General features: G+C 51.3%; 10 protein-coding genes across 23 annotated transcripts; 6 read left to right on the top strand and 4 right to left on the bottom strand.

The window, feature by feature from the left end:
* The first annotated feature begins 2,966 nt into the window (after positions 1-2,966).
* Positions 2,967-19,978, top strand: DELE1 (DAP3 binding cell death enhancer 1). Of its 2 annotated transcripts, XM_079319776.1 has the most exons (11): positions 2,969-3,298; positions 3,385-3,484; positions 3,749-3,869; positions 4,154-4,297; positions 10,486-10,541; positions 12,199-12,292; positions 13,008-13,150; positions 14,034-14,192; positions 15,028-15,120; positions 18,288-18,444; positions 19,575-19,978. In XM_079319776.1, exons 1-11 carry the CDS (start codon positions 3,195-3,197, stop codon positions 19,829-19,831), a joined length of 1,428 nt encoding a protein of 475 aa, XP_079175902.1. In that variant the 5' UTR covers positions 2,969-3,194; the 3' UTR covers positions 19,832-19,978. The 2 variants fall into 2 exon arrangements, with proteins under 2 accessions (XP_079175903.1, XP_079175902.1); XM_079319777.1 differs by lacking the exon at positions 4,154-4,297 and having other exon boundaries at positions 2,967-3,298.
* Positions 19,979-22,452: 2,474 nt separating this feature from the next.
* PCDH12 (protocadherin 12) lies at positions 22,453-32,903 on the bottom strand. Its single transcript, XM_079319746.1, has 4 exons — positions 29,806-32,903; positions 29,275-29,369; positions 28,021-28,208; positions 22,453-23,182 (listed from the first exon to the last, which is right to left on the bottom strand). The coding sequence occupies exons 1-4, from the start codon at positions 32,698-32,700 to the stop codon at positions 22,824-22,826; spliced, it is 3,537 nt and encodes a 1,178-aa protein (XP_079175872.1). The 5' UTR covers positions 32,701-32,903; the 3' UTR covers positions 22,453-22,823.
* A 7,236-nt stretch (positions 32,904-40,139) lies between these two features.
* SMIM33 (small integral membrane protein 33) lies at positions 40,140-41,032 on the bottom strand. Its single transcript, XM_079320030.1, has 2 exons — positions 40,935-41,032; positions 40,140-40,548 (listed from the first exon to the last, which is right to left on the bottom strand). Exon 2 carries the CDS (start codon positions 40,530-40,532, stop codon positions 40,155-40,157), a length of 378 nt encoding a protein of 125 aa, XP_079176156.1. The 5' UTR covers positions 40,533-40,548; positions 40,935-41,032; the 3' UTR covers positions 40,140-40,154.
* Positions 41,033-43,268: 2,236 nt separating this feature from the next.
* ECSCR (endothelial cell surface expressed chemotaxis and apoptosis regulator) lies at positions 43,269-61,481 on the top strand. 2 transcript variants are annotated; one of them, XM_079319791.1, is made up of 11 exons: positions 43,271-43,432; positions 51,710-51,751; positions 52,637-52,687; positions 53,996-54,115; positions 54,568-54,621; positions 56,358-56,426; positions 56,958-57,056; positions 57,809-57,907; positions 58,449-58,485; positions 59,594-59,693; positions 60,216-61,481. In XM_079319791.1, the coding sequence occupies exons 1-11, from the start codon at positions 43,354-43,356 to the stop codon at positions 60,222-60,224; spliced, it is 759 nt and encodes a 252-aa protein (XP_079175917.1). In that variant the 5' UTR covers positions 43,271-43,353; the 3' UTR covers positions 60,225-61,481. The 2 variants fall into 2 exon arrangements, with proteins under 2 accessions (XP_079175916.1, XP_079175917.1); XM_079319790.1 differs by lacking the exon at positions 60,216-61,481 and having other exon boundaries at positions 43,269-43,432; positions 59,594-60,187.
* Positions 61,482-62,770: 1,289 nt separating this feature from the next.
* DNAJC18 (DnaJ heat shock protein family (Hsp40) member C18) lies at positions 62,771-77,069 on the top strand. Its single transcript, XM_079319789.1, has 7 exons — positions 62,771-62,902; positions 62,980-63,125; positions 64,247-64,432; positions 67,486-67,598; positions 69,337-69,446; positions 71,070-71,242; positions 74,663-77,069. The coding sequence occupies exons 1-7, from the start codon at positions 62,865-62,867 to the stop codon at positions 74,785-74,787; spliced, it is 891 nt and encodes a 296-aa protein (XP_079175915.1). The 5' UTR covers positions 62,771-62,864; the 3' UTR covers positions 74,788-77,069.
* A 3,145-nt stretch (positions 77,070-80,214) lies between these two features.
* Positions 80,215-85,332, top strand: PROB1 (proline rich basic protein 1). Of its 2 annotated transcripts, XM_079319741.1 has the most exons (2): positions 80,215-82,345; positions 82,379-85,332. In XM_079319741.1, exons 1-2 carry the CDS (start codon positions 80,378-80,380, stop codon positions 84,935-84,937), a joined length of 4,527 nt encoding a protein of 1,508 aa, XP_079175867.1. In that variant the 5' UTR covers positions 80,215-80,377; the 3' UTR covers positions 84,938-85,332. The 2 variants fall into 2 exon arrangements, with proteins under 2 accessions (XP_079175867.1, XP_079175866.1); XM_079319740.1 differs by having other exon boundaries at positions 80,216-85,332.
* A 479-nt stretch (positions 85,333-85,811) lies between these two features.
* Positions 85,812-87,193, top strand: MZB1 (marginal zone B and B1 cell specific protein). The gene is made up of 4 exons (XM_079319792.1): positions 85,812-86,039; positions 86,327-86,433; positions 86,571-86,675; positions 86,753-87,193. The coding sequence occupies exons 1-4, from the start codon at positions 85,848-85,850 to the stop codon at positions 86,925-86,927; spliced, it is 579 nt and encodes a 192-aa protein (XP_079175918.1). The 5' UTR covers positions 85,812-85,847; the 3' UTR covers positions 86,928-87,193.
* A 60-nt stretch (positions 87,194-87,253) lies between these two features.
* On the top strand, positions 87,254-91,602 carry SLC23A1 (solute carrier family 23 member 1). 4 transcript variants are annotated; one of them, XM_079319773.1, is made up of 15 exons: positions 87,254-87,401; positions 87,855-87,926; positions 88,107-88,208; positions 88,298-88,455; positions 88,528-88,616; positions 88,693-88,760; positions 89,052-89,233; positions 89,334-89,454; positions 89,555-89,711; positions 89,883-90,030; positions 90,145-90,250; positions 90,328-90,457; positions 90,618-90,761; positions 90,901-90,996; positions 91,112-91,602. In XM_079319773.1, the coding sequence occupies exons 1-15, from the start codon at positions 87,366-87,368 to the stop codon at positions 91,357-91,359; spliced, it is 1,857 nt and encodes a 618-aa protein (XP_079175899.1). In that variant the 5' UTR covers positions 87,254-87,365; the 3' UTR covers positions 91,360-91,602. The 4 variants fall into 4 exon arrangements, with proteins under 4 accessions (XP_079175899.1, XP_079175898.1, XP_079175901.1 ...); XM_079319772.1 differs by having other exon boundaries at positions 88,104-88,208; XM_079319775.1 differs by having other exon boundaries at positions 87,268-87,401; positions 88,318-88,455.
* Positions 91,603-93,483: 1,881 nt separating this feature from the next.
* On the bottom strand, positions 93,484-101,684 carry PAIP2 (poly(A) binding protein interacting protein 2). Of its 2 annotated transcripts, none has more exons than XM_079319402.1 (4): positions 101,526-101,684; positions 98,106-98,271; positions 95,763-95,942; positions 93,484-94,605 (listed from the first exon to the last, which is right to left on the bottom strand). In XM_079319402.1, the coding sequence occupies exons 2-4, from the start codon at positions 98,241-98,243 to the stop codon at positions 94,540-94,542; spliced, it is 384 nt and encodes a 127-aa protein (XP_079175528.1). In that variant the 5' UTR covers positions 98,244-98,271; positions 101,526-101,684; the 3' UTR covers positions 93,484-94,539. The 2 variants fall into 2 exon arrangements, with proteins under 2 accessions (XP_079175528.1, XP_079175529.1); XM_079319403.1 differs by having other exon boundaries at positions 98,106-98,265; positions 101,526-101,682.
* A 2,392-nt stretch (positions 101,685-104,076) lies between these two features.
* Positions 104,077-129,557, bottom strand: MATR3 (matrin 3). 7 transcript variants are annotated; one of them, XM_079319760.1, is made up of 15 exons: positions 129,467-129,556; positions 120,774-121,862; positions 116,452-116,513; positions 115,883-115,924; positions 115,531-115,634; positions 114,287-114,339; positions 113,672-113,797; positions 113,011-113,136; positions 112,658-112,828; positions 111,302-111,433; positions 110,029-110,072; positions 109,162-109,555; positions 107,304-107,691; positions 106,592-106,713; positions 104,077-105,136 (listed from the first exon to the last, which is right to left on the bottom strand). In XM_079319760.1, exons 2-15 carry the CDS (start codon positions 121,662-121,664, stop codon positions 105,086-105,088), a joined length of 2,706 nt encoding a protein of 901 aa, XP_079175886.1. In that variant the 5' UTR covers positions 121,665-121,862; positions 129,467-129,556; the 3' UTR covers positions 104,077-105,085. The 7 variants fall into 7 exon arrangements, with proteins under 7 accessions (XP_079175886.1, XP_079175883.1, XP_079175882.1 ...); XM_079319757.1 differs by lacking the exon at positions 129,467-129,556 and adding an exon at positions 129,296-129,439; XM_079319756.1 differs by lacking the exon at positions 129,467-129,556 and adding an exon at positions 129,135-129,431.
* Between the last annotated feature and the right edge of the window lie 6,408 nt (positions 129,558-135,965).

The raw sequence follows: 135,965 nt of genomic DNA, 5'->3' as shown, positions 1-135,965 counted from the left end.
CTGGGACTGCTCTGACCTCCTGCACACAGGGACAGACAGACAGACAGACAGGGACACTCAGGGACACCCAGGGACACCCAGGGACACCCAGGGACACCCAGGGCTGAGCCCCTCTCCCCGTGTCTCCTCTCCAGGCTGAGCAGCCCCAGCTCCCTCAGCCTTTCCTGGGCACTGAGATGCTCCAGCCCTTGCTCAGCTCCAGGAGCTCCTGGCCCTGCTGTGCTGAGGATCCAGAGATGGGCATAGCAGCCCAGAGGTGCCCCCAGGGCTGGGCACAGAGGCAGGACCCCTCCCTAATCCGCTGGAAAAGCACCCCAGGATCCCACTGGCCTCCTTGGCCACTTGGTCCTTCCCTGCAGAGCTCCTTCCTCATCTCTCAGCATCCCCTCACCATCTATCCATCCTTGATTTTTCTTCTCCAGTGTCACAGACAAAACCACACAACTGCACCATGAGCACTGCCGCTCCTGGGGAATCCTCACAACAGGAATCCAAACAGACCAGCTCTGCTCCTGCCTCTCCAGTCACAGAAAAGACAGAGACCACCTGGCTGGGGACTTGAAAGGAAACCAGGACCAAAGCATTAAAAATTCAGTGTTCAACTGAGATCATCGTGGATGAACCAATACCCACAAATGCAGGTTCAGTTTTTGGAGCATTAATTAGTGGTATCAACCTGATGAGCGAGAAAATTAAGGCAAGATTATAGAGTGGAGATGCTGATATTTCTATTTTGCATGTAATTTTCATCCCCAAACAAACTGTAGTAGCTTAGCAAACACCAGTCTACTAACATGAGACAATTACAGACACATTTAGTGAAACAGGCAACTAAATGACTTTGTAATTACACTATTAAACCAAATCTGGGGTGAAAAGGATAAAGGATTTGTGTCCCATATGACACCACAAAAGCAAAACAAAACAAAACCAAAAACAAACAAACAAACAAAAAAGCTTTGGAACACCAAGAGAAATTTAGTGGTTGAAAGCAAATGTTTGGCTAATGAAGGAGAGCGATTATGGATCTTCCACAGCTGGAATTAAACCTGCAGCCATTCGAGCATAAACCACAGCTAATACTGAACAAGAATTCTGAGCTCATAACAAGAATTACCTGCACAGAAAACACCACATTCCAGAAAGAGAGAAACTGCTGGAATGAACCAAGAATTTCTGAACCTATGGAACAAATAAATAAATGAGAGTGTTCAGCTGGAAAGAGCAGGGAAATATTCCTACTCCTGGTGGAAACCCAGGGTGAGGAGGATATGAGGCTGATTTTTTTTCTCAGGCTGGCATGACATGGTCTCTGTTGGGTGCAGCTCTGGGTAAGGGAAAGGCACTTTATTTAGTTTATAATGCAACAACCCTTCAGCACTCCCCACTATTAAGGTGTGGGCAATAAAAAATATTCCTTTATTTTGTCACCCCCAGGGCTCAGGGAGCACTCACAGACAGCCCAAAACTGCAGGAACAACCTGGGTATGACAAGCCTGTGCTGTGTCCCTGTCCATGTTTTCCAAGGAGTTATCCCCCACCCCAGGGATTCTCCCTTTATCCCAAAACAGGCTCTTTCCTCGATGTGCAAGAGGCTGATATAGACAGAGTCGAGGTGTTTGATTTATTTACAGTTCCCACTTTAGCAAACAAAGGCATCAGTGTTCACTGGCTACATGTCACTTAGTTCTCCAATTAATTAGTATTCTATCTTCTGTTGGTTAATGAGTCTCTCGCTTCTCATGCTAATTAGTCCCACGCTCAGTCTTTCTGTTCTTTTGGGTCAGTGCTTTCTTAGGCCATGGGTCAGTGGTTGTGACCTGTTCCTGCTGGAATTATCTTCCACCCATTCTGAGCTGATTTTAGCCCCGTTGCTGAGTTGGCTTTATCAGTCTCTTCCTTATTTTGTGGTCTATAAATTCTGCCTTGTGCCCACCATCAGTGGCACAACCTTCTTGCTAAGCTTTCTCAACCTCCCTGGGGTCTGAGGTCACTGAAAATTGTCCAGCCCTTGATGCCTTGGGTTTTAGCTTTTCTATTTTTCAGAATCTCTGCTGCTTAGTGTGTAACTCTGAAACTTCATATTAGCTGTCACTGAGTTCTCCTCACCGGGGAGTTGGACAAAACAATTCCTTTCTAGCCAGAGAATCAAGGACAACTGGTACCCAAAAATCAGAAACAGCAGCGAGGGAAAGGGGCAAAGCCAGGGGCTGAGACTGCATAGCCTGGGGCTGTGCTTGGATCATTGACCCCAGTGTGGAGATGAACCAAAACTGATAAAAGTGTAAAACTGGTGCCCAGGATCCATCTGGGATTTGATTTGGGTGCAGCCCCGGCCGGGCTCTTGCACTGCCCAAGGTGGATCCTTTCAATAAATACAGATTTTATTCCTTTTGCTCTGGCTGCTCTCTGCTCCAGCTCAGCCTTTCCAGCCAACACCCTAAACCTCAGCAATTCCCAGCAATTTGTCCTTCTAACACTCGGACATCACTTACAGCTTGTTATGTGCTATTTGTTCCAGGGATTAAATTTCCCTTCTTGTTGATGCGGCTTGAAAACATACAAAGATCAAGCACCAAAGAACATCCTTCATTTTAATTTATTCCACATTCTGCAACAATAAGGCAGCTCGCTGTTTCATAGCCCCCTTCTCATTCCCTGTTACACTCTGGACAAATTGTTAACTATGAAATGTCAGCATCATTAGCAAGGTGACTCCACCAACAAGTCTTTCGAACACCTGGACATCGCATAGAGCTTGTGAGCCGCTGCTAAAACCACTCTTCTTGATTAGGCTGGAAAGCAGACAGAGATCCAACACCACCTTTCCTTTCAGAAACTCTTTAGATATTCTGCATTTTGCGGACCGCTGCCCGCTCAGCGCCGGCCGCGCCCTCCCGGGACCTCCCGCGCGGGCGGCGCTGTGCGCGCTCCACGGCGGCGGGGCCGCTCTGCCCGCGCTCTATGGTGCCGCCGCCGCTCTATCCCCGCTCCGCGCCGCCCGTGCCGCTCTTTCCCCGCTCCGTGGCGGTGCTGCCGCTCCGCCCGGCCTCCCTTTAGCCGCCCTCCTCCCCGCTGTCCCCCCTGTGCGCTCGCCGTGCCCGCAGCCCCGGCCCGCTGTGCCCCCGCCGTGCCCGGCCGCCCGCCCGTCTCTATGACCCGCGCATTGCCGCCTTGCCGGCGGGGCGGGCGGGATGTGGCGGCTGCTGCTGCTGGGCCGGGGCCGCTGCGCGCCCACCCCCGCCCGCCCCGCCTGTGCCCCGGGGCTGGGCGGCGGCCGCGGGCACAGCCCCGAGCGGTGAGTGCGGCTCGGGTGAGTGCGGCTGGGGTGCTCCCCGCGAGGCGCGGCCTCACGGCTGCCGTGCGTGTGCGCTTGTTTTGCAGGGCGCCCGCGTGTCAGGATGGCCCGGAACGAGGAGGAGGACGGCGGCAGGCGCTGCCCGGCCTGGTGCCCCGCTACTCCGTGCGGGAGGCGGTCACCTGGGTGAGGGGACACCTCGGGGCGATCCCCGAGCGAGGAAGGGCTGGGAGGGAGCGGGGCATTCCCCTCACGGTGTCCATTGTCCTCAGGGTGATCCCCGAGCGGAGAAGGGCCGGGAGGGAGCGGGGCATTCCCCTCACGGTGACCATTGTCCTCAGGGTGATCCCCGAGCGGAGAAGGGCCGGGAGGGAGCGGGGCATTCCCCTCACGCTCTCTGCAGGGCGATCCCGAGCGGGGCATTCCCCTCACGGTGTCCATTCTCCGCAGGGCGCTGTGGGCGCGCTGCTGCTGCAGCTGCTCAGGCAGATCGCCTGGCTCCGGTCGCTGCCGGACTCCCGGCCGGAGAGAAGGCTTCCCTGGCGTTCGTCGCTGCCCCCCAGGCCCGCAGGTCAGCGGCTGTGGCCCGGGGAGGGCGGCGGGGGCTGCCGGGTGGGATTCCTGTGCTGGGAGAGGCTGACAGCCGCTCTGGGCCCTGGGAGAGTGTCAGAGAATCTTTCTGCTTAACGAGTTGGTGCAGTCCCATTCTGTGTGCCTTTACCTTTGTTTTCCGTTCTGGATTCTGCCGCTCGAACTTTCCCCCCTGCTTGTCGGTGTGGTCAGAGGACACTGAGAACATGCACAGGCCGCTGTTGTCGCCTGGAGCAGACACACTCTTTGTGCTCTGTGTTACAGTGGTGGCTGAAGCCTCATCCAGCTGTCCTGGCGAGCAGCTGGGCTCCCAGATCCTGCAGAAAGCAAGTGCAGAGGCTGTAGCAGAGAATTCCTCCTCAGGCATCCCCTCAGGGCAAGGAGAGAGCCAGCCCTGGGCAGAAGCAGGTATGTGCCATGTGCTGGGGGCAGGATCCTCGTGGCACAAGGGGCTGGGAGCTCCTGCAAGGCAAGCTCAGAGCCAAAACGTGTGTATAGCCATTTATTGACACCTCGGGAGGCAGGTGAGAGTGGAAAGGCAAGATTTCAGAGAGATGAATCAGAGTCCAAAAAAAACCTCCTGGAGGCAAAGACAAGGCTGTGCTATAACACAGGTGACAACAGCTTTCCCAACACTGCTGTGCCTTAGCAGACTGACTGCAGCACCCAGTCCTGTTCTTTTTTTGTGGACAGATGTTTGCAGCCAGAAGGATTCAGGAGGATGCTGCACCATTGATCTGGTGTACATGGTGGGAAACTGAAGGCATTATTCCCTTCCTGCAAGATGAGGATGTGTTTCTGAGCTCTTCTGCCATAGATAAGACAGTGGAAGGAGGTATTAAAGACATTATTGAAATGAGTTTTATAAAAATAGAAATATAGACTCCAACAAAATTGAAGTCTCACCCAGGAAAGCTTGTCCTACATAGGGAATTTAAAGTCACACTGAAGATCAGATGAGGCCTCAGCTCACTAGATAAAGAAGCACTGACAATGGCCTCAGGGAAGTTGTTGGGAGAAGGAAGCCTGAGGAGCAGGTGGCAAGGGACAACAGTCAGTGGTGGTGTACAGAAGGCACATCAGGAAACCAGCCCCAGATGTTGGCTAAATCACAGGATCACAGAATGGTTTGGGTTGAGAGGGACCTGAAAGCTCTTCTTGTTCCCTGCCAGGGCAGGGACACCTTCCACTATCCCAGGCTGCTCCAGGCCCTGTCCAACCTGCCCTTGGACACGTCCAAGGATCCAGGGGCAGTCACAGCTTCTCTGTGCCAAGGCCTCAGCACCCTCACAGGGAAGAATTTACATAATGAAGGTGCTGCAGAAAAGGTCAGAGCTGCTCCCCATTTTATGCTTCCTTTCAGAATTTTGGCTTCCTTCTGTGCTGTTTTCAGCTACTGCCCATCACTGCTTATCAAACCTTCTCCTGCCAGAGGTTACCATTCCCATCAGTTGGCAAATGGAGCATTTTGTTTCCATGTCTCCTAATTAACTCCAGGAAAACAGCCAGGTTAATTTACCTAAACTGCCAATTAGACTGTTTAACCCATCTGCTTTAGCCTGGAGCGTATTAAGTAGCACTCCAGCACTGGCAGGTGACTGGACATGGACCTCTGGGAGGAGTGGTGGGAAGAAGGGGAGACAGCAATGCCTGCACTTGGCACAGCTGAACATCCTGGAGTGAATGTGTGTCTGACAAACAGCTCCTGCTGAGAGTCAACAGGAAGAGCTTTTGGGCAAACTGATAAATTGAACAGTGACAAGTCACTAAGGCCACGTGGTCTTTGTTCAGCTGTTCTTCAGAAGCTGGGAGATCACTGAGCCTCCAAGGATCATCTGTAATCCCATGCTCAAACCTGCTCTGTAGCCAGGGGAGTGAGCACTGACAGATTGCACAGCTTGGCTTTTAAAAAGGGGTGGGTGGGTGTTGGTTTGAGGCACAGAACTGCAAAAAAGGTGATTGTAGTTTGATAGAAACTCTGCTACAGGATAGAGGTGTCAGATGCTGGAATGAGTGGGCTGTATCAAAGGTCTTGGAAGGATTTTGGAAGCCATTTCTCAGGCCAGCTTGCTCCCTTGCAGAGGCTTGAGAGAGTTGTAAATCTATTAAAACTTCTTTGGAGAAGTCAACAGGCATGTGGAGCAAGATAATCCAGCTTTTAGCTTTCCGAAAATCATCCAGACAGGACATGAACCAAAGCTATCTAAAGAATTAAAGCTGATGTGAGGGAACATGGAGGGGTTACTCTTGGGCTGGTAACTTCTTAAAGCACACAAAAGTTCTCACAGTGGAGAGCCATTAATGTAGGATTCCCCTGTCCCTTGTGAACCCTGTCCTGTTCAGCACAGGCAGCAGTGATTTGGAGAGGTGACAAACGAGGCAGCAGAAGCAGCAAATGGCACAGAATTCTTCAGGACAGTGAAAGTCAGAGGCAAAGATTGCATGAGAAGCAAAGCCAGGGTAATCCCCAGGTGGGTTAAAGGAGTGTGCACAGGGGAGTGTGGCTGTAAATACACAGGCAGAGTGAGGAGTGTCAAATTAATAATTGTCTTGCAGAGGGAACATTTAAAGTCGCTGTGGATGTGCTTTTGATAAGGTTAAGTCAGTGCTCGGCAGCAGTGAGGCCAATTAAATGTTAATTGTGGTGAAGGAAGGAGCTGAGGACAAGGCAGTGCTGTGGGTTCATGTGAGTCTGGGATGCAGCCACGTCTTGAACACTTAAAGAAGAGACAGTGCCTGAAAAACAGGGACAAAAATGCAGAGAAAAGATGACAGGGAGACAATTATATCCAAACACAAACTGACTCTTCAGCTTAAAAAAAAAAAAAAAAAAAAAGACGTGGCAGAGAATGTGCTGGTGCTTTGTGAAACTACAAGTGTTGAGAAAAATAAAATAGGGACAGTCTTTTTCATAATCCTGATAGCAAAAGGCAGCACAGAAGGGTCAGGTAGCAGATTTGAAAAAAGCAAAAGGCATTTTGTGTTTGGCCAGTGCCCAGGTAAATTGTGGAACTCGCTGCTACGGGCCAGAAGTACAAATGGGTTCCAAGAAGTGATTAGGTAAAATTACACTTTGAAATGAGACTTAATTGGTCCAGCCAAGCCTCCTGCTCAGATCACAGAACAGCTGATTGCTGGAAAGTTCTGCCAGGGAGAGCATGACTTTATAATCCCTGCTCCTCACCCTTTCTGCCCAAGCATCTCCAACTGTCACTTGTCAGAGATAATATATGTCAGAAATAATTTGATTTTGCTCCGTGCATAAGTCCTCGGGTTACATTCCACATTATGTTGTGCATCCATTTTGTGGGAGTTTATGGAGAAAAGTCAGAGAGGGAGAGATTTGGTAATCTGCACTGAAGAGCCTGAAAAAATGCAGGGTTTTGTCATGTGAGAAGTCCTGGGAATCTTTCCGTGGAAAGTAAAGCTTGATGATCCCTTTCACTACATTTTGCTTTCTACAGAAAAACCTGCCTGAGGTGCAGGATTTTTTTTTCATCTGGTGTTTAGCTACTGAAAGAGGGTGAGGCTGGCAAAATGAGGATGCAGCAGGAAGCTGGGGAGAGCAGAAGGAAGGGAAGGACAGACAGCCTGGCAGATGATGCAGGGGAATCTGGTAGCAGAGCCTTGCCATGAGAGAACAGAGCTCAACAGAATGTACTTCCCCTGCTCCAGTTTGCTGCTGCCAGCAATGGCAGGGGATCTTCTGGGGACAATTCCATGTCCTTCCCCTTTCTCTGGGCGTTCCAGTTCATTTCCACACTTGCTGGTGCTGGTGTCCTTGTGCAGTGACAATCTGCTGTTGTTGTGGCAAAGATCTGTGGGGTGGATCCCAACATCTCAGCTTTCTCCAATTTTACTGGAACATAGTAGGATCAAAATCTTTGTTTAAAAAGAAAACTTCAGGAAATTAACTTAAAACTTGCTTTAAATACCATTTTGGATATTGCTGCAAGTCCTCAGCTCTGTGTTCACATTTTATTTTTTCCATGCAGTTCCTGCCTCACTCAGAGGCTTTTTGCTGGAAGTTGAAGGCACAGAGTGAGCAAGCAGGTGATTACAGCCAGTCTCGGTGTTACAGCAGCTGAATGATGCCCTGGGGAGTTGTATTTTACCCCTGGCAGAACTGTAAAATTCGTTATTTCAATTCTGAGATTACAGACATTGCAAAAGTGTGTTTTCATTTCAAAGCACAATGAAACCAATTGGAAACAGTGAAATTTTCCACGAGGCAGAAACGCTGGATTTTGGCCAGCTCTTGTTGTGACTTCGTTCTCGTGGATGTTTTGGGATGAGCAATCTAAGCTGTCTAGGAGAAGATTATTAATTCCTCATTTGGAGCTAGCTGTGAGCAACACTTGATTAGTCCAGGATGAACAGTGAAGAGAGACAAAAATATTTATTAACTGCTGAAGATGTCAGCGTTGGGCACCCAGAGCACTGAAAGCTGCAAGACTGCCTGGAAAAAAAAACCCGTGCAGTCATGTTTGCATCCTAGCTTGGGTTTGAAACAGTAGAAATAAAGTTGCACAGAAAATTCCAGCTGTGATATTCCCATCTTTTAAACAGAAGCAGAGGAATAAATTAGCTTGCCCAGCCTCAAAGGTGATTGTGAGGAAATTCAGGTCTCTCAGAGAGGCTGTGGCTGCCCCTGGATCTCTGGAAGTGTCCAAGGCCAGGCTGGAGCAGCCTGGGATGGTAGAAGGTGTCCCTGCCCATGGCACTGGGTGAGCTTTAAGTTCCCTTCCAACCCAAACCATTCTGGAACTCTCTGATCCTTCAGGAGCTGGGGCTGGGTGTCAGATCAGTTGGCCCCTGTGCTTTTTTCTAGATGTTCTCTGGGATTGAGAACATCTCCTGAACTGTGAACAACCTCCTGATCTGTGGAGGTTTGACTGAGGAGGGGTTTCCCATGGTAGAGGGGCACAAGGTGCTTTGCAGCTGAGAGAATTCAGAATTAGTGGCTGTTTATTTTTCATGGTTCAGTGGTTTGTCCAAATTACAACATTTTCACAGTAAATGAGTTTCTGATTTAGGAGTAGACATCTGTGCAAAATGTACAGTTTCTTGAAAGTGTGGATGTACTAATACTGTTTAAACAAGTAGTGGGAGAATTTTTTTTCCATTTTTTTTTTTCATGGGATTTGCAGATGTTTGTGTGGCAAAAACCCAAATTACATCATGAGGAAGATACACGATAGAGCCTTACAGTGAGAAATATCAGATCATTTGATGCCTGCTCTGCAAAGAAACAGAAAGCACAGCTAATAAATTCACAGATTACACTATTTTTTTGGTGGAATACTGCATAGGAATCATGTTTGCCACAGTGATCTTGCTTGTTGGGTGAGTGGGGCCTGTCCAGATAACACACATTTGAATACAGCCAGGAGGGGAATTGTTTGTCTGGGAATAATGAGGCTGCAGCTGGCATGCTGTGGCACAGTGCAAGGAGCACTCCTGCCTGCTGCACACCTCATTGCTGCTGCTCATGGAGCCAAACACTGCCAGGAATCCAGGAATCAGGCCCTAAAAGGACATTTTTCCACTTGTGTTAGCTCTCACAGAGCTTGAGAGGGAGACACAGGGAGGGCACAGCTCTGGCTCAAAGTGATCAGGCTCCAGCACCTGGAGTTCAATATCCAGCTGCTTTATCCAGCAGGTTAAAAATCCTTGGCCTCAGGCTGTCATCTTTGTGGAGGTCATTGTCCTCTCACAGTAAATGCCACTGTAAGCACTGCCAGCACAATCCTGCTCTGAGCAAGGTGGCTTGGCTCAGGCTGGAGATGCTCTGTCAGATAATTCTGATTGAACCTGGTCACAGAGCAGCTGTCCCAGTGTACCTGAGAGGGCTGATCATGCCCTGGCAGAAGTAGAGCTGTACCCTGCAAAGAAATGACCTGGAGAAGGAGCTGGGGAGGCAGCAGCTCAGCTGAGGGCTGGCTGGGATGCCCTGGGCAAGCTGAGAGTTCTGATCCAGGCATGAAGGGACAATGTCACCCCTCCTGTGACACTGCTTTGAGGGGCTGCACCTCAGTAACCCTCTTGGGAATTCAGGAATAGCAGCAAAATATCATAAAAGTAACCAAGGCTGGCAGAAAAGTGCTGCAGTTGAAAGACATGAATGGTGCAGTCTTTTTAGAATCACAGACAGGAATCAAGAGGGGCTGATTAGTCGTGTCAGGACTTTCAAAGGAGGAATTGGCTTTTTAGTAAAGAAGAAAAAACCTAGAAGAGCCAGTGCTTGGGAGCAGAAACCCAGAGTAGAAGTACTTTAATTTGAAATGGAGCACAGAGGTTTAAAGCTGTGATTACATGTTACTGGAACGTATAGGAGAAGCAGGAGATCCTCTGCTTTTGGTGTCTTCAGTCAACACCAGGGGCCTTTCTGGAGGAGTTGCAACCACAGGGCTGGATTCCAGAGGTTGCTTTTGCTCCAAAGGTCAGATTGGTTGGGATTCCTCCTGGTCCTGATGTCCCTCACTGAATGGGAGGTCAGACCTTGGATCAGAGCTATGGAGTAGAGAGGATGAGAAGAGGCAAAGATGCAGCACTTCTTAACTTGGCTTTTTTGTTGGATGTTTTTTTTAATGCAGGAGAGTTCCAAATCCCTGTGAGCTCCAGGGTGGGGCCAGTTCTCCACAGTGCAAAGGTAAGGTTTCATTTTATACCACTTCTGTCTGTAGCTTCCCTGCAGGAACACATCCTAGAGCTACCCCAAGCACAGCCTGAGCAACCCTCACACACAAGGAAAAAAAAAGACATGGGATATACTGATCTCTGCTTCAGCCAGAAAATTCCAGAATTTAGAAACTTCCTTCCCCATCCTTTGAGGTATCCATGAAACAGCACTGCTGGCAGGGAAGCACTGAAAGAAAATGGCAAGAAATACCAAACCAAGCCAAACAAAAAACTAAATTCAGCAGCAGCAGTGTGTTCCTGTGGATTTGCATTTTGATGCAATCTTTCACTAGATGATTACATGCTGTTGCTATTTTGGTGTTTACCAGACAACCCATGACTGGGGAAGGTGGTGTCACTCCAAACGCTGCAAATCAGGGCTGGCTCTTGTCTGGTAAAGAGGGAAGCACTTGGGGCTTGAAGAGAGTGCATCAGCTTGAGAGTCACAAGGCCATAAATTGCATTATTGTTCTTGTTGTGATTAAACCTGCCAATTTTTTGCAATTCACATCTTAGATGCAGATAATTCCCTTTTAAAAAAAATGGCTCGACTGAGCAATTGCTCAAGGACACTGTGAGCAGAGAGGAGGTAAATCCAGTTTTTAGCACAGTGAGGTAAATTCAGTTTTTAGCAGAGTGACTTCCTGCAAAAGGCACCAAGGAGGAATTTGCTTCATCTGCTGAGGGGGTGAGCATGGATCTCCCCATCCTGGGAGGAGCAGGGCTGGAGGAGAGCCTGGAGCTGGGTCATGGAGCAGCTCAGGGGCCTCCTGGGAGTAGCCCCAGCTCAGCAGTGGGGCTGTGAGTGCCAAGGGACATTTTCCCCATTCCCTGTGTGCTGCCACTCGGGGTGTGGAGCTGGGCTGGGCTGTGCCCTCTCCCATAGCCCAGCAGGGAAGGATTTGGCTGTGCCCTGCAGGGTTTCAGCAGCACTGGGCAGTGCTCAGTGCAGCTGGTGGAGGCTCAGCTGGAATTAGGTCAAACTGTGCAAAGGTGTGAGGGTGTTTTGGCAGGGCCCTGCTCTGGGCTCGATGTGGGGGAGGGAACAAAGTGTAATGTTATTTTTGGAGGGGGACGTTACCTTAGAATCATAAAATATCCTTGTTTGGGAGTGATCCAAAGCATCAGGAGTCCATCTCCCAGCCCTGCACAGACACCCCACCAATCCCAGGCAGAAGTGTCCAAATGCTGCTCCTGGAGCTCTGGCAGCCTTGGGGAGCCTGTTCAGTGCCCCAGCACCATCTGGAGGAAGAAACTTCTCCCAAAATCCAGCCTGAGCCTGCTGGCCCAGCTCCATCATTCCCTGGGTGCTGCCCCTGGGGAGGAGCTGCAGGCTGCTGTGAGTTGGATCAAGTGCAGTCAGCTCTGAGCAGGATCAGGTATTTGCTGAATTCTGCAAGGCCTGCTGATGCCTGAGAGGCTGCACCAAGGGCAGCAGTGTCCATGCAGCTTCCCCAGCGAGGTGGCTGTGGAGGACAGGGAGGTTTTTGTGTGGACACATGACCTCACTCTCCTGATGACTGAACTACCATACAAACAGGTCTCACTGCTTGCTTTCCAAGCAAGAATCTCCTCTAGGTATGATATGATTTAGCTGTCTTTAATAGCTTTTTTCTCTGACTCCTCAGGGTGACCCAGCTCAGCGAGGGCATTTAGAGGAAGCCGCTTTCCAATTGCAGCAGATTTTCCGAATTGATATTTCCATTGCCTTGAATATCCTTGGTAATGTGGAGTTGGTTTTTTTTGCCCTTAAACCACAGGTTTCTCATTTTGGAGGACCTCCAAATGGTTGCAGGTCTTGTGAGAAGGCAGAGATGGCAAATACCCAAGCTGAAGCCTCCTTTCAGCAATTTTAACTGTGCTTGGAGAGATTTATTGCCCTTTGTCCCATCGTGCCACCTGATTTATCTCAGCATATTTCAATCCAGGCTTGCTTGAAGCCTGCACCGTTGTCCTGACATCTGTAGTTGAAAATTAAGCCATCTTTGTCTTTTTTGCAACACAAGATGTCATATCATTGTATCCTTCTTTTATTGTCTGAGCTCACAGTTTTCCTGGCAAGCTGAAAAAGCAATTGCAGGATTGCAACTCTAAGAAAAGCAGAAGGAAGATGCAATGAGCTAAGAAAAGTCCCTGCCCTATATACACCACTAGTTGCAGCACTGAAAAGCAAGTTGTTTTTATGTGAGCCATACGTTGTGTTAGCCTGTGATCCCTCTCTGCCACGAGCCCAGAAAAATCCCTAAAATGCAGTGTTACCATTTTTCTTACAGAAACTGTGGAGTGAGGGTTGGTGAGCCAGCTGGAAGTGGCCCAGAGCACTTGGTGTGAGCCAAGGAAGGCCCAGTGGCTGTGGGGGAGGTTGCTGCATTGGAGGCTGGGTTGTGGCTGGGTGCTGTTCCCTGTTTTCTGTGGGTTTAAGCTGTGTTTTCCTCAGGCATCCAGAGCATGAGGGCGGGGCACTGCCGAGCGGCCTTCACCTGCTTCAAACTGGCAGCAGATCGAGGCTACAGCAAAGCCCAGTTCAACGTGGGGCTGTGCTATGAGCATGGCAGGGGCACAGACAAGGACTTGGAAAAGGTACCCAGGGCCTGGGGGTTGGGTGTGGGCAGCACACATCTCAGAGGGATGTGTGCTGGGAACTTGCAGCTTCGTTCATTTTACATGGGTGGGAAAGTCGTGGGATATGCTGAGCTGGAGGGAAGACAGGAACCACGGATCCAGCTCCTGGCCCTGCACAGACACCCCAGCAATCCCACCCTGCATCCCTGGGGGTGTTGTCCAAACACTCCTGGAGCTCTGGCAGCCTCGGGGCCGTGCCCATTCCCTGGGAGCTCTGAAGACTCAGTAGAAAATGCTGGAAATAATAAAAATTGCAGCTTTGCAGAGCTGCTTTCAGTGTCACCAGTCCCCTCAGAGAGGTGCTCTGAGATCCCTTTCCCTCAGCTTCTGAGGGTTCTCCAGGTGCACAGGCTGTGCTACCAGCACCCAGCGGGGTTCCAAGGAGAAACCTGTCATGTTGCTGTATTTAAGACACCACTGCACATCCCAGGACTGCTCAGATCTCCAGTTTGGCTCCTGCAACTGTAGCCTGCCACCTAGTGCAGGCTGCCCAGCAGCTGCTGGAGCTGGGAAGAGCTGCAAAGGCAGCTTGGTTTGAGTCATGGCTGGCCCAATGCCATCCCTTCAGCTTGGGGAGTTTGAGTGGAGCAAGGCAGGGTGGTTCCAGAGCTCTGGCATGGTCACAATCCACTGTCCCAGCTGATCTCCAGCAGGCAGGGTGATTCCAGAGCTCTGGGTACTCACACTCCACTGTCACCTAACCCAGTTTGTGTGGGAGGGCTCTGGGGAGGGATGCAGCTTGTGGTGGGTGTAGTCAGGTGAAGCTCTGGGGGAGCCATTCGTGGTCAGGCATGCATGACCTGGGTTTGTCTCTCTCTCTCTCTCTCTCTGTCTCTCTCAGGCAGGTTTCTATTACTGCCAGGCAGCCAGCAGCCATCACCCCATGGCCCAGTACCGCTACGCCAGACTCCTGCTCCAGCATGGCCCTGGCAGCCCCTGGGACAGGCAGCACAAGGCTCTGGCACTCCTGGAGCAAGCAGCAGGGGCTGGGATCACAGAGGTTGGTGTCTCCAGGTCAGAGGAGAGAGCTCTGGAGGGTTGGAGCCACATCCCAGCAAGCAGCATCTGTGACAGTGGAAGGAAAAACCTTCTGATGTATTTGTCCCTGCTCACAGCAGAGGAGTTGGAGCTGGAGGAGCTTTAAGGTCCTTTTTGACCCAAACCATTGTCTGATTCTCTGTTTATATTCCTGGCAGTGTTTGGGAGACAGCCCTGCCTGCAGACACAGCCACTGTGTGCCACACATTGGTTGTCTGTTGTTAATGGGGCTCCTACATTAAACCTTTGGCTTGGGAGAGCTGTGAAAATACAGCTCAGTTTTCATCTGCTCTCAATTCCAAGAGTACAGGTCGCTGTGCTGGGGGAACTTGCAGTGCTTGAAGCAAGAACACATCCTCATTTTGTATCTGTGACTTTCTGAGATGACTCATCTGTGCAGATCTGTGTCTCCTGCCCTCCTTTCCCACTGCAGGAGATGCATTTAGGCATGTGCCATCTCATCCTGACATGCCAGGCTGGCAGTGCCTGTGCCTCCTGGAGCTCAGGGGGTGCATCTGCTGGATCCTGGGGACAGGACACCTGTGAGAGCCATTCCCTGGCTCAGACTCCTACAGCCAGTTTGAAATGATACTCTGGGTCTCAAATGTGATTTCTTTGTGGTTATCATGTCATGCTGGTTTTCCTTAGGGCAGCCCTGCCTCTCCCAAGAGCCCCTGCCCAGGCAGGGTCCTCACCACACTGCCACAGTAACCCCAGCATCTGAGCAGCTTGAAAAATCAGTAAAAAAATGAATCATTCAAATCCTGGCTGATCTGGATAGTGTGCTTTTGTTGCAGGCACAGGCTTACCTTGGAGTGTTCTACATGAGGGGGCTGCAGCCCCAGGAGAAGAGAGGTCTGAAGTACCTGCTGCAGGCAGCAAACAGTGGGGTAAGTAATCCTGCCAGGATTGTCCTCAGCATGGGGTCTGCAGATGCAGCATTTCAGGGTTTCTTGGAAATGGGAGCGAGTGTTAGGGTTTTACTGCCCAGTGTGAAGGGGCAGAGTGGAGCCTTGCTGTCTCAGGGAGAAGAGATAGGGGCTGAGCACAGACCTACAGAGACAGCCCTGTTGGGCTGGAGGAGCTCCTACAGCACCAGTGCCTGTATCCAGCTTCCAGGATTGTGCAGCTTTCCCATTATGGAGCATCTACACCCTCTTCAGTCAAAAGCTTTCACTACTGCATCACTTGGAGAACTTCATTGTGTTTATCTCAAATCTGTTCCAGAATTGGCCCATTGTTTCTCTCCTTTTGTAGAGAGGATGGAAAGACTGTTTCTGGATTTTCTTTCTAATTCAGGCACCTTTAACATACTTAAGTACTTGAATCTCCATTTAGCCTTCCCCCATTGTTGCTGTTTCTCTTCACAGGTAGATCCCCAAGAATCTTCTGCTTGCACTTTCCCTGAGTGGCCCAGGCTTCTCTTACTTGAGGGGCAGTGCCACAATGTGGGCATAGCACTCTCCTGAGCCCCCACCAGCCTTTAGAGGAGCAGGAGTGTGGATCCCATGTCTTGCAGCCAGGCTTCTGCATCCCACAGTTCTGTTTCTTCCCATTGTCCCCATGTTTTCAGCTGCATTGTAATGGCCAGGGTTTGTTTTTTTTTCCTGAAGAACTTGTTCATTTTAACTTCACTTCCCACAGCTTTTGTGCAATGGAAAATAATGAATAGCAGTTGCCTGTTCTGCTGGCTAATAGTTGTGGTTGTGGTGCCCTTTAGTGTGTCCTTTCTGAGTCATTTCTTTTGCAGGCTGCAGAGAGCTAGTTTAGTTTGTGTCTCCGTGTAGTTAAGCTGTTCCACTTTGCTTGTAAGTCTTCTGTCTATTTTTCTAATTCTGCTTTGACCATTTTAAGATGCTCAGACTAAAAGTGGACTCAGGATGGAGGTATGCTGTGGATTTCACATAATGAGCTCCTCTGCTTTGTTCTGCATTCCCTTCCAATAATTCCTAGCCCTGCTTGCCCTTTGCCTGGCACTGAGCAGTGATGAGATGGTCTCAGGGAGCTGTCACAGTGTGAAACCCAAATTTCTTGCTATCACCATTACTTTGCATTTGGCAATACTGTTTCCTTTTTGTGTTGCCCACTCCTTAGTTGTGTGAGATCTTCTTTAATTAATTCATTTTAATAACTTTGACCATTTTGAATGGCATGACATCACTGTAAACATTCCCACTTGGATTTTCACCCTCTTTCCAGCATGGAGACACTCTCAGTCTGGTGGGACAAGGCCTGACTTGCCATAGCAGCTCAGACATCACAATACACAAATCTAGTTCTAAATCTGCTAAAGATCTCTTCTAAACTTCATCCTTGGTTTCTTATTTCCAGCCTGGAGTCAGAGGTCTGTGCTGAACAGTATCACAGTAAGTTAGCCCATTAAATAGATGATTGGCATTTACTGGTAATGCCTTAACAATGCCACATCTGTCAGGTAACTGCAGGTCCTCAGGTGCACCCCTGGCATGTTTTGATCAGAGTTCTCAGATCCCAAGCATCTCTGCTGCTCAGTGGATGCCCCAGAGCCTCAGCCCTGAGGCCAGGCTGTCCCCATTTTCATGGGAGAAGAGCTCCATGGGCAGATTCACTTCCCATTACTCTGGAGTTGGAATTTGTTTAGTTGGCTGAAGGAGCACTGGGTATGGATGAAGCAAGGACAGCACTGTTTAGTACAAATCCAGAAAAAGGAAAACAGCACAAAAAGTCATGGATTCAGCATTTCTCTGGTTGTTCTCTCTGCTAGAGCTGAGCTGGGAACTCTGACAAGTGTTTTTCCAACACCAGAACCATGTTCTACTTTGTTTCCCACTTTTTATCCTCCCTGATTTCCTACATGCAGCCACAGAATAGAAACCCCTATTAAAGAGTTCTGATCCTCATTCCAAGGGTGTCTCAGTCACTTCTGCCCTGCTAATTTGGGGATCTCCCCTGGCTGCAGTCTTGGCTCTGAGGTGTTCATATGGGAGAGATGGTGCTGCAGCTCTCCTGATTGAACCCTGTCTCTTGTCACAGCTGAAGTGCCAATCCTTCAACATGTTTATCTCATCTCCAAAGGAGTTTATTGCTGTCATAAACTGAGACTTGCAACATTTTGCAAGGCACCCACTCATTGAGTTCCTCACTTGCTTCTACCAGCTACATTCCAGACAGCAATACTTGCAATATGTTCTTTTCTCGTGGCTTTATTAAAACTTGATACTTACTTGGGGTTTTTTTCTTTTTTTTTTTTTTTTTCTTTTTGCAAAGCCTTGTTTAGATCGTGTTTCTGGCAGTCACACTCTTCAGGTTGTGCTGCTGGCTTTGTTGCTGGAAAGGTCTGTGTGACCATCCATGAGTCTGTGCAGTCTTTTTTATGTCTTCAGGAGTGTTATCTTGCTTTCCTGCTTTCTGAGACCCTTTGCTTCCCATTGGATCTCAAAGATAAGTGCACAGCTGACACATAAACATTCATGGGTTTGGATTTGCCTTCACTGCAGTGCCAGCATTTGCTTTGCAGTTCATTCCCAGCAGTTATATATGTCTGAGTGGTTCAGGTGCTTTTTCTCTAGTGCACATTTGCTTCATTTACTTCATCTCTGCTGCCTGAGATTTCTTCTGGGCTAGAATGGGGCTGAGCAGGAGGGTGCTGCACTCTTGTGTTAAAGGGCAATTTCCCAACCCTTGGCAGGAAGTGCCTCTATGCCATTTGTGATGTTTTTCCAAGACATGGGCTTGAATTCTCTTGGGGCAGTGTCAGGGCGTGCTCGGAGTTTGGGTGGGATCAGGATGTGGTGCTGCCCAGGACACCTCAACTCTGACCTCTGAGACAACTGGGATGCTCTGCAGAGCTAGCTGCTCCTTTGTTGCCCTGCCACAGCCTTGGGTGTTGAAGGGAAATCAGTGAACTTAATTGGAAAGGGATAGAAAGGAGCAGAGCCTTCTCTCCAGGGACTAAATCACTGAAGAGACAGAGGGATGGAGCAGTAAACTTAACCAAGTGAGCAAAGGCAGAGCAGTAAGCTGTGAAGAAGGTGCTGAAGTGTCTGTGTTTGCTCTCCTGTGCTGCTGGCTGTGCCAGGATGCCCAGAGCAGGTTCCACGTGGGCGTTTGCTACGAGCAGGGCCTGGGCGTGCAGCAGAGCCTGGCGGAGGCGCTCAGGCACTACCGGCAGTCGGCAGCCTCTGGCAACAGCCAGGCCCGGGACAGGCTGCAGGCCTGGGAGCAGCAGCTGCAAGGTACAGAACCAACAGGGGCTGGGGGCTGCTTGGGGAGCTGGCCCTGGGGAAAGGGGACTTGTATTGCCAGAGGGGGTGGCACAGGGCCGTGGCACAAAGGAGTTCTGTGTGCTGGAGGGAAGGCGCCACTTCTCCTTCTCGTCTCATTCCAGTGCAGCTGGAGAAGCTGTGCTGTAGTGTGATGTGTCACAGAATCATTTGTGACATGATTATTGTTGGAGTCAGTGAGTTAGGGGTCTCTGAATTCTTCAGGGAGAAATCAGAGTGCAGGGATTGAATAAGTCTTAGAGTGAGTTCTGATGCTTTAAGTACGTAAAAAGTCTCAAGTGCCAGAGTAGCAGAGTGTGTTCTGCAGAAGGTTGCAAACATACTGATACCTTCAGTAGAGGCTCCAGGCCTGCAGTTGCAGACAGTGCTTAGACATAATAGAGTTAGAGTAAGAATATTGCTTACATTTCTTAGATAGAACAAGATAAAGTGTATGAATAGTGTTACATGTAACCTGACATCACATCAACTGTCTTGGGGACACCAGGCCCAGCATTACCAGCTGGTCCAGGAGGGGTTTGTCTTGCTTTGCTCTGCCTCACCTCCAGTCCTGCAGGCAGTTCTGGGCACCACAGTATAAAAAAGACATTAAACCATTAGAGAGTGTCCAGAGGAGGCCACAAGAATGGAGAAGGGTCTGAAGGGGAAGCCTTGTGAGGAGCAGCTGAGGGCACTTGGTTTGTTCAGATGGAGGAGACTGAGGGCAGTGCTCATTGTGGTTTTCAGCATCCTCCTAAGAGGCAGCACAGGGCCAGCTCCAGCATCTGCTCCCTGTGACCGGGGACAGGACCTGAGGGAATGGCTGGAGCTGTGTCAGGGGAGGTTCAAGTTGGATTCCAGGAAAAGGTTTTTCACCCAGTGGGGCAGTGGGTACAGCACTAAATCTGTCTGAGTTCAGGAAGCATTTGGAGAAAGGTCTCGGGCAGAGGGTTGGATTGTTGGGGTGTCTGTGCAGGGGCAGGAGTTGGACTCAATGGTCCTTAGGGGACCCTGCCAGCTCAGGGTATTCTGTGATTCTATGATTATATGATCCTATCCAGCCTCTGCCAGTGTCACTAATACCTTGTTTTTTGTACTTTCAGATGTGCACACAAAGCATCCATTCCCCTCAGGATTAAGAGCCTCCTCCTCCAGCCCCAATTTCTGGACTGTTGAGCCTGTGTCTGCAGGTTTCCACAGCAGCCAGCCAGGACAGTGTGGCCTCAGCCTGCCCCAGTCCTGGAGCACAGGCAGGCTGCACATGATGCTGCTCAGCAGTGCAGGGTGGAGCCGTGCCCTGGGGGCCAGGACAGTGCCACTGGAGCTGCAGGGCTGGGAGCCCCAGCAGTGCTGGCAGTAGAGCAGGCAGTAAGTGACACAAGCAGGCAAGAGGGCAAGGAACCAGGCTGGCAGTGAATAGAAAGAGAAAGCTCTCTGTTCAGGGAACAGGAGGTATTTTTAAATACCTGGGGTTTGAGAATAAACCATGTGATATCTCCAACACCAAGTCCTCTGCTCCTTTTACCTTCCACATAGGGATGTTGCTTCTGCACCTGCATTTCTGTATTAGACCAGACTGTGGCTGCCCCTGGATCCCTGGCAGTGTCCCAGGCCAGGCTGGACAGGGCGTGGAGCAACCTGGGACAGTGGAAGGTGTCCCTGCCATGCCAGAGGGTGGGACAAGATAAGCTTTAAGGTCCTTCCAGCCCAAACCATTCTGTGGTTCTGCACCACAGTGGTTCTGATTCCAATAGCCCTGCATGTCCTGCTCATGGTCCCCCAGAGAGGTTTGCAAGTCACCATATGGAGGTGTTGGCAACTAACCCTGGGATTGTCCTGGCCCACCCCCTCTGAGGCAATTTCCCCTCTCTCCAAGGCAAGTCCCCACAGTGTCCCTGCTACCAGCATAGTTAGTTACACATTATGGCAGTTTAATCTGCTTTCAATCCTGGGCAAGCAAGAGAGTGAATTCTCATCATTAGGGCCCATTTTTTTATGAGATGTGACAGATCCACCTGTTGTGGCATTGAGGTGACATCTGTCCCCAGCCATGCTGCACTGTGTCAGTGTCCTGTCCCCCCTGCTCCTCCTGCAGCCCTGGCAGGGAGCTGCTCCCACAGGCACTCCTCTCTGAGACACAGTGGGCAAGGTTGGCTTCACAATCCATCCTGTGCCTGTTTGCTGAGCACGCCAGCTCATTTTCAGCAGAGTGGATAAGGGATGCTCCCAGTGGGGAGGCACCACTGGCAGCAGCAGCAGCAGGCAGCTGGTGTGATAATTTCTTCCACTGGGGCAGCTGAATCCAGAAAAAAGCATTTGTTCACACCAGTTTGAACTGGTTCAAGGGCATCTGTGCAAAGTGCCCAGCTTCCTGTGGCCCTGCTGCTCTGCTGCTCTGTGGAGATGAGGCTTTGCTAAACAAAGGCAATGGCCCCATCCTGAACTTCTCCATGCAGCAAGGGAGGGGCACAGCCAGCCCTCAACACATCTGATTGTTCTGGTCTGCTCTCTCCTTCTGCTCACACCAAACTTTCTTAGACCATTTCCTTTATCAAGCAGGATACAAGGAGCAGGAAATTGCTGGGGTGGATTTCCTATACTGTGATAATCCAGAGTGTGCTTATGCATGGCTCAGGATGGGAGAGGGGCTGAGGGGGCTGGAAGCAGTTTGCAGAATCAGGAAATTGAGCCAAGAGGGAGGAATTTGTCTCCTTTTAAACCTGCTTGTTAGGAGGTATTTTTGTGTAAGGATTGTCCTCTAACAGGGACATCAAAGCAACTGCAGAGGGAGATGGGAGGTTGTGCTGGTGTTTGTCCCTCTGCCTGTGCTCCCAAGGTACTGAGGAATCCCACAGGGTTCAATCACAAATGCCTCCCTCATGGTTTGCACAGCTGCATCTCAGTTAGAATCTGGCTCTCTGACATTGTTTTGGTGCAAGAACTTGTTTTGTTTGTGAAACAAACCAGCAAGAGATTTGTGTTAGCAGAGCAGCAGCATGAGCAGGCCAGGCCAAACCCGTCTCTGGATGGATGCCAGACATGGGCTCATCTGTACAAGCATTTTGGAGACTGGAAATAAAACACAACATTTTGGATATTAAAAAGTCCACCTGGGGAAATCTCACTCTATTCCTCTTGTCACTCAGTCCCAAGAGCAACAGAAAGGGGGAACTTTCTCATTTACTCTGCTTTAGCTGATCTGTGTTTGTCTGGTGCTGTGGCTCGGGTGTGTGCACACCTAAAGTTGGGAGCTGTCACCTCCAGCTCCATGGGGAACAACAGGTAGGATACCTGAGATGGTCCAGGAGGGCCCAGAAGCCCTTCCCTGCCATCCCCACACTGCTGCATGAGCCCATGGGGCCACTGCCCTTCCCTCCTCCAGCACTACAGAGGCACAAACACCTGTGTGCTTCTTCCTTTGTCACCAATATCTTGGTTTTCCCACCCGTGCTATTATCCCAAAACTGTCTTACAGCTCCCAGACAGACAGATCAAAGTGAAAACCCATAAAAAGGGTGAAGCTTGTGACTGAATATTTCAAAACAGTGTTTTCACACTTCCCTTTTCCCAGGTTACCTTTGGCAGACTCCAGCCATCTGGTGTCTGCTTTTGGATAAGAACTGTGCTCCAAAATCCAATGGCCTCAAAGGAGAGAACAGACTAGAACGGAATTGTTAAGGTTGGAAAAGACCTCTGAGATCATCAAGTCCAACTTGTGATTGATACCCACCTTCTCTCCCAGCCCAGAGCAGAGTGCCACATCCAGTCCTTATGGAGAAGGAAGCTGTGGGCACTTGGAGCAGCCGTAGGAGAGATGTCAGTGCTGATTTGGGGGTTTTTACAAAGTGCCAAGTTCCCAGTGGCAGAACCACAGAAGCTGGAAGGACCTGTGGGAGACACCAGGCACATCTTCCCTTCCCCAGCTGCCACTTCAGGCTTACTGCACATACATTATGTCAGCTACAGTGCTGACAGAGAGGGTAGTGTTAGAAAAAAAGGTTTTATTTAAATAACTGAAGCCCCGGAGCCCAGCTGCAACCGTGTCCATGACAGGTATTTTCACAGTGTGTGATCACATGGATGTATCTCACTGTGCTGTGCTTGTTCTCACAACCCCCTTGCCTGGGCCTGTCCTGGGAGGAAAGGGCTCCCCTGCTGCTGGCTGGGATGGGAGAGCAGGGTGGGAGAGGAGGAAGGCAAGGCCAGGCAGGTGGAGGGCAACTAAACCTGAATCAGAAATCCCATGGGGCGAGGCAGGGTGAAGAAACACCTGTCTGGGCACGGGTTATGCAGTGACCCTGCTGGGCTGGGGGGAGTTTGGGCACCCCAAAGCTCTGGCTGTTCTCTCCCTGCTACAGGCCTGCAGCAGCATCCCCGAGCCCCAGGCTGTGCCCACGGGCCGAGAGCTGCCGCAGCAGCCCCGCCTCGCCGTGCACCTGCACCTTCTGGGACAGGATCATCTCAAACAGGCTGCTCATCTCTGACAGGAAGGTGCTGGCCAGCCTCGTCCCAGAGCCGCCAGGGGCAGCACCAGCACCTTTGCCAAAGGTCTCAAAGGTCCTGGGCTTCTCCTGCCTTGCAGCCTCCTGGTCCTCGGGGGAGCAGGCTGAGTCCGGTGAGAAGATGTTGTCCTTGTAGCTGCTGGTCAGGGGCAGGGACAGCCGGGCCACCCACTCTGGGTCTGCAGCTGTCAGCCTCTTGAGGGCCAGCTCTGGGGAGGGACAGCACAGCAGGGAAAAGGAGGGGGAAAAGAAATTAATAGAAATATTGATGAATGAAAATATCTAAATTCAGCCGGTCGTAAACAGATCACCGGTGACACTGTGCAAACCAGCAGATCAAAAAAGCCAAATAAAGTAGAACTGCTTTGAAACTAGTGGGGGTTTTGTTTTGTTTTTAATGTAATAACCATTAGAATAGCAGTGCATTCTCATTTGTTGCAGTCTCAATTGGCACTGCACTAAATTGTTAGGAAAGCCTGAGAGAGGGGGTTTTAGAATGGCTGAAGGGGAGCAGACAATGAAAAGCTTTCCAGGGGGAAGTGTTGGACACAGAGATAGTGGACTTCCCTTCAGGGTCACTCCAGGGTGGGAATTTGCTGCTAAGGAGGCAGATTGAGACCGAAAAGAAGTGGGTTATTGAGAAAACAATAATACTAGAATGAAATTCTGGATTCTAAAATGCACAGCTGGATGGTTGGAGACTGGGACCAAACAATTGAGCTCTAAAGTAGTTGTTGCTCGATTGGAAACAGCTGAGGAGCAGGAGGAGCCTGGGCTGGGGGCTGGGGCAGGCTCCTTAGTGCACCAGTAATTCGATTGTGGCCCAAAATGGGCAACTGGAATCACACAGAGGATTGGTCAGGGTGTTCCCTGCTGGCAGGGTGGATTGTTCCTGGGTCTGATTAGGGGAATTACACACAAATCTGATTATTCATCTGTGGGAGAGGGAGCTGAAACCACACCAGCAGGGAAAACTCTGGAGATGAAACCAGGAGTGATCCAGGCTGACACAATGGAGACCCCAAGAGCTGGGGGTTGCTGCTCCTAAGGAAGCAAATGCTCTCCAGGGATCTGACTGCAACCTGTCATTATTTTGAGGAGATAAGCACCAGCAGAGGAAATCTTTGTGCTTAAAATAGTGCTGGCAAGAGAAGAAGTGATTATAGCTGTCCATGAATAAACATCTCCTGGAAAATAAAGGAAGGACCCAATAGCAGGGAGAGCCTGGAATAGCTTCCTCGTCAGACAGCAGGAAGGGGAACAGGGATTCTTGTTGTTTGAGGCAGCTGGTAAACAAGAGTCCGTGCTGTGGTGCACAGAGGCTGCAGTCCAGCCCCTCATTGTTCCTTCCCAAAGCACATCCAGACCCTCAGGGGGGCTCAGAGCAACCACCTGCTTTGGGAAAGGCATTGGGAGCAGCAGAACCTGACTGGGAACAAAACCCAGCAGTCCCAGGGTGGCAATATCTGGTGTCACTGGAATAATAATTGTGTGGGTGTGATTAAAAAGTGGCATCTGGAAGGAGGGTCTCCATTGCAATGCTCTCATCCTGCTGATTCCAGAGGGTGATCAACACCCTGCCACAGCTGGGACCAGGGATCTGCAGCCAGAGACTGAGACAAGGCTCCTTCCTCAGCCAGCCAAACAACTGCTCCTTTTTCTCCAGAAAACAACTGCCCTGGGGTGGGCTAGGGGGGAGAGCTGGGACTCCATCCTGCAAGGAGAGAAGGGACGGCACATCCCTTCGATTTTTGTTTCAGTTGGAGCCCCAAAATTCTTTTGTGTTGCTTCACATCCAGAGTTTCATGTCTCAGTATTTGAGTCATAGTGACTGCTCCTGGAGACACCACCCAAGTGTGCTGCAGGTTTTGCTGTAAAACATGCAGGTCTCTCCTCCCCAGGCTGCAAGAAGCCACTTCATTCCCTGAATATTTGTCTGCCTCAGCTCTGGAGCAGGGCACAACTGGTCTGCTCTCTGCAGGGAGAGCTGGGCCACGAAAACCTCATCATTAGGTATGTTTAATTTGACCAATAACTCTTTACTGCCTTGTTTTAATGGTGTTTGGGGAGCAGGGGTTGTTTTTATCATCCATAAAGTTCTATCTTTCATCTGCTGCTGGGAGTGCTGGGGGATCAGAGCTAACAGACGGTGCTGGGAGTTCATCCCGCAGCATCACCGATCCCAGAGCTGCCTGGGACTGCAGTGCCCCCCCTGGGAGCAGCACAAAGGCCCAGGCAGCCTCAGCCAGCTGCTAGGATGCTCCTGAGCACCAGCAGTGCTTCCTTCCTCCCTCTCAGGATGCAAGGCCATGGCTCTGTTTGTGTCTGAGAGAGGAGGAAGGAGCTCGGAAGATCTGGGATCCTGGGGAAGGTTTGGGGAAAGTATGGGAGGTCTGGGATCCTGGGGAAGGTTTGGGGAAAGTTTGGAAGTTGTGGGTTCCTGGGGAAGGTTTGGGGAAGGTTTGGGAAAGGTTTGGCTGGTCTGGGCTCTTGGGGAAGGTTTGGGGAAGGTTTGAAAGGTCTGGGCTCTTGGGGAAGATTTGGGGAAGGTTTGGCTGGTCTGGGCTCCTGGGGAAGATTTGGGGAAGGTTTGGCTGGTCTCGGCTCCTGGGGAAGATTTGGGGAAGGTTTGGCTGGTCTGGGCTCCTGAGGAAAGTTTGGCAGGTCTGGGCTCCTGGGGAAGGTTTGGGGAAGGTTTGGAGAAGGTTTGGGGAAGGTTTGGAGAAGGTTTGGGGAAGGTTTAGAGAAGGTTTGGGGAAGGTTTGGAGAAGGTTTGGGGAAGGTTTGGGGAAGGTTTGGGGAAGGTTTGGCAGGTCTGGGCTCCTGGGAAGGTCTGGTACCTTGGAACAGAGCAGCCTCTGGGCATGGCCAGCAGGATGCCACCCAGCCTCAGCATTCCCTTCTGGCAAGGAGCAGGAATGGCACTGCCATGTGGCACTGGGGACACAGGTCACTGTGGACATGGCAGTGCTGGTCTGGGACAGCTTTTCCAGCCCTAAAGATCCTGTGGAATTCCAGGACTTTGGACTTTAGTTTTTTTCATATCAGATCCAAGAATCACCTTCATGGATCATTCTCTCCACAGGCCAGATTTTCTCTCCTTGTGTGGGCAGGGCTGCACCCAGAGCTGCTGGGTAGCTCCACCAGTCCCTTTTCTGGGATCAGGGTGTGTCCATCTGGGATGGAGCTGGGCTCCCCTTTTCTCCCTGCTCTTGGCTGCAGAACCTTGGGATCTGAAGAAACTTTTAGGTCTCAACCTTTGTTTAGTTTGCTTCTTACAGGAATAAAAGAGCAGGGAGGCAAAGAGGGAGAAGCAGCAAGTTCTGTCCTAAAGGAAGAACACCAAAAATGCCCAGCTCTGGAATACAAACCACCCCAGCAGCAAAACTCAATGAGTTTCTCTTCTGTGGAGGAGCACGGAGGCTCCACAATGAAATTTCTGCTACAGGACGTGAGTCAGCCCAACTCTTTCAAATTGAAATGCCAGGAGAGGAGATTTTTAGAACAAATCAATAAAAGGAACATGTAGAAAATGTCAGACCCAGATGGTATTCACCCCGGAGTGCCAGAGGAACTCAGATATGAAATTGCCTGGTTTATTAGCTGCTGTTCATTAACTACTGCTTCAAATGAATGCAGGATCAGAGGGAGGGGAGGTGGAAATGGTGACAGGAGTTTTTAAGTGTGTGAAGGTGATTCCAGCCCAGGCAGATTCAGAGGAATCCTTCTGTGCAAGGCTCAGCAGAGAGAGCCCTGGAGCTGCTGCTCCCAGAGGAGCCACCTGACATTGTCACATGGAGAACTGTGCTCTGGAAATCTGGAAGGGCTAGATGGAGAGTCCTGGATGACTCTGGACAAGGGTCTGGACACAGGGAATGGCTCCCACTGCCAGAGGGCAGGGACGGATGGGATTTTGGGCAGGAATTGTTCCCTGGGAGGATGGGCAGGGCTGGCACAGGTGCCCAGAGCAGCCCCTGGATCCCTAGCAGTGCCCAAGACCAGGTTGGACATTGGGGATTGGGGCAGCCTGGGACAATGGGAGGTGTCCCTGCCATGACAGGGGAGGATTGGGATGATTTTTAAGGTCCCTTTCAACCCAAACCATTCCAGAATTCAATTCTGTGAAGGCAGAGGTCACCTGAGCTGGTGGAACAGCAGCAGTCAGGCTTGCAGGGGACCTGAATTTACAGCCAGGTTCTGTAGGGACTAATATGTGTTAAAAGCTGGGAAGTGAGGGTAGGAATAATTAATCTTCCTCACCAAGGGAGGTCATTAGCAGAGTCCCAGAGTATCTGCTCAACACAGTGATAAATGACATGGAAAGGGGACAATGCTGGTGTTGACTCCACTAAAACACCCAAGAGCAGAGGGCTGCTGAGGACCTGATAATGCTGAGTGCCATGAGCAGAGCATGGCTGGTGAATTTCTGTGTCACCAACTCTCAGATAATTGTCCCAGGGAACAACAAGCTGTCATGTGTTGATGGCTCTCCCTCCACGCAGAGGGGGGATTTGGGACTCACAACAAACAGGGCTCAGTGTGGAGCTTGGGCAGGACAGGAATGAGGAACAAACCAGAAAACCTCCTTGTACCCCCAGTGGATCCTCAATACCATACACAATTCTGTTCACAACTCCCAAAAAGATAAAATTAGCAGTGGGTTGATCACAGGAGATGAAGAGGAAAGAGGAGCCCAGTGGGGCTCTGAGGGTAGATAACATCTTGAGGGCTTTGACAAGGACATGTGTCCACCTTTCTCACTCTGCATGGACCAGGAGACCATGAAGGGAGAGCTCAGAGCAGAATGGGAATGTGAAACTGGACCAACAAAGGGAGAGCTCAGAGCAGAATGGGAATGTGAAACTGGACCACAGAGATCAAGCCACAGATCACTAAACCCTAAACCACAGCAGACACATCCGTGGGAGGGAAGACCAGCCATAACCACATGTTAAAACCCAAAATCCAACTGCCCCTGCCAGAGCTGCTGCAGAGTGTGATGTGCCCTGGCCAGCTGGGTCCCCTGAGCCCCAGGGGGTCACCTCACCTGCCTGTGGCTCCAGGAGGGTCTCCAGCTCCTCTCCCACCAGCTGCTGCACCGAGAGCTCGAAGGCGCTGTCGCAGTCGCGGTCGCCGGCCTCACTCTCGCCGTGCCCGCTGTCCTTGGTGCTCAGGCAGTCTGTGTCCAGCCCCATGTCCAGCCCTGTGTCCAGCCCCGTGTCCAGCCCTGCAGCCCTGCCAGGGGTCACAACACCCAGGTCACTGCAGCCCCCAGCCCCAGTGAGCCCTTGGAAGGGGCTCCATGTCCCCAAAATGCCCCGGGCACCCTCCCGTGCATTGCTCACAGAACCGAGGGCATTTTCAGTGCCCATCAGTTAATGAGTTTTGGGGGTTTGCTCCACATTTCTTGCCCAAAAGGGTTTTTATCCTTCTGCAGCAAGATCGTGGCAGCACAGGAGGGTTGGGAGAGACCTTAAAGCCCATCCAGTGCCACCCTTGCCATGGGCAGGGATACTCTCCACAACCCCAGGTTGCTCCAAACCCCATCCAGCCTGGTCTGGAACATTTCCAGGGATCCAGGGGCATACCCTGAGCAAACAGGGACCTGCTGGCTCCTCCCCATGAATTCAGAGGAGCTTCCCTCCTGCAGGGCCAGGTGAGGAGCACCCCAGATACACTGGAGCTGCTCTCCCTCCCTCTCCATCCTCTGCAGCTGTGGGTGACAAAGGTGCAGAAATCTGTCTGCCCATGGCCTGGCCATCTGGGGACAGGGGAACATGGCAAGGCAGTGATGAAGACTCAGGACTGTGCACCCAGAGCACACAACATCATTTAATGGGAACACCATGGAGTTTGGGGCTATCTGTGGCACACAGCTGGGATATCTGGGTGTTTCCAGCCCTGCTGCAGTTCCTCACTCATCTGCCCCCTGGCACAGGGTCAGGGGTCCCAAACTCATGTTGCCAGGCACTAAGAAAGTGTCCAGGGCCGTGAGAACACTCATCCTTGCGCTGCTGCCTCCAGAGCTGGGCCCCTCTGTGCTCCTGAGCACCCAGAACCACCAGAGCTCTTGGCAAGGGATGGTTCATGGTGATGGAGGAGCTCAGGTGAGGATGGAGGTGCCAAATGTGCCCCAGGAAGGAGGCAAAGAGTGGCTGGATACCACTGGGAGCCAGGACCAGAGGAGCACCACCAGCCCCTGCAGGGAGAGCCTCCAGTCTCTGGGATGAGGTTATTCCTTGTGTGTTTCTGTGCTGCTGGGGCTGCAGCAGGGAAGGGAAGTGCTGGGAGCCAGCCTTACCTGCTGCCGTTCTTGGCCGTGTACTTGTTTCCCCTGTAGTTTGTTTTGGGCTGGAACTGGCCCTGGTGCAGCAGGGAGAGCAGCTGGGAGATTTGCTGCAAGGCAGGAAAAGCCTGTTGAGCCCCGGGCTGGCCACTCAAGCTGCTTCCTGCCAGGACATCCCCAAGAGCCCCCCCCCCCCCCCCCCCCCCGGCCTTTTTATAGCATTTCCTCCTCCTGCAGATGGCTCAGCATCCCCACACCGAGGGAAAAACAAGCCCATGGCAGCCCACCTGGGCCCCTGAGCTTCCCCTGCAGCCCTCCTGCCGTTCCCTGCTGCCCATGGGATTGTCCCTTCCCCCTGTGCCAGCCCTGCTCCCTGTGTCCTGCTGGGGTGACCCTTTCTGGGTGGGGAGGGGAGGGCTGTTCACCCTACCCAGGCTTGGGGGAAAAGACCAACCTGAGACCATCAGGCTGCACATTCCCAGCACCCCAGGGTGGGCACGGCAGGGCTGGGGTGCCACACCCCGGGAATGCTGGAGCAGCTCCTACCTGCACTGGGGGCGACTCCATGGCGAACTCCCCGCTGGGGCTCTGCTCCGCCAGGGCCACCAGCGACAGCCGGACCAGGCTCCTGAGGATCTGCTGGTGGGGCTGGGGCTGCCCCGCTCCCCCTGCACCCAGGGCTGGCTCAGGTGGCACCTGGGGCTCTCCCATGGGTGGCTTCACCAAGCTCTTGCCGTGCAGCGGCGCCTCGGGGGGGGTCACAGCCTCCTTCCCCGGGTGTTTGGGTCGGTGGGGCTGGCACGGCCGGCGCTGCAGGATGGGCAGCTCCAAGGTGCCCTGCTGCTCCTCGGAGCCTTTTTGTGTCCTCTGATTCCTCAGGGTCCTGTAGAGAGTGGGTGTGAGGTGGAGGGGAGCCTGTGGGGACGCGGGGCTGGCCGTGCCAGGCTGCTCCTCCTGGCAGGGCTGGGGGGGCTCAGGCTCCCGGGGGCGTCCCCGGAGCAGAGGGACCAGGTGGATATCAGCCTTCTGGATCTGCCTGTGCGGCTTCTTGAGCTGCTGCTGCCTGCGGGCGTCCTCTGCCTCCCGGCAGTTGTAAGCCATGCCGTCCTTCTTGTCCTTCTTGCGCAGGGACAGGGTCAGCGCCAGCAGCAGCAGGCAGCCGCCCAGCAGAGCGGCCAGGCAGATCAGCAGCAGCACGGGCAGGCTGGGCCAGCCCGGATCCCGCGCTGACATCTTGGAGAAGGACCCGTGCCGCCGGAAAAGCAAACGGAGCCGGGCCAGGCTCTGCAGGGGGGTGTCCCCCTGGTCGCTCACCCGCACCAGCAGCTCCCGCTGGCTGCCTGCCAGGCTGCTGGCATTGCTGGAGTTGAGGGACACCTGCCCCAGGAGGGGGTCCAGGGTGAAGAGCCCGGCATCGTCCCCACCCACCAGATCATAGCGGAGAGCCCCGTTGATGCCGGAGTCCACATCCCTGGCCACGATGGTGAACAGGAGGGGGCTGCCAGGGCACGACACGGGAGTGGAATTGGTCACTGCTGCAGTCCCCTGGGTGCTCCCATTCCCAGGGACCACCCAGCAGCACCCAGTGTCCACATTGACCAGCACAGGGAGCGTGGCCACCCCTCCCACCAGCGCTGGCCAGGTGATGACGGGTGCGTTGTCGTTCCGGTCGAGCACAGCCAGCCTGACAGAGATGTTGGATGCCAGCTTGGGATGGCCTCCATCCTCCGCTGTCACCAGGAACTCCAGGCTCCTCACCTGCTCGTAATCAAAAGCTTGGAGGGCAAAAACATCCCCAGTGATGGGGTCGACCGAGACCAGCCCCAGAGCAGAGGGGTCCAGCATCCTGTAGGTGACCTTGCCATTGAAGCCCAGGTCGGGGTCGGTGGCACGGACAGCGAGCAGGAAGGCAGGAGTGTCGCTGTTCTCAGCCACAGCAGCCTCGTAGGCAGCCTTTTCGAAGGCAGGGGCGTTGTCATTGACATCACTGATGCAGATGGTGAGGTGTTTCAGCACGGCCAGCGACAGCTCCCCCATGTCCCGCACCACCAGCGTCAGGTTGTACTCGGCGCGCCGCTCGCGGTCCAGCGAGGCGTTGGTCAGCAGCGCGAAGCTGTGACTGTTGGTTCTCTTCAGCCTGAAGTGCTCATAGCCCTGGCTGAGGGAGCAGAGCACCTGCCCGTTGCTCCCCGAGTCGGGGTCGCTGGCTGTCACCAAGGCCACGAAGCTGTCCTTGGGGAGGGCCTCGGACAGCACGGGCTCGCGCGCGGCCCAGGTGACGTGGACATCGGGAGCGTTGTCATTGACATCCAGCACCCTGACCAGGACCTTGCAGTGCGCCGGGATGGGGTTGGCGCCCAGGTCCCGCGCCTGCACGTCCAGCTCATAGGCCTGGGTCTCCTCGTAGTCCAGAGGCAGCCTGAGGAGCACGCTGCCCGTGCGGGCGTCGACGCTGAAGGTGCTCAGCACCTCAGGGGGCGCGTGCCTGCTCAGGCTGTACTCGATCTCCCCGTTGGGACCCTGGTCGGGGTCAGTGGCCGTGACCGTCACCAGGAGAGTGCCAGGCTGCGCGTCCTCCCAAACCTCCACCGTCAGGGAGCTCTCTGCAAACACGGGGCTGTTGTCGTTGGAGTCCAGGACGATGATTTTAATCAAAGCGGTCCCTGATTTCGGCGGCTCCCCGTGGTCGGTGGCCGTCAGCACCAGGTCGAAGGAGGAGTGCAGCTCCCTGTCCACCTCCTTCACCACCACGAGCTCGGCGTGCCTCGTCCCATCGGAGCCGGAGACCACCTCCAGAGCGAAGTGTTGGCTGGGGGAGAGGGCGTAGGAGCAGCGGGCATTGGGGCCGGCGTCGGCGTCCAGGGCTCGGTCCAGCGGGATCCGCGTGCGCAGGGACGCGCTCTCTGACATCTCCAGCTCCAGCTCGGCCGTGGGGAAGCGCGGCGCGTTGTCGTTGACGTCCATCACCTGAACCTCCACGTGGATCAGGGCCGGGCTCTGGGCGGCCAGCACGTCGAAGGACACCCAGCAGGGATCACTGTGGCGGCACAGCTGCTCCCTGTCCACCCTCCCGGCCGTGCTGAGCACCCCGTCCCCGCTGCCCACATGCACAGGGAACCTGCCGGGGGTCTCCATCAGCTGGAAGGTCTCGGCCGCCTCGCCGCTCTCAGCACCCTCGAAGTGCTCGGCCAGGCTCCCTATGACGGTGCCCGGGGGCACCTCCTCCAGCACGCGGTACTGCACGGTGAACGTGGCCACCTCCTGGGCGTCGGCGCTCAGGAACAGGTACCACCACCAGAGCGCCGGCAGCGGCAGCGCCGAGCGGCTCAGCCCCAGCACGCTGCCCGCAGAGCCCCCGCGGCTCCGCCGCGCTGCCACCGGCTGTCCCGCCGGCCACCGCATCCCCGCGGCGTCCTCAGGGCCACTGCAGCGCCGAGCCATCCTCTCCCATGCCCGGGTGGAGCGGGCTCCGGACAGAGCTTGCCAGAGGGATGTCGCAAGCGGGGCTGGCGGCCGTGCCCCGCGCTGCCATCACCGGAGCTCCCCGGGCCGGGACAGCCCGGAGCGGAGGGACCGTCCCCGGAGCAGCCGGGCTGGCCGGGCTGGGGATGGACATCCTATGGAAACCACACCTACAGGAAAAGGGAGGACCGGGCTGGTACAATGCCGGGGCGGGGTGGGGGCTCGTGGGGGGCAGGGTGTGGAAGTGCCCTCCGATCCCAGCGCGACACCCCTGTCACCTGCAGAGCACAGAAGCTGCGATTCCTACAGTGCCCGACCCTCCACAAACCTCTTCTTCAGGAACAGGTGATGGACTCCAGCTCCAGCATTGATCCAAAACCTTGTTCCCCACGCTTTCACATCTCAGACATTAACATATTCTCATCTTGCCTAAATCCAAGGGCCATCCCTGCTCCTTGCTCTGTCTTCGGAGGTCGATGTGCCCAAGTCACCTTTCCCAGCACAAAGGTGATGAATCACCAGACCCAGCTGGCCAAAACGATGAATCAGCAGGAGCGTGGCCACACCAAACCCGGCCGGGAGGGCCCGAGGGAAGGAGGGAGGCGCTGGCAGGCACGACCCGTGTCCGTCCCTGCATCCGTCTGTCCTGGCTGCTCCCAGTCTTGGCACGGGCTCCATCCCAGCTTGGCTCAGCACTGATCTCCCTGGCGTCACCCCTGCTCGGCCTTATTTCAGCACCTCACCCCGAGCCCACACCTTGAGGCTGCCCAGCTGTTGCTCTGATGTCAGCACAGCTGGCTAGCTGTGCACACACAGCTAGCACAGCCTGGAGATGTTCCTCGGGTTCCTCCTGAGCCTGCCGAGCCCCCAGATCCCAGGCTGGGTTTGCTTTGGTCTCTAGGTGGCTGAAGCCGTTCAGTACAGGGAGTTTTCCTTATGGAGCATCCTCAAGGTGTGGTTGTAGCCCGACCAGCCACATCATTTTTGTGTCCCCACACCTCTCAGACAGCCTCCAGCAGCCTTTGATGTCCTGAGCCCACCTCGCCCTCCCCTCCTGCTTTTCCAGCCTTGATGGGCACCCCTTGTTCCCCACCATTCCCATCCCTCCCAGCTCCCCTCACCGCTGTGCTTTTCGCAGGTGAGGCTCCCGCATCCCTGCTGCCATCACTTTTCTTTATCACGGAGAATTTTGATGCCCCAAAAAGCAGCATAACCAAAGCCACGGCAGTGCCAGGAGCTGGTGGGAGGAAGGGACGGTGCCATGGGGATGGCCGAGCCCCGGCGCTATTCCCGGGCTCGTCCGCAGCTCCAGGTGACCTTTGCCAAGTCATTTCCCTGCTTTGTGCTCGCGTTTCCTCCCGCGCAGCCCGGGCTGTCCCGGAGCGCGGATCCCGCTCCCTGCGGCGGCTCTGCTGCCCGCGGGGCTCCGGCTGCAGCAGCCGATGTCTTCCAGCCCGAGCCCGATTTTGGGAGGGGAGGTGGGAAGACCGCTTCCTTCTGCTGGGACTGTTATCCCTCCAGCTCGTGGTTTTTTAATTTTTTTTTTTTTTAATGCTTTTCCTTTTCAGGGATGGAGCGGAACAGAAGAGCAGCGCTGGAACATCACAAGGGGAAGGAAATAAATAAAAACCCAGGATTGTGGGGGTTCGTCGAGGAGCCCTGCATGGGGCTTACTTGTCCCATCACCTCCCAATCCAACTGCAGAAAAGGCAATCTACCTGAGTGCCCCGTGTTTAACCCATCACTGACCACAGGAAATTAATTCCCCCTGACTCCAACACCCACCTGCCAGACCCCACTTCTGCCGTCCCCACCACTCAGCTGCGAGGATTCCAAACCTCCAAACCACTCATTTTTCTCTCCAAAGACACGGACCAGGTGGGGTTTTGATCACCAGTTTGCTCAGGGAAAGGCTGGGAGGAGAAGTCACTGTCACCAGGCTGTGAGGCCCTGAGCACTGTGCCCAGTCTGGCTGTGCAGATCCCAGCACTGGTGACAGGTCTGGCCTGCCCAGGACGAGCTGGAGGAGCTCCTGCATGAATTATTTATGATTCTTCAGGGATAAATCCCTCCAGACCCGGCCTGTGACCCCCAGCCATCAGAACACTCCCAGCTGGCAGGAGGATGCTGCAGAGGCATCGCTGAGCTGCAAATCACTGCCGTGGAGGGAGATAGACAGAGTAACTCTGCAAGAAAATGGTAAAGAAAAACGGGATCGAGCTGAGACTTGCCAGAAGCACCGGCAGGGAAATGAGATCTGGTGCTAAAAACAAAACGTGTCTCCTCCTGTTTCCTGTTCACGCCCCGGCAGGTTCCTGACGTGCTTCAGGACCTCCATGGACCCGTGGTGTTTGTGAGCACAAAATTCTCCCTCGAAGGTTTGGACTGTGCCTGAACTCTTCCACTTAAAGCTCAAAAAGAGCCTCGGCTACACTGAGTTCTTACAGCACTTCACGCATTCACTGTGTGTAATGCTTCCTCCAGCTCCTGCCCGTGCTGTCAGTGCCCAGAGCAGCTGGAAATGCCATTTTCGGGAGGGCAAACCTGGCTCAGCTGCTCTCGGGGCTGCAGAGCAGGGCACGGGCACACCCTGAGCTCCCGGGAGTGCAGAGCTGTGCTGGAGGTACCGCTCTCCTGTCCATCACCTGGAAGAGAGCAGCAGCACCAGGTTATTTCGAGCTCCACTGCACAGCTGGAGATCTTCAAACGTTGTCATTTCGGGCTGGCACGGTGGTACCTGGGACCAGGAGCTGTGCCATGACACAGCAGGGAGCCGAGGGCAGCTCGAAGTGAGAGTGAAGAGGCTTCTTCAAATCCAATTATTTTCTCTGATGGAGACAGGCTGAGAGCTGGGGGTGTTGCCTGGGCAAGAGGAGGATCCAGGCAGATCTTAAAGCTCCTTCCAGTGCCCGAGGCTGCCGGGAGGGTTTGGACGCAGCTCCAGGGATGCTCGGGGTGGGATTGTCAGGATGACCAGGGGCTGGATTGATGGTCCTTCCAACTGGGGATATTCCATGATTCTATGACTTTTCAGCGCTTCAAAGACAGCCTTTGCTCTCTGGAAGTGTCACTCCCTTCTCGGCAGGAGAGAATGAGCATGAGGTGTGCTCAGGGCAGAACCTTCCCCATCCTCAGCTCCCTAAAGGAACTGGGGGTCCTTTCTCAGGAGGAAGGACGTGATTCCCCCTCCCACAGCAGCTACAGATCTCTGCAAAAGGTGGAGGGACCTTCCCTGGGGGTGGTCGGGCTCTCCCTGAGCTCATCTCCATGAAAACAGCAGGTGACACCGGCTGGAGGTGACACCGGCTGGAGGTGACACCGGCTGGAAATGACACCGGCTGGAGGTGACCTCCCTGTGCCACCGCTCCAACCCAGGCTGAGCTGCTCATCCTCAAGCACCACCACCAACCACCCGGGTGTGTCCTGGGTGTCCTCCAGCGCCTCCTTCTCGGAGCTCCCGGCTCCTCGGAGCCCGGGGAAGGCGCAGCCCCAGCGCTCTGCAGTTGGATCTCTCCACCACGAGAGCCCACTGCTGCTCCGCGCTGCGCTCCGCCGCTGGCCCCGCCTGTCCCCGCTCAGCCGGAGGGGCTGGGGGTGCTGGGCCCCCCAAAATCTCCCCACGGAGGGGCTGAGACCCCCCTTCCCCCTGCGCAGGGTGCCGGGGGGCTCTGCCACCCCACCCCCGCAGTGATGCTGCCCTGGCTCTTCTCCATCCCCAGCGGCTGCCGGGGCGCCTCCCTCAGTCTGGCACGGCTTTGGGGTCTTTCTCTGGCTTTTACACTATTTTAGGGCCTTTTCCTCGCTTTCACGCGATTTTAGGGTGATTCCCCTGATTTTGCACACTTTCAGGACGTTTCCCTGGCTTTTATGCAATTTTAGGGTCTTTCCCTGTGTTTCACACTATTTTAGGATGTTTTCCCCGTTTTTGCACACTTTCAGGTTGTTTTCCTAGGTTTTACGCGATTTTAGGGTGTTTCCCCCGTTTTTACACACTTTTAGGGTATTTCCCTGGGTTTTACAGGATTTTAGGGTGTCCCTGGGTTGTGCACACTTTCAGTGTGTTTCCCTGGGTTTTGCACGATTTCAAGGGGTTTCCCCCATTTTTACACACTTTTAGGGTGTTTCCCTGGATTTTACACGATTTCAGGGGGTTTCCCCCAGTTTTGCAGTTTCAGGGTGTTTCCCCGATTTTTATATACTTTCAGGACATTTCCCTCAACTGTACTCGATTTTAGGGTATTTCTCTGTGTTCCACACTATTTTAGGGTGTTTCCCCCGTTTTTACACACTTTTAGGTTGTTTCCCTGGGTTTTACAGGATTTTAGGGTGTCCCTGGGTTTTGCACACTTTCAGGGCGTTTCCCTAGGTTTCACACATTTTTAGGGTGTTTCCCTGGGTTTTACACGATTTTTGGCAGCTCTGCAGCATCACGAGCAGAGTCCCCATCAAATCCCGCTGTATCCCCTCTAAACCCTCCTCTGGAGGGGATCATAAATGTTCCTCCCCTTCTGCAGGGCAGCACCTCCATCAGGAGGGAAACAAAAGGGGATGCAGGCGGTCCCTGATGAGGACAGGGTTAATTATCGATTAAAGCAGCAGCTCCTGAAAGCTTCCCCAGGCAAAAACCCGGTTTTGAGCAAAGCAGCTCCTGCCTGCCGGGCTCCAGAGCAGAGAGGGCGATAAGAAGAGTTATTGTTGCTCTGTGCTCATGAAAGGATTATTGTTAAGGAGGGGGAGAAAGTTATAAGTGAGGTAAATTGGGCCAGGCTGGGTGTTTGAATAGACAGGAATAATGTTATGCTAATGGCATGCACGTCTCTGCTGCTCCAGGACCCTGACGTGGTTTATAAAGCCCGGTGCTACAAAAAGCAATTCTGTGAGCAGACAGAGGGAGAGCTGGCCAAAGAGAAACGAGGAGAAGCTGTAAAAATGATGTTTTATTGTGTGGGAGAAAGCAATGAGTTGAGATCTAACCCTTGATGTCCTTCTGGAGGAGAAAGCTGGCAGCACATTGTATGATTTAATTGGCTGTTCTAAGTCTTACAGTCAATTCTTTCCTGTGCTCCAATATCTAAATTTCTGTTTGCAGATGGAAGAACTCCCCAAGGCTGGGGATTCAGTGCTGGATCTTTGCAGCAGCACCTTTCACTGCCACTTTGATTTGATTTTGGTTTGACAGCCCGAAACACCTGAACGACAAGCCCTGTGCAGCACAGGGTAAGTGATGGATCCAGGCCACAGCACATTGTGACACAAATCAGACCTTTAGGAGGTCCCAGCAGCTGCAAATCAATAAGTGCCAGCAATAATTACCCATTTTGTCTTTCTCTTTATTAATATTTAGACATGTTTTAATCTTTTCTCTCTAAACACAGCATTTCCCTGTTGTAGGTGTCCTTCAGAGGGAGCAGCCAGGAAAGCTCCTGCTCCTCTAATTAAAGGATTTGTGCTGGACAGAGCTGCTCCCTGAGCAGGAATGACACAACCACCAAAGCTGGGGGTGGCTCTGCTGGTTCAGCCTGGGCAGGTGGCACTGCTGATGTCCCCAGTGTCACTGTGCATGGTCACAGGGGGCTTCCTCCAGCTCCTGGTGGGGGTGACCACAACCAAAGAGATCATGGATTGGTTTGGGCTGTAAAGGACGTTTAATCCCATCCAGTGCCACCCCTGTCATGGCAGGGACACCCCCCACTGTCCCAGGCTGCTCCAGCCCCAATGTCCAGCCTGGCCTTGGGCACTGCCAGGGATCCAGGGGCAGCCACAGCTGCTCTGGGCACCCTAATTAATTATTAATTAGGAAAAGTCCCTTGAGGTGATTATCTCCTCAGGGGTGCTGTTAGGGATGTACACATTGTAAATGAAACCCTCTTTTGACATGGAAAGGGGAGCAGGACTCCATGATTTTCACTGGAAATGACAGCCCTTATCTGCTCTACCATGGGTGTGAGAGAGCTGATAATGCCCTACCAGCCCTGGGAAACAAATGGGAATGAATTCAAAACAGAAAACAACCCTTCCAAAAAGTCATATAATTATATTTGTTGTGGAGACAAAAAGTTTCCAGCAAATCCAACCACTACCCAGCTTGAAAGCAAGAAAAGGGCTGGAAATAAGTGAGAGGAGGGGTCCTGGAGAAGTATCCCAGGGCTGAACAGGGACCATGATCTGACCCCAGAGCTGAACAGAGACCACACTGACACCCCAGGATTGAACAGGGACCATGATCTGACCCCAGAGCTGAACAGGGACCACACTGACACCCCAGGGTTGAACAGGGACCATGATCTGACACCAGAGCTGAACAGGGACCACACTGACACCCCAGGGTTGAACAGGGACCATGATCTGACACCAGAGCTGAACAGGGACCATGATCTGACCCCAGGGCTGAACAGGGACTGAGCCCTGACACCCCAGGAGCCTGCAGGGCTCAGGTTTCACCTTCCCTGGTCCCTCTGTGCCACCAGGGTGACAGAGCCACCTCACAACCACCCCACTGAGGATGCAAGCCCCACCTTGGGACAGGAGCCAGGGCTGGGGACAGAGAGATGACCACAGTGAGAGTGACCACAATGAGTCACCACAGTGAGAGTCACTACAGTGAGGGTGACCTCATGTCCCCCCACCCCTTTGTACACAGATGCTGCAGGCTTTGCCCTGAGCTTCCCCTCCAGATGTTCAGCCAGCTGTAAGGTGCCATTATCACCCTTCTTGCCCCTGCTGTTTCACCTCCACTGGGGGCAGGACACTTTGTCCCCTGTCACAGGCCACACCGCACATGGACTCAGGAGCTGCATCCTCTGCCCTGCTCTCCTCTGGCTCCAGGGGCTGGGGGGGGGGGGGGGCTGGCAGGGGCAGGATGGTGTTCCAGCCCCCCAGTGAGGGAAAAGGGGCTGTGGCATGAGGCAAAGAGGGGCTGGAATCTTCCCAGTGCCGTATAAACAGTGTAACAAGGACATTGTGAGTGTGGAAACATTTTTCACAGGGAAGCAATTCCAGATGATGCAACTTCCAGCAACTGCCAGGGGCTGAGCACAGCCCCAGAGCTTCCCCAGCTGGGGCAAGGACCAAGGCAGCTCTGCTGGCCACTCCCAGGCAGCGTGGGACAGGTAAAACCAGGGCACGTAAAACCAGAAGAGAGGCTAAAGCTGTCCCACGTAGGCTGAGCTGGTTCCAGAGCCTGGGCTGGGACCCAGATCCTGCCTGGGCTGGTGATGGGTCACTGAATGTCCTGGCTGAGCTCTCCTGGGGCCAGACACGACTCTGGGGTGATGCAGCTTCCAGGGATGGCGCAGGGACCCTGAATGTTCTGGCTGAGCTCTCCAGACACAGCTCTGGGGCAGTGCAGCCTCCGTGTGAGAGCAGCAGCGAGTCCCGGGACACACGAACATCCCATCGCAGCTTTTCCAGCAGGACACATCCCCAGGGCGGTGTCACAGGTAGGTGATCTCGATGACGTTGGGCTCAGCGCTGCCGTGGGGAAGGTGATGGCTGCAGGAGCAGTGGCAGGTGACCCCGGCCGAGGGCGGCTTCCCGAGGGGATCCAGCGGCGCCCAGCGGGTGAGCAGCACGCTGTCCGTGTGCTGGGCCATGGGCTCGTGGTACAGCGTGACCTGCAGCGTGCGCAGCTGCGGCCCGAAGTGCACGGCCAGCACGATGAGCACGGCCAGCAGCACGAACAGCAGCACGATCCCCGAGATGACGGGCAGCGCGTCCGAGCGCTTGGCCGCGCCGCGCACGATGGACACGGGAGTGGAGGCGGCCACGTCCTGCGGCTGTCGCAGCTGGCTGCCGGCCACAGAGGCGTTCATGGCTCACGGGGGGCACCTGGCACAGGGACACGGCGTGAGCACCCAGCACAGCCCCTCCCTGCCCGCATCCCCTGCCCGCATTCCCTGCCCTCATCCCCCGCCCTCTCGCAGCTACCAGGGAGTGGGATGATCCCTGTGTGTCCCCTCCCTTGGGGGAAATTTTGGTGCTGGAGTTTAGGGTTTGCAGGGTGAGGCAATGCCCTGCATCCCCTCATCCTAAATGCCTTTGGACACCACGCCTGGCTCTGGTGGGGAGCTCCCTGCCCTCCCCTCTGGTGCTGATCCAGGAGTAAACCCCGCGGGGACCCAACCCCGCCACTCATCCCTGCCAGAGACGAGCAGCACGGGAGAGGCAGGGGCGATGGGAAGGGGGAAGGAGAGCCCTGCCAGCCCCTCGGGTACCTGGGCGTCCCTGCTGGCCGGCAATCATCCTCTCCGGCGGCGGGCGCGGGGCGAGCAGGGCGCGCTGCCCGGTTCTCCGCCGAAGGTGCAGCCGGACTCACCTCGGAAGTTGCCACGTCACGGCCCGGCCCGGCCCCGCCGGGATCCCCGGCACACGGGCACTGCGCTCATCCCGGCCCTGCGCTGCCACCTCAGCGCCGCCACCCTCCTGTCCCCGCTGGGGACAAGGGCCCCTTGTCTGGGGACAGCCGCCCTCCCTCCCCCCTTCCCTCTCCGCCTGCAGGAAACCTCCCGGCGGGGCGTGAAATTCGAATGTGGTGAAGGGTGTAAAAAATCCCCTTGTGCGTGTGAGCTGCTCGCACAGCCCGGTGTCCCCGGGCTCTGTCCCCAGGGATGGCACAGCCCCGGGGGCGGCGGTCCTGCCGGGGGTCCCGCTGCTGCAGAAGCCAGCACGACCTTGGGGTGGGTCCTTGGGGAGCTCTGGATGCTCTGGGCCCCCAATTCCGTGGTTGGATTAAATGATTTTGGAGGCTTTTCCAACCTAAAGGATTGTGTGAGCTGCTGGGGGTCACAGGCAGGAGGCAGTGCCAGGTCAGGGCTGGAACATCCCTCCCCTCCAACAGGTACATCCCCCTTGCCCATGGCACACCCTCTGCCCCAGGAGTGACCTTGAGCACATCACAGAGCCCAAAATATGGATCCCTGGGAGTTTCATCCATTACAAAACACATCTTCCCATCCTTCCACCCCAAAACACCATTGCCCTTACCTGCAGGCTCTCAGCAGACAGGATGGGGTGAATATCTGGGCTCTGTCCTTCCTGCACGTGGGGAGGACAGGGTGAGAAATGCCTTTTCCACCATCCAGCCGAGCATCCAGAAGAGATTTAAGTGCGTGTGAGCTTCTGGGTATTTGCACTCATTTCAGGATTCAGTAAAACCTTAATCTACAGCATAATCTCTGAGCATCACATCTGTGCAAGGGACAAAAGGATGGGGGAGCTGCTGGCAGGGGCTTTGTCCCAGCAAAGGCTGCTGTGGGCCTGCTGGTTTTCCTGGGGGCTTGGAGGGGTTGGAAGAGACCCAGGGAATGTGAGAGCTGTGCCATGCACAGGGGGTCATTCCCTGCAGTCCTGCTGCTGTCTGCCTGCTGTGGGAACTGCATTCCCTGCAGTGAAAGACAATCTCCTTTGCCTTTGGCTGAGGCTCTATGGCTTTTGGGGGGCTGTGGGAGGGGGCTGGACCAGCCTCTCAGACCAGGAGACAGAATCCTCTGGCTTTGCATCCTGAACACCCACACAGACCCCCCAAGAAGGACACAGGAGCCTTTCCTAGATGGGGACTCTACAATGCTTCTCCTCCTGCACACACCCACTGACATCCAGCACAGATAAATCAGAACCTCTGGAGCTCACACTGGCACAGGCAGGACCAGCACAACACAAGGTCAGGGCCAAGAAACCAAATTCTTGAACCCCTTGGGTGGATGGGGGCAAAATCAACCCAGTCTTCCAGTTCCTCCCCTTCTTCAGGAGGATGGGGTAGGTCCAAGCCCAGTGTGTGCTGTGTGCCCTGCAGGGAGGGAGGAGCAAGGAAACTCCTGAAGAGGAGCATCCCAAAGCCACCACCAGAGCTGGCATGTCCCAAAGCCACCATCCCAAAGCCACCATCCCAAAGTCACCACCCCAAAGCCACCATCCCAAAGCCACCACCCCAGAGCTGGCATGTCCCAAAGCCACCATCCCAAAGTCACCATCCCAAAGCCACCATCCCAAAGTCACCACCCCAAAGCCACCACCCCAGAGCTGGCATGTCCCAAAGCCACCATCCCAAAGTCACCATCCCAAAGCCACCACCCCAGAGCTGGAATGCCCTAAAGCCACCACCCCAAAGTCACCATCCTAAAGATGGCATGTCCCAAAGCCACCATCCCAAAGCCACCACCCCAAAGCTGGAATGTCTCCAGACTCGCTGGAGCTGCCCAGGGAGGCACAGGGAACAGGGCTGGTCCAGCTGCTGAGCTACCCTGACCCCACAAGGAGCAGTTATTCCTAAATTCCTCATGGATGTGTAAGAAACCCTCTTTCAGGCGGCGGGGAGGCTCCTCCAGCAGCTCTCACAACAGGGAGGCTGATGCTGGGGGAATGGGACCTGGGGCACACCCTACCACACCCAAAACACCTCCCAAAAAACCCCAAGGAGGCCCGGAGCGGGGCATCCCTCCGTGCCGGGAGCCCGATCCCCGGCAGAGCCCGGCGATGTTTCCTCTGCCGCCGGTGAGCGATGTCTCACATCCTCCCCGGCCATAAAGGGCTGAAAAGCACAGTTCCCCTGTGGATCCAGCCCGTTTCCTGCCATTCTTCCACAGGAAGCCGGGCGAGAGGCGGCCCGGGCGGGCGGTCGGGCCGGTCCCTCCCGGCATGGCCAGAGGCTCGCAGCGCGCCGAGATGCTGCTCCCGTCCCTGCATCACCTGCTCGGGCTCCTCCTGCTGCTCCCAGGTCAGCACCCCCGCGGGATTTGGGGGGCTCGGCTTCACGGGGGGGTCCAAAAGTAATTTATCCGAAAGGAATCTGCTGCCCACGCTGTGGGGGTATCAGATACGGGGGGATACGTGAAGAGTTGAGAAATGTGGAAGTAAAATTTGGGTCGTTCACCCAAAATCTGGACTCAGGTGAATTGTCAGAGGTTGGGAGAAAGGGGGGGAATGCTGGGGAAAATGTGGCTTTGTCAGGTTTGCAGGGTTTGTTTGGCAGTGCTGAAAGATTTGTTTCCAGGTTAATGAGAGGAGTGTTTCTGCTGAGGCGTTTGGAGTAAGTGGCTTTTGTCAAGTAAGAGTGAAGTTGGAATGTTTCAATGTACGGGACATTTTTTCCCTCAAAAATTCTTTTTATTTGCACTTTTTCCTCTCGTTAATAGAAATACAAAGCCCCTGAGCAAGAGCACACCTCGTCCTTGCTGTAATAATTCTGCTGCTTTGGGGTAATTCTGCTTTAACTTCTCTCTCCCATGTGAGTCGAGGTGTGGGATGAAGGAGCTGGTTTCCTGCTCCTAAAGATGACAGGTTGCTTTTCGCTGCATTGTCAGGCCCTTCTTGCCTTGCTGACAGCTGTAGTAGCTGGGAGCTGGAATGCATTCAAAGGAATATAAAATAATGTGTCTCCAACTCCGAGGTTTTATCATTAAACCATAGGAGTTGCCTCAGGTTATAGGCACTGTGCTGGTAATAATGGGATTTTTAAAAGGCAGAGAATCATAGAATAGTTTGTGTTGGAAAGGAAAGATCATCTCATTCTGTAGAATATAGAAAGCAATTCAGTTTGTAGCTGTGTAATTCCAAGAAATAAGAGCACATGGATTGGAAATTTTCTCTCTTCATTAGAGGGCAACACTGCTGCCTTCAGCAGAGAAGAAATGGGATCAGAGCAAGGATCACATCAGAGGGCTCTGAGTGCTGTGGCCACCCTGTGACACTCCTTAATGCCCACCCAGAATCCTGCTTTCCCTCTTAAAGCTGCTTGGAAGGGCTTTTATGGGCCAGGAATGGTACAGAGGGGGTTAGGCCCTTCCTACACCACACCAAGATCTGTGGAGTGGGAGTCCCAGAGGCACTGACCCAAATTCCAGCTCCAGGAGCACCAGTGGAAGGGATGCCACCCTCCATCCTGTCCCCACAGCATCACTCTGTCCTCCCAAAGCCACCTCTGAGTCTGAAATCAGGGACAGGGAGCATCCCCTCCACAGTCACAGCACTGCCAAACCACATTCCCTGGGATGTGTCCTGCCTCCTGCCTTCTGTGCTGATCCCCAAAATTAATTTTTAATTTCATTTATAATTTTACAGCCAGTCCCTAAGGTGGTGCAGCCCCTGGGGCAAGCTTCTGCAGCAGCTCAGTGAGGGGGGGCAGTGGGGCTCTGAGATCTCCCAGCACAGGAAATTCCTGGAAAAGGGAATTAGGGAATTAGCCTCTGGAACAAGGCTCCCCACCCTGGGGGAGATGGAGGTGGCCTGGAGGAGACCAAGAATCAGTACTAACACCTGCCTGGTCCCACAAGGGCCTTCCTCACTTTTGCTTGGTGCAAATTCAGTGTTTTATTAATTTATCATTTCCTAAAGTAAACTTCTCCATTCTCATGATTATTTCTGAAGGGAGGTTCAAATTAGGGAGGTTCAAACTGTTATTTCAAAATTGCTGGAGTGAGAAGGTCTGGCACATTTCCAATTTGTTTTTCCTCCCCCCAGAAGCACTTAGCAGAAAATTTGTCCAAACAAACCTCTTCCTATGGACCCTTCCCATCACAATGGGCAGGCATTTTCCAGACAAAAGATTTCCACTGCAAAAATTCCTCCTCGAAGCTGGTGAAAATCCAGCAGGATTTCCCACTGTTGTTGTTCCATCCACTGCTCTCCTTATCTGTGCCACAGCCTGTGGATGGATAATGCCAGGAGAAATGAGATATTTCCAAAGCAGACATGCATTTTGAGATATAATCCAAAAGATGGGGTGCAGCTAAAGGACAGGCACCCAGATTCCAGACTTGCATCCTCAAACCAGCAAATTTCTCAGCCCAGCCCTGAGGTGGGGAACAAGGAAGAGAAAGCAGGAGGTGGTTTGGAGAAATGTTTGTTCACACAACAAACTGCTCCCTTCAGTAACCTGAAACCCCTCGGTGACTCTGCAGATCCGACTGCAGCAGCTTCCAGGAATTCTGTCCCTTTTACAATAGGTGAGTCAACAACAGGTGTCCTTGGTGGGTGGTGCTGGTGTCCCACAGCCAGGAATGCTCCTGCTGGGAATCCGGGCTGGAGAGAGGGGCTGGGGCTCCTGCAGCACCAGCAAAGCCCCAGCTGGGAGCTCTCCTGGCTCCAGTTCCCATCTGAGCCCACCCAGCACCACCCACAAGGGAGCAGCTCCCATCTGAGCCCAGGGCAGGCACCAGGATGGGCAGAGGGGGAAGGCTGGGGGAGCTGGGGGTGCTCACCTGGAGAGGACAAGGATCCAGGGAGAGCTCAGAGCCCCTGCCAGTGCCCCAAGGGGCTCTAGGAGAGCTGGAGAGGGACTGGGAACAAGGGATGGAGGGACAGGACACAGGGAATGTGTGTCTGAACAGGTGGGGTCTCACCTGAGCAGGGCAGAATCTCCTCCTACCTTTGCTGCCCACACTGTGGGAATATGAGATATGGGAAATGTGGGAATAAAATTTGGGTCATTCACCCAAAATCTGGACTCAGGTGAATTCTCAGGCCAAGATGCTTTACCTGGCCTGTAGCTGTCCCTTCTGTGAGACAGGAACCTCTTCCAAGCACAGTTATCCTTCAACTGCTCCCCTGGCACTCAAGCCAGGACACTCAAGAAAAGCAGGTGGAAAGATCAGGAATTATGAGAAATTAGCCACCAGCCCCTTTCACACCTTGTGTCCTGAACCAGGCCCAGCAGATCACATTCCTGCTTGGTGGTTCATGAGCACCATAGAGCAGCACTCAGATAAACCTGGGGAATCCCAGAATTACTGGAAAGAGTAATCAGTTTGGGAAGAAACATGGAAAGCCTGCTCTGTAAAGTGCTTTGAGCTCTGCTAATAAATAAGATTATTAAAAACTGTAGGTAGGCAAAAAGCACAGGGTGGGCTCCATATCCCATCAAGCCTGGATTGGTGGTGCTCCCATTTTCCATCTGCACTGGGCATGGAGTGATTTCCCCTCCAAAACCCCAGCTCCAAACCTGAGGAGCAGCCCAGGAGAAGGACCCACATCACCAGGAGCAAACTCAGAGCTCTAAAATCAGCAGGTCAGGAGGAGACTGGGACTAGCAAGCAGCTGAGAGGGTGATGGAGCAGCAGCCTGGTGGGGCAGCCAGGAGAAAAGCCAGGCTGCTTTTCCTTCCAGGAACAACCCCTTCAACATGGCAAAACCAGCCCTGGGCAGCACAGGCATGCAGCACAGCCCCTCTGGGCTCAAAGCTTCCCCACACTGTTTGTCTCCCAGGTTGTTTTCTACATCCAAGTGGGTTTTAATTGCCTCCCACCAAGGTCTGCATCCAGCCTGTCTCAGCAGAGAGCAGATGGAATGTGGTGCTTGGAGAGGATGCTCAGACCCAGCCCTTGAGGACGGGCAGAGGAAGGCAGCGATTCATTTTAATTGCTGATGAGATCCGGGATTAATTGCTGGCTCTCTAAACTTTCCATAACACTTTGACTGAGTCATTGCAATTCAGAACAACTTGGCAGCCAGTTGCCAACCCCCCCCCGATGCCATTTGGGAATGAGGCACTTGAACACTTCTGTGGATCTGGCCCTGATTTGGGCTGTCAGTTTTCCACCCTGCAGAACAACACTTTTCCTCTCTCTCTTCCACAATTCCCACCCCACCTGCTCTGCTGTGAGACTCTCAAGGCAGAGGCACCTTATTTAAGGACCTAATAAATCAAGAGTTAGGTTTTGAGAGAGCTCTCTGCTTTCTAGGATTCCCAAAAGAGGATTTTTTTGGAAAGTCCTCATTTTGGAAGTCCTAAGAACTGGGTGTTGCTTGCTGCTGCAGTGTTTCACCCAGGAAACAGCTGCACCTGTGTTAAGTGGTGGGGTTTTTTTTTGTTTTTTTGGGTTTGTTTTTTTTTTTTTTTTGTGTTGGGTCATCTGACAGAAGTGCCAATATCTGAGTTGAAAAGCCTATTTTTAGTTTGCTGGATCTCTTTCCTGAAAGTGTTTTCAAGCACAGAGGTGCAGCCCTGCCCTGTGGGCTCTGTAGATGGGACACCCCCAGAAGTTCCAGAGAAGGGATGAGCCCAGGGCTCCTTGTCACTGGGAATAGATCCCTCCCCATCAGCAGCTCTGGATGGACAGGAGCAGTCCCTGTGACTCCACACCAGTGCCAGAGATCCTTCCAGTGACTCCAGCCCTCTATGAACACAGGCTGGACACCTCAAGCCTGATCTAGAAACCTTCTAACAGGTCTCTATAAGAGGCCCTGGCAAAGTTTGGGGGTTTAAAGTAGTCCCTCTCTTTGGTCAGCAGCTGGAAAAAAACATGCTTTAAATGTCTACAATTGCCAAAAATAGTACCAAAGCAGAAATACCTAAAATGCACCTGTGTTTTGGCTGACATCACCCTCTTTGTGCTGAGGAGTGAGTGGGGCGAGCTTCTGGCTTTGGGAATATCTCAGCTGCCATGAGAGAAGGCTCCAGACGACAGACATACCTAAACCCACCTAATCCTCAACTGCCAAAACCAGAAATCCAAATTTCTCCTGTTTACCCTTTGAAAAAATTAACAGGGAAGCAGCAAGCACCAGCTGGGAATTGCAGCTGCAGCCCCCACGTGCTCCTCTGCAGCCCTGCAGCTCCCAGGCTAACTGAGACTTTCCCATGACAGCACAAAGCCACATTTCCCATCATAAATCCCTCAGCCAGCTCCCAGTCTCCACCCAGCACTGCACAATCCAGCTGTAAATCCTTTACACCCAAACACGTTGCAGGGCTTTGATGTTTATTGCAATTCCAGCTGTGCCACTCTGCTCCTTGCTGGGAGCTGTTTACACAGCCAGGGCTCTCCATGCTGGCAGCAGCACAGGGAGGGGATGGGTTCCAACTCCAGAATCCCCTGGGAAAGCTGCAGGGAGCAGGGACACGTGGCTTTATTCATCCCCATCCTGCTGCTCAGCCCCACAATGGGAGTTTGGTCTCATCCTGCTTTGCACAGATCCAGGCTGCTCCTGATGATGCTGAGCACCCTCCCCAAAAGAAAACACCCAATAGAACAGGAGTTTTGCTTATTTGAGTTGGCAGGGAAGGCATAACAAGCAGCAGCAGCCAGAAGTCAGAGCCAGGCTCTGCTCTGCAATGAAGTGTGGATGTGTTTAGAGAAGCCAGGGCCGTTTATTCCGGAGCAGAATGCCAGAAGGGGACTGTTGGAACCCTGACTGGAGCTGAGGATCTCCATCCCTCAGCCTCTCCACAGCAAGAGCAGGGCATGCATCAGCCCAGCCACAGGAACTCTGGCCACTGAGCAGTGGGAAAAAACCTGATTTTTTAATCTTTTTTACAATAACCACGAGGTTTAGGTTTGCAAACATAGAACTTCAGTGTGATCTTCAGTGACAGGACGAGCTGCAGTGAAGAAAGAGTTGAGTACAACCATTTCCTCCTGTCCAAGGGATGCTGGAGGTGGTCCATAGATGGTCCCATCAGTCATGGGCAATGTCACCTCCCTCACCCTCAGCTTCCTCCCACCCCCAGAGGCTCTGTTCAAGCTCTCAGATTTCTCCTCATCTGCACCAAAAAAGGTGGAATAAATGTCCAGCTCAGCACCTTCATTCCCCTTTTCCTTTGGCAAAGGCTAAGTGCAGACAGCAGCTCTTTCTCCAGCAATTCTGGGTGCTTCCACCCATGTCCATGAAAAAGTACCTGGGACCATTTCCACAAATGTGCCACAGCTACTTCTTCCCACAGGAAAACAAGGCAATGGATCCTGCAAGGGAATTTTGGAGAAAGATCCGCCCATAATCCTGTCTCTTTTAAATTGCTCCTCAAAACCCCCAGGGAAGGATATCCCATAAATTCTCCAACACAACCACTCCTAGCACCTCACTAGCCCTGTGCTAAGGCAGGTTCCTATTTCCCAGCCTCCCTTTTCCTTGCTGCACATAAAGATCCTTGTTTCCTGATCCTGCTCCAAAAGGAGTTAGAAAATGAACCAGTCCCTTCCTCTCTGTGTGATTAAAGATCTGATCCTGTCTCCTCTTTTATGGATTGAACAGGACAGTTTGCCCAGGAAATTAGAAGAGGAAAACAAGGAAAAGGTCTGAAAAGTCCAGTGTGATTTTCACAGCCAAGCCATGTCTGGGAATAAACCACATTTTATTATGTATTCACCATGGTTTACACACTTCCTGTCTGGCTGGGATCATTGTCATAAAGCCTCAGACACAAAAACATTTACAGCTCTAGAGCAATTCCATGAGGAAAATTAGATCAATCAGATCTCAGTGCACCCAGAGGGGGCTGAGGGTGAGCTGAGCCAGGACCACACTCAGTGCTCAGGGTCTCCTTCCAGCCACCCCCCCTGCCAGGCCCTCAGCCTCCCCCAGCACCAGCAGCTCCTGCACCGACCCCAGAGTTCATCAGCATCAACTACAGCATCAACTGCTGGAATCACAGAGTGCTTTGGGCAGGGAGGGACCCTAAAGCCCATCCAAGGCCACCCCTGCCATGGCAGGGACACCCCCCAATGTCCAGCCTGGCCTTGGGCACTGCCAGGGATCCAGGGGCAGCCACAGCTGCTCTGGGCACCCTGTGCCAGCCCTGCCCACCCTACCAGGGAGAATTTATTCTCTGTATCCAAACTAATCCTGCTCTCTTTTGGCTTGGAGCCATTGTGGGATGTTGCAGGCTGGAGATGTGAGACAGGTCAGAGCTACAGGGTTTTAAAAGTTTCTGTTCTCCTCCTTGGTGAGAAAGGGGGTCTGGAAGGAGCTCTCTGGCAGCTGAGCTGCATCTGCCCCCAGGGGAGGGCAGGTTGTGGCTGAAAAGGGGCACTGCTCTCCCCTGGCTGCTGCTGCCAGGCTGGAGCCTCCCCTGCAGTCCCTCCAAAGGCACTGCTCCCACCCAGAGCCCTGAGGCACCATGAGGGGACTGTGTGCTGGAAGGATTCCACCTTCCCTGCTGTCCCTTTCTGCCCAAATCCTTTTTCTCCCGTGGGACTCTGGGCAGATGGATCACCAGGGGAGTCAGATTCAGCTGCTTTCTGTACCTATAATGTCGTTTCTTTCATTAAGCTCAACCACAGAGAACACTGGGATCACCAGCAATAACCATTTTTAAATCCCAATTAGGATGTGCATTCCAGCAATGACAGACTCAAAGTCACCTTCCCAAAGTTAAACCAGCTGGGTTGGATTTGAGCATTTAAAGTGTATTTACATTTTTCAGCCCTTGTCCTTGAGTGTGGGGCATTTCTTTCTCCCATTTTCAAGGGCAGTATTTTTAATTGGCATCTCATCTAACCCTTGAGGTTGGACTAGATGGCCTTGAAAGTTCCCTTCCAAGCCAAAATACTCTTCTCTGTGAGTCCATGAGCACAGAACTCCAGAGCTGGAGTTTCAAGGAAAACACCACAGATTATGGGAGCAGGAAATGTGAGGGACTGGGGTAGGGATGCTTTGTTGTGAATCCAAAAGAAAAGCAAACAAATAAACCAAACAAAGCCACCTTTCAATTGAGGAGCTGGGGACCCAGTGAAACTCCTACAACCTTGGATGGATCTGCAGGACTGCCCAGCCCTGCAGGGAAGGCAGATCCTGAGCGCTGCAGCTCCCTCCAGACCCCAGCCCCTGGCTCCAGGAGGCAGAACAGTCCCATCAGCTCCTGAAAGCCTTTACAAACCTCAGCCATCCATTCCTTAAGGTCTCAAGGGGACAAAGTGTCCAAATGTGTGTCTTACCTCTGAACAGCTCCAGGGCACAGGTCACACATCCTTCTGAGCCAGGGCTGAGCTGGGGCAAACAGCTCACAGGGAGGGAATGACCCCATGGACTCCTGTGGCCCCTCAGGGGGAGGAGGACATTTTATCCTGACTGTTTAAACTCCACTAGAAATTTACTCAGAGCCTGATAGTTTTACACTCAGTCAAACTTCTTTGCTATTACTTGTCTGCTAATGCTTTTGGGGGAATCCCATATTCTAACAGAAGATGAGGAAAAGCCAAACCACACAAGGAACAAGAACAGCAGAGCGTTAGTGACCTCCACAGATCAGCAGCACCCACACTCTGCTCTTTCCTTTCAGGTTCTACAGCTCCCACAAACTCCTCCACCCCTGCTGGAACAGGTACCTGTGCCTTGTGATGTGCTTTATGTGTCTGTCTGCATGTGGGTGCACATGGAAATGGGGGGATGCAAATGGAAAGGCCCCAGGTGGGACCCTGATCCCAAACTGCCATCCTTTGAGGCATCTTCTCCCAGGATCCTGTCTCTGCCTGCCCCATCACCTCTCACCCCCAGATCTCCAGGGCACATGGAGGGCACTGTGCCCCAGAGGGTGACCTGGAAAGGCTGAGCTGGAGCAGAGAGCAGCCAGAGCAAAAGGAATAAAATCTGTATTTATTGAAAGGATCCACCTTGGGCAGTGCAAGAGCCCGGCCGGGGCTGCACCCAAATCAAATCCCAGATGGATCCTGGGCACCAGTTTTACACTTTTATCAGTTTTGGTTCATCTCCACACTGGGGCCAATGATCCAAGCACAGCCCCAGGCTATGCCCCTTTCCCTCGCTGCTGTTTCTGATTTTTGGGTACCAGTTGTCCTTGATTCTCTGGCTAGAAAGGAATTGTTTTATCTAACTACTAAAAAGAACTCACTAACACCTAATATGAAGTTTCAGAGTTACACACTAAGCAGCAGAGATTCTGAAAAGCTAAAACCCAAGGCACCAAAGGGTGACCTGGCTTGGCTCCCATTTTTCCAAAAGGAGCAGGGAGTGTTCAGGAAGCCTGGGGAAAGCAGAGGGATCCTTTGCTCCCTGTTTTTCCCCAGCTGTTTCCTAGCAATGCATCCATCTACAACCACACCAGTGACAAACCCTCTCCTCAGCATCTCTTGTTCCCCTCTCATCCTTTCTGCTCAGGTTGGCTCCAATGTCCCTTTATGGCCCAGCCCTCCCTGTGGGATCCCAGCAGCCTGGAAATGTCACCTCTGTGCCTCTGCTTGTGTTCCAGGTCAATCCCAAGCTGCAGCAGCCAGCCCTGAAGCAAAGAACCACAGCTCAGGTAATGTTCAGCTGGAGACTGAGGAGAGCAGCTCAGGAACATTCCAGTGTGGAACTGGTCTGACCCCAGCCCAGCTGGGCCACCCACAGTAACTGGGGCTGTGCAGAGGACAGTGGTGGGGAGGAAGGAAATGTTTGTAGTGTCAGGGCTTCTGATCCAGCCAGGCCACCCCACAGGGATCAACACACAGGTGTGAGCAAAACCAGGGGGGGTGAAAAAATCTTCAAATTGAATAGGGAGAATGAGATGATTCTCAAGTGGAATCCCAGAATGGTTTGGGTTGGAAGAGACCTAAAAGCTCATCCCATTCCCCATGGGCAGGGACCTCTCCCACTATCCCAGGTTGCTCCAGCCTGGCTGATCTTTAAGATCCCATCCAACCCAAGCATTCCTATTATTTTGTGACCAATTGCACAAGAAATTATCTCCCCAGATCCAGATCTCTTGGTGTCCACTTGGATCTGTGGAGACACATCTTTTCCTGCTATGTTTCAGGAAAAAAAAATCAAAGTATAGCTACCCTTCCGGAACATCCCAAAAATATCAAGGAATAAGATCTCAAAAATATTTCTGCTTCTAAGCCTTGCAAAAAAAAAAAAAAAAAGGAAACTTAATCTTAAATTCTAATATTTCAGTAAAGCATTTGGATAAAGAGGGGGGAAAATTACCCCATCACACTAACCTTGAAACCATTTCACCCTTTTCTCAGTTTATTGGAAAGCCAGGAGCAGTCTAGAGAAGGAACTTGCCTGTAAATCCCAGCTGGTGATCCACTCTTCCTTGCAGAGGGATTACTGAAAGCTTTTCCTCTCCCACCTTGCTGTGGATCAGGTGCAGTTTGGAGCAGGTTGAGGCAGAGGATGGAGCTCCAGACCACTTCATGAGCTGAATTATTTGTGCTTGGAGACTCTCTGTGAAATGAAAGGTGGAAGTTGGCATTTCAGAGCACAAGGAAATGATCACGTGCTGCCAGGCAGCTCCAGGCAGGTCAAGTGACTGGTGACAAAAACCTTTCAAGTTTTTCACCTTCACTTTTCAAGGCAGGGAAAGACAGCAGTGGCAAACTCTGACTTTCTCCACGTGTTTGCTGAGCTCTACCAGCTCAGCATCTCCTCACAGTGAAAAGAGCAAAAGGAAATACCAAAGTACAAGAGCTCCTTGACTTGAGCAGGATGAAGGCCATTTCCATGCTTTCCACAGCAGGCTATTCCTAACTCTCGAGGAATCTGAGGGCTCTGCAATAGCTGTGTCCTCTCCAAGTAGTGTCTGAGCTGAACTTTTTGAAGTAACACCACAATTTCCCTACAGAGCCATCAGTAAAATCAACAGCACTGACCAACCTGAGCCTCACCTCTGTGGGTCCAACTACAACTACAGCCAAACCCTCCCCCACCACTCTACCAACCCTGACAACAACCACTGAGCAAGGTAAGGATGGAAAACTCAAATATTTGCTCAGGCAGGACCTGTTTGTGCCTCCCTCCTTATCCAAGCCAAACTGCAGGCATCAGAATATTGGTCTAGTCCACACTGTGCTGGTTATTCAGCAATTTTGCAAATATTGAATTTTTGCTGAAAGAGCAGCTCATTCCAGCTCCCCAGATGGACTCAGCCAGGCCAAGGCCATATCAGAAAATCCAGATCATGCTTTATCCAATATTGGAGCAGCTCCAGCCTCCCCAGGTTCCCTGTCCCAAGCTCCCCTGTCACTCACTCTCAGCTGACTCTACACCTGGCTAACTGGGCATCCTGATGTCTGTCTGGAGGGAAAGTATCATGCAAATAAAGATTTTACTCCATGGACACCCAATAGCTCTCCACAGTGGAATTTGTAGTGGCTTCCCAAGTTAATTGTCCTTTCCCATGTTTTCTCTATCTAGATGATAAGTCCAGTGGAAACAGAAGCACAGCAGCTCCTCCACCAACACCTCAAGGTAGTTTGTTCTTTTAGAGACTAGCAATAAGATCAGGTAATTTGATGGCAATCAATGGCACAGGTTCTCTAAGCAGGAGTCTTTTCTAGGGGGTGAGCCATCCAAAATCACATCTGGTGTCTCTATAAGCAGTGATAAAACAAGAGATAAATGCTCTTAAGGTCCCCTGCTGGGATGAACTTGAGCAGCTGAACAATGGAGATGTGTTTAGGAGAGCAGAGCCCTTTTAAAACATTTTACAATTTTGCTTTTGACAGTTTGCTTAACCCGACCTATAAGTACAAATTGGAGAATTCAGTAAGAGTTTCCTCAGAATAAGGGCAGAATCCAAGTGACTGGAAGACTGAAATCTGACAACTGAGCTGATTCTCGATTAAAAATTCAGCCTCTAAAATCTGCAATGGTCAAGAAACTGCTCTGCCTCTCCAAGTACCTCTCAGATCTCTAACACAAGCAAGGTGAGGAAGCTGTGCTCACACAGATGCCCACCCAGCCAGGAGCCCTTTGCTCAGAGCAGCTGTTCATTCCAAGCCTGATTTAGCACTGAGAAGCTCCACACATCTTTGACTAAAGATGCTGATGCTTCCAAAATCCAGGTCTCCCATTGTGTGGGACCCAAAATTTCCCAGGGATGAGGTCTCTGTGCTAGGCTTGGCAAACCACAGCTTCTGCCCATGGCTAGAGGAACAATTTCAGAATGAAACAAAGAATTTGATGAATAGGGGAAAAATTGTACAGCAGCAGACCCTGCTTCTCCAGACTGTTCTGCTCCTTGTGGCTCCTGAATCAGCTAGATTTATTGTTTCATGCCTTTTCCCCTTTTTCTTCTGGCTTTTGGCAAAATCCCATTCCCAGTCAGGGATGCCTGGGTTCAGTGCCAGGAGCTGTGCACACCTCTCCAGGCACCCTATCCCCTCAGCCAGCCCTGCTGCTGGAACGTGGGGATGGGAAAACAGGCAAGAAGATCCTGCCTGACCTCCAGATGATCATCTGAAGCTCTGAAGTATCACTTTGAGTCTCCTGGCAGGGCCTGTAGCTGCTCATTAAGGTCAGTGCAGACACCCTGGCTGCTCAACAACAGCCTGGAGGCAGCAAAGGATGTTTTTCCTCTGTACAAGTGAAACACACAGCCACACTTGGGCTGGTTTTACATTTCCTTGCACTGGAAGCAGCTGTCACACAGCAAGCAGTTTATCCCGATCAGTTTATCCCACTGAGAACTGGAGCCCTTGCTTGGACAAACCTCTGTGCTGCCACAGCTAGACTACACATGGTGTACAAGTTAGTTTATTGGTTGGTTTAATTACCTCTAGATAACCCAGCAAAGCAAATCCACTCTTTGCAAGCCCAGGAACAATCCAAACACTCAATCCACACCCACATTCTGCAATATTTTTTCCCCTAATCAGACTTAAAGTCTCAATTTTTATGACTTACAGCACACCTATAACTTCCCAGCTCAGTCTTCCAGACTTGTTTTGGTGTTTCTGCCCCAAACCTGGGACTGCAGACCCTAAAGAGTTTAGAAATGGGTATTCAAATTTTGGTTCTCTAGGTTTCCATTTGGACATGGAAAATAGTTTGGTGGGAAGATTTTAGTGTGGAGGTGGGAGTATTATTTCCGTGTTTCCCCAGATATCACCAACACTACTGTGAATCCATTCTCCTCTCCAATACTTCCTTTGGTTCCTGGATGTCACTGGAGGTCAAGACTCATTCTGTGTCTCTCTGTGCAGGTCAGGATCCCGTGAGGAATTTGAGCACCACAACATCAGCGACTCAAGGCACTTCCTCCTCGCAGAGAGGTGATTCCTGCTCCACATTTTACATCCCTCTGCACTGCCAGCAGCAAGGCCATCACACAGCTGTCTTCAAGGCAGCCTGCACACCAAAGATTTCCTGAGGGGTGATGAATATCCCATCCAGCCCTTGAGAGGCATGTAAAGCTCTGCAGAGACAGCACTTCAGGGTGACCTCTTGAGCCTGGGAACAGCAGGAAAGGTGCCATGATGGCAAAAGGGTGCAAAAGGAGGGAGGCTGGGCAAATTCCCTCCTCAGACACAGTGCCAGTGCTGACTTTGACCTTTCCCCAGTGGGATCCCAGAAGGGAACCCTTGGGTGCTGTCAGCTTGTCCATAACAGGGGTCCCACGAAGTCAATGATTCCACACTGGTCTCGCTCACTTTGCTGTTAAGATTGATGAACCTGGCCAGGATCCAAACTTGGATCTTCAGAGAAGTGCAAGTGAGAGTCAGGGCCTCTAGCATTGCTAGGAATCCTCTTCCCAGGTGAGGAAGAATGACTTTTATATAAATCTCCCTTTCTCTCCTCTGTAGGCACATCAAAACCCATCACCCCAACACCCAACCCCTCCAGCCGCTTGCCCGAGCCCACCCCAACAGATGAGAAATCACCACTGACAGTGGCAGCTTTTGGTAAGGGCTTGTGGCAGCTTTTGGTGAGGGCTTGTGACACCTGGGGAGAGGAAGGGACTCTCTTTCCCCAGGCCATGCTGCTTTGGACACCCCAACCCATGTGCCCAGAGCAGCTGTGGCTGCCCCTGGATCCCTGGCAGTGCCCAAGGCCAGGGTGGATGGAGTTGGAGCAGCCTGGGACAGTGGGAGGTGTCCCTGCCATGGCAGGGTGGAATGGGATGATCTTTAAGGTCCCTTCCAACCCAAACCATTCCATGATTCCAGGATTCTAAGTCCGAGGGATTGTTAGCAGGACAAACTTCCTATGCAAAGAATTGTTTGATTGATCAAGGCCTGATGTCAGTATCAAATCTACACTTGATTTAAAGTGTTTAAAAGTGGTTTATGGGACAGATAACATCACACACAGCTCTAGCTTGTCTCTCCCTGTTACATTACTTATTTATCTGGCTTTACACACTTTTGGGATACGATTTACCAACTGTAGCAGGAACATATGGACTCTTATCAATCCCCAATGTAATCAGCTGACTTCTGCCTTCCTGCCACTGCCTTACCAATTAATTATTTATTGATTAAGTATTCATGGAAGCCCTTTGAGGTTAAAACACAGGAGAATAAAGCTATTTGTTCTAACAACTGTTTGCTTCTCTGCCTATTACGAAGCGTGCTCACATTAATGAAAATATTGATTTCCTAGCCAAGTTTTGATGTCTGTCTGCTACTCAGACATTTCTTTCCTCCATCCCCAGGTGTCATCAGCTTTGTTGTTATCCTGATAGTGGTGGTCATCATCCTGGTCAGTGTGGTCAGCCTGAGGTTCAAGTGCAGCCACTCCAAGGACTCAGAAGGTATTGGTCTGGGGGAATCTGTGCTTCTCCAATTAACAAGTCACCAGTTTCCACATGGATCTGGCAATTCCTAAAAGATGCATTTGAGAAGCTTACACAGTGGTGGGGAGGTTTGGAAGCCAGACTGGAACATGGATTGAGCAGTCAGGAATGCAGTGTGACTTGAGCCCCAGCCCAGCCCCATCTGGATGTGGTCTCAAATTTCCTGCAGCTCAAATTCCAAGAGGTGGGCAGCTCTTCCAGCAAAAATCGTGGAGTTTGACACTCCTCCTCCTTAGGAATCCCACTTCCCATTGAGCAGTACCCAGCACAGGGCAAGGCTGCTCTGCAGCAAGGCAAAATCCTTCCTAAAGCCCAGCACGTCCTGCCTGCACATCCCCTTAGCTGAAGGGTTTTCTCTCATCAACTCCCAAGTTTCCCCCACAGTGTCTCCAATCTCATTCAGATTACATTTATATCCCTGCACCAAGTAATACAGAATAGAGCTTACTGATTTGATGACTTCTCACCTCTACATCACCACCTGCTTTTCTCCCCCCAGACAAACAGAAACCAGGAAGCTCCATGGTGTCGGAGAGGTAAGGCTGCTCACACCACCCACATCTGACTGAGAGCGCCTGTTTCATCTCAAAGCTAATTTTAGCAAGGAAAAGAATCTGCTTTGGTTATTTCAGGTGGAAGGAAGCTTGTCAAGACATCTTTGTGAGAGTTAGGAAAGCAAAGTCAGCTTTGATAACACCTCATCCTCTGATAGACACAGATAGAAGATCAATATTTAGGGGGCTCATTTCAAAGCTGCACTGAGAGAAGACTCTCACCTTCCCAAAGCAGCTTGCTTGTCTTCCTTGCCTAGATAGAGCTTTGAGGTCTAAACTCAAGTTTCTGGATCTCAGAGCAGTCTTAGATCTCTCCCAAGGTGCCCATTACTGTTTCCAGTGAGAGCAGGACAAAGGAGCCCCAGTTTAGAAGCTTTTGGAAGAGAAGCATGAAGCAGAGAATGGTTCATCAGAACCCTATGGTCCATCACTGCTGCTCCAGAGGAGGGGCTGAATGTGGGAAAACAGCAGGAAAAAAGAACTGGAAAGGACTGAAACATATTGCTCCTATTTTCCCATCTGATAGTTTCCCAAACCCTGCTTTGGGAAAGAACAAGGGACACAGGGACAAAGTCTGTAAGTATTTGGGTGCCAAATTTGCATCAGCATCAGTGGTAACTAAATACCCTTAACCTGAAGGCACTGAGGCAGAATATGCCAGAAAATAGGACAGTACTCCCTAAGCTTCCCTGACCCCCAAAGTCATCCAGCCTCCACTGGCTGCACATCCCAGCCATCAGGGTAGGAAAAAAGGGGAATTCCACCTTCCAAAGCCTTCTAACTCACTGTGGATGGACCCAAAATAGGACAGCAGCTCAGTGGGTGGTGGAAACCAAATTTGGTCCCCCATACCAGCCTCAGCCTTGCCTGTTTGCCTCCAGCTCTGTGCAATGAAATTTTGTCCCTGGAGGTGTCTGAGGAATACCTGGATGTGGCACTCAGTGCCCTGGTCTGCTTGACTAGGTGGTGATTGCTCAAAGGTTGGACTTGATGATCTCAGAGGTCTTTTCCAACCTCAATGACTCTGTGATTCTGTGATTCCCTCTCTTGTTCCCCAGAGCAATTAATTATCTCCTTCTCTCCTTGGCAGCTGCTCTGCAGACACGAGCCAGAAGGGGAACAGCATCACTCTGATCTCCATGAAGAACATCAACACCAACAACAGCATGAGCTACCCCCCATCAGAAAAGGTTTCCCTTTTCAGCCTTGCTTTTTAGGGAATCAGCTAGGGATCATTTCTCTGGCTGGATAAGAGCATGCCTTGAGGTATTTCTTTGCTCTTTTATTCCTTCAGAAATATGACAAAAACCAGGTGCCACTGAACTTCTAAAGGTCCAAAGTGCTTCCAGTGAGCCTGGTGAAAAGTTTGAGTGCCCATCTCAGGTTCACCTGGGCTGGCTGAACTCGAGGTGCCAAGTTTACCTCATGTATCCAGGTGACATCACCTGTGGCCAGCTGCAAAGCTCGAGGGGTTTGCCATTAAAGGAAGATGTGAGAAATTGAGGTCTCACCCTCCAGCCCAGTTTATCCACTCCTGCCCCACAGGTGGCTGAAGCACATCCCCATGAGAGCTCTCAGGTCCATCCCACTGAGGAGTTCATGTAATTTTCTATTGTTTTAGAGCTGGGACTGAATTTGGGAGAACACATTGCTCTAGTCCCTTTGTCAGCCCAGCCAGGCTGCTGATGAACCATGTTTTGTTCTTTTGGCAGGTGCTATGAAGCCAAGAGCCCAGGGCTTGAAGCTGACACGTGACAACCAGCAGTGCCTTTCTAGGTTCTTTTTTTATTTTTGTCCTTCAGGGAAAGAGCAAGGGTGGACTTTATATATAAATTATTATTTCTCTCTGATCAGTACATTTACTGTAGTGTCCTACATAGCTTCCCCACCTGGGGCCAAAGGGCTTTCTCCAGTTACAGCCTGCCACGCTCGGTGCTTGATACCTAACTCTATTTTTGATATGCCTTCAAACACTCAGATAATTCCAGCAGCAAGGAGCACCAAAGCACCATCCACTCTGCTAATAAACCTCTGCCTTAGATTAATGGCCTTTATAGTCTGTGCCAGGGCTTGTTAATCAGCATAGCCCCACGTTGAGCCAGACCTGTGCTCTGGGAAAGCCTGATCCGAAGCTGAAGGCCTTAAATGCCCAAGTTCTGGGTCAAATCCCAGCAGGACTGCTCCAAGCCCCTGATCCCCAGTGCCCTCATTGTGCCCACAGCAGTGGGATGCTCACATCCACCTACCTCACAGGGTTGTTGTGAGGCTTTGTTAATCCCTGTCTGTAAAGCATTTGGAGTGAATTAAAGGTGCTGCTGAAATGCAAATTGCCATCTTAAACATTTTATGATTATTAATAACAACGGAGCTTCAGGAAGGCAGATCGTTATCTCCTCACGTGCTCAGAGACTCAGCTGAAGTAAGGAACAAAGCCCCTTACAAAGATCAGGGGTTTATTTCAGTGTAAAGTGAATGGTCACAAGCAAAATGCTGAGCTCCTTCAGCTCTGGGAATGTGGCAGCCCAAATTTGCCAGGAGAGCTTCCATCATCTTCCACCACTGCTTTCCCAAAGTTTCCTGGCACCAGGAAGAGCAGCATCCCCCTGTGCAATGTAAGAGGCAGCTGTGCTTTGCAGCTGGCAAGGAAAAAAAAGCAGCAGCAAAAAAATAAAAAATGCAAAGTTTTCAAAGCTCCTGGTAAGAGCCAATGCACTTTTAACCTCTGACATCTGCACTGGGTAGGTTGATAAGTTGTTTCTTAATAAGTGAAGCTTTTCTGGTAACATTCATGAAAAGCAAAATGTTGTTCTTTACCTAGGCTCCATTAGACTGGTAAATTTGCTTAACACAGAATTCCAGATAATTTCCAATTAGATAGACTCAGACAGCTCCAGTTCCCAGAGACCTGTGACTCCATACATGGAGCACAAGTAGGTTTTGAGTGAAAGTAAAGCTTTAGTAAACCTCCCCGTTCCTCTGAGATTCCACAGGATGTCACCACAGCTTTGGTTTTCCTTCGACTTCCTTCTGCCCACAGGCCCTTGAGGGTCTATAAATGATGGGGGCACAGAGTGCCAGGGGCAGCTGTGGATCCCCTGGGCCCCTGGCAGTGCCCACGGCCAGGCTGGACACTGGGACAGTGGGAGGTGTCCCTGGCAGGTGGGATGTGCATGGATGTGAGAGTGGGTACTGGGATGGGGTAAGGGACAAACAGCCAGGAGCATTAACAATTTACAAAGAAAACATTAACACAAATATCCATTATAGTCAACTGGGTAGACACCTTACAGGGAAGAATTTTAATCAGGGAATTTTATTCCTCACAACCCGAGGAGCAGCTGAGGGCACTGGGCTGGCTCAGCTGCAGCTCAGGAGCTGAGGGCACAGCTCAGGGAAGGAGGGAACGGCTCCAGGGGCAGCTTTGGGATGGAGAGCAGGAAAGGTTCTTCCCTCCCCAGAGGTGCTGGCACTGCCCAGGCTCCCCAGGGATTTGGCAGAGCCAGAGCTCCAGGGGGATTGACAGAGGCAGGATCCATGATCCCTGTGGGTCCCTTAAACTCAGAACATTCCATGATTCCCTGACACTCCATAATGTGATAATTGCTAACAGATTCATGTTAATCATAAAAGTATTGGGGTTTGTATGAACAGAACACCTAGGTCTGAAATGAGGCATGATGCTAAAGAAAGGAAAATATATTATTAAATCGTTTTGCTTTAAATTCCCCTGTTATGAATATTATGTTTCTAAATAAGTTGTATCTGACAGCGTGCAGAACAAGGCTTTCACACAGCCCAACAGATTCTGCAAAATCAGGTTTCCTGCCTTTGTGCGATCAATTGTCACCTACCCCTGAGACCAGACTGCCTGACTTTGCCATTCCTTATCTACCAAGACTGATGGTTATCCGCGGGACTTGGCAAATTGTCCAGAGACTCGCATCATCCAGCCATCCCACCGACCACCACTGCTTACCTGGCAGAATTATGACAACAACAAAAAAAAAACCCCAATTATCGATGACTTCAAGGAAACCATGCTATAAGAGGGAGCTGCAAACCAAAGCTGGGTGGAGCGTGGAGGGGGCAGTGACCCCTCTGCCTCCCCAGCCCTGCTTGCTCTGTCTGTATAAAATAAAGCAATCTAAATTCTGCTAAATATCGAGACTTTCGTTTCTCGTTTATAATAATAATTCCACCATTCCTCGAATTCCCGCTGCCCTCAGACCCCCTTCATGACGTCACCGCCCTTGGCCGTGACGTCAGGCGCCGCCGGGCCCGCTCCCAGCAGCCCCCGCGCGGAAGATGGCGGCGCGGGGCGGCGGGCGGTGAGCGCGGGGCGGCAGCGGCCGCGGGCCGCCATGACCTACACGGCCGAGCAGCTGGACGGGGTGCGGCGGTGAGCGGCGGCGGGGGGGCGCGGGGGGAGCCCGGGAAAGCGGGCAGCGGGCCGGGCTAACCCCTGTGCGCCCTCAGGATCAAGCGGTGCCGCGATTACTACGAGATCCTGGGCGTGAGCCGCGACGCCGGCGAGGAGGAGCTGAAGCGGGCGTACCGCAGGCTGGCCCTCAAGTTCCACCCCGACAAGAACCGCGCGCCCGGAGCCACCGAGGCCTTCAAAGGTGAGGGGAGGTGAGGGGCACAGGCGGGCTCCGGACACGGCGGCGTCCGCACAGAACCTGCTGCGAAAATCACACAAATGCATCCCAGGCTCCCACTGCTGAGCAGCTGTGCAAGGTTTGAGGGACAGGACATAGGGAATGGCCTCTGCGCTGTCAGAAGGAGGATAGATGGGATATCGGGAAGAAATTGTTCCCTGTGAGGGTACTGAGGCTGGCACAGGTGCCCAGAGAAGCTGTGGCTGCCCCTGGATCCCTGGCAGTGCCCAAGGCCAACTTGGATGGGGCTTGGAGCAGCCTTCTCAATGGGAGCTGCTGATGGCAGGGTTGGAATGAGGTGATCTTGGTGGTTCCTTCCAACCCAAACCATTCTGGGATTCCATGGTACTGAAGAGAGTTCAGAACTTGGAACTGACATTGCCCATGCAGCACAATTGGGTGTCATCAACAACTGCTCCTTGTCATGAATAAAGTGTTATTTTTACATATATGCATGGGAGTATGAAGCCAGTGCTCTGTGTCTGGAGTTCTCAGTTATGCTGCAGTGTCTAAACTCATCCATATTTCCCCTTTCCATGCAGCCCAGCAGGAGGAAAGCAAATGATTCATTCACAGCCTGTTAAAACAAGGAGCTTCTGGAGGGCTGTTCTTTATTTGTCTGTTTGGGTTGTATTTCTCTATGAACTTCTTCTGTCAGAGATCAGAGAAGAAGATGAGCCAAACAAACATTTCTGAGTGGTTGGATGGGAGGTGTGAAATAGATGTGCCACATGGCTTCAGGAGCATCTCTGCCAGCAGGAAAAACTTGGGAGAGCCCTGTGCATTTTAATTGGTCTCTGCAGTTATTAACTTTGTGTTAATTGGAACATGGAGGTGCACTTGTACCAAACTTGCATTTGGCTTGAGCTGATAAAATGCTCTCCATACACTTGGACACTTTTTCTCCTGGCACCAGAGGCAGCAGGAAGTGGTTTCCATCACAGGCAGTGCCAGAGCTGTTACACATCTTTTGTAAAGGTAGCTCAATCTTTGATCAAACACAAATTCCCTAGGTTTATTTGTGGTTTTTTGCCCAGAGAAGTGTGAGCTGTGGGTTGTAACCCTGGTTTTCATTCCCTCTCCAGCAATAGGCAATGCTTTTGCAGTTCTGAGCAACCCTGAGAAGCGGCTGCGCTACGATGAGCTGGGCACTGGCCACGAGCACGGCAGCACTGGCCAGGCCAGGCACTACAGTTACTACACAGAATTCGAAGCAGACATCACACCAGAAGAAATATTCAATGTGTTTTTTGGTGGGCACTTCCCTACAGGTCAGTACCTGTCTGCAGTGATTTCCAGAGGACTGACTAGCCCTGAGGGAGCAGCTGGAGCTGGGACAAAGAAGGGCCAGGCTGGATTTTGGGAGAAGTTCCTTCCCTCACCCACAGGGTGCTGGGGCTCCCCAGGGAATGGGCACAGCCCTGAGGCTGCCAGAGCTCCAGGAGGGTTTGGACAACACCCCCAAGGATGCCCAGGGGGGATTGTTGGAGGGTCTGGGCAGGCCCAGGAGCTGGATGAGCCTTGGGAGTCCCTTAAACTCAGCATATTCTGTGATTCTATAAACCATGAGGAAGTTCAGCTTCCCTTGGGACTGCCCAGGGAGTTGGTGATACATCTGAAAAGAGCAGAAACATTTTCACATTTGATTTCTCCCTTTCTTTTATTCCCTCCATCATTTGAAGCCAGTAATCATATGGGAGGTAAAACAGGGTATTAATGAGAAGGGATCAGAGTTGGTTTTGATGTGAGTTGGACTCAATGACCTCAGAGATGTTTTCCAACATGAACAATTCCATGACTGGGTTGTACTTGAGGCACCTGACAGCACTGCAGGCCAGCATGGCCCAGCTCCTGGAGCTGTGGTCTCAGGGGAAACAGGAGCTGCTGTGCCTCACAGCAGCCTGTGCTGTAATGAAATTACAGCCTGCCAGGAGAGGAGCCAGGATCCTGGGGATGTGCAGCATCCTGGGCATGTGCAGTGGGAGCTGCACCTGGAGTAGCTCCATGCCTGTCTCAGCCTAGTCTTGGCTCTTGGATTTGTAGGAAAAAATCTATGCTGCAAAATGAGTGGATTAAAATGAAGTCTGAGAAGTGTGAGAACTTCAAGGGCCTTCCTGGCAGCATCTAAGGAATTGCTCTGGTATTCCTGGGAGCTTTTCACCTCCAAGGTGTCAGAAAAAGTGAGGTACACCCCAGTTACTACAGCCTGCAGACACACAGATGAGTAGTTCCTAAACCTTGCTGTGAGTGGTGCATTTGCAGCTAGGGGGATCTCAGATCCCAGACTTGAAGCAGTGGATATGCAAAGCCAGCCCCAGCATGGTGTAATTCCAGCTGGAGTCTGCACATTTTCCATCTCTGACTGCCAGGAATTGCACCTGGATGTGCCCTTTGTGGGACATCACCCTCGTGGAATGTGGGGAACAGGGATGCTTGGAGTGGAGGGGTTAGTGCTAGGATTGGGGTTAGGGTTTAGGTTTGGGATTGGGATTGGGTTAGCATTAGTGTTGGGTTTGGCCTAGGATTAGGGCTAGGGCTAGAGTTAAGGTTAGGGTTTGGGCTGGGGTTAGGGTTATGTCTAGTGTTAGGGTTAGGGCTAGGTTTAGGGTTAGGCTTAGTGTTGGATTTGTGTTAGGGTTAGTGTTGGATTTGGCTTAGGGTTAAGGCTAGGTTTAGGGCTTGGGTTATGGTTAGGATTAGGGTTTGGGTTGGGAATATATTTAGGGTTAGGGTTAGCCTTAGGGTCAGCATTACTTCTGTGTGTGACCTAGGATCAGGGTTTGGTTTTAGGGTTTGGGTTAGGATTATTGGGTTAATGTCAGGCTTTAGGATTAGGATTAAGGTTATGGATAGGGTTAGGAAATTGAGGAGCTGTGTGAGGGCGTTTTGGCACTTGATTTATCAGGGAGACTGGCATGAAGGTGAAAATGGGAATTTTTAGCAAAGCAGGGAAGAATAAGAAAATGAAAATACAATTTTTTAATATTGGGTGTTGTTAGTAAAAAAGAGTTTCCTCTCTGGTCTCTTTTGAGGGCAGGTTTGTGGCTTTGTTTTTACTGTACAATTTTCCTCTATGGCTATTCCATGGAAAAATAGTTAAATATAACATGTTAAATATGGTTGAGCTCAAAGGAGACTCCACATGGCAGAGTGTTGCAATTGTAATGAAGAGAGGCTACAAGTTCTTCTCATAAAAAATAAATGCACATGGAACAAAGAAACTGCTGCCAGAAATTCTTGGAGGAACTCAAAATTTGGGAAAACTTTTTTTTTCTAGGCATGCCTATAAAAGCCATTCTTCTTTTCCCACACTGGCTGCTTTTTTTCACAGCTGGATAAATCCTGATTGGGAAATGTAGAAGGATAGAAATAAAGTTTCTTTTTTTCCTTAAGAAACTTTCCTCCTTGGAGCCAGCCTGGCTTGGCTCACTGTTGGAGCTCTGACTGCACACATGCCTAGAGCTTGGAAAATCTTTGAACAAGCAATGGAACAGGGCTTTTGACACAATAGCAGGGGTCACCTTTGCCCAGGTTTCTTGCAGGATTCTTTGGGAAACTCAAAAAAGGGACAGGGTAAGAGTATGAAATAATGTGACATCTTCCCTAGGGCTTAAAAATAGTTTTGCATTTCTGTTGTGATGATAAGCCACAGATTTCAATTCTCTAACACAAAGACATTCTGAATTTCAAAAGAGGAGAGCACAGCTATTATTAAGATATTCATATGGTGATAAAATCATATCCTGAGCTTCAAATTGAAGCAGCAAATGCAATTCTTTCCTCATTTTAGGTTTTTTAAAAATAAATCAACCGCATTCCCTGTGCAAGAAAGAAAATCCTGAATTGTTCTCCTTTTTTAGTCTTTTTGAATTCTCTTTCTTTATTATAAAATAATTAAGTGAAATTCTTAATGGCTTGAAGGCAGAGGAATTAGAAATGAGGGTAGAAGACCACATTCAGTAATTATGGGAGACCATAATTCACAGCCTGATCCTGGTGAAGCAAATTCATTGTCCTGCCACAGCCTTGCAAGTGAATGTGACAAGAACAGCATTAAAATATGAGATACAATCATAAAAATCAGAACATGTTTCTGCAGCTTGATTTAAATTAAGATGGATTTAAGCACACTACAATTTCTCTGGTAGGCTTTCTGGAATAACATTGTGTTGTTTAATTCTGAGTGGTTTGTGCTTTTTACTCTGAGATGTCCCAGCTGTAATTCAGGCTGTGGAGTATAAAGCTGGATAACTCAGCAGAAACTGAGGAATGCAGGTGAGTCCCAGGTGGGTGAAAGATGGCTGTGTGCTGGGTTCTTTTGCAGGGAATATCCACATGTTCTCCAATGTAGCCAGAGATGCTCACTATTACCCACGGAGGCACCGGGCTGAGAGGGCGTGGACTCAGGAGCCAGAGGAGGAGGAGCACAGGCCACAGGTAGCCAGGAGGAGAGATCTCCTCAGCTTCAATATTTCAGCATCTCAGCAGGGTGAGGGATCCTCTTCCAAAGCAGGACAAACCCTCCCAGTGTTTATCCTCTAGGGCTGCAGCCACACTGGTGTTTTCTTTGTCACTGGGTTGCTTTTGTTAATCACTGCTGTAAAGATCCATTGTGTTTGTAGCACCTCAGGCCCTCCAGTTTCTGTCAGAGGGCTTTTGCAAGCTCCAGTGCTTGGTAATCCAGCAACAGTTAGTTCAAATGAGGATTGGTGATGGATGTGGAAGTAGTGGTTTGTCCTCAAGGTGGATTTAATCTTTCAGTAAAGGAGCACCCAGGGGCAGCACAGGCCTCTTCCAGCTGGGGACAGGATGGGCCTGGGACACATTTCTGCCAGTTGAGACTTCCAGAGGAGACACAAGGTGTGCTTTGTTAGCAGTGCACATACACACCTGCCACCTGCCTTGGCAAGGTCTTCCTCTGGAGACAGTCTGTTAACCTCCAGGGATCATTCTCTAAGAAAAATGAGTTTTTCCTTCTGAGTTTCAGACTTGGGGAAAGAAAAAAAAAAAAAAAAAAAAAAGAAAAAAAAAACCTGGTACAACTGACAGACAGCTAAGCTGAGGGAAGTGAATCCAGCCCCTCATTTCACTAAAGACACTGAGAGGCTGGAATGTGTCCAGGGAGGGGAACAGGGCTTGGGGAGGGGCTGGAGCCCCAGGAGAGGCTGAGGGAGCTGGGCAGGGGCTCAGGCTGGAGCAAAGGAGGCTCAGGGGCCCTTGTGGCTCTGCACAACTCCCTGCCAGGAGGGGACAGCCGGGGGGGTCGGGCTCTGGGAACAGGGAACAGCGACAGGAGGAGAGGGAACGGCCTCAGGCTGGGCCAGGGCAGCTCAGGGGGGACAGCAGCAGCAATTTCCCCATGGAAAGGGAGCTCAGGGCTTGGAACTGCCCAGGGAGGGTTGGAGTGCCCATCCTGGAGGTGCCCAAGGAATTCCTGGAGGTGGCACTGAGTGCTCTGGGTGGGGACAAGGTGGGGATGGGGCACAGCTGGGACTTCGTGGGCTGGGAGAACTTTTCCAACCTCAGCCATCCTGGGGTTCTGTGAATCCCTCATCAGGAGTCCTTACTGGTATCCCAGGGCAGAGGGCAAAGCCTGACTAGCTGAATATTGTATTTTCCTCTGCATAAGAAAAGGCATTTAAAAGCCAGTTTAGAAAGAAATGAAAGAGCAGAAGGAAAGATCAGTGTTTTCTCTTTGATAATGTTTCCACTCTTTTGTTCTGCTAAATTAATCTAGTCAAAAGCCCCAGTGCTTGCATCCTGTCTGAAGTTATACTGCATGGCAGCTCTTAACCCTTTAGTGCTCAACCATTAAATGCAGGGCTTGAGCAGAGGCTGAGATCTTTGCAATGGAGAGCAAATTGAGAGGGTGCAGGAATGCCACAGGCACACAGGGATTGCAGGCTGGATTGGACACTGACAGGTACAATAGTGCTCTGAGCATTGTGAAGGAAGGGGCAGAGGAAAGATAATGGAAAGAAAATGGTGTTCAGGAGTGTTTTGATATTATTAATAAAGGTTTTTTTAGAAATTACAAAATCCCAGAGTATTTCCACTTTTTCCTTTGAAGTTTACATGTAACATGGTGTTGATCTGTGATTGATAGCCTGGCTTCTGTGAACAGATGCCTTTTTCCATCTCTGTTTTCTTGGCTGCTAATCCTTGTACTTTTCAGAATTCATACTCTGCATTTATCCAGTTGATGCCAGTTTTCATCATCATAATAGTGTCAGTTATAACCCAGCTGATGGCCACCAACCCACCCTACAGCTTATTCTACAAATCGTAAGTCCTTTCAAACCACATTTTTCTGCTGTTGCTGTTTGCAGTATGGAAGCAGATGGAAGTTGGGTTTGATAGCAAAATGCATGTTCAGTGTTGTGCTCTTTAGAGGAAATGTTTCCAGTTTGTAGATAAGGAAATAGCAGCAGCCTGCACTGGTGAGCTCTGAGCACTGTGAAATGTGGGGAGCTTTAGTGCCCAGGGTGCTGAACTGAGAGGGTCAGAAACCTTCCTCAGCTGGCTTGGAATGGTTTTGCAGAGTGATACAGGATGGGGAGTGTGGATGTCAATGAGCCTCTGATCTGACCAGCCCCCAGAGTCTGTGGAAGCCTGAGGTTCCTCTGGAAAGCAGCTAAAAAATGAAACCTGTGGTTTGCAGTATAAATCCAAATCTTTTCTGGAGCACAAATTCCACTGGAAGCTCAGCAAATGATTAAAGCTGTGAAATGCCCTGGTTTAACCTCTCAGAGCAGCAGGGCCCTGGGGCTGGTGAGCTCTGGGAGCAGAAGGGCCCCACCAGAGCTGCTGTGGGGCAGAGGAAAACCCACGTGCTGCTTTCAGCATCCAGGAGATGGGAAAGAGCTGACCTGGGCTGGCCCTTACTGAGAGAGGAGAAGGGTTGGCAGGTCTGGGACAAGCAGCAGCTCCAAACAGTCCCCTTGTTCCCTTGTAGGAGTAAAACTGCTCAGGCCCAGCCTTGCCCTCCTCTGCCAGAGCAGCCCCACACCCCTCATCATTTTACCACACAAGGACCTCAGAAAAGAACAGGGGGGTGGATGTTTTTAGGGTAGTTTTCTTTTCCAGGGAGTGTTTTTGCTATCTGCCAGTCCCATGTGAAACCTCCCACACTGCCCCCACAGCAGCTGAGCTGCTTTTCTTCACTACCTCCCCTTCTCCTGGTGATGGGAGGCAGAGCCTGGTTCAGAGTTAGGCTGCTTATCTAAATCATAGCCTTAAAACAGCTCAACAGCCTAAAAACTAAAAGAATTTGGGGACACCTCTGAGACACATGGAAAGAGGAGGAAAAGAGGAGTCCAGGCAAAAGGTGCAAACAGGATTCCTTTGAGTAGAATGTAACCTTTGTGTTTTGGCTGCCTGCCTCTCTCTGTGGGCAGTGGTTCCAGCAGAGGCCTGGGCATCTTTGCTCAAATAAGGAAATTTACTCCAGGAGTGTGGTTTAACCCAGTGGCTGTGTCAGAGGGGCTCATTCTTCCTACAGGGTATTTTCCAGCCTGTTCTATGCCTCTGTCTGTTTACTGGTGATTACAAAACCCTGAAGAAAAGTGTAACTAGAATCTCCCCTGCTGAATGTTACTTCTCCTAAAGGATCCAAAGAATTGGAAAATCCAGATCCAGCTGCATTGTGCTCTAAGTTTTTCTAAACTCTGGAATATTTTCCTATGATTGTAGCAGGAGGTTGGATTCTGTTTGTACTGCACAACTTGCTGTCCATGAGATTGTAATTTCCTGACTGGATGGTTGAGGGAGCCATAATCCTGCAGAAATGCACTGTACAAGCATTGCTGTCAGTGCTTTCCTCTGAAAATGCTAATATGGAGAAATAGCTCTTGATTTCTTGAGGTCTGAACTGCTGGAACATCTGATTTCTCCCTGCTGCTCCCACAGGTCCATAGGCCACGTTGTCAGCAGAGAAACAGAGAACTTGCAGGTGCCTTACTATGTTGATAAAAACTTTGAAAAGAATTATCAAGGAGCAGAACTTCAAGAGCTTGAGAAAACAGTTGAGAAAGATTACATAGACTACATTCAGACCAGCTGCTGGAAGGAGAAACAGCAAAGTAAGTTATTTCTGTCCCAGGAGTGTTTCAGGGGCTGGGGGGTGGTTGTGCCTCACAAAGCTCTGCTGTTTTCAGCCTCAGTTTCCAATCCTTGTAACATCTCAGCCTTGCTCTGGTTTAAGGTGTCTCAATCTGCTCTTAGCACTGAACTTACTATTCTTGAGTTCTGTCAAAATCCATTTTAAGTGATTCTGAGAGATGAGTGGAAAGTAGACTTCACCATTTGAGTAGTTTTTTTTTCCACTCAGGTTTTATGCTTGAATAACCCTTAGTGATGTTTTAAACATACAACCCACCACATTTATCTAGCCCTGACAAATTGCTAGGCTGGAAAAGATCTTGAGATATCACCTATTCCCTGTTTCCTTTGCTGGAGCAGAATCAGTTTTACAGAAACTGATCTTCCACAAGAAGTTTCTGTAACTTTTTTCCTTCAGATTTCTCCAGGAGAGTCCAGAGCGTGTCCAGGTGCTCTTGGCTCCCTGGGCTGTGTTCCTGGTGTCAGTTTTCTGAGCATGGTTCTGTGGTTTGGCTGTTATTTGCATTTTCTATCTTTAGCTGATTTGAAGATCATGTTTTTCACCATTTTCAAGTCTTCAAAAATAAGAATTAAATGCAAAAAGGAGGAACACAGATGTGAGCATTCAAAATCAAAATGCAAAATTCTTACTCGGCCCTGAGTGGATCAGTGGCACAAATAAAGGCTTGTCAACCTCATATTTTATTGCTTGTTAATTGCTGCTAATCTTGTTCATTGAAGAGACAGCAAATTCCTGCTGCTTGCAGGATGATAACAGAAATCACAAGAATGAGCTTAGGCTGGGATGTTGTGACTGGTTTTATTCACTGATTTTATTCACTTAAAGAACTCATCACCTTCAAATGAGTCAACACCAAGTAGTGCTGTGTGTAAAAGAAGCTGGAACAAGTTGTGTGAATGATCAGGAGCATTTCACACACTGGTGGGGGTTTTAAACTGCTCTGTGCAGAACAGCCCTCAGCACACTGCTAAACAGTGCCTTCACACTTGTTTTCAGTTTCTTCACCAATTTATCTGAAGATGACATTTAATCATTTAATCTCACTTAATCCTAAAGGAGGGGTAAAATACTGTTGCTGACTCCAGGTTCTTTACAGATATTTGATGGGAAGGCTTGTTTTGGCTTATTTTACATAAAAGTTACCAATCCTGCTTTTCAAGAGAAAAAGATGTAGGCTCTGAAGTTAGTAAGGAAAAGATACAATATAAAACTATCCAAGTCCTGCAGGTTTTGGTGTGTTTGATTGGTGAACTTTGAGTATGTGTGGTTGGCATGAGCATCCTCCAGGGATAATGTGGATGTTCATACTCATCAAGGTACACTTGCTAAAGGGGAGTTTATTTCTTACAGAAAAATCCCTTGGATTGACCTGGTGCTGCTGAAGGTCACCACAGTCTCTTTCACAGAGAGCTGGAGCTGAGGAGAGCCCAGCCCCAAGAGGGGACAGGCTTTGTGAGTCAGAGAGGGGAGATGATCCAGCCTGCAGTGCCAAGCCTGCTCCTCCAGAGCTTTGTGCACTCAGGGGCTGTGTTAGTCACCAGCTGCAAATACATTTACAACAGCCACAGTTAGCATGGCCTGGGGCCACACTGTCATTAAAAACTCACATTTTCAGAGTGCTTCCCATCCAGCCCATAGCTGAGACTAGGCTGACCTTAGGACAGTCATGTTTGTAAAAATAAACTCTGAATACAGGACAGAGTGCTGGGGAAGAGTTCTGCAGATGCTGAGGCAGTTCTTAGTCAGCTGTTGCTGCACAGTGTTGGTCCCTTAATCCTTGCTGAAGTGTTGGACTCAGTGTGGTGAGCTTTTTGTCAGTTGAATGTCTATTTATAGTGTATATGTTGTGTTTACTGAGGGCACGTTTCCCTTGAGCACCAGCAGAACAGACAGAACTGAGTAGTTCAGGAACAGTTTGGGTTTTAAAGTCCTTGATTTTAAGAATTGAAAAGCATTACCTGGTGTCCAACAACCTTGAGGAAAACCTTTAAAATACTGGATTGGTTGTACCTTGTTCAGCCAGTCAGTTTTATAGTGCTGCACCAGGCTGCTCAGCAGAGCAGGGTGTGAAAATTGTGTGTGCTGTGGGTTTGGGTCTTCTAAAATCTGTGGCACAGTTAAATTCAAAAAAGCTTCCCAGATTTTACAGGAGATGGTTCAGCTGGGGTGGCTCGGCTGTAAAGTGAGGCTGCAGAGAGGTCACAAAGAGGCAGCTGAGAATCAGCATAAATCACAGAATCATGGAATGGTTTGGTTTGGAAGGAACCTCAAAACTCATCCAGTTCCACCCCTGCCATGGCAGGGACACCTCCCACTGTCCCAGGCTGCTCCAGCCCCAGTGTCCAGCCTGGCCTTGGGCACTGCCAGGGATCCAGGGGCAGCCACAGCTGCTCTGGGCACCCTGCGCCAGCCCTGCCCACCCTCACAGGGGGAATTTCTTCTGTATATCCAGTGTAAATATAGTAGGAATTCAGAACCTCCTTGAAGAAAAGGCTTCAAAGGAACTACTCAGTGAAAGATTGAAACCCACAAGGAACAAATGTGTTGGAATGAATGCTGTCAAAAGTGCAGGGAACAATTTTCCTCAATTGGATAAATGTAAACTGAGATTCTCTACTGCACAACTCCAGGGACTCTGGGCTCAGGGACAATTACCTGAGCCTAGTTTTTACTGGAGACTTGACAAGGCTGTGCCCAGCACTGCTTGAGTGGCATTTTGGTTATAAACCTGTAAATGGATTCCTGCTCTAAAATGAGCTCTTCCTGCCTGTCAGTTTGTGAAGCTTTTCAGTGAGTGGGAGGAGGGTTAAATGGCTTTAAATTTCAGTGGGACAGGGACAGAGGACGTAAAGCATGAAAGGATCTATTGAAGTTCTTCCCAGTCTGAATAATTTGGTAAAATGAGGGGCTTGTAAGGTGTATAAAAGCTCTTTGAAAAATGGAGTGTCATCAGGTAGCCTGTGCTTACGGAGATGTTGACCTTTTCAGAAGTAAATTACTGCTGTTCTCCTCAGTGCATCTAATCCTGCAGCCAAATTATTCTGCAGGGAGAAACCTATATTAAGACTTCCTCAGCTAATCAGCAAAAGAAACTTCTCTGAATTACTGGGAGGAAATAATTTAAACAATGGGATTATTTCAATTTTATGTGGCTTTTGAGAAGAAGGGGAACAAAATGCAAAGTACATTTGAGATTGTTAATGAAAGGGCAGGGAGGCCTTTCTGACGAGTCCCTTGGGTAGCTGCTCACCTCCCTGGCTTCAGTACCCAGCAAAATTAAAATTTAAAAGTGCCACAAGGATCACAAAGCACTTAGAAGGAGTTCTTTAAAGGAGGCTCAGGGCTTCACCCTAATGCATCTTTTTCTTTCATCTTCCAGAGTCTGATTTGTCCAATTTGGCCAAGCTGTACAGAGATGAGCGGTTAAAACAGAAAGCAGAGTCCCTGAAACTTGAGCACTGTGAGAAGCTCTCCAGTCTGATTGGGATGCACAAAGCGGGCTGAGCAGGACGCACACCTAATGTACTTTTATTTATTGCTGTTTTCACTTAGGTTTTTCTTTTCCTCCATGTGAAAAGGGAAGGAGTCTGTTGTAAAGAGTGGATATTGGAGTCCCTCTGCAGGGAGGGGGCAGCACGAGCTGCAGGGCTGCTGTTGCTGTAATATATCCTGTACATTAGATTTGGTTCCAAGGACCAGTGGCACTTTGTAAATTCATTCCCCAGGACCCTGAGCTCAGACCTGTCTGCCTGGGTGCTTTGTCTGCCCTCCAGGCACTGTGTGCTTCCCAGGAGAGCAGGCTCCTCTCAGCTTCCCCATTTCCTGTGAGCTGCAGCTCCCTGGATCCCAGGGCAGCCCCTGCTGGGGCTGGCTGTCACCTCCCCCTGTCCCTCGGGGCTGTGCCACGGGGCTGGGGTGGTTCCAGTGCAGGAGGGACAGTCCCTGCCCCAGGGGAGGCACATTCCCAGCTCTCCAGGGGAAGGCTATGCTCATCCTGACACCAGCAGAGAGTCTGGGAATTGCACCATCCCAGTGTCTGCCAGACTGTTGGGAGAGCAGACCTGTGCTCATTCCCTCCTCTCTTTCCAGTGGCATATTTTGAAGCTGGCTATTCCATTCTGGTTTTTATCTGCACACTCCCCCAGCTCTCCCCCAGGGCCCTGCTTTTTTCCAGTACACTTCTCATGTAGCATATTTTTACTCTGTTGAGCAGCTATGAATGTTTCACTGTAGACATGATATTGCAAAGAAAAAGATCCATGTGGCAATGTCCTGGTTTTTCTTGATCCTCCTTTGCACAGCCAGGCCTTGAAGGGCAGGTTGATGCTGGGTTGTCCTTGTGGGCAGCAGGCCAGTGTTGCTCCAGCTGAGCACCATGAACCCCTCAGGCAGGCTGGTGGGTGCCCTGCATAGAATGAGCTGCTTTTCCAGGGAATTCCTGCCCGGGGTGGGGGCTCCCAGAGCAGCACTGCTCCCCCCTGGCCCTGGGAATGGCAGTCAGGGACACCTGAGCACGGCTCTGCTGCTGCCACATGCCTGAAACTGAGTCACAGGATGCACAGGTGGCCTTGGCTGAAGCCTAGGGAGGTTTCAAAAGCTTGGGAAATGCCAGGATTAAACCTGCCTTTAAAGCTCAGACTGGCTGTGTGCTGAGCACTGGTGCAGTGCTGTGGGAGTCCCACTGGATGGAATTGGGGGTGTTGGTGCCACAGTGTGTCACCTGATTGTCCCTGTCCCATCCATGCTGCTTGGGACATTTCGCAGGAAAGGAGGCTGAGAAAAAAAACTCTTCTGCATGAGGATGAGGGGTTGGTTTGAGGTCTGGTGCTTCTGCATAGGAACCCTAAACATTCCAGCTGGGAGGAGAGCATTCCACAGACAGCAAGAGTGCTGTGGCGGGATGTCATGAAAGGGGAAAAAACCCAACATAGTGACTGTCTAAATTTCATTTTTATGCCCCATTTGTAGGAAACCTTGTTAGGAACGAGGGAAAGTTGAGTAGAATTTTTGGGGTACCTGGAACAGGAGAAGCACCAGTGAAAAGGGCATTTTGAAGGGGTTGGTGTGGACCCAGCCACACCAATTCTTAGTGCCAGATTTTAAGGGCAAGAATGAGTGATGACAGTTTGGTGGCTGGCAGAGCAGGCAGCCTTGATTCTGGTATTTCCCACTTTTGAGCACATGAGTGTACAAAAAGTGAAAATAATGTTGCTTTTTATATATTAAATAGCTTGTAGAATATCTTAGAAATGTATTAGAGTGGTTGGACTTCTTTGCAGAGTTGGGATGTTCCCTGTCATTCCTGGGAGGCTGTAGAGGGATGCAGGCAGGGAGATGAAATCCAGAGACTTCCTGGACTCCCAATGTCCTGCACGGAGCTCAAACTCCTCCATAGCGTTTTGCACTGAAACCAGATTGAACCTTTCATCCAAAGATCTCGAGGACTTGATGGAGACCTCCTGTGGGAAGCACAATCAGCTGGGAAATGCAGGAGGGAGGCAAAAACATCCCCAGAAGCAATAAGTGTTTTGTTGTAGGCAGGGTCAGGGTGCTGTGAGGGAGCTGTGCGGTGACAGACGGGACAAGCTGCCTTTGTTCGGTGCTCCGCCGAGAAAAGGAGAATCCTCTCTGGAGCCCCGAGGTGGAAATGCATCCACAGGGTACTTGGGATTGTCCGCGGGGCTCTGACGGGAGGAGAGGCTGCTCCTGGCTGCACCAAGCGCTTCAGCGCGGGTCTGTGTGTGTATATATATTTATTTATTTTTAAATTAAAGACGTGACATCGCTGTGCTGTCCGTGTGGTCCGAGCCTGGCGCCGGGGGTGGCGGGGACGGGCCGGGGGCCCGGGCGGGGAGGCGGCGCCGTTTGCCGCGGGACACGGGACACGGGGCACGGCCGAGGGCTCGGGATCGGGGCTGGGATCGGGATCGGGATCGGGGCCAAGGACTGACAGCCCGCCCCCTCTGTGTGAGGGGTCGATGCTCCGCCTTCGCGTGGCGGCGGGGCCCCTGCGAGCGCCGCCCGCGGATTTGGGAGCGGGAATGGGAATAGTGGGAGTGGGAGTGGGAGTGGGAATGAGAATGGAAAAGGGAGTGGGAACGGGATGGAGGGATGAGAATGGGATATGGTACTGGGAATGGGACACTGGACTGGGAAAGGGACACGGAACTGGGAGTGGGAATGCAAATGGGAGTAGGAACAGGGAATGGGAATGGGAATGGGAATGGGAATGGGAATGGGAATGGGAATGGGAATGGGAATGGGATGAAGGGCTGAGAATGGGACATGGTACTGGGAATGGGACATGGAACTGGGAGTGGGACCTAGGGCTGGGAACAGAACAGGGGATGAGGCAGGGGGCTGCAAATGCAGATTGGAACAGGACAGGTGCTGGGAACAGAACAGGGAGCAGGACAGCAGGGGGAAGGAGCAGGGGTCTGGGAATGGGGCTTGTAACGGGACAGGGGGCTGGGAACGGGGCTTGGAACGGGACGGGGTTTGGGACAGCCCTGTGGCAGCCTGGCACGGGTGGGTCCCTGTGTCACACAGCAACCTGGGCTGTCCCAGTGCCCAAATCCCTCCTGAGCCCCAGAGGCGGCTCTGGAAGCCCCTGCCAAGCTGGGCCAGTGTTTCCTGCTCCTCCGGAGTTGCAAAAAGTAGCTCCAGCGTGGGAGAGGCACGTCCTGCTCTTGGCAGCTACCAGCAGCCTTCCTCTTCACCATCCTCCTCCTCATCCTCATCCTCCTCCTCCTCACTGCCCCTGCCAGGCTTGCCAGCACCAAGGTGAGCATGTACCGAGCTGGCATGAAATCCAGGTTAATAAACAAAAGCAGTGGTGAGGCCAGAGGCAGTATCACGCTGGCTTAACCATGAATCAGTGTTGAATTAGCAGGTCTGGCTCAGCCAGGGTCCCCCTGCTGCTCTGTTTGTGCCCCACAGGCTGCTCCCACACACAGCCCAGCCTGCTCAGGGTGCTGGGAGCTGCTGGTTGGAATTCACCTGGTAGGAGGAGCCCGGGGGTCTCTCCATGCCTCCAGACTGAGGGACAAACCCAGGAGCAGCAGGAGGAGGTGCAGGTGCTGCAGCGTGACCTGGCTTGGCCTGGGGCTGCAGCCAGGGCAGTGACAGCAATGCCTGGCCAGGGCTGCTGCCATCCCAGATGGGCTCTTCACTGATCCTTGGGATCACAGAATCACAGCCTGGTGCAGGTTGGGAAGAACCCCACAGACCACTCCCCCTTCCACCCCTCTGCCATGGCAGGGACACCTCCCACTGTCCCAGGCTGCTCCACCCTGACCTGGGGCACTTCAGAGATCCAGGAGCAGCCACAGCTGCTCTGGGCACCCTGTGCCAGGGCCTCAGTGCCCTCATAGGGAACAATTCCTGCCCAATATCCTATCCAGCCCTGCCCTCTGGCAGTGGGAGCCATTCCCTGTGTCCTGTCCCCCATCCCTTGTCCCCAGTCCCTCTGCAGCTCTCCTGGAGCCTCTGTCAGTGCTGGCTTGTCCAGGTGAGCACCCCCAGCTCCCTCAGCCTCACTCCAACACCCGTACTTGGCACAGTCCTGGCTGCTGCTGCTCCTCTGACACTCAGGTCCTGCTAAAATCACGATGGTCACAGTGACAACAGCTGTGACAAGTGACACAATGACACCGGAGGCTGAGAGGGTGGCAGGAGAGCAGCACCGGACACCCGGCTGTGCATCCGGTGTCTATCCAGTGTCCATCCCCTGTGCATCCTCTGTCCATCCCCTGCCCATCCAGTGTCCATCCTCTGTCCATCCAGTGTCCATCCCCTCTCCATCCCCTGCCCATCCAGTGTCCATCCTCTGTCCATCCAGTGTCCATCCCCTCTCCATCCCCTGCCCATCCAGTGTCCATCCTCTGTCCATCCAGTGTCAATCCCCTCTCCATCCCCTGCCCATCCAGTGTCCATCCTCTGTCCATCCAGTGTCCATCCCCTCTCCATCCCCTCTCCATCCAGTGTCCATCCCCTGTCCATCCACTTCTCATCCACTTGCTGTGGGAGGTGTGATGGCCCAGACCTGCCCTGGAGCTCCGTGGAGAAGCCAGGCCAAGGATGGTGACTGCACTGTGCCAGTGCCTGACCACCCTTTCTGTGAAGAAAGGCATTTGGGGGTTTGAAATCCCACATACACACTCTCTTGCACAAGGGCAGCACAGCAGTGAGTGCTGCCTGTGGGAGGTCCCCTGTGGGCACAAATGCCACCTGCAAGCCCAGCCTGGCTGAGCAGTGAAGGGTTAAGTGCCAGACCAGCTCTTGCGGGAAGCTTTCCTCTCCTGCTTGCCAAGGTTTAAATTTAGTCTCTGCATGAACCCAGAGGGCTTGGGCATCAGGTTGCTCCGGGGCTGGCAGTGCTGGGGAGCACCTGCTGCTGCTGTTCCACAGCAAAAATTCCCCCAAAAGCTGGGACTGAGCTGCACCTGCAGCACTTGGAGTGGGCAAGCTGCAGAGACCCTCGTGTCACCCCAGCCATCCCATCACTGGCTACCCCCAAAAAAGTCACAAGGTTGCAGTCCTGTAAATCTCAGGGGTGCTCCACACCCGGCTTTGCTCATCCCAAGCCTTGAGTTTGCTCCTGGCCACTTGAATTAGCTATGGGGAGCTCCTGCTTGGGGTTTTGGGGAAAGCCTGGTCTGGAAGCACCCTTGCTGTGGCACCGGGAGAGGAGCCGTGGTGGGGATGGAGCTGCAGCTCGTGTTCCTGCCGTGCCCTGAGCACCGGGGCTGGGACATCCCCAGAGGGCTCTGGGGCAGCCCAGGCCGGCCCAGGGGATCATACCCCGGGCGCTCTGTGGGGTGTGGGGATGCGCTGTGGGACCTGTCCTGCGGTTTGGGGCGGGATGAGGGGCAGGGATGAGCCGGCGGGTGCCCGTGGCTGGGGGCGGCGGTGGCATCCCTGCCATGCGCTTGGCAGCGGCTGCCCGGCTGGCGCTGGCCGGGTCCATGTGATCCGGGGCTCGCTCTGTGCCGCCGGTCCCGCCGCCGCCGGGGAGCCACAAGGTCGAGCCACGGCCCCAGCCCCGAGCGGGGCTCCCGGCACCGGCTGAACCCCCGGGCTCCCCCGTGCCACCATGCCCCGCGGGAAGAGGGACCCGGTGCTGCTGGCCCCCGAGGGCGAGGCTCCCCGCGCGGCTGGGGACGGCCGGCGCTCCGCGGAGGAGGAGGAGGAGGAAGACGGACACCTCCCGGGGCTGCCCCGCGACGACCTCACCAAGAGCATGTCGAGCTCCTCCGTGTCCTCCTACCACTCGGCCCTGTGCTCGGACGGCACGGAGACCTTCAAGGACTGCCTGGAGTTCCTGGACGAGGAGGGCTCGCCGGGCCGGGCCGCCCCGGGGCGCTGGGCTCCGGCGGGGGCCCCCGGCGCGGCCCCGCCGCCCGGCCCCCTCGCCCGCCCGCAGCGGGCTCAGCTGTCCGGCGCGGCTAAGAATAGCCCAGCGCAGGGCCAGGGGAGCAGGATGGGTCCCCTCGGCGGGGAGCGGCAGCCCGTGCCGGCAGTGGCGGCCGTGGGGGAGCCGGCCGTGCCCCGGCAGCCCGGGGCGATGCTCGCCGGGCTGCCCAGCGACTCGGACGAGGTGGACGGCGAGGTGCAGGCGCTGACGGCCAGGGCTTTCCGCAGCCTCTCGGGGCTCCCCGGAGCTCGCCTCGACATGTGCAGCTCCCACACCTCCTCCAGCCTCTCCAACTCGCTGTCGGAGGACGGCGGGCGGCCGCGGCGGTGGCCGGCGGGCGCGGGGGAGCCCCGGGGCGCGGCCACAGCTCTGCACGGCAGGGCGGGCTGGCCTTTCCCCGCCGCCGGGGACGGGGAGCTGCTGAGCAAGGAGCAGTTCGAGTGCGTGGACGTGGAGCTGGAGAGCGGCGAGGCCAGGAAGGGCCACGGCAAGAAGAGGACGGTGCCCAAGCGGCAGATTCTGCTGAAGAGGAAGGAGAGGAAGGAGCCGGGCTTTGGCCCGCGGGGGGATGGCCCAACGCCGCAGCCCCCCGCCAGGAAGGAGCCCCCCGGCAAGGGCAGAGCGGCGGGCGAGGACTTCAGGCTCAACTACCAGCAGTTCATGAAGGCGGCGTCCCTGGGCACCGACAGGACCAGGGCGGCCTCGTGCCTGGTGAAAAACGTGCTGGCCAAGAAGATGCAGTACGAGCAGCGGATCAAGATGGAGCAGAAGGGGATGCGGGGCAGCTCCACCTCCTCGGGGCCGTCCTCCGCCGGCACCGACCTGCTGGGCGATGGCCTGGAGGGCAAGTCCAGCTCGCTGTCCCGCTCCGACTGCAGCTTCTCGGCCGAGGACCTGCGCGCCGGAGCGATGCCGGTGGCCACGGCGGCCGCGGCGAACGCCACCACCACCACCAGCCATCCCACCAAGGGCGTGGTGCTCAGCGAGGCGACGAGGGAAACTGTGTGCAACCTGAGGAAGACGTTCAACGAGCTCAACCAGAGGATGAAGTACCAGGAGGTGCTGGAGGGTCGCTGGCTGCCCGCGGCCGCGGAGGAGCACACGTCGGAGAGGATCTGCTACCAGCGAGCCCGCGCCTTGTTCGAAGCCCAGCCTGGGGTGGGGAAGGTGCTGGATGTCGCGCCCCGGTTCGCGAGGGCACCGAGGCCGTGGCCCAGCCTGAAGGAGCGAGCCATCGGCCCTATCCATTCGCAAACGCTGCCCTTCAAGGCCGAGAGCCGGGCGCTCCCCACCGCCCCGCCGCGCCGTCCTTTCGGCCCCTCCCGGGCGCAGGAGGCGAGGCCGCTGCCGCAGGCCCAGCCAGAGAAGCCACCGGCAGCGCCCCGCCGGCCGCCCAGCCCCGGCATCCTGGCATCGCGGGGCTCTCCGCCAGCCGCGCCCCCCAAGCCAGAAGAGAAGGGGAAGGGGCGCGTCCCGCAGCCCCGGGACGTGCGCAAGCTGGTCAAGAGCAGCTACAGCCTCAAATTCGGGACTGGCGGCGCCTCCCGTGGCACCGCGGCACCGGCGAGCAGCGGGGAGCCGCCCCCGGCCGCCCCTCTGGTCATCCACTGCACCTCGGTGCGCCGGGAGCCGGCGCCGGAGCCGGCGGTGGAGGAAGCGCTGGCAGCCCCCGGCCGAGAGCCAGCGTGTGCCGAGGGGTCCGCGAAGCCCCCCGGCAGCCGGGCCGCGCCCCCGCACAGCTCCCCCATCAACATCACCAGGGTCCAGGCCACGCGGAGGGGAGCGCTGCCCAGCGAGGAGCCGGCATCGCCCCCGCGCCGGGAGCGCAGCGAGCTGCGGGTGCCGCCGCGGCCTGAGCGGCTGCCGCACGTGGAGACACACCTGCACGTCCTGGTGGGGCGGCCGGGCCCGGGCGAGAGCGGCCCGGCTACGGGCAGCGCCCTGCTGCGGGCGGAGAAAACCGTCCTGCTGCCGCCGCCGCCGAGCAGCCCCGCCGAGGGGCCGGAGCCGCCGGGGCAGCGGGGCGGCAGCGGGGACAGCCGGGACCCCCGAGCCGGAGCCGCGGCCGAGCCCCGAGCCGAGCAGCGGCAGCCGCAGCCCCGCGACCGGCGGGGATCGGGGGGCAGCAGCGGGGGCTCTGCCGGCGGCACCGGCCCCGCCGCCCCGCTCCGGGCCGCCGGCAGCGGCGAGGGGTCCCCGGGGCGGCTGCCGGAGCACAGGGAGGCCTGGGAGCACCCGCCGCACTGGCCGGCGGCTACAGAGCCCTACCCGCCCACTGGCCCGGCAGAAAACTCCAACTACTTGGCAATGCCCGAGAGAGCCCCCAAACCCACGCTGATGCCAAAGCTGGCCTCGGTCCCCAGCCCAGCCACTGCATCCTTTGGGACCCCCTTTGCACCCAACCCGGCCAGAGCCTCTTTTGGGGCTCCCTCAGCCCCCAACCCAGCCAGTGCATCCTTTGGGACCTCCATGGGCACCAATGTGACCAGTTCATCCTTTGGCTTCCCATCAGCCTCCAGCATGGCCAGCACATCATTTGGGACCCCCTTGGTTTCCAGCTCCAACAAATCTTTTGGGGCCCCTCCGGTTCCCACCATGTGCAACACATCCTTTGGGAACTCCTTGGTCCCAAATCTATCCAGCACATCCTTTGGGAACCCCTTGGTGCCCAATCCATCCAGCACATCCTTTGGGAACCCCTTGGTGCCCAATCCAACCAGTGTGTCCTTTGGATCCCCTTTGGTCCCAAATGCATCCAGTGCATCCTTTGGGAACTCCTTGCTGCCCAATCCATCTGGCACATCCTTTGGAAACTCCTTGGTCCCAAATCCATCCAGTGCATCCTTTGGGTCTCCCTTGGTTCCAAATCCATCCAGTGCATCCTTTGGGAGTCCCTTAGTCCCAAATGCATCCAGTGCATCTTTTGGGAGCCCCTTGCTGCCCAATCCATCTGGCACATCCTTTGGATCTCCCTTGGTTCCAAATCCATCCAGTGCATCCTTTGGGAGTCCCTTGGTCCCTAATCCATCCAATGTATCCTTTGGATCCTCACTGGTCCCCAACCCATCCAGTGCATCTTTTGGGTCTCCCTTGGTCCCCAATCCATCCAGTGCATCCTTTGGATCCCCACTGGTCCCCAATCCATCCAGTGCATCTTTTGGGTCTCCCTTGGTCCCCAATCCATCCAGTGCATCCTTTGGATCCCCACTGGTCCCCAATCCATCCAGTGCATCTTTTGGGTCTCCCTTGGTCCCCAATCCATCCAGTGCATCCTTTGGATCCCCACTGGTCCCCAATCCATCCAGTGCATCTTTTGGGTCTCCCTTGGTCCCTAATCCTCCCAGTGCATCCTTTGGGTCCCCATTGGTCCCTAATCCATCCAGTACGTCCTTTGTGAACCCCTTGATCCCAAATGCAGGCTCATCCTTTGGGTCGCCCTTGGTCAGCCACCCAGTCCCCACTTCCCTTGGGCATCCATCAGTCTCTAACATGCCCGGCTCTTTCTTTGGATCCCCTTTTGTCCCTAACCCAGCCAGCGCTCTGCTGGGCACCGGTGGCTATCCCCTTCCTGGTGGGGAAGTGCCCTGGAGCAAGCCCAGCCCTGAGCCCCCCCTGCCCCGACCCCCCGAGGCCCCAGCTGCTGTGGAGCCCCCAGCCCAGCCCCACCTGGAGGATGCTCCTCATTTCCTCAGGAGGACCGACGGCCCCTCGCCGAGTGGGAGGAGCAGGCAAAGCCCCCCCAAGTCCTTCTCCGCCCCCCTGCCCGCCCAGCGGAGGATGCTGGTGGATCCCAGCAGCGGCAAGTGTTACTACATGGAGCCGCCGCGGCAGCCCCAGATGAAAATGCTCTACGACCCCGAGACCGGGCAGTACCTGGAGGTGCTGGTCCCACCGGCGGCATCACACACCGGCCTCTACCAGGCACCTTTCAACCCCCTGCTCATGGCCCCGGGGGTCTGTGGCCCACCCTACGCCCCCTACGGCGGCTTCCCAGGGCTCCCGGCCCCGCCGCCCCCCGCCCCGTCCCCGCCGCGCCCCTCGCTGCCGGCTGCCGACACCCCCGGGACCCCCGGCTCGGCTCCCAAGGGCGAGGGGCCATCCCCTGCCGGGGGTCCCGACTGCGGCTACCTGGAGAGCCTGTACTACATCCCCACGGGGATGCGGGCCAGCCCCGGCCCCGAGCAGCCCCCAGGCCGCGGCAGCCCCGCCGCGCCCGAGGGGTCCCTGCTCCGGATGTGACGGGAGGGACCCGCGGGAATGTCCCCTCCCATGGCCGAGCTTAGCCCAAAATCAGCATCACCCCCTGCCCGCGGCTGAGAGGGCAAAGCGCCCGGGGGTAGCGGGCACTGGTTGGACTTCACTGGCTTCTCATGGAAATGGGGACAAAAAGGGGATTTTCCGGTGTGAGCGCCTGACAGCCCTAGGGGGACACGGAGGTGTGAGCCCCGGGCAACGAAGGGACCACACAGGCCCTGCTTCCCCCTGTCCTGCCAGTCCCATCCCAAGGATGACCCGGGCTGCTTGGCACAGGGTGGTGGGATGGCCTGGCCACCCCCAGCCCCTCCCAGCCCCGGCTGCAACACAGACACCCCAAAATAGTAATAAAAATGCTGAAACAGCTTTAAATCTACTTATTCATTCTGTGTTTGCGTGGTCTGTAAAGGGAGGCGAGGGGCTGAGGCACTTGGAACCTGTGTCCACCTGAAAAATCCCAATCCCTGGGAAACAGGAGGGGATTCTGCAGTTGGCAGTGAGTCCTAAAACCCAAACCCCAACCCTGAACCCCAAACCACAACCACGAGCCTCAAATCCCAGTTCTTAACCCCAAATCCCATCTCTGAAACCCAAAAACCAGCCCTGAGCCCCAACCCTGAGCCCAAAAAGCCCACCCAGCCCCTGTAGGCCTGCACCACCCCACAAGGATCGAGGTTGAGGGATCAGGCATTACAGGACTGAGAGCAGAAACCTCCTGGAGAGGTCGGGGACACCCCATGCACACCCTCCCGCTTCATGCCGGATGCAGGTGTGTGCTGGCTGCGCCTCAGCGACGCTCGCCAGCCCCGGGGGCGTTCTAGCCACCTCCCCGGGGTTTGATAACCCGCCCCGGGGGGGGTTTAGCCCCCGCCCCGCAGTTTGGGAGCGCAGCAGAATGCGGGCAGCGCTGGCAGCCTGGCTGGTGCTGAGCCTGCTGGGGGACACAGGGGCCCAGGGCATGTGCGGGGACCCCCCCGCAGCCCCGTCCCACTCCATCCCCGCGCCCCAGCTCAGCCCTGAGGACCGGCTCTCGCCCCACATACCCCAGTCCCTGCGCTGTGACGCCTGCCACGCCATCGCCTTCCAGGTGGGGACCGCGGGGCACAGGACACCCCGAAAGCGCAGAGAACCCTTGTGGGCAGGCTTCAGCCTGGGGAGAGGCTGCGGCTCCTCTGGGCCACGCCGCTGATGGATGTTCCCCACCGGCACTTTAAAAAGGCATTTTGGGGCTCCTCGTGAGCCTCTAACCCGTGCAGATGTGCTCCCGCTGCCGGGGCCCCACAGAAGGGGGTGCAGATCCCAGCCCCGCCCGGGATCAGTGTCACGGACAGGCTGCCACCCTCACTGCCCGGATTCTGCCTTTTTTCACCCCAGATCGAGGAGCAGCTCAGCAAGGCAGAAGGGAAGGTGGGCAAGAAGGCTCTGAAGGAGTCGGACTACATAGAGGTGCTGGAGAGGAGCTGCTCCCAGGACTGGGAGAGGTGAGCGGGGTGTCCCTGGGATGGGAGTGTTCCTGGCACAGGGAGTCCCCAGGGGTCACAATGTCCCCAAGGACGACGGTGCCCCAGGGATCAGAGCTCCCCGGATAATTTTCCCTCCAACCCCCGTCTCCCCGCAGTTACGGGGTGCTGGAGCTGGACGGGGAGAAGCGGCTGTCGGGCCCGGGGCTGCCGAGCCAGCACCCGCTGAGCGTGCTGGTGTCGGGGGGGCCGTGGCCGGCCAGGTAAGTCGGGCTTTGGGGATACAGGTGAGCCGGGCACTGTCCCCTCGCCTCCAGGTGACCACGGCGGCTCCTCGCAGGCTCTCCAAGCTGTGCCACGGCTACGTGGGCGAGCAGGGCGAGGCTCAGATCTACGGCGCGCACCGGCGGGGCGCGGCCGCGCTGCGGCAACTGCTGTGCCACGGGGACAAGGGACCGTGCGCCGGCCGCAAGGAGCGCCCCGGCCCCCGCAAGGCGCTGCAGAACGAGCTCTAGCCCGGCGCGGTTAATGCTTAATGCCCGGTGACCTTCGGAGCCGACTTCGTCCCCGGCCGACACGCGTGCCGGGAGGGCGGTGGGCGCCGTCCCGCTGTCGCCTGTCACCGATGTCGCCGCTGTCGCTCGACGCCCGTGACGGCCGTGCCGGCAGCAGCGCGGGCTCGGTCCGGGCGAGCTGGAATTACTCTGTAACCCGCGGGCTCTAATGTTTCACCACGCGCTGCCCCGCGCGGGTGCAGTCCCAATTAAAGGAGTTAATGGCTGATCCGTGCCGGGGCTGCGCTCGCCGGTTTCACAACCCCCAGCCAATGGTCGCCCTCCCGCCCGCCGCCCCTGCCACCGCCACCGCCCGGCCTTTGGGTGACTAAAGTCCTTCCCACGGCGATAAAACCGCCCCGAGCGGGGACATCGCCGCCGGGGACCCGCCGCCGGAGGATGGGGACCCGCTCGGGAGAGCTGGCTCAGCCCCAGGTGAATGCAGCGCAGTCCCTGTCCGCATCCCTTCCCTTCCTCGGTGTCATCCCTGGGCGGTGGGAGGGAGGTGGTGGCCGGGGATGCTGCCCCCAGCGATGGCCAGCACAGGGTCAGGATGCCCTGCTGGGGCTGGCAAAGGCCAGGGTGAGCCTGGGGACTGCGGCGAAACCCGGGGCCGAGGGGACACGCTGGGACTAGGGACACCTTCCCCATCACCTGCAGGGGGGATCCCCCTGCGCACTGTCCAGGAACAAAACACCACTTGGGGATCCGTGGGTTTGGGAGCCCAGACCCCTCTGGGCGGTGGGAGCAGGCACCGGCTGGGACTGACGGCAAACACGCCGGGCCATGGCCCGCTGTCACCGCGTCCCTCAGAGCAGAGCCCAGCCCCTTTCCCGAGGGACACCTGGGTCCACACTGACCCAGCTCCCTCCTCATCCTCACCGCCAGAATGGGAACTTGGCTCTGGCTCCCGCGGGCTCCCCGCACACCCCTGGGAAGGAGCTGCCTGCGGCGGGCGGGGTGAGTATGGGGCACCCCGCTGTGCACCCCAAATCCATCTGTGGCACACCTGCCGATGGAGACTGGCCAGCCGGGACCTCTCCCCTCCCTGCGGGCACAGGGGATCCCATGAGGCAGGCTGGGCTGCCCGTCCCCGCACGCAGCCCCAGGTGAGACAGGCTGAGCTGTGCCCCACGGCAGGACCCCGGGGCGGGCACCAGGCCCCCCCGGCCGGAGGTGGACATGCTCTACAGGATCGAGGACGTGCCCCCCTGGTACCTCTGCATCCTGCTCGGCTTCCAGGTACAGCCTGGGAAGTGGCAGACCCCAAATCCCCGTTCCCCAGGGTGTGGGGCACCCCCCAGACCCGCTGAACCTCCCCTCGCCCCCAGCACTACCTGACCTGCTTCAGCGGCACCATCGCCGTCCCCTTCCTGCTGGCCGAGAGCCTGTGCGTGGGCAAGGACCAGCTCACCGTCAGCTACCTCATCGGCACCATTTTCACCTGCGTGGGTGTCACCACCCTCATCCAGACCACCGTGGGCATCAGGTAGAGCCGCGGTCCCGGCAGCCCCCCCGGCCAGCCCCGGGCCCGGGTGCAGGGGTCCCTCTGTCCCCCCAGGCTGCCCCTCTTCCAGGCGAGCGCGCTGGCCTTCCTTGTCCCCGCCAAGTCCATCCTGGCGCTGGAGAAGTGGAGATGCCCACCTGAAGGTGAGGGCGGGGGGGTGCAGGGGGTGTCCGGCTGCTCCCCGCCCGCTGGGACCAGCTCACGGCCCTTCACCCCCAGAGCAGATCTACGGCAACTGGTCACTGCCGCTCAACACGTCCCACATCTGGCAGCCCCGCATGCGAGAGGTACATCCTGCCACCGCAATGCCACCTCGCTGCCACCTCCGTGCCACCACCCTACCACTCCCCTGCCACCACCCTGCCACTCTGCTGCCACCACCCTGCCACCGAAATGCCACCTCCCTGTCATCCCCCTGCCACCGCCATGCCACCCACTGCCACTTCCCTGCCACCTCCCTGCCACCATCCTGCCTCCATCCCGCCACCGCCCTGCCACCCCCCGGTCACCACCCCCGCCGCACCCAGCCTCCCTGGCAGGCTGCTGACGCCCTCTCCTGCCCTCTCCATGCCCTGCAGATCCAGGGGGCCATCATGGTGTCCAGCCTGGTGGAAGTGGTCATCGGGCTGCTGGGGCTCCCCGGGGCGCTGCTCAGCTACATCGGGCCGTTGACCGTCACCCCCACTGTGTCCCTCATCGGACTCTCCGTTTTCCAGGCGGCTGGCGACCGGGCTGGCTCCCACTGGGGCATCTCTGTGCTGTATGGCATGGGGACAAGGGGGACAGGAGGGCAGGGCTGTCCGACACGGAGCCAGGAGGATGTCAGGGGCACGAGGGATCAAGTCTATCTTTCTCCCCAGGACCATCTTCCTTATTATCCTGTTTGCCCAGTACCTGCGGCAGGTCGCCATCTACGTGCCTGGCTACCGGAGGGGCCACGGCTTTGTCCTGCTCCGCGTCCAGATCTTCAAGATGTTCCCGGTAGGGACCGGCTGAGAGCATCCCGGGGCGGCCCCGAATCCCCCCTGTAGCCACGCGTGGGCTCGGGGCGGTGCGGGAGGGAGCCGTGTGTGCCCCGCAGATCATCCTGGCCATCATGCTGGTGTGGCTCATCTGCTACGTGCTGACCCGCACCGGAGTGTTCCCCAGCCGGCCCGAGGAGTACGGCTACAAGGCCAGGACCGATGCCCGCGGCGAGATCCTATCCGTGGCACCCTGGTTCCGCGTCCCCTACCCCTGTGAGTGCCCAGCAGCCCCGGAGCCCCTGACACCACTCTGCCCTGGGGGATGTGCGGGCCTGGTGCAGCATCACCGGGGCTGGGGAACCCCCGGGGGGGCCCAAAGTGGCACCGGTGAGGGGAGGGGGCCCTGGGGTATCCCCAGCCCCGACCCGCTCTGCTCCCGGGCAGGCCAGTGGGGGCTGCCCACGGTGACCTCAGCAGCCGTGCTGGGCATGTTCAGCGCCACGCTGGCGGGCATCATCGAGTCCATCGGGGACTACTACTCCTGTGCTCGGCTGGCAGGAGCGCCGCCGCCCCCCGTGCACGCCATTAACAGGTACAGCCGGATTCCCCTCCACGGTACCTCACTGCACCGCGGCATCCCTGGAGACCGGCCAGGGATGCTGCCGGAGAGTGGGATGGGCACCAGCTCGACAGTGCTGTTCCCCAGGGGCATTTTCATCGAGGGCATCTCCTGCATCATCGCAGGGCTCCTGGGAACCGGCAATGGCTCCACGTCCTCCAGCCCCAACATCGGCGTCCTGGGCATCACCAAGGTACCTGGGCCGGGGAGGGGTCCCGGCTCGGCCGGGGGGGTCGGGCAGCGTCACTCGTTGCCGGTGTGTCTGTGCAGGTGGGGAGCAGGAGGGTGATCCAGTACGGCGCCGGGATCATGCTGCTGCTGGGCACCATCGGCAAATTCACGGCGCTCTTCGCCTCCCTGCCCGACCCCGTGCTCGGTGGGATGTTCTGCACCTTATTCGGTAACTGCCTGCTCCAAACCCGGAGCGCTGCTCTCGCAGCCTCGGGGGCTGGCGAGCCCAAGGGTTCAGGGTGGATTTGGGGGGACGGGGGCTCCTGCAGCCCTCCATGCCCGGCCCAGCGCGGGCACCTCCTCCTGCATCGCCGCGTCTCTGCCGGCAGGAATGATCACGGCCGTCGGCCTCTCCAACCTGCAGTTCGTCGACATGAATTCCTCCCGAAACCTCTTCGTGTTGGGCTTTGCCATGTTTTTCGGGCTGACGCTGCCGAACTACCTGGATTCCAACCCCGGGGCCATTAACACAGGTACGGCCCGTCACGGAGAGCCGCAATTTGGGGAGTTTGGGGAGACAGGAGGGCAGATCTGCCCCACCCAGGGGCAACAGAGGGAAAATCGGCTCCTCACAGCACCCCCGGCTCTGTGCCCCACATCCCACACCCGCAGGTGTCCCCGAGCTGGACCAGATCCTGACGGTGCTGCTGACCACGGAGATGTTTGTCGGGGGGACGATCGCCTTCGTCCTGGACAACACCATCCCAGGTGAGTGCAGCAGGGCCGGGAGGGGGAGGCAGCGGCGATGGCGCAGATTGCTGTGGATTTAGAGCTGCAGAGGGGATGGCAGGGCCGGGGGTGACCCCGTGAACCCCTCCCGCAGGGACGCAGGAGGAGCGAGGGCTGGTGCAGTGGAAGGCAGGAGCGCACTCGGACAGCTCGAGCACCGCCAGCCTGAGGAGCTACGACTTCCCCGTGGGCATGGGCGCGGTGCGGACGAGCCGCTGGCTCAGGAGAGTGCCCATCTGCCCCGTGTTCACCGGGTTCCGCGCCCGGGCCGCGGGCAGGGGCACGGCGGCCACAGCGGGCCCGGCCGGCGCGGACGGGGGCTCGGTGTGCACCAAGGTCTGAGCCGGGGAAGGGGCCCGGGAGGTGCCGCCCCAGCGCCGGACGAGCCGAGCCGAGCTCCCGGGGGGCTCTCGGGACTCGGTAGCGCCCAGTAAGGCCAAAGCCATGGCTGCCGGTGCTGGGCTTGAATGCGGGGCTAGGGAAACGCAACGCTGCTCTTGGGGGACACCCCAGCTCCGGGGTAGAGCCACGCCGTGCCGTGCTCAGCCTGAAGCTTTAGCTGGCTGAGACTCACAGGCAGCCAGAGCCCCGGGGCCACCGAACCCCACCCGGGGCCACCGATTTTCACGCTGTGCCCTCGGCTCCAGCACGGTGACCCAGTGGCCGGCACGAGCTCTGCGTGGGGCCGACCAGCGTTAGGAAGCCGAATTTAAGATGACACATTAAAAGAGATAAAATATTCAAGCGCACATGCTCCACCGGTGTCTCTGCTGTCGTTCCCACGTCCTTTGTGCACTTTTGCCCGTGCTCTTCCCGGGCTGCCAGGCACGGAGACACGCTGGATTTCTTCCAGGTGGGCTCTGCGGAGGCAGCTCAGCACGAGCCCTCGGCAAACCCTCCTTGATCCGGGAGCTCTGGGCGCTGGCTCTGCTCCAGCCGTGCTGGTGGCACTGCCCTGTGCCACTGCGGTGCTCTCAGCTGCAGGCACAGAGGTGGCTGACCCCCAAAGCAACGGGGTCAGGCCAGTCCTGGGCCTGGATTTAGAACCAAAGTTGAGCTGAGGCTACATTGCACAAGCCTGTGACAGCCCGGGGTGGCACCGTCACATGCTCGCTCCCCAGCCTGAGCAGGGAGAGAAGTGAGAAAATCTGTTAAAAGTGAAAATGTGGGAAAAAACCCCCACCCCAACTTAAAATAAACCCGAGGGATGCAAATACAACCAATCCCCACCTCCCACGAGCACCAGCCAGGCTCTGAGCCCCCTCTTTGGCTGCTGTCCTAGTGCTGGGGCTGTCACAGTGTGTGACACCTCCCTGGCCAGCTGGGTCCCCTCGCATTTCCTTGTCCCCCCAGCACCCAGCTCGGGCTGGAGCAGGACTGAGAGGAAGCCTGGGGGCAGTGCCAGTGCTGCTCAGCCCTGGGTGCCACCAGCTGTGCTGCAGTCACAGCCCAAAGCCAGTGGGGCGGCCATGGACAGCAGCAACTTCTCCCCACTGAACATCCCAGGGCTATGGGATGCAGGAGAGAATGAACCCAGCGTCAGGAGAACAGCCATGGCCAGGCTGGCACTTCACACTCTGGCTCCTTCTGCTGCACTCAACTGCCACAAGCCCGAGGTGATGGTGGCCAGGCTGAAGCTCCTGGACAAACTGCAGCCAGGCAGCACTGGCTGATGAGCTCCCACGGCAGGTGGAAACCAGCTGTGTGCTATCTGCTGACCCTTTTATTCAGGTGCTTGAGTCTAAACTCGCCCCAGGTCAGTGGAAATCCTGAAGGAGTTTTCCAGCTCCCTGCACGGGAAGGGAAGGAGCTGGGGTAATTCCATGCTCATTTTGCAGAGCAGCAGCTGCAGGGGTCAGTGCAGCTGAGCTCCCCCAGCAGGGACAGGCTCCTCCTGGAGCACAGCAAGCTGGTTCTGCTGCAGGGAAGGGCAGCACCTCACCCTGCCCCATCCTGCAGAGCTGCAGCTCCAGCTGTGTGCCTTCAGTTGAATCCCATCTTAAAAAGGAGATATTAACAGCCAGGCCTAGGCTTGATCCTTGATCCAGCTCAGGATATTCCATGAAGCAAGAGTGGATGGGGCTGGAGAAGCTGTTGCAGCCAGCACTCGACTCCAGCCCTGGGGCTCCTGTGCCAAGCACCAAGCAGCAGCTTCTGAGCACCCTCAGCTGCTGCCAGCAGGGCCAGGCTGGGAACAGCCACAGGGAAAATCATGGGAGAGCACAGAGTGTGAGGAGTGGAATAAATTCCCATCCCTGGAAGGATGGCCAGGGCTTGGAGCAGCCTGGAACAGTGGGAGGTGTCCCTGCCCATGGAGCTGGAACTCTGAAGTCTCTTCCAAGCCTGTGGTTCCATGAGGAGTCAGCCTCAGCCAGGATCCATTGGTTGCACAGGGCCAGCCGTGGCCTCCACACGCTGCCAAGCGAGTTCCCGTGCCAGATGCCCAGTTATGAGACAGCCACCACATCAGTTCTACTATTATTTATTTTTTTAAATATTTTTGAAAAAATATAATTTTTTTACAATATTTTCAACTTAAACACTATTCACACTGAACACGTATGGCAGCTTAACCTACCCAAATATGAAGTTTAAGAAGCCAAAACTGTTCTAGCTTTATTAAAAGAAAAAAAAAAAAAAAAAAAAAACAACCAAAAAACCAAAAGAAACAAAAAGTCGTTGTGCTGTAGACTATTGTGTAGTGATGATTAAACAAAGCAAGGGAAAAGCACCACTCAAATCACTAATGCTGGGGTTTGCCTGGTTAAGTCCAGCTGTGGGAAGTTGGATGCTAAGGGTTCCATAGGCAGTGCTGTGTAGGGCAGCTGTTCTTCGCAGGAGCTGTGCTGGATCTCACAGCTCCCTGAACAGCACGGGCAGGAAAGGTTTCTAACATGATCACACACTGCAAAGGACAGGGAACTGCTTCTCCCAATTGCCTGCATGTTAGTTCAGGAGCTGAGATCTACGACTCTGTACAGGTCTGTGAGATTCGGGTTAAGCTCACGCTGCTTCCCAGGATCATGGTGTTTTGTAAGGGGGGAAATTAACATTAGTAACAACACTGATACCTCAAAGGAAAGTTAGCTAATTTGCATAACAATCAGATCTCCTCACTTTCACCTGGAAGTTAAGGCATTATCAGGTGCAAGCTAGCACCAGTTAACACATCTTTAGTTAAAAACAGACCATTCACCGCAAATTCCAAGTCCTGTTTAAAAAGTCAAGAGTCTGCAGAAGGTTTTATTAACGTGGTACTTTGTCTCAACTTGACTGGTGCTTCTTACCTCACTGCCTCCTTCGCACAGAGCCAGGGCCCAATTATGTTTCCATTAAACTTTTGACAGATTTACTTAATAACAGTCTCAGCACTTTTATTGAGCATGCAAGACTAACAAAACTTTGGCAATGCATAAGTGTAACACAGTGACAAGAAGAGAGAGCTTTTACAATTAAATCTTCTAATACTGGCTTCACAGTGTGGAAATTGTGCTACATCCACCAAAAGAGGGCCCAGTCTACTCAAATGTTTAAGTACTTCACCCCAGGAACAAACTCCTTTGCGTTTGGATTCAGATTACTCTTGACCTGAGGAAGGGAAGAACAGAAATTGAGGTGAATCATTATTTTCAGCTTCCATTTTCAAGCTGAAGACAATTAGAGGCAAAGGTTTATATATTTAGAGTAACAATTAAGTATGCAGAAGGCTTCTTACACTTGGCAGCAGTCTATAATTTCCAGAAAAGCCCATTCCTCTGTGCTACTCCCTGAGTTATCCACCCTTCCTCAGCTCCACCTGAAGTTTCAGCTGGATGAGGGCTCAGGGAATAAGCAGCAAACCACAGGCATGCATCAAACACAGCAGCTTCCCCTCATGCTGAAATAGCCTTTTCTCAAGTTGAGCTGTTAAAACGTGCTATGAGGTTTTTAAATTTTGCTTATTTAAGCAAGAGGTGACTTGTTCCATGAACTTCAACCACTTCTGAGAATTTCATGTGTATGAGCACTGTATTGATTTTTTACATGTCTCTGTCTGTGATTCCCCTGTCCACCCCCTTGGCAAGCTGCTGCGCTGTTCCATGTCCTGCACTTAGAGGTGGGCACCAGCACCTTCAAAAAGAGCTCTTTATCACAAAGAAATGGAGGATTAGGCTATTCTAATCTTCACTGGGGCTGAAACTGCTGCCTGCAGCTGCTTCAGCTTGGAAGAGTCAGGGTCTACATCTGAATGGCAGAGCAGGTGTGTGACAGGATGGTGTGGTGTCTGTGCTCTGGATTCTGTGAGGGGAAATAAGCACGTGCTGCCCTTTCATTGGAGCTGTGCTGTGCACAGAAGTCAGACAGCAAAAAGAGGGAAGTAATCACAGTTTGGCAGCTTTCCCCTTCCCTGAATTGCTACAGGGATCTGCTGTGGTTCTCCCAGTCCCAACCAGACCCTGGGACAGAGCTCAGAGCAGCCCAACATGTCAGTGCTGGCAGGTCCCCAGTGACCCTTTAGCAGTCCCAGCTGCACTCAGTGCCCTTCTTTCATAACATCCCACCCACTCCTGGAGATGAGCCATGGGCTGGGAAAGGCTCCAGGTGGGTATGAAGCCACCAAATAGGTCACATCCCATGAGGACACATCCTGCCCTGCAGAGCCAGGCAGGGTTTAACAGGCTGGAAAGGACCTTCTCTTGCCATAAGCAGCAATAAGCCTTGCACAGAGACTTGAGCTTTAGAATTAGGATGAGAACTGAGCTTACCACCAGATCCTCCAGCGATGAGCTGTCACTGATAACAAGGTCATTGAACTGGTCCTGGATTTGATCCATTGTTTGTGGGAGATCACGGGCTGGAATAAACCACTCATGCTCCTCCTCCTCTTCCAGCATCTCCTGGAAACAGCGCTCGATAAATTCTTCTTCCCACAACTCCTCTTCGATCTGTGCAACAAAAAGAAACTGCTTCAGCACCAGATCTATTGGGAACTCTGCTGTGGGTTTTTATTCCCAGGTGTGTGTACCCAGCTCTCCAGCAGCACCCCAGCCCAGCACCACCTCCATGGAGCAGGAGGGACATCAGTGCTTTGTCCCAGGGATTGGGGCTACAGCCGAATGGGAGAGGCAGGAGAACACCCAGCCCCAGCTGTTTTGTTTGCAGCTTGTTATAACCTAAAGGAGAAGGAAAATGTAGATCCTAAGCAAAAATTTCAGCTGTACCAACTAGTCTGGACTGAGCTCGCTGCAAGTATGAGGAAGAGAGCTGTGCCAACACACAGAGCCAGGAAACACTCCCCAGGAAAGTGTCCTGTGGGACTCCTGGGGAAAAAATAACCCCTGCCTGTCACCTGGAACAAACAGCCTCTCCAGTTGGTGTGTGCTCAGCCACAGTTCTCCTTGGGAACCCCACCTGATCTCAGCAGCTGTCAGGAATGCAGCCCTGCTGTCCTGGGAGCAGGACAAACCAACCCATGCAGAACTGACACGCAGTGCAGACATTAAAGCACTTTTCCTTGGTTGTTCAGTAAACGAGCTTTGCAGGGAGCTCATCCTACAAATTTTCCATGTCCTGCACCAGAGTCTTTAAGAGGGGAAAGCAGGGAAACAGAAGCTGGTGTGAAGGACTTGCCCAGACAGAAGGGAATGGAAAAATGATTCAGGACAGATTTAGAAGTTCACTCATCTTCAGTGGAAGCGTGAATAAGTTTTCCCATCTATCCTCTGCTCTGAAATCAAACACCTCCTCAATCCTGGAGTGGAAATTCAGTTACCACAAACACCAACTCAAAAACATGAACACCAGATTATCAGGACAGCTGTGCAATCTGGGTCTTTGCCCTTGGGGCAAACACACCCACGAGCTCACCTGGTGCTCAGGGGAACAAGGACTCATCCCCACGTGCTCTGAGGCACCACCCAGGCACTCCAGAGGCAGGGAAGGCTGACTCAGTGATTCCCCAGAGCAGCACTCCAGCCTGGGTGGCAGCTCCAGGAGGCACTGCCTCCCTCCTGCTTTGGGCACACAGCCACAGGCTCCTGTTACACAGGGCTTGCCCAGCTCCAGGGGCTTGGTTACAGGCCTGTACCCTACAGGTGCCTCCATGGCAGCTCCAGCAGTACTAAATAACATTTAATTCCCCAAGTAAGTGGAAATCAGGACTGCCTGGTTTTGTTTTCCAGCTCCATTTAACTTGCTCAGGCTCCCAGAGGGCTGTCTCTGCAGCAGCAGATGACCAGACTGCCCCAAGTGTGTCTGTCCATTTTCCCTCACACTCTCACCTTTTCCCTGCTGACAATAGAATCTGTGCCTGAAAAATCACAGCACAACTCAGCTCCTTCCCAGAGAACTACACCCCCAGTATGCTAACTGTGGGACAGTTCTCAGGGGGAAAAAGCCACACAACAGGAAACAATGAATGAGAGAAGAGAGGTTTTGTGAGCCTGACTCTGAATGAGCTCAGTGCTGCTGGCACCCTGAGCATCCCATGCTGGCTCAGCACCCAGCACAGGCAGCAGCTATGGAGAGCACAGAGCAAGCTGGGAATGGTGCTGGGAATAGGAAAGGGGTGTGGAAAGACCTGGGCTGCTCCCAGTCTCCAGAGCAGGAAAGAAAAGGTTGGTAGAGGCAAGGTGGCAGAGGAAGGTAAGGCTTCCTTCCCAGCTGATGGAGAAGGGAGCTGGAAGACTCAAGTATTGAAATGAGCAGCTCTGTCACTCAGCAGTGCTGCTGCCAAGGCAGGTGTGTAGCTGGAATTCCCCAGCTCAGCACTGGGACACTCAGCATGTCTGCACATGTACACCTCCCAGGCCAGCCCTTCCCAAGTGCCACGTACTTCTGTCAACTCTCCTTTCTCCCCTCCCTCCTGCATAAGCAGGGAATTAATGGATGCATTAGAACGTGCTGCACTTCCTGAATTTCCCACCAGGACTACAGAGGATCAGCATTTACTGCCAGAGAAAGGGAGACCTGTTTGTTCCCCAGGATCACTCAGACAGCAGATCTGAAACCTCCTCTCCAAAGAGCTGTCAGTGGTGGACCCAGCTCTGCCCCTTCAGCCGGGAAGGGACAAAGGACAGATGGGGCACAGAAAGCAGGGGATGACTTGCCTGCCTGTTGAACTCCTCCTCGTTCTCCATCCACATGTACTCAGCAAAGGGGTTGTCATCCTCGTGGGAGTGCCCGTTGATGATCACATCCTCACTGATGATGCTGGGGCTGGTACTGCTGCGACTCGGGTCCTTCATGGCTGCCACGCCGATCCCAAACCTGCAACTGAGCAGGGCACCAGTCAACACCTGCACACCCCTCCTGCCCTGCCTCTGCACCAGCCCAGCCCCAGGGAAGTGAGGCTGCACCTGCACTTGGAGGCTCCAGGCAGCCTCTGAGAACACAGAAAGGAACATCACAAGCACCGTTCCCATTGTGAGCAGATTCCAGGGACAAATTAATTCCCCAACGTGAACCTCACCAAAGCCAAGCACCACGGCCAATGAAAAGTGACAGGAAAAAACAGGAAGCACACATACTTGCCAGCAGGGAAATATTTAAACATTCAGAAGGAGAATTTGTTTTCCAAAGCACTTTTAAGTGTTGTGTGTGACGGCACGAGTTGGGTTTCACAGCCCTTTCCTGCTGGGAAACCTTGCAGGGAGCAGAAACCATGAGGAACTGACCCTGCACAGGGCCACCTGGAAATCTGTGTGTGACACAACACTGACACAACACTGCTGCCCTCCCTGTACCATGCCCAAATACAGATCAACACGGGAAAGCTCAGTATTTGTTGGATACTAATACTGGTAGTATCAATTTTCTATAAACAGTACACAAAGCAAGAGAATGCCTTAAAAAAAATCCATGACTCAAGTAAAATTTGAATGTTTTTCTCAGGTTAAAATTCACAATAAAAGTTGCAGCAGTGAGTGAAAATATTTTAATGTTATTATCAAAACAACACTTTAGCCTCTTGTCTGCATATCAAAGAGTGACTTCTTTGGAGAAGAGGGTATCAGAATGCAGCCTTGTTGTTACTAGAGTACAAGGGCTTATCACTCAGCACCTCACATTTTCTCTTTGCATTCCAGTTGGTGCTGTTATCTAGGAAATTAATGCAAGTTTTGGTTCAAAACTCCTGATAATACCAGCTAAAAAGCTGCCACATCTGAATGACCAATGAAGAAAAGCACAAAGAAGAAGTAACCTGCCTGGCTTGCTCTGTCCCACCATGGGTTTTTCCCATCAAAGGCAAAGCCCAGCACAGAAGTCACTGCAGCTCCCTGGGAAATACTACAAATGGGAGCAGATCCTGAGTATTCCATGAGGGAAAACAGGTTCTTTTTGATGTTCTTTCAAAACAAACTTGCTGAGGATTACTGACAGCATTTACATAAAACAGGGAAGGACGCTGAGTTTAACACCCCAATTCAAGTTTGAAATTGCTTTAAGCCACTTCAGCTGTTCCCAAGCCAACACATGGGATGGAGTAGAGGAAATAAAGCCTAAAGACCCAATTTCTTTTTCTTTTCCCTTTTTACTGCTATGTGTTTTCACCTTCTCTTTTGTGGAGCTAGTCTTGATATTACTATTCTCCTGAAAGTAAGTGCCTCAGCAGTGAGGAACTCAGGCAGCTTCTGCACAAAGGTGACTGTACCAGACAAGTCCAGAATGGTAAAAATAATTAACAAAACCAACACAAACCCAACAAACCAACCCTAGTTGTTTGTGTAAAAGCTTGGAAGATTAATTTGTTGAATCATGGGCCAGCCTTCCCATTTCTGAAGTGTTGCCACTGGACAGCAGCTCCAGCTTTAGGAGGGAGGGAAGCCCAGCTTGGACCAAACCAGCTTTGTCCACCACCACCCAAAGATGATGGGAATGATCTTCAAGAAGGAGTCAGGCTCAGCCTTAATATGTGAAGTTTATCTGATGCAGCCCTCAGTCCATTCCTGCCTTTCCCACAGGAACATGCCCACACTCACTGATCCTGCAGGAACACTGAGGGAGCCCCAGGCCGGTCCCTCAATCGCAGCAACCCTGATTTCATTTTCTGCAGCTTCCAACAGAACAAATAAACCTTCCCATTTCTCCACTTCAAGACACAGAGCAGGTTTCTGTGCTCACATGTGGGGACAAGCTCAGTCTCGTTTCACCAGTACTGGGTACAAGCTTTTCAGTCAGGGAATTCTGAGGGGGAGAGCCAAATGCCACTTCAGCCTTGCAAGAAGTCCCAATCTAAGCAGGAAACAAGCCCCAGTGCCAGGCTACACTGCTGCTGGAAATAAAAATAACCCATTTTCCATCTGGGAGTAGGTGGGAAACAGAGGAGCTCAAAGCTCCCCACTCTAGAAGAGGAAATGTAACATTGGCAGTGCTAAAGAACAGAAAACAGAGAATTCTGCCACGGTGACACACTGTGAGGTTCTGACCCAAGTTCCTCTGGGATTTTGGTGTGGAGAGCAAGCACACTGCCAAGTGCATAAGGAAAGACACTAATAAAAACCAGAATTTTTATCTTAGAAATGAAGACAGAAATTAAAAGCTCTGTAATAACAGGCTTTCATTTAACCTTGTTTTCTGTATGCAGTGTGGAGCTTGCTACTCCAGAACATCACTAAGGCCCATTAATTCACCCATTTCCCTGAATTTTGCTGCAGTTACAGCCATGAAGAGCCCTTGACTGAGCATCATTAAAATTCAGAGCTTTGTGACCGAAGAGTCTGCATTTAAAACCCAGTCACGAAAGAAGATTATCCACTGCCTTCTCCGGAGGTGAGGTCAGGTCTAATTCCATGTAGCCACCCCAGGTCCTTACCCGCCACAGAAAAAAACAAAAGAGAAGAATTCAGTAAAAAAATTACGGTATTTGCTTTAAACACCCCAAAATAACACGGGAATGGTTTTAGTGGGGCTGGAGATTAAAGGAAGGTGTTTTAGAACAACTAGGGCAGGATTCAGTGACTTGTTTATCAGCCGGTGATTCCTCCTGCGAGTCGGCAGCGCCGGCCCAGCTCCTCCTTATCTACGGAGATTAGCACACGGCTCTTATCAACGCAGCTGATTACAACCGTCTAATAATCATACTCGCCTAATAAACAGATTTCTTAATCAAATTCACGCGGGACGCCAGCGCTATCTGATCTAAACGCTTGCAGGTGCTGCGCTGGAGGTTACCGAACGCAGCCGCCTCCCCCGCGCGGGGCCGGCCCGGGGGTTGCGGGAGCAGCGCCCCGGCACGGACGGGGCCATGTTTCGGTAGCAGCCGCCGCGAGCCGCTGTTGGTGTCGGCAACCCCGGCCCCGCGCGGGCGGTAACGCCGGGGGGCCGCCTCCCCCCGCCCCCGCTTTGTTCGGCACCAGCCGCCCCCACAGGCCCCGGATGGCGCCGCAGACAATACCGAGGGGCGGCCCCGCCGCGGGGGGTGGAGGCCGCGGCCCGGCACCGCCTCAGGGGAGGGGGCGGCGCCCTCGAGCCCCCCGCGGCGGGGCCGGCGGTGCGTGGCTGGGATCGCCCCCCCCGCCGCCTCTCACCTGCGGTGTGCAGAGGACCCGCCGCTCCGCCGTGACCCGCCCGGACCCCACCGGACCCACCGGCCCCGCTCCGCTCCGCCCGCTCCGCGCTCGGCCCGCCCCGCTCCGCAACACACCGCCGGACCTGACGTCACTTCCGCCAACGCCGGGCCCCCGCCGGCTCCGCCCCTTCTCCCCCGGAAGCCCGCGGCAGCAGGCGCGCGCCAGCCGCAGCGCCGGCGGGGGGGCGGCACGCTGCACGCCGGGACGCGTAGTCTTTTCCCGCCTCCCGGCGCGAGGCACGCTGGGAGCTGTAGTCCCGCAGGGCACCTGGCGGCCATTTCGCGCGGCGTCGCGGGGCACGTCGGGAAGCGCAGTCCGGCGGGACGGCCGCCATCTTGTGGCGCCGGAGAGAGGGGAGTGGGGGCCGAACGCCCCCGGGGCTCTCAGAGGGGGCTATAACACTCCCCGTTACCGGGCACCACCAGCCTCCCTCAGGACAGCGGCTGAGCCAAGAGAGCACAGCCCTCGCCTCACGGAGGCACAATGGAATACTGGGGGAACACCACTCCTGTTCACAAAGTGGTGTGTCCACATGGGACTCAATATCAGGAAATGGGACATAATAAATATTCTTTCCTGGTACATGCCGAGGCTTCAGCCGCATTTATAAAACGGGTTCAAAAAGCCATTTTTATTCTTTTGTTTCTCTCTATTTTTCCTGAGGGGAAGGTGCTGTGCCCTCATTGTGCCCATTTACAAAGCCAGAGAGACACAAACCAGACAGAGGTAGTTTTTGATCCATCTGAAGAACAGCATGTGGAGCCACCAACCCTCCTTGGGCCACAAGGCCCACAAGCAGCTGCCACTGCAAAGGCCCGAGTGTGTGTTAGTTTATACTGATTTTGTAAGTCACCATTACCAACTTGTTCTCTGGCCCAAGGGTTTCCCCAGTCCATGAAACACTGGAAAATACCCTTCTGCAAGCATCATCCTTACAAAAAACAACACTGTGCTCTTGCTACTCTTATTTCCACAATTTCCAACTCTACAAATCCAGCAGGACTCAGTTTTCCCATCTCTAAGAGGATTCTTTCTACTCACTCCCCACAGCAATGGGACAGCAGCCTCCAGGTTCCCCCTCACAGCTGAAATTCATGGCCAAAGTGCAGAGCCCAGCATTTCACACTGACCCTTGTGCTCCGGGATTTCCCTCACCCTTCACAGTACAGTCATTCCCAAATAAACAGCCCATGACACCAAGATGTGGGTCTGGAAAGTCCCCTCAAGATCAGGTTTTTCTGGCACTTTCTCCTCAGGCCCTAAGGGTTCTACTCTCCCTGACTGACCTCTGCCTGGGAACAGAAGACACTTGGCAGAAGCTGTGGGTTTAATTTAATTTCTGATGTGCAAAAGCATCCTTATACAATCATTCACACCTGAGAATGCTTTTAGTTTAGACACTAAACAAGATGTACATATTTACCCATGCACAGGTCAGCACTCACACAAGGTACAAGATCAGCACAGGTACTAGCTAACAAAAGGCTACTTTAAGAATTTAATACAGTATTTCAATACATTAATCTTAATTGACCTTTGAAATAAATGATCTGCCACTCTCAGAGAGAAGAGGGGCCTGGTCTGCAGCCAAGGCAGAGGGACCCAACAGCCTCTCAGTGACAGAGGAGTGACAAATGCCACTCTAATGGGCTCCAAGCCCACCCTTACGCCTTAGAGCAGAACTGAGTGCAGGGCTGCTGGTGCCTGGGATTTCTTTCAGGGGCCTCAGAAAGCTTTAAGATTCTGTCAGTGCCTGACATTTAATCCATTTCCTACCAACCCAAACACCACTTTGCATACTAATGAGTGTCGTGTACAGAGCAGTGACTGCTCTCTGCACAGGGATGAGTCACTGCACAGTGAGACTTTAATTTGGATGTGCTATTTAAACAAACCCTGCACTGGAGCTGCTCTCCTCAGCACTTTTCCCCTCTCCAGGGTCCCACAGAACCTGCTGCCCTCACCAGAGGTGGCTCAAGCTCCGTGGAGGACTGCACCCCCTTGGGTTAGGGTGCAATACGAAGTCACAGCTGGAAAAACAAGTTCTCGAGGCTTGACTTGCACACAACACTCTGTCCTGTGTCTGCTGGGTGTGTCTGTGTAATGAACAACGTTAGAACTTCATCAACACTTAGCCTCCTGCAGCCCACACCCCTTCCAAGCATCAAAGCCTCCTGGTGCAGGCTCAGGCTGGAAGAACTGGCCCCAGTCTGCTTTATCTGCATGAATGGGATGTGGCTTCAGCTCTGATGAGAACAGAACTCCAGAAATAAAAGTGTCAGCAGAATATACCTACCAGGGCTTTAACAAGTGATATTTTAATTTGTTTGGAAATGCAAGAGGGTTTAGGGAAGAGAAAGAAGAGTTATGCAGGAAGCTGCTGAAGCACAGGTGTTAAAAACATGCACATTTTAAAAAGAGAGCTCAAGTTTTGCTGTGGTGGCGTGGCACAGGATAAAGAGTTCAGCAGACACTCTGGTTAACATGCCAAACATCTATAACAAATCACTGTGGTCTAGCTTTGTTTATTGGGAATCACTTTAGTAACCTGAAGTCACAAATAAGCAGTAAATAACAAAAACTACAGATAAACACAGGTTACACATGCAAATCCTGTTCACATCTCACATGTGCAGGTACATTAAGTGCACAATTCTAAAGAGTCTTGACAAAACCAGGTTTTAACAAAAAATGGTGTTAAAATGCAGGTATGAAAACTTCCATGTGAAGAATATAAAGATACCTTTGTCCCTTTCAGGACTCCAATGCTGCTTTGATATACCAGAGATGTACGACAGTGACGAGATTCAAGTAAAAGCAGGAAGAGCTTGAGGAAATAATACTGGTCAGAGAATGGGCATTTACTTCTCACTAAGAATACACTGAATAGCTGAATAGGAAAGTCTATCAAGAGCTTAGGAAAAAAAAAAATCACAAAGTTGTAAAGCTGACTAATCACTAATTTTCCTATTTGCTATAGATAACAGCAGTGACATTAAAAGAAACTGCAATTCAACATTTAAAAATGCAACTTACATTTAAAGACTTTTCCAAAGTGAAATGCAATGACAGCCTTACACTCAAAATTAAATAGCTGCTAGGCTCAGACCAAAATACGGAATGTTCTAGATAAAATAAAAATACAGTATTACTTTTCATTTTTTATTCAGAATGGAACTGAAAGACAGTTTCTGAAGCTTGAAAGTAGTAAGTTTCATTTCAGTCTTCTTCTCATACATGAGCTTTCCACAAGGGTGCAAGAATTTTTTTTTCTGTAATAGCTTGAAGTGTCAAAACGAAAAGTTGTTGCCATTCTCACATTAAGAACAAATTGTTGTCATTAACTTAACTGCATATGGTTTTTGCTACAACATTTAACACATGAACAGACCTATAATGCCTACTGGATCTCACTAAAACAAAAAAAAATACAGTATTTCCATCTACTACTTGTACTGCTTTTAAAAAAGATTAACATTAAAAACAAAGCCACGTTTTCCTTACAGCCTTCCTTCTTCTTAAGCTTCTTTCTTTTGCCTGTATTCTTCTGCCATTTTATCCAGAATTTTCTGTTGAAAGAAAGCAGTTTTATTGGGGATATATTCAAAGAGTTTCTCACAGGAACAACATAAAGAACACAAACATAAATCCAATTTCCAAGTTTAAAATCTGTGAACATTAATTGCAATTGCAAAGGTCATAACTAACAAGGCTGGCACTTCTCCCTGCCCTGGATTGGAGCTCTACTTGGCAAGCCAAGGGAATTCCTTCCCTTTTTGTCATGGACTTGTGATATGGTTCTGCCACTTACCTGGGTGGAATGTGCCCTCTACAGAGGCAGGGACACAACATCCCCCTCCCTGGAAGTCTGAGGAATTTGGTACCACTTTGATGACATTTGGTAGCCACATCAATCCACCTATTTCATATCTCCTGCCCTCCAAGCAAAAGAAACTCCCAGCTCCACAAGTGCCACTGTGAAACAGAAGTTGAATTCCCCCCTTCCCTCCCCAGTTCCAAACCCCACCACTGTCACACAATCACCCACAAGCACCTCACTGATCATTTCTGCCATGGAAAAAGCAAAGCAAATCATGTTTCATTCAAGTAATAAAGCTCACAAATTGGCAGAATTTCCCCCCTTCCCTTTTTACATCAAGGCTTTAATGTCCCATAAGCAGGTACTTCAATGGAAACAAACAAAACCAAAAAAATGCTATGGTGATGGATGAAGTGGATTTTCTTCCTACAAGATCCTGCATGGGAACTGATTTTCTCATCTACTCCTTCACAGTGTTGTTTGTTTGGTGACAATTTTTGTGCCATCTGCCTTCCTGGGCTCTCTGTTTATTTAGGGGTTCCCTGTTACTACAAGAAGGTAAATATTTGAATTATGAGGTGCTATATTCTCCTTCTCTATGGAGCCCCTGGGTTTTGCTTTCAACTCAGGGATCAACTGCCCTGAAATGCATTAATGTGACACTGCAGGACTATCAGAATTCCTCTGGGATTGCCCCTTCCTAGAGGTCATTTTGCAGCTCACAGTATGAGGTTACAGCAGCAGCATTGTCACTCATGCCATGCAATCATGTGATACCTCATCCAGTTAGAAAATGGAAAAAGTGCTCACAAAATCAGAAGTTGCAAAGGTTTTGGTGTTTTTAAACCTATAAAAACTTCATCGACTGGTTGAAAACACTCTCAGAGGGACAACTGGAAGAGATCTGGGCCATCTGTATTTAGTCAGCATTGCTACTTCTAAGCCTGGCCTTATTCCAATTGGAATTTCCTCTTTAATCCAAATTTACAAGACTAAAAAAAATGCTGGAGCCCCTCTTTAAACTTTGTATTTTGCATTTTATTTTCACAAGATGACGTTTTAGATAGGTCTACCTAGAGTTCAAAGTTATAGAGTAAGCCAATTTCCACTGCCTGAAAGGTACTTTTTATTTTCAGTCAGTCTTGTTGAGCTCTATTCCCCAGAAAGAATCAAGCCATTTAAAATGAACAAGTTTTTGCCTTACCTTCAACTTTTGATAATGAGGAAGGCTGCTGCAATGGGTCTTTTTTGCAACATCTTCATTTGTGTAGAACAGGGAACACAATTTGCAATAAAACCCTGTTTTGGGTACCACATAATTCACACCTAGAGGAGTAAACACCACAAAATAAACTAAGAGATCTACTCTACATCAGTTCTTTTAATGTCATATGTCATTTCAGCTAAATCTTAAAACCATAATTTACTTTACATTAAAAACTGCTTTATCTTTAAAAGTCTTTGTTTTAGTTTAGTCAAGCAGGGGCCTAGTAGTAACTACATATGTGCAGGCTTTTGTTTTTTTTTTTAATTTAAAAATCAACCTTTGAGATTAAGGGTCCATTTTACTGGTTCCTTCAAGAACTCACAATGTTTTGTGATTGGTTTTGGAGTACTTAATATGACTCTGAACTATTGTCGCTGTTGTGCTTTGTGCTAGGAAATGACTTTGTGTTGCTAAAAGATACCACTTTCAATTTCTGCCTAAGGAAAGGATTATGAAAAACGCTATGAAACAAAGGAAAAAAGGAAGAAAATACTCAGTTTGGGGCGGGAGTGAAGAAGGGGAAGGAGGAGGAAGCCCTAAAATGAAAGGCTATGGGGCAATGTATTGCCAAAAATAAAAGTCAGATGAAATGAGAAACGCTACTGCGATGCACAGAGACACTTTGGAAAAGAAATGGAAGCAGCCTTACCCACAGGAATGTTTGGCTGGTATGGCCCAATCCTGAACTCATCTGGGACAAGAGGTTTCTCCAGGACACTCTTTGTTTCCTGCTCGCCCTGGGGCTCTGTGCTTTCCTGGGCGCTTTTCTCACTATCCTGCGCTGCCGCAGCATCAGTGCCCTCAGCGCTTTCGGCCTTGGCGCTCTCTTCGCTCTTGGTGCCGTTTTCTAACGTCTCACTCTCCTGCTCTGCCTCCTCCATCTTGTCCACCTTGATCTCTGCCAGGCTGTCCTCGCCCTTGGCCTTGGCTGCCAGCCCCGACTTGCGCAGTTTCTGGTGCTCCGAGTCCTCCTCGTCGCCCACCTCGTCCAGGGTGACAAAGCCCTCCATGCTGCGCGGGAATCCACCCACGTAGCGCTGCGGGGACAGGCCTGGGTCAGCTCAGCCTGCACTGCTGCCCCTCCTGAGCCCCCCACACACACACAAACACACCTTCAAACTCCTCCTGCCAGAGCCGCCTCGCTCGCTCGGTGTCACTCAGCTCTTTCTGTACCCCTGAATCAAGGATTCCCTTTCACAGTCATTGTTTTGCCACAGCAATGTGATTTCACCTTAAAATCTCAAGCTGCAAGTTCTTTTAACATGAAACACCTTATGACCTTACGTGAAAGTAATTATAGAGTGCACAAACTTTGTTTCTATTTGAGAGTCCTTGAATTCATGGGCTGAATAAAAGGTAAAACCTTACCAGAACTATTCTGTCCCCACAAATGGAATGAAAGTTCATTAAAAAGAATTAAAAGCTCTTTTCAAGTAGTAGAAAGCTTAAAGCATCCACATTAAAACAACCACTAAAACACAAACAAAACCCAACCCAAACCCACCAACCACCCAACTGCGAAGGCCGCTGAAAATCCAGGTTTCATTAGAAGAGGGACTGCTTAAATGCTGAATGTATAGAAATGCTCCTGCTGATATGGAGATATCACTATTCCACACAGTTAACAGCAACTGTGAGTAGGACTGAGGCAGGATTAGGTTTGTGAATGTGGGTCTTCAAGGAATGAAGTTTGGGTCTGAAGCAGTTGATCACAGCCCACATACTATATAAGGTACACTAAGAAAACTGGGAAATGCTGTTTGCATGGCCATTTCAGCACCATCATCCAGGTTCCTGACAAGGATCCCCCAAAACTGAGATCCATGCACATCTCATTCACTAATGAGGAACATGCCCTTCCTGCAAAACATTCCAAGCCAACAAATTACTAAAACCCTGCACACCACTCCACAGAACTGAGTATGATTAACAAAGCAGGTAGGACATAAAACCCAACAAGAGTGTGGGATGATGTGGTGAGAAAAAGGAATTCACAGCAAGTAGCCTGTGACGGGAAACACTTTGAATCCAATTTTTTTTCCCTTTCTCTAGAGAGGAAGGGGCCCTGGCTAACTGCAGACGGCCCTACCTGTCTCTCAGTGTAAGGTGTAGCTGTACATGCAGTTCTGTCCAAGCCCAGGCTGGCCTCAAATCCATAGAACATTATTTTTTTAACATAATTTCTGGGCTCAGGAGAACAGTTCCTGGCCAAGTATTAGTCAAAAAAAGGTGAGGAGAAAAGCAAGCAAATCCCCAGCAAGCAACAAGGGTAGAAGCCCACATGTTGAAGGTTTCTGTCAAAACAGAACCAGGGACTTGCAACTGAATTCATGTGCAAGTGACATCCAGTGAGATCTTCCATTTTCTTCACAGCAGCTTTAACCCCTATTCCTCTCCAGACAGGTGTTTTAAAGACCCCCAGGGGAAGTTCTGCAACAGAATGCACATGGTGTGCTACCTAAGTTAGACTGGGCATCCCCCACACAGCACCTCACAGTGTGAGTTACCTTTTTGAGCTTTTTCTTGGCTGCTGGAGTGGCTGCAGCATTCCCCTCAGTTTTTACAGTTGCATCATCAGGTGTGTCCTTTTTTTCCTCAGTAGCCACATCAGCTAAATTGGCAACATCTGCATCCTCTCCTGCTGAGCTGCCACTTTCTAACAGTGCTGCTGCCTCTTCCTCATCCACCAGCAGCTCATCTTCAGACTCCAGCAGTAAACTGGGCTCATCTTGCTCTGCCTGTTCCCCACTTTTGGCACCTGAAGAAGGCTCAGCAGCATCCTCCTGTTTCTCCTCTTTTGCTTTTTCTTCTGCATTGCCACTTTCAGGTTTCTGAGCAGGTTCTGTTTTGGACTTCTTATCACTGGGAGAATCTTTGCTGTCTGGGGAATATGTTCTCTTTCTGTAAAGAACAAAGAAAATTGCTGCTTGTAAACCTGGAGAGAGCCCAGAAATTACTGAAGAAAGAGATCATATTTCTTTAGAGAAGCCTGGAAACTACTGGATTTCAATTCAGAAAATGGAAGGCTGAGGGAAACCCTGAAGGACATCATTCATTCTTCAAACACACAAAAGGCTGCTCCAAGGAGAAATTATCCTTACAAGACAGGACAACTGCTTGTGGGTTTAAATTACAGGAAGGCAAGGCTAATTAGGGACTGCAAAGGATTTCCTGAGGAGCCTGAAGAGGCTGTGAAATCTCCATCATTAGAGGGAGAGGGTGCGTAGCATATTTGAAACAGTTCATCTCTGGGCACAACCACCAACCATTTGATCTCAAAGCTTGCCTGATTCTTTGGTATTGTTTCTATACTCTGAATAAGGTATTTTCATATTTCTTTTAAACAACATCATGCTTTAACAATAGGAAATTACCTGGTTTTATCTTTTTTCAGCAGTTCAACTCCTTTGTTTGGAATCTAAAATAAAATTTAAAGAAACAGAAACCTGTGAGTCACAATAGACTGTGACTTACACAACTGCTGCAGCATTAATTCAGACCAGAATCCAATCCAGTTTACAATCCAGTTTACAGCTACATTAACCCCCAGAACTCTGCCCATGCCATCCACCAACTGATCAGAAAAGCTTTTATTTCATGTCAGACAGAACCTAACCAACATAGAAATGCCCTGCCTTTATTCACAGTAAGGATTCAATACAAAACAAATGGGATATCCTCCTCCAGGAAAGTGCCATACAATTCCTGGTTTGTTTATGAACCAACAGCATGAAATGCAGGCACTGGCACAGATCACTCCTAAGCTGTACTTTTCTCCCTGTCATTAGTGGAAAACCTTTAGCAGACTCCCACCACTTCACCTGTTCCTGAATTACTGACCAGGAAATGTCACCTGTAGGCAGGAACAAGGAAATCTATTCAAACTGTCACCAAGTGCTCATTTTGCTGTGCTCCCATGTGCAATGCTAAGATTTATTCATGCTCCACAACAAAGCTGATGTTTCTAGGAGACAGCCTGACAGTTCAGATTTCTCCTGCTTGTATTATTCCAGAACTTTATTATTATCACAGAATATTCTGGGTTGGAAGGGATCCATAAGATCATCAAGCCCAACTCTTCAGTGAATGGCCTTAAAGGACTGAACCCATAACTTTGGCATTATCAGCACCATGCTCTGACCAGCTGAGCTCATCTCAGTTTTCTACCTCCTGTCCAGTCTGATGAATAAACACCTATAATTGCATGAATATTACCCTGGTGTTATGTAAAAAACTCCTTTCAGTCAACCTTTCCCTCCCTTTGTATGAGCTGCATAGGCAGAGGTGCAGTTCTGATAGATTAACTTTTCACAAACCTTCTTCACTTTCAAAGAGGAAGAAAAAAAACCAAAAAACCCAAAGGATCCCACATTAGAGAGTGTTCTAAATGGAGCAATTTTAATTAAAATATACATAATTTACCCTAAAATCTGAACTATAGTAACTGTTTGGGTTTTGTTTCATCTGAAAGGAATATCCTTTAACTCATCCTTGTAACCCCACACTGGTGCCAAGTAACTGCACTTGAGGAGCCAGAAAAGATTAAAGCCAACTGTTCAATTTCACATGCAACTCAATAAGCAATGGCTGGCATCTACTTCCCTTTACATCTTGAACTGCAATTAAAAAAATACAAGCACTCCTTACCCTCAACACCAGTTTCTTGTACTTTTCAGATAAATCCACTTTCACACATCTGCCTTGGAACCAAAGAGCTTTGTTGGCACAATGCTCAACCATGGCCAAAGCATCTTCTCTGGTCTCCATCTCAATAAAGGCCTGAAAAGATTAAAACACACATTAAGAAGAACTCTGAACCACACAACACTTTTCCAGGCAAAGTTATTTAACTTAAAACACAAATACTGAAACAAAATGATGAGTTTCAGCTACATCCATCCTCAGCAAACACTTTAACATTTACCCAAGTGCTCTACAAACCCCAGCTTTTCAATTCAGAACATCCCAGAGATAGTTCTGAAATTAAACAGGCATTTTTAAGATCTGCCAGAAAACTCACCATAAAGTAAAATATGATTTGAATAAAAAAGCATCAGCACAATGAAACTTATTTAGTGCTGATGTACCTGGAAAATTCAGGGGAGCTGCGAGACTACCTCTGTATTTTATTTTGGTTTTTTTGAGAGAAGCCTGAAACAGAAAGGCAGCAACTGCTGCTCCTCCAGCTTTGTGGGGAGATCCTCTTGGGAACAAGCCTATGGCATGCTAAGGTTGCTGAATGAGCTTTAAACAAACACATCTGGGCTGGAGTATCCTTGCCAAAAAACTGAAATCTGTTTCAGCAGCCAACTTAGACAGCAAAGAGATTTTGTTTTTCCAGTGAAATAAGGTCAGGGAGGACTTCCTAGGAGTCACACAACAGGCTAGTAACTTTTCACTTCTCAAGTGTGGCATTAGGGGATTCAGGCACCCATCTCTTTGAAAAAGCAGTGGAACTCCTTATTTTACTCAAGGGAGCAACGAACTGGGACAGCAAAGCTGAAAAAAAATTAGAGCTAAGTAGTTTAAACTCGTGTATATTTATAGAAATCATGTCCATGCACATCCAAAGCATTTCACTACACACATGCAATGGTCTGGCTTCAAATCTTTCTCTTCCAAGCTAGAAAAGCACAGGACTGCTTTTGTTTAGTTTTAAAGAATGAAAAATAAAGGGTAATAAAAGAAACATATAACAGTGGAATTGTATTTATGTTTCGTAGGTAATGGTTTTTCAGCCCTAAAAAACCAGTCCCAAGGTTCCACAAAACCTGCATAATCAAATAATTAAGCCTCCATGCTAAAATACCTTTTTTCTGTTTTTAAAGCAGCTCATACTCCAGGGACATTTCACAGGAAGTTCCAAAGCAAACCTCCACCTAAAACCCTGGGTTATTGCCAAACCTATGCCAGAGCAGCAAGTCCATGCACGCCCCAACCGAATGGGTAATTTCCCAATGAAACCCCCTCCAAGGCCTGCCCCAGGGGCTCCCCTGCAGTCACCTGGCTTTTCATTCTCATGAGGATGTAGTTCTTGATCTTGCCATAGGGCTCAGCCAGTTTGAGCACAGCGTTGTCCGAGTAGCCCGAGTGAGGCAAGTTGCTCAGGTGGATCACACGACCAAGCTCTGGCTTTGGTGGCTCAGTCTTTTGGTCAGGTTTACCCTCTGGTTTCTAAGATTAAAAGGGAAAGACATTTTTTAAGACCTATATATATAAAATATACATGGCTCCCTTGATTAATTTGGTGCATTGAAAAGGACAGAAATTAAGAACAATTTAAATGCAGCAACCTTATAACACTGAGTGCCCCAGATTAAAAAAAGGCAATGCCAAAAAAAGCAGAAGTGTTTTACCTTTATTCTCTTGTATTTCTGTGACAAGTGGACTCTGACTGGTTTACCAAACACCAGGGCAGGTGTTGTTGAATAATATTCCACTGCAGCCTGGGCATCTTCAGTGGTTGACATTTCAATAAATGCCTAAAATCATACAAAATCAAATTAAGAGCTGCTCTTTTAGGAATCTAAATTCATTTCACATTTCCAAGCTCTTCCATGCTTCCTTTTAAAAATAACTGCATCAGAAATGAAAACTGCTTTTTTGTTACAACATGAACTGACCTGCAGAACTTGGCACAAATTTCAGGCATTTTATTTAGGTGCACAAACAGAACTATTTCATTTGTTTACATTCCACCTAGATTAAGATTCAAAACATTAAATTGCTTCCTGCTTTTTCCACTTCTGTGGTAGAGCTTTTTTTCACACTTCAAAATAAGACACACTCCATAACACAAAGTAAGACCAAGTAAGTTTTCAGACAGTTTTAAAGCAAGAACAGAATGTAGTGGTGTTGAGAAAGTAATGACCAACCAACCAGGAGTGGAGCATTTCTGGAAACACACTCCTCCTTCCCCACATGCCCCTTGTGGCATCTCACTGGTGGCTGAGCAAGTCCTGTTTCAAAAACAAAGCTCAGACACCCCCAGCAGCAGTGTCCTGGGACCCAGCTTACCTCATTGATTTTGTTCAGGATCAGGTGATTTGTGATTATCCCAAAAGGTTCAACGAGCTGGAGCAGCTGATATCTCAGGTTCTTTCCCCTCTGGAAATCCATGATGTGCACAACTCTGCTTGTTTCCTGTTGAAGACAAAGCATGAGCACACAGCATGAAAAACCTGGGTACCAGCAATGCTAATGCCTGCCAAGGCTCTGCTCTACTGCTCTGTTTAAATTGTTAAAAATTTTGTTCTCTGTCTTCACTAGGGACCAAAACAAGATGTATCCAAAAAGGGCACAGAATTTATAGAGATTTCCAGAGTAAAATGCCTTCCATGCCAAAGCTGCCTTTCCTTAAGTTCACTTCTTACAGCTTCATCATGAAGAGAATGTCTAAAGAAGTTCTCTACAGTTTTGGAATAAGTATTTGTAGAGTACTCAACACAACAAACCCCCAGTCTCATGCCAAAGCTTCAGTACTTCCATCCACACAAATTCTAAAATAGCACTTCCAAAGACAATCAATTCATTAAAAAAAACCCAAAACAACCCTAACCAAACCAACACCTTTAGAAAGCACAGAAAATACAACAAAAATGTGAGTTAAAAAAAAAGAATTTTAATACTAACCACTCTGCCCTTCTGCATGTGCCTGGGTCCTTGCATATTTCCATTTCCAGCTCCTTTAAGAAATTAAAAGAATGAACAATCTTAGTTCAACCTGTAAGACTGGGATTAACATGCCTCATCACAAGTTCTTAAAAGATATGTCAACTTGTAAAATCAGAGTGAGATTATGTTCTAAAAACTAATTATTTCATTGCACTCTAAAAGGTTTTTTATTTATTTCAGAACTCTTGGAACTTGAGATCCTCATTCCTGCTCCTTCTCTTTACTCTAAGATTAGAAAAAGAACTGCATTTATTGCTGTTCAGAAACAGCAGAGAGCAAGTACAACCCATGGGAAAAAAAATCTCCTGTTTTAAATAAGATTTGCCAGAGGAAAACTTCTCTGTGAGATTTCTTTATCTAAAACACAGTTTTTAGAAATGAGGGTTTAGGTTCTAAAAACATCACCTATTCAATCAGAATATCCATTAAAACAACCAAAACCAAAAAACAACAAAAAAAACCCAAAACCACCACACATAAGCAAAACCCCCTTTCAAGTAGTTTGATCTACAGTTAAAACTGAGATATTTTGAAAAATTGAAAAACTATTTTGAAAAATTAGGTGTTATTTTAATGTGATTAAGTATGAATGCATCTATCATCTAAAAAATACCTAAAATACTTGTACTCTGTCAGGATATCCAGGTAAATGAATCAGTTTTGCTCTTTCAGTCATTTGAATTAAAAGGTAGGAAATAAGAGCATCAGGCAAGAATCTGATTCTTAACCTCCTTTCCTGAGAGGAAAAAGCTTGCATCGTGCATCTTCCCACTTCTCACTTGGTATTCCAATTTATTTCTCAAATTCACTTGAAAATAGGGGGGAAAAACACTTAGGATACTGATTTCTTACCAGAAAACTCCATCAACATGAAGCTACTCAGAAGACAAAAACCTCCTACACAGGAAAAAGAAAATCCAAGTGCTCAACATGGGTAGCTTAATCTCAGTTAAAAATCACCAGCCACAGGGAGTGGGCAGCTGGCAGAAAGGTGAAGTGTGGTAAGTTACCCTGAAGACAGGGAAAAACTCAGCACCAGTCTTTAGTCCCCTCGCCAAAGTATTTCAGTTCTAGTGCTGAGAAAAGCATTTTCTTTTGTTGTTTTAAAACACTGGTGACAAATTAAAATAAGAGTAAAAAAAAATACCAAAAAACCTAGCAAGAAATGAAGCCTGGTGAAGGTAGGTGCCTGTTGAGGTTACCTCTGGGTCCAACAGGAGGTCCTCCAAGATGGAATGGAGGTGGTGGTGGTCCCAAAATTCCTGGTGCAGGGTTTGTAGATTGCTGCAACATAAAGGGATCACCCCTAGAAAGAGGAGAAAACACAATGTCACTTTAAACCAAGAAACTGTGAAGCTTTCATTCACAGAACACCTGAATTTCTGCAGTTTCTATGAAGACAACTCAGGTTACTTTTACTGCTGCCCTTCAGCTGGAAAACAAAGGAGGAATCCATGTAAACCAAAAGAAGTGTGCCGTTTCACATAAAATGTTAGGAACCTCCTTAGCTTCAAATAAACAATTAGAAATGCTTCAAAATTAATTACTACTTACATTCCATGTCCTGAATCACTGTCAGGATTCCATTCTGGGTATCTTAAAAGAAACAAAATTAAAAGAAAATATAAATAGAGTGCAATCTCCTCCAGCTGTGTAAGACAAACAGCAACACCTGGAGGTGTAACACAGCTGCAGCACAGGCAACACTGCAGGCCCACAGCCAGAGCCATGAGCAGCACTGACAAATGCTGCTCTTCAGGACAACTCCCTATTGTCTGCAGAACTGCTAGTTTTACAGCAAAAAATGCTCAAGTTGGTGTCAGGAGCTAGAATTACAATAGATTCTCAACAGCTAAGTTCCAGCTGTTACATACACACATCAGGATTCCAAAGCTATGAACCAGGATCCCTTTTTGTCCTGAAGATGTTCCAAGCTGTTTTTATTCCCTCCAAGGCACAGGACGTTTTCTAAACCTGCTTTGTGCAAGTTCTTTAGAATCAGGGAACATCTTGAGCTGCCAAAGAGCCCCAAGGATCATGCAGTCCAACTGCTGGCCCTGCACAGGAGCCCCAAGAATGCCAGGCTGTGCCCTCCTCCCCAGTTACTGTACTTCAGTTCATACATTTCCAGCAGCAGCTGACAGCGGCGGCTGTGAGTCGCTCCATTGATGTGATGGTTCCACTCCTGCAGCAAAGTAAACAAGGCACAATTAGCAGCCACACATGGAGTTCTTCCTACAAAGTCCTGGCCTAAGAGCAGTGTCTTGTCTTTCAGATCCATAGTGAATGGAATCTGTTTGTGGTGCTTGGAGGAGACACTGACTCTGGACCTGCCTCTTCCCTGCTAACCTGGTTGATGGTGTCTGATGGGAACGGGGCTGCTCCTGCCTCAGAGTGCAAAGCTCCCTGCAAAACTCCAACCAAGGCACACAGGGCCATGGCAACCTTTGGAACTGAAGGCTGTTTGTTTGTCTTCAGGCTTTTCAGAATTTCCTCTACTCTGCTTCATTCCTCAGACTTCTACAGATTAATATGAAATAAACACTCCAATTTTTAGAACCACAAAGAGGCCAAGAAATTGCACGGAATTCAGAAAGGAAAGACTAAAAGAAATCTAAGTGCATAGCTAGGACAAACCAGAAGTATACAGGTGAAATATAAAATATATGACCACTTGAAGGGAATAATAAAGGAAAAAAGCAGATCTAAATTAAGATGGTATAAAGGAGAAATAATGAAATTAAACCAAATCATCCAGGTAAAACTCCTGCTGGCTCTGGTTTTAGCACTACAAAGGAATGAGGGATTTCTACTTTTTCTCTGCAGACTGCTTTAACTACAGAGGGAGTTGCTTATTTTAGTACCTGATCTCTGTATCTTTATACTCTTACAAGTAAGAGCACAAGTCTGTGCTTTATTCATGTCTGTGAAGTGACAGAAGCTCTGGAGTTTCCCTGCTGCACATCTGGGAGGCACAGCCTGACCTTCACTCTGCTGCTCCTCAGGGAGGAAAGGGACTAGCAGAGATAAAGGGGAAGAATCATTCATGAACCTTGGGGCTGAAGGTTTCTCCAACTGAAGGTTTTTTCTTATCAGTCACTATTTCAACCATGAACACAAAGTGCACTGCCAAGTGCTTTATGTGGCTCTTCTTACATGTCTGTCTCTGCTCAGCACCCACAAAGGATTTCTGCCTAATACCTCATCTTTCCAGATTCTTGGTCCCTGCCACACTACAGCAATCCTGGGTACAGTGAGACATTCCCAAGGCTCACTGTAGCATTTCCATATGTTACATGCCTACTTGCACTTCCCATAAAGGAGAAAAATCTGGATTTAAGGTCTCTCAAAGTACTACAGCATTACTCCATGATGCTCCTGACACGAAGCAAGATGAAGTCATCCCTTTTATCAAGATGTAAAATGAGAGCACCACTTATTCTTGTCAACTGTACAAGATGTAGGCTCTGCAACTATAAATAGACAGGCAATTAGGATGAAAAATATCCACCAAAAAAAAAGAAAGAAAAAAAAAAAAATCGATGAACCATTCAGTATGAAGTTTCTTCACTTCAACACTTGCTAGCAAGTGTTAGCACTACACTCTAGAAAAGAGTCCTTTAAACCCCAAACCCCTCTAAACCTGGGGACACAGTCAGTAAAGCCTCAGTGGCTGGTTCCACCATACGTAACATGCTTAGAATCTGTCTCAAGACAAAACTGATACAGAAGATATCTGCAAACTACAGGCAAAGTTTGGGAGATTTAATCCTCATTCAAATGCTTTTAAATTGGCACTAAAGGGGGATGTGATTATAACTACAGATTTTTCTTTTCCCCAGCAAACAATGGTAGCTCATCTACATGAACTTTCTGCTACACAATTCCTAATCTGGATTCCTTTTGTGCCTGCACCCATTTGAAAGGGACCCTTCCCCAGGGTTTTGGGGCACCAGGATATTTGTATTTACAGGAACTCATTAACATGAAGGCCCCAAGTTAAGTGAGAGAAGCTGAGTTTCTGCAAACCCAGCTTCGCCTTTGGCTCAGTTGATGCAAGGCAGAGGACACACTGTTCCTCAGAAAATGAGGCCACACTCGAGCACCTAATTTTAGCCAGCCATCCCCCAGGGCCACAGCCAGGTTGTCCCTCTGAGATGAGCCAGGTTCAAGTGTTTCACCACCAAATTCATCTGCTGGGGTTGCTCAGCCTTTGTCTCTGGCAGGAAAACAATCCCTCCAGCTCTAACACCTCATTTCCTGATAAAGGGATCAGGATTGATAAAATGCCTGAAGTAACTGGGGCACAATTTACTTCTCAGACAGAAAATAAACTCGGTCTTAAAATACACGCACATCAAATTAAAGAACCAATTAAGAACATCACTAAAATTAAAAAAAAAAAAAAAGAAAAAAAGACTAATCTGCCAATTTAAGTTACACTAAGGATGTTTAACACCTTGCTTGCACTTAAAATACACATGGCTTAATCAAACACTTTTAAAAATCTGATATTTTTACTTGGAGGTGGGGAAGACAAAATCTTGTTACTACAGTAATAAATTTACATAGTCCCAGCTATGAAAAGCATTCCCTTTCTGCTTTCCATACATTTTAGTTCCAATCAGGTTACTTTTAAAGTTGTTTTACTTGATTGGATTTTGTGGGAGACACAAAATAAGGAGCTCTGTAATGGCTGGGTATACAAAGCAGAGGAAAGAAGGAGAGAAAGAAAAATTCTTGTGGTGACATGATTTCTGAAATCAGAAATAAGGCCCAAACTTGGGTCATAAGAACCAGATGAGCCAATCCAAATATTTTATTGTGTACTAGCAATTTTTAAGTCAAAGTATATTCCTAAAAGAAAAAAAAGCTGTACATGTTACAGAAGAGGTCATTTGGTATTCCTCATACCTGGAAAGGTATTTCCATGTGGATATCCTTTCATTAGATCTGCACTCCAAAGCACACTAAGAGCCACGAGCCTTTAAAATAAAGATCTAAAAAGACCCCTACTTACAGGACCACTGGGTGCCATCTTCAAGGGCCTCAGAAGTTAATGTTTTCAATCTAACCAAATGAAGTCCTTTTACAGAACTGAGCATGGCAGCTAAACTGTTAACACTTCAAACTTCAATGAAAATAAACGTCAAACACAGGAGACAAGAAACCTGCATTACTGTATTTTATATAAAAAGTAATTAAAGCAACACAAGTTCATAAACTGTCAGATCAGGTGGAGCCATACAGCGTGTGCTCTAGAAGTGGTTTGATCCTTTCCTTGCAGGGACAGAGTAATTCTTGTGTTTCAAAAAGATGAGATGTACAGAACAGCACTTTTTGAGAGGTAACTGCAAAGAAATGGTTAGTAACAGCAATTCCACATCGCATCAATTTCACAGTAATAGCACGTATTACGTTTTCAATTGAAGGCCTTCAGCTAATTAGCCACTAATTGTGACAAGAGGGGCACCGTATTAGCCAATTAGCCAATTAAATTGCCTAGTATCCTGGAAATCAGCAAGATGAGTACATTGGAAAAGGTGAAAGTGAGAAGGCTCTGAAAACACCATCTGAATCATGTTGAGTAACCTGCTCCCTTTGCAGAGCTGCACTAGGCGTGGATATCTAAGAGGGAACCTCAGCATCACCGAACACACCCGAAGATCCACTCTACTGGGAGCCAAGTAAAGAACACTACTAGGAACACAGAGCAGGATACTGCAACAGCAGACTGATTGCTCGGAGAGTCTACAGGGATAGATGCAACATGTGACAATAAAAAGTGAGTCTGAAGTGTTCTAAGAAAGTTGTGAAAAAAGGAGAAAAATGACAACAAATTTCAGCCATAGTATGAGATAGAGTGTTAAAGTGAAATTAAAAAGGCAAGAATGAGCTAATCTAAAACGTGGTTTTTACTTTTGCAAATAAGTTCCAGGGCTCTACATTAACTCTTTCCCTCTGGACAGGGAAAAAGCAGAACTGTGCAAGAATGCAGCTTAACTACACATAAATCAGCAATCAAGACAGATGTGGAGGAGAGCTGAAACTAGCTTCCGGAATGGCACAGCAGATACACTGCAAAAAAAACCCCAAACCAACCAAAAAAATACCAAAACCCACCCCAAAACTGCTTGAATGCCAGATGTTTGTGGTTAAGAGAACATGTAGATGTAAAATATAAACAAGATATCCCAGTAGATGATAGCTGTTTGACTTGAAGTTAAGCAATCTGGGCAAATAAAATACATTAATGTAAAGCCCTGGTTTACAATGTTTGTCAACAATTAACCTTGCAAATAAACCCAGCGCCTTTTTCACTCTCAAACCAACTTTCAGATCATTTCAAAAGCAACCAGGCCATAGAAATAATTAAAGAAATAAGTAAAAACAGAACAGATACTACAACGTAAAGGAAAATAGAAGTATCTGGTGCATAACTCACCTTATTAGAATGAACTGGCATATCACATATAGAGCACAGATGGGGATAACCCTTCGGTAAGAATCCATGGAAGTCTTCAATATTGCTATTTGGAGGAGCACCTCTCTTTTTCTCAAAGAGAGATCTCTCGGGACCAGGACCACGACCCATTCTGTCATACTCACTGTCAAATTTATGATAGTTATGCGAAGTCTCACCATAAAAAGATTCATCCCTACACCTTTCTCCATCTCTCAATCTGTCATCTTCATAATCCATTCTGTCATAATAACCAGATTCTTGAGAACGACTTCCATGGTCATAGTCAACCACTGGGTTGAGACTAGGACCACGATCATCAAAGCTATCTCTTCTAAAATGCCTTTTTTCTTCCCAATCATCCCTAGGTACTCTGTATGGTGGTTCCCGTGTGGATGATCTGCCATCTCTACCATAACCTTCTTCAGCTCTCCTCCTTTTAAGTTGTAGAAGGATCTGAGGCAAGTTTTCAGGAGTGATCTTGTCCTCGGGATAGCGACTCAGTTCATCTAAGTCTCTATCAGACAGACCAAAGCTGGCCAAAATGTTTGTGGCCTGGTCTGCATCTCCACGGTGCTGAGAAGACAAAGGGAGCGGACCTCTACTTCCAATGTTAAATATAGACTGCAAATTATGGGAAGAGGTACTACCAGAAGACAGTGCACTATGAGATCCTTGTTGGTTCAATGAAGAACTCATTCCAAGATTCATTAAGCTAGCAAGGCGAGCAGTACCCTGGTTCATCCTTCCAAGAGATGCTGGCATATTTAAAGACTGGGTAGCAGCAGCAAGAAGGCCTATTCCTGCAGAGAGGTCACGCCCATGACCTTGGGAATCCCTACTCAGAGATGACTGCTGGAATGACTTGGACATTGTAGAACTAGAGCTTGTCTACTTTACGGATCAAAAAAATTTCTTTTGGCTTAGTTCTGTTTTGTTTTTTTTTAAGATGGCTGCAAAGAGAGCTCACACTAGAAAGCTAGGCAAACTTCACTTCAAAAACGGTAACGCCAAGAAAGAGGATCAATAATGACTGCAGATCTTCTTCAAGCTGAGAAACACCAGACAATTCTGTAGAAAAACAAGCAGTTTTAGTCATAAATCCCTTTAAACAGATGCAGTTTTAAACTTATGCATCATGTTGATCTAAAAAAACATTAAAGATCTCAATCTTACAAGGCTTTTATCACATAACAGATTCAAGAGGTACCCAGAACCTACATATATTATTGCAGATAAAAATACAGTAGTGTTTCCTATACATGCTACTCTTCTTCCACAAAAAGCTACTTTCACACTGATGAAAAGTGAATTTCAGAAGTTTGTGATGTCTGAAAGCATCTATCAAGTTTACTGACATGTAAGCCTTGATCTCTGCTTAATGGCTTTGTTCATACCCTACCATTACTGTACTCTGTGAGAAGAACACAAAAAACTTAGGCCCATAGAATTCAAGATGACTTTGGCATATTACACATATTTGAAAATGAAACCTGTACCACCACAGAACAGGACGAAAGAAAGTTAAAAGTAACTGAAGTTTGGGTAAAAAGTTTCTGCAATAAGATCTGTAAATAAGACCAAACATAATATTCAATCTTTATGCAGTCAAATTCCAATTACTGATGTGAAGACAGATGTGAACAAGAAAAACAAGTTTTACATTTTGCAGGAAGTAAACAAGACCTCTTGTTCCAATTGCAGTTATGCTGCTAACAGCATTTCTGAAGGGAATCTTTACTCTGTTACATGGCAGCTGTGACATCAGCCTGTACTCTCAGACCTCAAAGTAAAAAAGGTCGGGCTTAGTGCTGGGATGGGAGACCCAAGGAAAACCCTGCTACAGCAGGAAGAGACCCCAGTGAGTCAGGAGATGGCACCAGATCCCATGGCACTGCCTGCCTGGGGCTGGCACTGACACCGTGACCACCTGTGGGAGTTAAAGCTCCTAAAACTCTGCTCACAAGAGAGAGGTGACTCTTTAGTGTCCCACTGAAATAGTAACCTAGTACTCCAACATTTGGTTCAACTGCACTTACATGAAGTTTAAACTAAGCAGTCTATCAATATCCACAGCACACTGTAATGAATATATTGCATAGAATGTTCTCTTAGGGCAGAGCAGAAATAACTGCAATACTTCACCCCATCCTCCTCCAGCCTTGGGACAGATACACAAAGTTTAAAGCAATTCCACCCATGTGAAAATATTCCAGCAGGAATAATCTGTCCTTGGGTCCCTGAGGCCACTAAGCCCTTCCCAGAGTGGGCAGAGCAGTTCTGCTTCTCCAGCACTGCCCCTGAGGAGCACATCAAACACAGAATCATTTGGAAAAGAAACAGGCACAGACTGCACAGCTGCAAATGAAGTCAGCTCCCAAGAGAACAGGTAATTTGGGGAGGAATGAAAGCAAAGACTTTTCCTTGAAGAGACCAGCTCTGCAGAAGGCAATGGCTCTTGTACTGGAAACAGAAGGACAAAGGTCAAGGTTAGAGCTCTCCATCCCAACTGCCTGCTCAACCCACAGCCTGCTCCAACAGTGCACAAAGCTGAAAAGCACTTGGATTTTCTTTCTCAGCATGTTACAAAATTACGCATTTATGTAAAAAACCCTACAGATTCCCCTAAAAATACACAAAATACACACAACTCACACAACTCCACCTTTGCAAACTATCTCCTTTATGCAATTTGCTACATACTCTGTCATCAATGCATCTAAACTCATTTCAGCTACGTTTTAAAAATTCACATACACTGGAGACACTTAAAGGAAGCTTAACTGTGTGCCATTTGTTAAGAAAAAGAGACTGAGAAACATGGGGATGAAAATAGGCTGAAAAGTTCTGAGGCAGAAGACAGAAAAACACTGCAGAAAGCTTCAGAGGAAAACAGTAACACAAACACATGGGGAGCATACCAGGTGAATTCTATGGGAGATGTCCCAGAGAAGGGGCCCACACTGGAGGAAACCTGAACAGAAAGCAGTGAAGAAGTCTATTGCAAAAATTAAGACTCTTTGGAGTTCAAACACAGAGGAACTCTAATATTCACCCAAGTTCCATGCTTTTATCTTACATTCATTCAGTATTCTTCAAAGTACTTTTATGACAATTTTACAAGTTAATCCTTATTCATTCAATTTTAACACCTAAATTTCCTCCTAGTTCATTCACACACTTTCAGAAGGATTTGAAGCTGAACTTACTGGGTTCTTCATAAAATCTGGTATTTCCAAAGGGCTTCCTGAGCCTGCAGTGATTCCACAGATCCCCTGTGGTCAGGACAGGCTCGCCGTGTCCTGCTGGTAGTGCAAGGACCCACACTATTCAAGTTTCCACTAAATCAGGAAAGTTCTCCACTTTTCAAAAACATCCTTTATTTGAACAAATGCTGCCTAATCCTCTTGTCACAGCTGTCAACTGGCAGTTCATTGTGTGCTGCTGCAGAGATTAGCAGGAACAAACCCCATGGCACCCCGGGAGCAGGGATGGTGCCCGGCTGAGACCCCACAGCAGAGCTTTACAGAACCACACCCAGCTCCTGCAGCTGCAAACACCCAAGGAAGGGCAAAGGAAAAATCAAAATAGGAAAGATGGCAGAAAAACCAAGACAAAGACAGACAGGGACAATTTTATGGAAAAGCATGAAGTGGGACAGTAAGACAAGTGTATGATGAAGACACAGCACACAGTGCTAGTCAGGAAATGTCCTACACCCAATTAGGTACTGAGCACTTTAATCAACAAATGTGAATATCCTCAAAAAAACACTAATTATCACACCACTCATCTTGCAACTGCTGCACCCCACTCCTAACCAAGCCCATCCCTTAAGACAATGGAAAGAGGTGGGGGAAGGTCTTGACTCTCACTCCAAAGGATGTTTAACTTCCACAGGGTCAGGTTTAAGGTGATCCTAAGGCAGCATTTCCTGTGTTGCTGCTTCCATGCCAGGATGTGACAGAGACATGTTCTCATGGAGCAGGGCCAGCTTTGGAGAGAGGTGCCATCCACTGAGTCACAGCAACAAGATGGGTAGGACTGAACAGAGCTGCCTGAGAGCCAGACACAAGTTAGTTGAAAGTGTTATGCTAATTGTTCTCCACTTCATTTCAGCTACACTGGGAACAGACAGGCTTGCAGATACACCTTTTTTTTTTTAAAAAAAAAGATCTGTGGACAGAAATTTGGCCATAGTAAGATTTGAAAATATATAATATCAAGCAATCTAGAAATTAGTTGAAAGTCAAAATGTTATTAGATTTCCAGACAAATACAGACAATGAAAACAATTTGGATCTCTAAGTTGCAAAAGAGATTTCTTTCTATAAAGGCAGACAACAAAAATAAGGAATTTGAATCCTACACAGTACACAGTTATCAGAGCCCAAAATGAGGCTGATTTTCAAACACTATAGAAGGTTTTTCCTCTTAGTGTAAAATCTAACTTTTCTTTTCAGTAAAGCTTACAGAATTCTTGCTCCAATATTAGGTTTGACCTGAGAACAGTTTAATTTAGTATTTTATATTATATAGAATTCTTGGAATATACTGATTATGATGAACACAATAACCTCAGCTTGTCACCTTTTATGGAACACAAATAGGCTGAAAGTAAGTCCCCAGCTTCCTATTCCTTATATAATTTTAAGGGGGTTTTAATATATGCATAGTTACTGCAATTTTAATGTTAATCTTGGTCTTAAAACAACTCATCTTTTACCCATTCCACTATTTACAGAAAAATGTCTTAAAAATGAAAAATAACTTTTCACTTTCTACTCAGTTTCACTTTCAATTCAAAACACATTGAATTTGAACAAATAAATTCAATAACGGCAAAAACATAAAATTATCTACAAGCTGAAAAGCATACTCTAATTTTTTAAGAACTCAATGCTTTTGCAGAACATACACACCCTTTGGGAAAAAAGTATCACAGAAGTTTTTGGAAGTCTGCTCTTTGCATAAATATCTACACGTCTTTCTCCTCCTCTCTTACACATTGTCCTTAGTGTGGCAATCCCTTCTGCCACAGGAGAACTCTGCTTCTTCCCAAAACTGGCTGCAGCACATCACTGCAAAAAGGGTTATTGAGGGAAGAGATCTGGAATTTAGACAGGCAGCCCCCCATGCTGCTCTGAGAATTAATGGTAGCAAGGAAATTAGAAGCAGATGTTATCTAGTTGCTGAATGACCAAGTACAATGGATTTCAAATGCAAGGGATTAACTTTTGGACAATACAAAATAGGCCACTGTCTTTGCAAAGGAGAAGGAGGACTTGCCCAGCAGCCTTAGAGAAATGCAGATTGTGGCTCATTTCAGCTCCCAGTGTTTAGAGTGGTTATTTAACACAGGCAAGAAAAGCACTCATCTCGTTCAAGACACCCCAAAGGTCATGCCCTCAGAAACTTCAGAAGCACCTGGCACAGGGGACTCACGCTTTTTCTGGGCACAGATTAACCAGTCTGTTTCAGGCACAATAACTGGAGGAGTTTCAGTTCTTAGGATTATGTTTAGCTTCATCCCAGGGACTTCCTTGATCAGAGGAACACAATCAGAGAGCTGAAGTGACTGTAGCAGAGGATTGCTTGAGAACAGGGAAGTGTGATATCCGTACAAGCATATTTACAAATGTGAATTAAAATGACTGGTTTAGCAATCAAGAATCTTAAAAAGACTTACAGTTTTCAACATCTGAATGCAAAAAGTAACACAAAAGAAATGGGTTTCCCACTTCTGATCATTATGTAATTTAATATATTCAACCAGCCCTCTTTTGTAAGAGGTGCATTTAAAAAGTGCATTTATTCCTTTGCAGAAAGAGAAGTGAAAAACAAAAAGATTCCAGGAACAGTAGTGAAGGAAGGCAAAACCCATGTATTTTTGGAAAAGGAAAGAAGTAACACCCAGAAACAATAGGTAACTGCTGGCACTGTTTGCCACATCACAGACACCTGTCTGGCATCCAGCCATTCCTTTCTACCACTTTCAACCCCACCAGCAACTTCAGAGTCCCCAGTCTCCAGTAGGACAGATGCACTCAGGTTGCTGCAGCTCCAAAAAACTCCATGGAGCCACTAGCAGAGGGGCTCTGCCAAAACCAGAGTCTCTGTGGAATGCTGGGGGATTTCACTAAGAAATGCTGGTAGCACAAGGACACAATCCCCTTCATCCCCAGCATATTTTGTGACCAACAGCCTCTCAGAAACCAAAATTTTGACACCAACCCCTGAACAAATGACAATTCAATAAACAGGTCCTACAGAATGTGATTCAAACACAGACCAAATTTTTACCATTAAAAAAAAAAAAAAACCCAAACTAAAAACCCCACACAAGTTCTGTGTTCTGATCTGGTAAACTGAATTTCTGTCTGCCCCCAGGCATTTCCAGGGCTGGGATAAAATCCTGTTCTTTCCCAGCTGAAATCCTGCTTGAGGTTGCAAGTAGTATTCTAACTGCAGAGGAAATTCAAGGAACTGTTTCACTGGTTCAATGCTCAAAATAAAACCCCTTTTGTTGAAATTATGACTGCACAATATGGTACTTAAACACTCACAAACTAAATTAGTTCAGAAATATCATGAAGTATTTGCTTTTGTTTTCAAGACTTGTTGACTTAGAGAGCTGATGAAGAAAGGAAGCAGCACTGAGGCTACAAAAAACCACTTATAAATGAACAAACTGAATGGAAATAATTTAATTGCAGCTCTGCTTGCAACAGCTTCTCTCCTGGATTTGCTGAGCCACCCTGTCGAGTATTACATTATAAAATACCTTTGTATTCCCCAAATCTCTCAGCAGAGACATGTGCAAATCACAGCAAAGGGCAGCACACAGCTTTTCCTAATTCCCTACCAAATTAATGAGTGTTTTTATTTAAGTGCAGTTCAAGTGGGTATAATATAACAGCTAAATGGAACTTCAGTCTGGAGCCCCAAACTGAATCTTCTTTCCCCCTCTTTAATTTAAGTTTTTATCTTTGCAAACATGGATATCCACACTTTAAGGACACATTTAGGAATTCCTCTGGAGTTCTTTTCCCATCATTTAGTCCCAGGATGTGTGTAACACCAAGTGCACAATGCAGAAGTACAAACACTGGCTTATCACTTCACAAACATGTCCAAGGCCTCAGTGCCAGTATCCTCACTCAGAATTCAGTAATGAATCATTCTGGGACGTTCTTGTGATAAAACACAGAAGTTCACTAACTTGGAAACACAATAAAAATGTTAGTATCTTCCACTACATGTTATCAAAACTATTTGGCATTTTAGCACATTGAAAACTTAAATATTAACATGTTTCAAAATATGAGAAGATTAAACCACTGAATCAATAGATTCTTTGTAATGAAGCTTCTGAAAATGCACCCTTTTCTTCTCCCCAGGGAGACTATACAGACTGCTTTAAGAAACTTACATTTTGGACCAGAGCTGCTCCCTACTTATCTGACTCCAGGAAGTTAGCATCACCTACAGTACAAAAGAAGCCTGAAGAATTTAACACTGAGTAAAAAGAATAAAGATCGTTCAGCAGTTTGAACCACTATGAGATACTTTTTTCCCAAAGGTCTGAATCGTGGAAAGAAAAACAGTCACACATTTGGAACCTGAGGGATGGTTCAGCTTTCTTTCAACAGCGTAAACGCCTCATTTATCATTTAACAAAGCAGTTTTTCAGGCTCCCAGAAAGTTCTTTTCAAACTTTGTATCTCATTACTCAGACTCTGGAAGCACAGTAGGTACATTAAAGAAACGGAACGTATCAATCCACCACAGGAACAAAAAAACCATCCGCGCAGCTTAATCTGTAAGCATAGCCGGCATTATATGAAAGTAAAACTGAGTAGAAAGAGGGGTCAAACGGCTGCCTGCACTGTCAAGATTCTTCTCGCTCAATTCATTAATTCTTAAAGGCAGACGAGCATCAAACCCAGCAGTTTTAGACTCTAACGGCCTTCAGGGAGTTAGGGAAGAAGGGGAGAACAAGGCCGCCTGCAAAGCGCGGGCGGGGCGCAGGGCAGAGCCCCAGGCACGGGCAGCGCAGCGGAGCCGGGTCACGGCTGCGGGCCCCGGGCGCGGGGCGCGGCGGCGAGGGGCGGCCGGGGCTTTGTTCGGGCCCGGCGCGGCCGCAGTTCCGGCTGGTGGCGGGCGGGGGCGCCCCGGGGGCCGCGGTACCGGCCGGGCCGGGCCTGCGCGTGACCGCCGCGCGCGGCCCGCGCCCCCCACCGCCCCGCCGCGCGCTCCCGCCCGCCCCCCACCCGGCACGGCGGCGCAACCGCCGCGGCACCCCGAGATGGCGGCGGGCAGGGGGCGCGGCGCCGCTCCTACCTGCGGGCCGGCGCCTCCCGCTCGGTGCGGCGGGGGAATGGGGACGGACGGCGGGAATGAGGGAGGGAAGGAGAGAGGGACTGAGGCGGCTGCGCGAGCCCCGCGCGCGTTTCGCCGCGCTCGCGAGAGCACGCCCGCCCGCTGCCCGCCCGCTCACGTGCCCGGCGGCGGCCGCCCCGCTCGGCTCCGATCTCGCCGGTGAGTCCGCGCCGCTCCCGCCGCTGGCCGGGACCGCCCGCCCCGCCCGCCGTAAGGGATGTGGGGTGTGGGATGGGGACGGGGAGGAGACGACGCCGCCGCTACGGCTCTCGCGAGACGTGCGGGCCGCTCACCCTGCTCTCGCGAGAGCTCCGCTGCACCGCGCGCCGCCAGCCCGCCGCCCGCGCCCCGCTCATTGTCTGCGCTTCCGCGGGGCAGCATGGGAAGGCGCGGGGGGCGGGGCGCGGCGGAGGCCACGCCCCCCGGCGGGAGGAGTGCAGGGTCCGGGGGCGCGGGGTTCGCGGCTCCCCTTGGCTGCTTCCGGGGAGCGGCCCCGCCGGCACCGGGGTGTGCCCGGGAAATCCCCGGGGTATCCGGGGTGCCCGGGACATCCAGAGTATCCTCCGGCCCCACGCTGCTCTCTGTGTCCCAGAGCACGCTCACCGGCACCCAGCCCGAGGCTGCTTTGAGCACAACGCAAGAGTCACCATCGCTAAATATTCAAAACTGGGCTCTCGCTGGCTGTGAGGCGCGGTAGAAAATTCTGGTAAAAATGCCCTGCAGCCCATGTGCGCGGCTGCGCTGTTTCTCTGATCCAACATTGCCACCTTGTGCTGGAGGAGGAGAGGTGCCTGTAATGCTGCCCTCCTGAAATCCGTGAGTTGTGACCGAAATACTCACACAAACCCTCAAGTACTATTCATTATCTGAATTTCTTTTGCAGCCAACATCTTTTTTCCCTATTTAATTTTGTGGCTAAGGAACCTGTCTCTCCATTAGCATGCTGGGTTCCAACAGGTTTACGAAGGTGAGGGTGTGTATGTGAATTCAGGGAAAGTTCCAGGAGAAAGGAAAAATCTGCCTCTTCAATTCATCACAGGCTGATTTTTCTTCTCTGTAAGTGGCTGGTGAGCATAATAAAACAATTACACATTCGGTATTTTAGAAAAATGAAAATGGTACAATATACATGTCGAAATAATACGGAAATGCTTAGAGAACAATCACAAGAAATCCAGCTCTTAACAAGCTCAGGGTAAAAAAGTAATTAAGTGCTCAAAAACAAGCCCATCAATCTGAGTTAGCAATCCTGTGATGCTGCAGAGCAGTAAAACCAGAGCAAATGTAAAGCAATTCAGCTACTTTTGCCTGGTAGAAGTCATATATAGATTGCAAAATGTATGGTGCTCCTAAATAGAACCATAAATCATCTTGGCATTTCCCAAGTACAAATGCAGGTTCTGCTGCATTTCCTGGCTTTATTTCACTGCCAGTCTTGGACCTCATGGGTTCTCTTCCAATTCCCTTTACTGTGCTTTGCTCAAGGCACCAGAGCAGGGCTGAGGTGACTCATTCTGACCTTTACCAGTCACTCTTGTGCTGCACGGTGCTGACTGTCCCCCTCCTGCTAGAGTGACACCCTGAGCTCCAGACCCCCAAACCTGTGCTGACCAATGCAGAACCTTCAAGACATCCCTATTTTTTATTTTCCAGTTTTGCACAAAGCTGGAAGCTGGACATGCCCCAGTCCAGAACCCTCCGTGGGCAGCAGGGGAGGGGAATTCTGTCCTGTCCCTGTGCTCAGGTGAGAGCCCAGCCCTGGGAGGAGCTGGAGCTGCTGCAGCCAGGCCAGAGGAGGCTCCAGGATGGGCAGAGGATGGAGCAGCTCTGCTGGGAGAGCTGGGATTGTTCACCTGGACAGGAGAAGCTTTGGGGTGAGCTCAGGGTGGCCTTGCAGGGCCTGAAGGAGCTGCAGGAAACATGGAGATGATTTACAGGGGATGGAGGGACAGAACACAGGGAATGGCTCCCACTGCCAGAGGGCAGGGTTAGATGGGGTTCTGGGAAAAGAGCCCAATATTCCCTGTTTTCTGCCAATTTTGGGAATACCTGGTCCAGCAGGAGAGCCCCCTGACATACTGAGTGTTACTTGGCTGCCAGCAGACAGGATCCTCCATCTAAGGGCAGCAGGCACCCACCTGGGAATGAGGAAAATTGCTGGGCACAACATAAATCCACAGGGAAGCCCTTGATTAGTTTTGCAGGAAAAAGTTTCTTCCCTAATGTTGAGTATTTTAACAAGTATTGCATGTACAGTGTAAAAACTGCATTCAAAGCTTCGGGTATTCAGGTGGCAGAAGGACTCATGGCTAAACATTTAGAGAGTGTGAAGAAATCTAAGGATTATTTCACAAACCCAGGGTTTCCCAGAAGATTTTGTGGAATCCAAATGGATTCAAATCTCATCTTGGAGAGAGCAACACACTCCTTTGGTTCCAACTTTTGCATTTAAACACCATTTTTGTCTGAAACCCTGTTGGTCATCTTGCCCCTCCCCACCAGTTCTGTTGTATTTACATATTCATCAGCTTTTTCCAGCCTTTCTTTGTGGGCTCACATCCCCCTAGGCATAGGGATGAGAGCCGGTGCCTCGTCACAGCCTCTCCAGTCTCCCACAAGAATTGAACACCACTCTCAAATCCTGCTGCACCAACAGCCTTGTAAGATAAAGAAAAATAAACTGAGCAAACTAAAATATAAACACATTTAATTGAGGTAATATAAAAATATATTTTTTAAAAGCAGTGAGAGGAGATTAACAATAAATTGTACACATAATTCTCGTTACACCTTGCTCCAATCCCCTCTGATACTTCCAATTCCTACATCCACATCCTGAAAACTAATTTTTCTCCAGGTGCCCCATTTAAGCTGTGGGCTCCAGGTTTTCATCTTCTCAACATCTTTCAAAGCAGCACTGACAGCTTTTCTTCTGACCACTCCTGCTCCAGCAACCCCACACCGATTCACCTGTAATAAAGACCCAATAAAAACAGTTGAAAGGAGGACCCTTGTTCAACCATTAGCACAGAGCAGAATATTCGTTTTTATATAAAAAATGCACACTAAAATATCTGCAGCAGATTTTTTTCTGTGTGTTGTCTGCATCCAATCTAGGCTCTAACTCCACAGGCAGGAGTTACTCCACTCTCAGGCATGCAGAGTGCTGCTAAAACCCAGCACCACCGAGTGCCAGGACGGCCCCGCTGGTGCCAGGGCAGCTCAGCAGCACCTTTCTCTCCCAGCAGCATAACACTGCCACAGGCACTGAGCAGCCACGGGCAGCTGACTACTGCTGGGAGAAAAAAAAAGAACAAAACTAGGGGATTTACAGGCAGAAAAAAAGGAGGCACCTCTCTGGCAATCCCTCCTCTCATCAAGGCTTCATCCAGCAAGAGCAATATAGATAAACTAAATCAGTCGCTGGATAAACCATGTTATTTCCACCCTGAGGACCTGAGGCTAGCACAGGCCTCTTAGTTAATTCAAGACAGCAAAATAAACACTTTTGCCCATTTCCCCTGGCTGGCTCATGGTCACACCTCACCCACGTTGCTCCAGAGCTCTTCCTGAGCCTCACAGGCAGGCTATCTCTTCACATCTCCTCTCTGCAGGCTCCGGTGCCCTCCTTGGGTGTCCCTGCACAGCACAACTCAGCTCGGGGGTTTCACACACTTTGGGTTCGGGTCACCTCAGAGCTGCTCCCGAGCACTCACAGCTCCGGTCACCGTGATCCTCCACATCGGCTGAAGGCCTCAAGAGAGAGGACAGCAGAAATATCGCAAAGGGTCCATTAATTCCATCTGCATTCATGCAGCTCAACAGCAACAATACGGCTTGTGGCACAGGACAAAAATCAGCAAACCGCGCAAAAGGCTGAGGAATTAGCGAGCAACACCCCCAATCCCAGGGCACCGCGGGCTGAGAACTTACCGGCCGGCAGAAACAGCTAAATTTTTAAAAATTGAGTATTTCAGGTGTCCAGCCCCGCTGCCGCCACCCGTCCCGTCCCGTCCCGTCCCGGTCCTTCCCCTCACCTCACGGCGGCGGCTCCGCATGGCGGCCCGGGCCCGCGCAGCGCCGCTCCTTCCCCTCACGGCGGCGGGGAAAGCGCCATGCTCGACCTGAGCCGCCCCTTCCCCTCACGGCAGGGATAGCCGAGAAGGGCCATGCCCCCATAGCCGCCCCCTCCCCTCACGGCAGGGATAGCAGAGAAGGGCCATTCCCCCATAGCCGCCCCTTCCCCTTACGGCAGGGATAGCAGAGAAGGGCCATGCCCCCATAGCCACCCCCTCCCCTTACGGCAGGGATAGCAGAGAAGGGCCATGCCCCCATAGCCGCCCCTTACCCTCACGGCAGCGGGGACAAAGAGAGGCCAGGCCCGGCCGTGCTGCCGAGGTGATTCCACAGGCACCGCCCCGCCGCTTCGGCCGCTCCCCCCGGGGCGGGGAGAAACCCTCCCTAATCAGTCACAGAGCGGTTTGGGCTGGGAGGGACTTTAAAGATCATGTCGTCCCACCCCCTGCTATGGGCAGGGACACCTTCCACTATCTCCCGTTGCTCCAAGCCCTGTCCAGCCTGGCCTTAGACATTTGCAGCATCCCTGGTAGTCCAGAGAAGGAAACACAGGGTCTGTGGAGGAACTGAACTCAAGCACCAGCTCATGGGAAGCGAGGGCTGGTGAGCTGCCTCTGCTTGCTCCTGATGCGTCCCACTTCAGGCACAGGAGATAGAAGTGTCAGCTCAGAAACAGCTGCCAGCAGCAAAAACCCCAGCCTGAAATAAACAGAGAAAAAGTTGTGGTACTGCCAAGTGCCTCGCTGGAAGAAGCACAATTCCACACCTTCCCTGGCCTCCTCTGGATGCCTTAACATCAGCCTAGTGCTCTATGTATCCAGCAGTTTAACTGTGACCTCCCTCGCTGGGCATCCATTCAAAGGAAGTTTTTCTCTGGGTTTTGTGCTCCAATGAGACACTTCTAGGCCTTTTCACAAAGCCTGGCATCCTTCCCCCATGCTCCTCGTGTGCTTATGCTCTCAGAACTCAGCAATGAACTCAGCTGGAGCTGTGCTTTGCCTCAGGCAACCATCCACTCCAGTTCTGTCTTCTTCAAATGCTTCATGGTCTATTTTCAGCCCAAGGCAGGCAGCTATTCTTCCTGGGTATCGGGTGCTCTCCCCTGGCTCAGCCTGATCCTGCCTTGTCCCAGGAAGCTCTGGGATTCTTGTGCCCAGGACACGGCTGTGTGCAGGGAGAGAGGCTGGTGCTGAGCAGAAGGACTTCAGTGCTTCCCCTGCCAGTGATGAAGCTGGGGAGGAACAGGGATGCCCAGTGCAGCACAGCAAAAGCTGTTTGGTGGAGGGATGGGTAAGAGCAGGCACAGAGCACCTCTTGCTCTTGTTCCTGGGGGTCTCATTGTGGATGTCCCTGTGCCCACACAGGGATGGATGATGACTCTGCTGAGACTCTAAGCCACAGCTTCAGTTTGGAAGCTGTTAAATTCATTAGTGCAGCATGAGGCCCATATTAATATGCTTTTTCTTCTTTAACAAGACATTTTCAGCAGGATCGGGGAGATACTTCAAAAGCTTCCTAAATGCCAAATACCAGAACTCAGCAACTCCCATGTCCCAGTGTAATCCTCTCTGTGTGCACAGCTTTTCCTCTGCTTGCTGGCCTTGGAGGTGGGAGGGGCTCCAACAAAGGCCTGCACATAATTGATGAACTTCGGGTGAAAATCATCAAACCAAATGATGGTTTGCCATGGGAGTGAAGCCCTTTTCTGTCCCAGGAATGTGCTCTCTGCATCAGTTGCAGCCAGTCCCTGTTGTTCATCTTGGCTTGATGACAGCTAAACAGGTCCTTCTTTTCTTCTGAAGGGACTGAGATGTTTTGTTCCAAGTCAGATTAGAGATATGAGTTACTACAAAACAGAAGCCCAGCTAGCCTTCAGGAGAGTTCCTCTAGTCTAGACACAGCCTTCCCTGAGCTCCCTGCATCCCAGCACAGCCCTGCAGCTTGTGTTCAAAGCAACTCAACAGGCTCCAGAAGCCTGAGTAACCCCTGTCGAGTGAATGCACTGTGCAGCATAAAGGAGAAATCACATCTGAGTGATTTGCTCCCAGAAATTAGCAGGATGGGTTAAACCAGGACATGAGCACTGTCTGCTGGCACAGTGCATCCACTCAAGAGATCTGCACTGGCAGGGAGCTGTAGTGCTTCAAAATATGTGTTCCAAGCCTGGGGTGGGACATACCCTGTGAAACCAAGGTCTGCAGCTTCTGTGGCAGCAAGAGAGATCCTTTACTGTCACCTCAGCCCTGAACACAGCCGTGCCCAGGGCTCACTGCCTGCCCCACCTCCAGCTCTGCCACTGCAGGGTTGGTACTGTGATCCTTCTGTACTAATCAGATTTTGGCTCAGATTTGGCCACACAGTCAGGCACTGCAGAAAAAGACAGAATGGTATTGTGGGAAGAGGAGGAAAATTCAGTCAACCTATGGAAGAAAAGATTTGTGGATGTACATTGTTATTTAGCATGGTGGTCACTTCCAACCTCACAGCCAAGCAGGTTTGGACTCTGGTGAGAAGAACTTGTGTCCTCTGGGTGTCTATCACAGCTGGGGACTGTGGCAAACACTTTGTGCTCACACTGCTCTGTGAGTGACACCAGCCTCGCTCAGCCCCCACAGCAGAGCTGGTGGGGCAGCCATGGCCTTGATGCTGCCTTTTCCTCTTTGGGGAGATTCAGCACTGTTTGAGGTGCTGCACCCAGGTCAGGCCAATCCCAGG

This window comes from Erithacus rubecula, assembly GCF_903797595.1.
Source record: "Erithacus rubecula genome assembly, chromosome: 16".
In the NCBI taxonomy this organism is placed as follows: domain Eukaryota; kingdom Metazoa; phylum Chordata; class Aves; order Passeriformes; family Muscicapidae; genus Erithacus; species Erithacus rubecula.
This window is presented reverse-complemented; position numbering and strand designations above follow the sequence as displayed.

Bases quoted from the DNA above. Each gene is read 5' to 3' on its own strand.
- DELE1 (XM_079319776.1), top strand. From the start codon at position 3,195: ATGTGGCGGCTGCTGCTGCTGGGCCGGGGCCGCTGCGCGCCCACCCCC. The intron at 3,870-4,153 runs GTCAGCGGCTGT...TCTGTGTTACAG, and splicing joins GCTGCCCCCCAGGCCCGCAG to TGGTGGCTGAAGCCTCATCC. The intron at 15,121-18,287 runs GTAAGTAATCCT...TGGCTGTGCCAG, and splicing joins TGCAGGCAGCAAACAGTGGG to GATGCCCAGAGCAGGTTCCA.
- PCDH12 (XM_079319746.1), bottom strand. From the start codon at position 32,700: ATGGCTCGGCGCTGCAGTGGCCCTGAGGACGCCGCGGGGATGCGGTGG. The intron at 29,370-29,805 runs GTAGGAGCTGCT...CCTGCCTTGCAG, and splicing joins TGGAGTCGCCCCCAGTGCAG to CAAATCTCCCAGCTGCTCTC. The intron at 28,209-29,274 runs GTAAGGCTGGCT...GACCCCTGGCAG, and splicing joins ACGGCCAAGAACGGCAGCAG to GGCTGCAGGGCTGGACACGG.
- SMIM33 (XM_079320030.1), bottom strand. From the start codon at position 40,532: ATGAACGCCTCTGTGGCCGGCAGCCAGCTGCGACAGCCGCAGGACGTG.
- ECSCR (XM_079319790.1), top strand. From the start codon at position 43,354: ATGGCCAGAGGCTCGCAGCGCGCCGAGATGCTGCTCCCGTCCCTGCAT. The intron at 54,622-56,357 runs GTAGTTTGTTCT...CTCTCTGTGCAG, and splicing joins TCCTCCACCAACACCTCAAG to GTCAGGATCCCGTGAGGAAT. The intron at 56,427-56,957 runs GTGATTCCTGCT...TCTCCTCTGTAG, and splicing joins CACTTCCTCCTCGCAGAGAG to GCACATCAAAACCCATCACC.
- DNAJC18 (XM_079319789.1), top strand. From the start codon at position 62,865: ATGACCTACACGGCCGAGCAGCTGGACGGGGTGCGGCG. The intron at 62,903-62,979 runs GTGAGCGGCGGC...GTGCGCCCTCAG, and splicing joins CAGCTGGACGGGGTGCGGCG to GATCAAGCGGTGCCGCGATT. The intron at 71,243-74,662 runs GTAAGTTATTTC...TTCATCTTCCAG, and splicing joins CTGGAAGGAGAAACAGCAAA to AGTCTGATTTGTCCAATTTG.
- PROB1 (XM_079319740.1), top strand. From the start codon at position 80,378: ATGCCCCGCGGGAAGAGGGACCCGGTGCTGCTGGCCCCCGAGGGCGAG.
- MZB1 (XM_079319792.1), top strand. From the start codon at position 85,848: ATGCGGGCAGCGCTGGCAGCCTGGCTGGTGCTGAGCCTGCTGGGGGAC. The intron at 86,434-86,570 runs GTGAGCGGGGTG...GTCTCCCCGCAG, and splicing joins TGCTCCCAGGACTGGGAGAG to TTACGGGGTGCTGGAGCTGG. The intron at 86,676-86,752 runs GTAAGTCGGGCT...GGCTCCTCGCAG, and splicing joins GGGGGGCCGTGGCCGGCCAG to GCTCTCCAAGCTGTGCCACG.
- SLC23A1 (XM_079319772.1), top strand. From the start codon at position 87,366: ATGGGGACCCGCTCGGGAGAGCTGGCTCAGCCCCAG. The intron at 87,927-88,103 runs GTGAGTATGGGG...TGTGCCCCACGG, and splicing joins AGCTGCCTGCGGCGGGCGGG to CAGGACCCCGGGGCGGGCAC. The intron at 90,031-90,144 runs GTACAGCCGGAT...GCTGTTCCCCAG, and splicing joins CCCGTGCACGCCATTAACAG to GGGCATTTTCATCGAGGGCA.
- PAIP2 (XM_079319402.1), bottom strand. From the start codon at position 98,243: ATGAAGGACCCGAGTCGCAGCAGTACCAGCCCCAGCATCATCAGTGAG. The intron at 95,943-98,105 runs GCAAGTCATCCC...TTTGTTGCACAG, and splicing joins AGGAGGAGTTCAACAGGCAG to ATCGAAGAGGAGTTGTGGGA. The intron at 94,606-95,762 runs GTAAGCTCAGTT...TCCCTTCCTCAG, and splicing joins CATCGCTGGAGGATCTGGTG to GTCAAGAGTAATCTGAATCC.
- MATR3 (XM_079319760.1), bottom strand. From the start codon at position 121,664: ATGTCCAAGTCATTCCAGCAGTCATCTCTGAGTAGGGATTCCCAAGGT. The intron at 115,925-116,451 runs GTATGAACTGAA...GTTTCTTTTAAG, and splicing joins TGTCAGCTGCTGCTGGAAAT to ATACCCAGAATGGAATCCTG. The intron at 105,137-106,591 runs GTAAGGCAAAAA...TTCTTTCAACAG, and splicing joins CTCATTATCAAAAGTTGAAG to AAAATTCTGGATAAAATGGC.